The sequence below is a fragment of the Scardinius erythrophthalmus genome (genome assembly GCF_964197995.2).
Source record: "Scardinius erythrophthalmus genome assembly, chromosome: 16".
In the NCBI taxonomy this organism is placed as follows: Eukaryota; Metazoa; Chordata; class Actinopteri; order Cypriniformes; family Leuciscidae; genus Scardinius; species Scardinius erythrophthalmus.
Window position 1 is genome coordinate 39,550,228 of NC_138236.1, and position 142,709 is coordinate 39,692,936.

Sequence of the window (142,709 nt, forward strand, 5' to 3'; positions counted from 1 at the left end):
TCACGTGGTTTAAAGTAAATAATATCCTTTGGAAGGTGATGATATTTTCAATCCTGTATCTCTCTTCTCACCTCACACGGCCAAAGGCCAAAGACACAATGATGTAGAAGTGGGTGTTGATTTGATTCTGCAGAGGCGGTCTCTCATCGCACTATTACATCATAATGTGACAAAATCCGCAACGAGTCCTTTTCTGAACTTGAAATCAATAAAACGCCGCAGCTAGAGTGGTCTTTAACGAGCCGAAAAGGGCACACGTCACTCCTCTCCTCACAAAATTGCACTGGTTGCCAGTTGCCGCTCGCATCAAATTCAAGTCACTGACGTTTGCCTACAGAACAACCACTGGTTCTGCTCCCTTTTACTTTAACTCTTTACTTCAGACTTACGTGCCATCCAGGAACTTGCGCTCTGCAAGTGAACGGCGTCTTGTAGTGCCATCTCAAAGAGGCACAAAATCTCTTTCTCGGACCTTTACCATGACTGTTCCCTGCTGGTGGAATGATCTGCCTAACTCAACCAGAGCGGCTGAGTCCATAGCCACTTTCAAGAAACGGCTGAAGACGCTTCTTTTTCGACAGCACTTGATCCAGTAATACTAACACTTTCTCTACTACTCTATTCTATTCTGTTCTATAACTATAACAAAAAAAAAAAAAAAAAAAAAAAAGTTCTGCGTTAGATTAAACTGAGAAGGGTCATAGCACTTGCATTTTGTTGTCCTACTGTTAGTTTAACTGCTTCTATTGTTCTCATTTGTAAGTCGCTTTGGATAAAAGCGTCTGCTAAATGAATAAATGTAAATGTAAATGTAAAAGCTGTTTTAAATTCTGAAGGTTACAGGATATTTTTATAGTCATTTTTATAGGAAAATTTGATTTTTCCACTAGAAACAAGCTTGTTGTGCTATTTTGATTTAATACTGTGAAGCTGCTTTGATAAAATCTGTATTGTGAAAAGCGCTATACAAATATACTTGACTTGACTTGACTTACTTCAAATGTAATTATTTATAGCTTGAATAAAGAAGATTTTGTTTTTGTTTCTATTAATTAAGCTATTTTATAATTGATACAGTAGCCTGTTTTTCTTCTTTCTCAGAGTATTTTCTTTTCTCCATCAACCCAGAGAAAGGCACTAAAGTGGAGAAGACAAACATACCGTCTTCTCGTCCAAGAGTCCTTACACTGATTTAGGAACAGATTATGAGTGGCGTGTCGTCTGAAACTCTTCCATCTTGAAGGTTTGTTTCAGCTCCTATGGTCAGTTCTTCAAGATTAAGAGGCAAGATCAAAAAGTAACGGACGAGTGTTTGTTTTATTGCTCTTATATTTTCTGATTTTCTACAGTTTAAAACTGTAAAGTTGTTTACATTTTTTTATGTATTTTTTACTGAATCTGGCAACCACAGCTGCCAGATTTTTCCTGTAGAAACAACAGGATTTTTTTGTATAAATAAAATAAAAATGTCTACATTTCTTCCAGTAAATTTTACTGTGTATACTCACCAAAAGCCGTCACTAAACCAGATGGATCTGGGAACTCAGAATCCGGTGCTGATGGACCTGAACTGGAGCGCATCTCATCATAAATTAACCGAAACTCAGTGTATACCTCACATACATGAGAAATACATCTGAAGACAGCTGAAATATCTTAGTAGTTCATATGGGGGACTATGTGTAAAAAATGATTTATGACCCTTGATTTATGGCTTTATGACATTTGTTTATGACAGGAACTCCTTATATGGGGGTCTTGTGACCAACAGGTGGTATGTGAAATTTGACCCATCTGTGGTTCTGGTGGGGAGGGATTTATGGTTGTGTGTGTGTTTTATGACTGCAATAATGCTTGGTGTGACAGTGAATGTTTTTTCAGGGGGTGTTTTTATTATTAAATAAATAATAATAAAGTCCACAGAATAGCAAAATTATGAACATGAAGAAATCTGCCATGGATTTGTTTTTCAGATGATGGTGCAGCTTCCATAATGTCTGTGGGGGGAATACAAAATGGTTGAATGAAATTAAGAAATAGCATAGACAATTAAAAAGTAGCAGATATGTGAAATAAGATGTTAATTTTATTAAGTATATCTATTTCTAAAGTCATTTTAATCTTTAAACATGAGTAGAACGTAGTTGAGATGAAATGAGATTGTCTTTGTGGTCTCCAGCGGCTGTGGACCATGGCTCTTTGAATCTTTCTGTGGTCGCGAAAATGAGGTTTAAAAATTAGCAATGATGACCAAAAAAAATATCAGATAAATGATATAAGAAATACAAATATTAAGTATTTAAAAGTTAGGCTTAAGCCTTTAAACGAGCTCCGAGTGAACTCAATGTCTCAAACAGACAAACGCGTGCTGTACGCAACCATTAGTGGGATTTTAGGATCAGAATAAAATATGACATTGTGAATTGTTTTCATATTACAGTCACATCCATAATAAAACAATTTAGATTGTATGAAACAAGATGCGATTTATTTAAGTATAAATATTTGTTTATATGTTTAAATCAGCGTAAGGTGGAGTGTGACCTACTTACAGAAGGGGGTAAATTCCATCTTATGGTGACAGCTGTATCCACGTCGCGACCCAAACTCCGAAGCTTGAGATGTGATCTCACGGTGATCCGAAGTGAACTCATGGAAAACATATGCGGAGCCCGCAACCCCGAAGTCCATGTCCCAAACTGGAGTGACGCGCGCCGTTATCAAATTAATAGTTTTCTGTGTCGAGATGTGATCGTGGGTGACCCAGGGGTGAGAATGAAAATTGCACCAACACAGTTCGAGGTGTGAGGATCCACAGACACCATGTCGAGTCTGACCCACGTAAGGTTTGCTTTGATCATGTAATTAAAAGATAAGTCCCGCGGACACATCCCCGTTTACAATCAAATATCAATGTTGTTTCATATCTGATGCCTTACTGTCTGAGGTAGGCCTATTGTGTATTTGGCTCGCAATGGGGAATAACACTTAGTTTTATTATTGACCGAACAAATGTGTTAGCCATTTGATGTATATTGCTCTGGGTCGGCGTCATGCAGTTTGGTTTCACATCAGCTGATGTGACACCTCAGAACGCGAACTGTGAAACACCAGCGGCCCAGACTGACTGGCGTCTGGGGCTGTGTGAATAAAATAGCCTTATACGCAATATACTTTTCACTATTTGGATAAAATTAAAACTAAATAAACCTAAATTACATCATTCATGTAACTAGTATAAATTATTAAGCTACCATAAACATTATTTCGTTACATTTTGATTGTTGCAACACGAGTTATATTTATTTATAAAAATGATAAAACTATGGCATTGTTGATAACGAATCTATACAGATAATCCATAATAAACCTATGATCTTTTATATTGTCCTTTTAAAGTTTAAACTGAAATAAAAAATATGAAATAATTTTGTGTGAAACAAATGCGTTTTATACGCCTTGAAAGCGTTATGATACTGCAATGAAATGTTTCTAAATAATAATAAAAAGATTTTAAAACAGAGGAAAATAAAACCATATATAATTTAAACATTTATTTATTATTAATTCATTCGCCATTATTTTGTTTGATTAAGACCCCGCTGTTAAATAGACTAGAATGTCCATATGTATTTAAACTATGATCTTTTATAATTATCCTTTTTAAAAGTTTAAACTAAATAAAATATGAAATAGCGAAGTTTGTATGTGTGACGCAAATATGTTTTTAAACGCATCGAATGTGATATGCTTCTGTAAAAAAAATGTTTGAATTTTTTTTTAAATAGCCTAATATTAATAAGATTTTAGGGGTTGAATTAAATAACACAAAACAATTTAACATACATTTTATTTTTTATAGAATTTATTCACAATGTTGCGTTAGTTCGCCTTTATGGTTTAGCTGTTAAACACAAAGGACCGCCCCTGACCACCTGCGGTGCAGTAAAGCTTTAAAACGTGAGCGGCTGGTCTGTTATTCACTATTAACTTGTGCAGAGACTGCAGAACGTTTTCATAGTCCCTGAAATCATGGAAACATCTAATGGTATGTAAAATTTTATTTAGTTTGCACAGTGATTTTGTAGTAATTATTTATTGAAAAAGTGATACGTTGTTAGCTATTGTTGCATTAAGGCCGTGTGTCCACCAAAGCGTTTTTACTCGCGGCTGGCGTGTTTTTTCAATTGTTTTCAATGGGAGCGCCGCGTTTTTAAAACGCCATGAGCGTAACGAGGCGCTGAGCGTCTTTTTCACGCTGAAGCGCTGAGCGTTCGGCGTTTTTTACTGGTCGCCGAGAGTTGAAGAATGATCAACTTTTGGTAAAACGCAGCGCTCATCACTGTCACTTTTTACCCAACCGTCCAATCACAGTGGAGGAGGGGCGGGACTAATACCACACCGACCAACCGCGTCCGCCACATGATTCTGCTTGTACAACGTCAACAGATGACAACAACAAGCATAATAACGGAACAAAATCAAGAGCCAGATAAAATACATTACATTATATTGACATTTTAATATAGAATCAACACAGAAACAAAATATGTGTGAAATGAGATACTAGTAAGACTTTCGCGGATATTCCGTATCATAACAAGCAAAGTGTCTCGGTCTCAACCGTCTCAATTGAAAAAACGCTGCGCTGCCAAAACGCTCTCAAGCGCCCACAGCTGAGCGTTTTTAGCAGAGCGCCTAGCGTTTTCAGCTGGCTAATAACGCTTTGGTGGACACACGGCCTAAGTGTTAATTATGTTTACGAGTTGGGCCTATAAGGTATAGAGGCTTCGACAGCGACTGAGGCATCCAGCAGTTTTATTTTAACTATATTTATTTGGAACACATTTTAATGATTTTACGTTGTCATCATGGTTTTGGCAACACTGTTAAAAACGTTGCAGTTGCCTTGCGGTATTCTTTAACATTAATATTTTGTTTATGGTGTAACGCTGGGATTCCATTCATTGTATGTTTGATTGGTACGTTATGCAATTGTGTTTGCTGATTGTAGTAAGTTAAATTGTTAGTGTGATGTTGTCGTGTATTATCTAGATTTTGGCGAATCACCCTAAAAGTAACACCGTCCGCGTTATTATGGTGAGCGATGTTGGTTTCGCTTTTCATACGGTCTGTCTGAGCCTGATGTTTGCAAATAAGTTAAATGCTATTGATGAATACAATCGTATTTCTGGGTCCTTTGTCAGAGTTTCTCATGTTCCAACCCGGTCTATATCACTCTAAGCATTCTGTGGCGGTTATAATTTGCTATGTAATATTAACGTATTTGTTGTAGGCTATACGCATATGGCTTTTGATGCGGCGTACTATTTGTGTGTGCGCGTGTGTGTGTGCGCGTTTCACGATATGTAGCCCAATTTTAACTTATTTGTACATGGCTTTTGATGCTGACATAATATTTTTGTGCGTGCGTGTGTGCGTGCGTGTGTGCGTGCGTGCGTACGTGTGTGTGTGTGTGTGTGTGTATGTGTGTGCTACTTTGTTCTTTAAAGATTGCAGAGTTTCGAACCCTGCATTTCTCGGGCAAATGTTTTGATATTATATTTCAAAGTAATACTAGTTCTCTAGCTGATTGCATATGCATGTATTGACCTACAGGGCTGTTATTGAGTCACTATTGATTTATTTATTTTTGACCGTCAATCAATTCAATTGAACTGTAGCTTTGAAAAGATTTGCATCACAATTTTTGGTTATGAGAAAGGATTGAGGCCTGAGTGTCCCTGTTTATTATTTATCTGTCCGATTGTACACCATTCATAGAATATAAAATTTTATCAACAAATGCTTATTTAAATAGGTCTTTTTATGTTATAGAATCGAACATCGAGTTGCTCGCTTTTCAATCGATCGACAATCGTAAGTATATATTTTCTACTCATATACACATATAAATATCTGCATAAATATTACAAATTAATTTAGAAATTTAATTTTAATTTTAATTTATTTTATTTTATTTATTTTTATACAGTGACTGCAGCTCAGCTGTCCGTTATAGATGTCTCGACCGCAGGTAAATGGTCTTATCTTATGGTATCAATATTAAAAATACCATAGGACTGAAATATTGTTTTGATATATACCAAATATTCGACTACTTTTCATCTTTTCGCAGATCTGTTGCAGTGGATTACCCCGAACTGCGTTGTGGATTTGACACAAGAGCCTGAAGAACAGCCCTCCGACGATCGCTGTATGCATATATTTTTTATTCTTATATGGATATAAATATTCACATAAATATACAAAATTAATTTTAGAAATTGAATTTTTATTTATTTTTATACAGCGCCTCCAACTCAGCCGCCCGTTATAGATGTTTTGACCACAGGTAAATAGTTTTATCTTATGTTCCCAATGATAAAAATAACAAAGAGTTGAAATATTGTTTTTGACATTTGTCAAATATTCGTCTACTTTACATCTTTTTACAGATCTGTTGCCGTGGATTACCCCGAACTGTTTTGTGGATTTGACACAGAAAAATCCTGAAGAACCGCCCCCCACTACCGGTCATCCCGCTAGAATCAATAACCCTTATTCCCCAGTCTCAACAAGTTCTGACGATCAACTTATGAGATGTGTAGATCTGATTGATCTTACGACGGGCTCTGAAGATCAGCCAGGCCCAAGTTTTCGTGAACCATCTCGAAAACGGCAAAATCTGTCAGACCTTCTGCTAACAACTTCTCCTAAACCGTCGCAAAATAATGGTAAATCCGACATTTATTATGTTTCATTTAATTTGATTATGTGATCTGTTTTGTTATGCTAATCATACTATCGAATATACTATATGTATTAGTATTTAATTCGAGTTTGTCATCTCACATTCTACACAGGCACGCAAGTAGACAGTACGACTGATTTAGCTGACATCCCGATTGTCATCGACATCTCAACAACCGGTAAGAGCATGCTATCATATTATAGATCGCAAGAATATAATTGTTACGATATTTGTTAAATATTCTGTCGCTTTTTCAGATTTTTTACAGCTGTCTATACTGCCAGAATTTATCGATTTGACACGGGGGGATACTGAAGAGCAGCCGCCAACTACCTGTCATCCAGCTAGAATCAACAGCCCTATTTCCCTGGTCTCAACAAGTTCTGACGATCAGCTTATGAGATGTGCAGAGCTGATTGATCTTACAACGGACTCAGACGACCGACCAGGACCAAGTTTTCGAGAGCAACCACGTATATCATGGGTATGATTCTAATCATACCCATGATATACATTCTGCAATATATATAATATAATATATCAGTATTTAATTTGATTTTTGGCATCTCTCATTCTTTACAGATGAGCAAGTAGACGGTACGGACGATTTGACCGTGTGGACCGAAACACAGCAGGATCCATGGGCGTAGGTTTAGGGGGGGGGGCGCTAGGTACTAGTGCCAATCAATATTTTGAGATGACACCAATATTTAGCAAGCTCCCTTGAACTGCTATTTGGATCTTTGCGCTGCTATTTGGATCGATTCCAACGGCCAAAACAATGACAGTACAAGAAACGCCGTAATTTGATTGGCGGCGGTGTATCTGACAGGCTACACGCGCGGGCCGGGACTACTTTTGTGCTTGCACTGGCAGCGAGCGGGTGGTGTGTGTGTGCGCGCGCGCATGTCGATATATTAGGCACTGTGTGGAACCACTTTGGGTGCCTCCAGGAACCAAATTTCATTTTTTTTAAATATTTAATTTCATGTTGTTACTATGGTTACCTTTGACATCTATTATAATAAACAAATTGAACCAAATACAAAATAAGAATTGTTTATTAAATATTTGATATTCATTTTTATACATACACTTCCATGCACATGGGGAAAAAAGCTAACTATAGCTTAATATCAATGAATACACAAAAAAATAGTATAATACATAAGCAACATGAATAATCAACCATGTATATACAATAGATAAACAAGAAAAGACATCTCAACAAAATGCATGGAAACACATTTGTTCCACGAAATAAATCAATGTAAAAAAATTACATTTGAACTAATTAAAAATGTCCAGCTTTACTTAACTTTAAACATTTGTGTTTCAGTCCGATGGTGAGTCTGACATCACTGTTTCCAAGTCCAAAAGCTCTATCAGATGCCAAAAACAAACAACAGTGCTAATATACACTCATTGTGCTGTAACCTTTATCTCTATACAGAAATCTCAGATGGTTAGATATTCAGCTATTTTGAATCATAAAATGTTGAAGTCTGGGATGCCGTTAGACTGGAGACTGTAATGTATACTATGGCTTTTGAAAAGCTTAAATGTGTGACTTGAATCAAGTGTTCATAAATGGTTGTAGAGTATTCTCATGAAACAAGATAGAGGAAGTAGCAGTAGAGGCTTCGACCCAGAAACAGTATTAAGGTGCAGTAAAATTATCTGTTGTTCTGTGAATGTTCACTGGTGAATTCCAGTCATTTCAATAAGAATCCACACGATCAGCAATTTCGTTTGTGGTCAAAAATGTCACTATGGGACCAAGTTGGTGTGAGGTACTTAACGAGTTAGAAAAGTGAAAAGGTACAGCATCGTTTTCCGTTTGTTTTTCCTCTTCTCTGGTGGATGGTCCAGGCACTTCAATGATTTTCAGGTCTACAGGAGGATTTTTATTCTTGTTCAAACTTGTATTTCAGCTTACCGAGATCCCTACAAAGTACAAAATTTACAGTTAGTAATGTTATTAAAGTGATAGTTGTGAAATTTAAATAATTTCCTCAGACTTGTGACGTTCCAAACCTGTTTGACTTTCTGTCTGTGGAACCCAAAAGCAGATCTCAGGCATAATGCAGCCCAAGTCACCATTCAATTTCACTGCATGAAACACAAGCAGAAAACAAATGTGTAAATCATTCATGAAACCATTCTTATGTACACTTGTCTAGTTCAATTCAATGCAACAATTTATGTAAAAATGTTTAACCTCCAAAAATGTCCCAGAAAATATCCTAAAACTAATCAATGAATTCACAACTCATGTGTTATGGGTTGTGTTGTAAGTCTTCTGAGGCCATATAATAGCTTTTACCTTTTTTTTTTTTTTTTTGTCGAAAAAGACTAAACTTGAAGTTATAATTCAGTGTTAAAAATGTCTTATATTCAAATGCAAATGATAAAGATATCAGAAAAATGCATAGCATTATTTGTGAACCAAACCTGTGATATTATTTTTCTGAGTAACATGAATGAGATTTGAGATCATGAGAAAATATTTTCAGAGAATAACTGATTAAAAACACAAGTACACAGTCAAACAATACAATTTCACACAGAGAAAGTTCATAGTAATAAAGTACTTGTATGTGGTGCAGGTAACTTACTGTAATTCAATGTTGCCACTGAAATGTTCAGATTATTTTAGAAATGTAATGGTTGTTCTGGGGAAACAAAAGAACAAAGCTGATTATTCACAACATAATATTTATTGACCAGTAAATGGCTTTAAAATGGTATTTGAGAGAATGAGGGCACCTGTAGTAAGTAAAGTTAGGCTAAACAAAAACAGACCAAACTATAACCTGTTTTTGTTATTCATAACAAACGCCAAGAATCAGAGAATTTTCTAAATTAGTTAGGCTATATCAGCAATTTGAAGACAGTTGTACAAAATATGTTAAATTGAATGACTAAATCTATCTAAGACAATAAGTCAATCATTTCCATTTGTTCATTAGATCAACGTAGTTAGCATCGGGGCTAAAACCCATAGCCTACCAGATCATACTGTGCAATAAACGAGTGGTAAACGCTGTAAAAACGTAGTAATGTATAATAAATTTAGTTTATATATATGTGTGTTTAAATATATAGTGAGTAAACTCTGTATTTATATTTATTTGGCGAGTTTACAATTTACAAACCTTGTAATGGAGAGCCGAACAAACGGCGGAAGCTTTGATGAGAGGAGCCGTTAGTTTCCTGATGACGATCAGCTGAGCTTTGTTGCGCGCGAGCAGCGCGAGGATCACTGAAGCGACAACAGCAGAGGAATAGCAGCAGTTTCGTGACTGAATAAAACTTCTCTCCTCCTGCTTCTTCTTCTTCATATCAGGGCCGTGCAGAGACCTCTGGAGGGGCAGGTGCTCAAAGTATAAAAGGGGGGCACATGGAACAAGGCTTTAAATGGGGCTGTGTTTTTCCTGGCTTAAAATAAGACGGAGGTGGTAAAACCCTAATAATGTATTTTAATAATAAGATAATTAATTTGTATTTTTTTTGTAGATCATCATATAGCCTAATGTGTTTCCCACAGTATTTTTTTGGGTTGAGCTCGCTACCTCTAGGGGGGTCCGGGGGCATGCCCCCCCGTAAGAAAATTTTGTACATTTTAAAGATAAATTCTGATACATTTATAAGATTAATCTGGTGCACTTTGAGTCACCCGAATCCACTGTTAAAAATAATTAATCCACCCGCAAACCGCCCATATTCTTTGATTTAGATATCTTCATCTGATCATCACATTACAATTATTGAAATTCTCAGTGTTAAGCATGATAATATGGTAACATATCACACTGAAGTAGGCTGATTTAAAATTAACATTTATATAAAATAAAAGTTCTTCTTTTGGCAAAATTACATTTCCTTAATAGCCTAAACAGAGGCTTTTCTCCCTTCAAACTTAAATTGTCAATGTTTCATTACATCACTGTTTGAAAACTCTAATTTTTTGTACATTTTATAAAGGGCATCTTTCCCCTAATTGTATTAAATGTATGCATCTTTCATCTTTCATTTCAAATTCTTAAATTTGATCAATATATTCAATTAAAATAATAAGACACTAGGCTGTTACCAATCAAATTAAATAACTGTATTAAATTAGATTATTTTAAATATTTTTGAATATACAAAAATAAGGAATGTTGAAAAGAATGATACTTTATTAAACTAAACCGCCAGTAGGAGGCGGTAGGCGACCGTTTTAATGAGCGAGTCATTGAGTCATTCATTCAAACGATTCGTTCAAACGGCTGATTTATTCAGAATGAGGCAGTTTGTGAATGGGTAATTGAATCTTTGACTCAACCGATTCGTTCAAAACGCTGAATCATTCAGTAATGCAACAAGTGTTGCAGCCTGTGAGATGGGCTATGGTTCTGCGGTGATCTTTGTTTGGAACTATTTTCCCCGCAGAAACAGAACAAAAACAGTCATTGCGTCTAAAATGTAAGTGACTTAATTTTAACTATTTGTTTATTGACCTGTTATGAAATCAGTCTCGGTTTCAATCTTGATGGCATTCAGGAAAACAGTTACTTCTACAGCCTACACACTGCAATATAAACAACATCTCTGCATGCTCTCTTCACGTCGTCCTTGTAAAATAATAATAATAAGTAAACAAACATCAAAATCACTTCGCTGAGAATGAAACGCCACTTACCAGCAGCCGCAGATTTGAAGATATCTTCTGGTAGTGTGCGTAGCCGCGCGAAATTAAAAAATGTGCGTGCAGCGTAAGGTATCGTCCCGGATGAGTTCGTCAGGTGAAAGGTCATCATGTGGGTCATTTAATTTATGGCTAAATTATTATGAATTAATTTTACTAATAGTTAGGTTGGGCAGGCATCCACAAAAGGGCCTTTAATTACAAAAAAAGGAGAGGAAATTTTGCCTTGATAAAAGGGCACTTTGGGCACCAAGGGGCAAAGGGGCAGGTGCTCGAGCACCCAACGCCCTCCCCCCTCCCCCCTCCCCCCTCTGCACGTGCCTGCTTCATATAATATTATTATTATTTAGTGCTGTTGTTTAAGGTTTAAATTACTTAATAAAATAGGCCTATACTAAATATATGTAAGCTAAAAACACACTCAAGTACATTTTTAATACATTTAATAGTACATCTTTTTCACCTGGGTATGTATACTGAATCAAACTTGCCTATAATAATAATAATAAAAATGCATTAATTTGTATTGTAGGTCTACTAAAAACACACTCAAGTCCATTTTTAATACATTTAATAGTACGTCTTTTTCACCTGGGTATGTATACTGAATCAAACTGAATCAAATAATAATAGGATAATAATAATAATAATAATAATAATAATAATAATAGAATAATAATCTAATTCTGGCCTCCCTGAACCATTGGGTTCCTCCAGATGCTGGCTTTAACATAAGATATATTCCAGGAACCACTTAAATGTTAAAAGATCTTCCAATAACCCTTTTATCGCATTTAAGTTCCTCTATTTTCCCCCAAAGCACTTCGAGGTCTCATGGTAATGAAAAGGTGACTCCAGAACCTCTGAAGTAAATACAAAGTGCTTTAAGGATCCCATAAGTTCCAGCAAGAACCTCAAAGATTGTCAATGCTCTTCCAGTAACCCTACTATAGGAGAAAGAGCTTTGAGGCACCAAAATTACATTTTGAAGTTCCTTGAGTATCCGACAGGGTATTTGAGGCTCCTTTAGTTTTTACAGTGTAAGGTTAAGAGTATTGATTAGGCTGTGCAGCACAGCACTGATAGACTCATAGAAGTCGCGCTATCATGATAGAATGCTACGTTAGCAAGTCACTGAATGTTAATTAGCTGACCTTAACTTAGAATCTTGCAGTCAACATAAACAGTGGATCTGAGACATTTTTCGTTTCTACATTCTATTTATGTAATGTATCTGTGAGTGTAGCCTAAGAATTTAATATTTAAGAATAGAATATATCAATAGAATTTAATATAGAATAGTAGATACAATTTTAGTATTAATGGAATACTGTAATCATGGATAATAATAATAATAATAATAATAATAGATAATAATAATGGATTTGTTGTGTTGAATGCATACTATGATACGTGTGTATTTTATTCATTTGTTCATTATTTAATTACATATAGAAAACTCAGACATCTTGTGAAGATGTCAAAGAGCATGTTGAGGAAGAAGTAGATGGACCTTCAGGGCTTCAGGTGAAGTCTTTATGAACTATGTATGAATTATTAAAGCGTGATTAAAGGAAATCATGCATGTTAAAAGTTTTGAAAACCATGTCCCCTTCATATTTAAATTGCTCTGAAATATAAACATGATGTGTTGAATGCATACTATGATACATGTGTATTTTATTCATTAGTTCATTATTTAATTACATAGGTCAAGTCAAGTCAAGTCAAGTCATCTTCATTTATATAGCGCTTTTAACAATGTAGATTGTTTCAAAGCAGCTTTACAGAGATAAGCGTATAATTTAAGGTAACAGAGATTGTTTCGGCTTTACAGCAGAGTTAAGTTATTTCCATCTAAAGTTAGTTTTAATTGATTTGGTTCCGTTGCAATGATCATTTGTTATTAAATTAGGGGCCGCTAAGACGACACCATTCTCTCTACACAGACTTTAAACGCGAACCTGTGAGAAACACTGATGGCGTTCACATGCGCATTTAGAATGGGTTCTATAGTTATGTGCGTTTGAATATACGCAGGTTTGGAATTCCCTACAAGCCAAGCCTAAACAAAATACTTGTCTTTCCTTATAAATTTTGATAAGGAATTATATTTTATTTGTTGCTTTGGGGTAGGACCGCGAGACGAATTTTCCCAACAACACCTTATCTGTATAGTGGTAGAGGGATCCTCCATAGGGAGAGACTAGTTGGCACTTCAGCACTGCGTTGTCATCGGTCCAGGCGAAGGTCCTTCGTCAGATCTGGATACGGCCTGGATCCGGCAGGCTGCAGGAAAACCTCGGGATAAACACAGACACTAAAATTAGCGTAGATGCCATTCTTCTCATGATGTAACGAGTACATCAGGATTTTTGGGAAGTGTTCCCGGTTCCGGCTGACCTACTATATGCAGCCTAACATTAAATTATAGAAGTCTATAATGTATTATGTGAATGCTAGGTCAAAGAGATGTGTCTTTAATCTGGCTTTGAACTGACAGAGTGTGTCTGCTTCCCGGACAATGGTAGGAAGACTGTTCCAGAGTTTTGGTGCTAAATAGAAAAAGGATCTACCGCCAGCAGTCGATTTTGATATTCTAGGTATTATCAACTGGCCGGAATTTTGAGATCGTAATAGACGTGAAGGACTATAATGCGTTAAGAGCTCGCTCAAGTACTGCGGAGCTAAACCATTCAGTGCTTTGTAAGTAATCAGCAATATTTTAAAATTGATGCGATGTTTAATAGGGAGCCAATGCAGTTTTGACAGAACTGGGCTAATATGGTCATACTTCCTGGTTCTGGTAAGAACTCGAGCTGCTGCGTTTTGAACTAGCTGTAGTTTGTTTATTAAGCGTGCAGGGCAACCACCCAGCAGAGCATTTCAATAATCTAGCCTTGAGGACATGAACGCATGAACCAATTGTTCCGCATAGGAACATAGGAAACTCAGACATCTTGTGAAGATTTCATAGAGCATGTTGAGGAAGAAGTAGCTGGACCTTCAGAGCTTCAGGTGAGGTCTTAAAGTGATAGATCGTCTTAAAGTAAAGGTCTTAAAGTGATTCTGTGATGAGATATACTACTATTGATTAATAGCAAATTATTAAATCTAAATATAGTCTACCTGTTTTATTATGTGAAAGTGAAGTGAATTGGTACTAGTATAAAAGGATATCAGTGTGGATAAAAACCAGGGTATGTTTTGTTTGCTCTTCAGGAGACAGTCAGTGAGAGCAACAGAGATCCTCAAGCAAGTCAGTGTAGCAGTGTCCTGGACATGGGAAATGAGCCATACCAGCCTGATCCAAAATTCATAAAAGTACAGAAACTTCGAAACAAGAAGTTAAGGTTTCAGGCAAAGTGGTTTAGTCAATATCCATGGCTGAATTATAGTCCTACATTGCAGAAAGTTCTTTGTTTTGAGTGTGTCAAAGCATACACCATCAAAAAGACCACTCTAGAGAAAAGAAATGACCCTGCCTTTTGCTCTAATGGGTTTAACAATTGGAAACATGCCGTAGAATGCTTTAATCGCCACAAGAAAAGCAAAGCCCACCATCATGCCCTTACTGTCAATGCACTGGAGCAAATTCCAGTGCACACACAAATATCCAGTTCAATGGCTAGATCACAGGAGGAGGCGAGGTACTGTCTTAAGCAAATCATGGGCTCTTTGAGATATCTAGCAAGGCAGGGAGTTGCCTTTCGAGGACATGAGGTTAATGATGGTAATTTTTACCATCTTGTAAAATTCCTTGCAACCAAGGACCCTATTTTATCCTCTTGGTTCAAACGTTGCCATGATTATATCAGTCCACAGTGCCAAAATGAGTACTTAGCTTTATTTGCCAACACAATTGTGAGGGAAATTGCCTCAACAATCAGGTCATTGTCTGTGCTACAGTTTTCAATCATAATGGATGGTACTCAGGATATACAGGGAAAAGAGCAGGTTTCCATATGTCTCAGATATGTGGATCATGACCTTGTGCCGCAGGAAGTCTTTGTGGGATTGTATGAGGTGCTAGGGACAACTGGTGAGCAGATGGCTAAGCTAGCTATTGATGTGCTCCTGAGATTGAATATTCCAATCTATGGCTTGCGAGGTCAGACTTACGACGGAGCAGCCAATATGTCAGGGAAATTCTCAGGAGCACAGGCAGTGTTGAAGAGAGAACAGCCATTGGCTTTGTATGTGCATTGTGGTGCACATTGTGTAAATCTTATAACACAGAGTGCTTGCAGTGCCTCTACCTTACTACGTGACACATTGCAGTGGGTCCATGAGCTTGGAACTCTGAGCAACCAATCAGGGAAATTCAAAGGGGTATTAGCTAGCCATCTAACATCTGAGGGGCCTACCAAAACAGTTAAACCTCTGTGTCCAACTAGGTGGACAGTGTGTGGTCAAGCTGTTGATACAGTTCTTAGCCAGTTTGAGGCTGTGTTGTGTAGTTTGGAGGAAATGGCCTCTGTTGGTTCTCAAAATGGCACTAGAGCCAATGGTCTCCTAGAACGCTTCCAGAAGGGTAATACTGTTCTTGGACTGCTGGTAGCATCAGAGGTGTTAGGAGAGCTTGAGTGCAAAAACAGTCCCAAACAATTAAAGGCATGCAAGCTGCTGTTGACTATGTTAGTTCAACTCTTCAAGAAAAAAGGAGTGAGGAAAAGTTTGCAGAAGTGTTTGAGAAGGCAGTGTCAATGGTAGACTCCATGGGAATTGAACCTATTTAACTCCCTCATCAAAGAAATCCCCCCCAAAAGATTCACTGGTGGGGCTAGTCAGCATATGCCAAAAACACCAGAGGAATACAGCATATGCCAAAAACACCAGAGGAATACTATAGAATAGAATTTTTCAAGGTGTTGGACAGTTTGGGCATTCAGTTCAAGGAACGGTTTAACCAACCAGACTTACAGAAACTGAAACAGATCGAGAATGTTCTCCTCACTGGGCAGATGGATAATGTGATTGTACAGTATCCAGAAATACACAGGGATATTTTGAAGGTTCAGCTACAAATGTTTCTTTCAAAGCATACAATCACATCAAGTGATAAAGCTGCATGCATTCTGAAAGCAATGCCAAGTGAGGTGAGAGGCTTATTTGATGAGGTTGAGAAGGTTGTTAGGTTGTTGTTGGTCGTCCCTGTTGCCTCAGCTGAAGCTGAACGAAGCTTCAGTGCACTGACGAGACTGAAAACTTGGTTACGATCTACTATGTCTCAGCAGCGCCTTAATAATGTGAGGCCCTTGACAAAGTGGACCTTAATGATGTAGGGCAACAGTTTGTATCTGTAAATGACAGACGTAGGCATCTGTTTGGAAAGTTTAGATAAAAGGAAGGAATCAAGAAAATGCAGTAAAATGTGGAAAGTAGCCATAATGGAGTTATAATTTTGGGTGCCAAATAGTAGAATAAAGAAGATGTTTTTTTGCTTTGTTTTTTTGGTTTATTATTATGCTCCAAAAGTTCTCAAAGTCTACCTCTTGCAACAGTGTTTTTGTAAGTATAAATAGGCTACTAACGTACATTATGTTTGTTTGTTAATAAACCATATGGTTGTTCAGCATTTCACATTTCCAGGTATTAACGTGAGTGTGAGTATTTGTTTGAGGTACTGGAGAGTAAATAGTGTTTATGATAGAAAAAGATTATTATATTTATGTATTTAGATTTGTTTTGCTCCACAAGTTCTGAAAGTATTTCCTTGTGACAGTGTTTTTTGTTAGTGTAAATACTAATGTACATAATAATTTATGTTAATAAAACGTTTGGTTGTTCAGCATTACACAGTCTCAGGTTTTTATTTTTATTTTTTGAGAGTGCATTTTTGAGATTATACAGTTATACTAGCTCTTTAGGGACAGTATACAGGATGGTGTATTGGGGTCAGGATACAATATAATGAGATGAAGTAGATTCACTTCTGTATTGTGATATTCTGTATTGCCAACAGTCTGAAATCGCCATTAAAGCACTGGTATCTTACAACAAAAGAATTCCAGGGGGAGGGGGGATGTCCCCACCAAAGCTGAGGCCAAACCTACGCCCTTGGCAGGATCGATGGGATCAGGCCTCGTGGACAAATGATGCTTATGATGAGGATGTCGTGAGGGCCAGACAAACACCGTATCCTTTTCACGACCTGCTGAATGCTGAAGTAGAAGCAGAAGAAGAAGAAGAAGAAGAAGTGGTTCACCCCACGTCTGTACAGAAGGATCAACCTTGTTGCGATAGGGCTCTGACACACGCACTCATTAACAGACTTATTGCCCAGGGTGAAGAGATTCGTCATAGAACGATAGTGCTACACGCAGAGTACCATGCACAGGCAGAGGTATACTACACATCGCTATGTCGCAGAATAGAGGAGGGTTTCAATGCGATTCATGTTCACATGGATGCTCAGGACATAAAGATTTGTGAATTACAGACTATTATATACAAGCAACATCAGAGATTAGAAAATTCTATCCACAGATTGCAAGCGGCGGGGAATGAGAACAACGAACGAGTTGTAACAAACTGGACTAATAATTTAAATAAACCAGTAGTCACTCAAAAGTTCAGGGTACTCACACTGCATTAATGAATAAGGGGAATAACTGAATAAACCCTTGTAATCAGACAAAGATAGGCATAAGCAGGTTATCCAACAAGGTATATTAATAATTCAATAGTCAAATCAGAAAAATGACACTTATCCGAGAGTCCTTGATCAAATAGTCCATGCTTGAGAAGTATTGTCCTTATGTGTGAATCCGTAGTCCTTGAGCCCCAAAAAATGAATCAAAATGTCCAAGGAAAAAGATAATTATCCTCCAAATGTGATGAAACAGCAAAAACACCCCGAAAAAACAAGTCTTCTCTTGAATCTCGATGGGTAAATAATCCATAAGCAACTTCAAAGGAGAAGGCTAAAAACTTTTCCATTTCATTCAAACAGGATCAACTCACATCGCTCTCTCCCACTTGCTTGGGCATTTCTCTTAAAGAAGGCCTTCCTTCCTCTAGGTGCTCTCCTATCAAAATAAATGTCCATTTTGCTCACCCCAAGATGTTTCTCCCCCACACATAAAAGTCCCACATACAAAAAAGACAGAGAAATTCAACTAGGGCCTGAAACCAATTAAGTCATCCCTATACATATTTTACACAGTGTCTGACATTCAATGTCTTCCTCACATTGGTAAAATAAAATATATTTGTGTATTTCTCTTAGCCCCAATATAGTGTCACAGAGTCAAGTCAAGTCAAGTCAAGTTTATTTATATAGCGCTTTTCACAACATAGGTTGTATCAAAGCAGCTTCACAGTAATAAATTAAAACAATACATCAATGTTTGTTTCTAGTGGAACGTCCACGTGTGGTAATGCTGATCAATAGTATCGTTGATTGATTAATTTAATTAAATATCCCCAAATATCCCCACGATCCCGAACGAGTGCTGTTCATATTAAACAATCAACTTAGGGAACAACGTTTAATTGTCAATCTTATTGGAGTTATGAGCAGTGATTTACGCCAAAGATAGGGTACATATCTGTATGCTATTTTGTATTCATGTCAACTTATTCTATTAGATTTGTATTCTGTATTATGCTACGGGAATGTAGTAGCATTACCTTACTTGTATTGTTATGATTTTAATTGAATTTTTATTGTAATAAGTTGATTTCTCAGGGGTTTTTGATATTTCATAATTTCAGATCAATAGTGGTTTGTTCAAAATAAAAATTAAAATGGACGTCGGCAAAAAAAATCCACAGCCAATGCACAATGCTGTCTTCCAGACCAAAATTGCACTGATACTCTACAGCAAATGTTTGAAATGCAAATGGATGGTACCCCTGGTTTGTGCGAGGGGTTACAACAAATGATAAATATGTATTCGGAATTTGATCCAGCATCTTTCAATGTAGAACCGACGTCACAGTCTTGTAATTTAGATCATCTAGAAATCGCTATTGAGAAATTCCCCAATATTAATCTATGTGATCGGCTACAAGAACTATTAAATGAATGTGATATACAAATTGTACAAGATGATTATGCATTAAACGAGCATGAAACAGCGTCTAGGGACGCATTTCCCCCCGCAGGTTATGTCAAAATTGATCGCCCATCGTCTATCAATGTTACCCCCCAGGTAATTTTGCCACTGAGCCCCCGACGGGTAGCAGCGCCCCTGCCAGTACAGGTAATGTTGGTACTGATATGCCATTGTTTTGTAGTAGCCCTGATAGGTCGATAACTAGTGACGCTTCGAACCCTCCGGTAGCACCGATGTTAAGCCAGACCAACATCGAATCACTGATTTGTGTGGGTGGGGATGTAAACGGGTATCATATTTTACCTCGACCCCGTTTCAATAGCATTGAATTACGTCGGAGTATGAATCTGAGGGATATTAACTCTACAGATCTGGCCGCGTACAACATCTTCTTACACGATGCTCTTAGTGAGATTGTTGCGTTTGCTAGAGAGATTGGTGGTGATTCTAGTGTTATTACTTTAAACATGAATGCCCCCAGTATGAGTGCCCCCGTTAATGTTGTATTAACAGACAGAAATAATTACGATGTTAATACGCTTCTTGAACAAATTGAGAAAATTTTACAGAGCAATGAGCGGATAATGTCTGATGAAGCTGTCGAGATCGAAGCTAATGTGGCTATGAACAATGGCGCCACCAGGGGGTGGCCAGGGGTGGCCGTGGCCACCCTTGGCCGACTCCTGGCCACCCCACTGGCCACCCCGCTGGCCAGTATAAATTTTAGTAGCATCAGTTATGCATTTCATCCCTAATGCACAGCCAGGCAGGCCGCTCTAGACCTTCGATCACACACAGTAGCCAGTACTCCCCCGGGACCCCCGCCCATAGACTGTAAAAAAATAGCCCCCGCCCCTCCGTCAATGCCGTTGTTGCGCGCTCAGACAGCAACAGCTCAGCGCGTGCCCGCTAGTCAACAATTTCAAAAGAAGTTAAGAAGACGAAGAAGACTACCGCGTCAGTTTGGGTGACAAAGTCATCTGAAGTCATTCCATAGCTTAATGTGAGGGACTGAAGTCTATTTACATCATTTAAGTTTATGGAAACTCGTTTTCCCTCCTCTGTGGCGGTCAATCATTCTCCATTCAGTATTCAAACAGCGCGCGCGCCTCTGCCGGTTGGATGCACGGTAAAACTCTCTCCATTATGATATATTCACATTATAATGCATTATCTGTAGATAAAAGGTTGTGGATTTGCATAAAATGACTTTATTTTGTTGGGGTTTGTTGCTGTTTTTAAACGACTTACTACCGTGTGCTTGTTAGATCACACACATCACAAGGACTATGAATCGGCATCAAACGCACAATAACTGGAATTTAAAACTGTGAAACAAATGATCAATAAACTGTTGGATAGATAGACACTAGGATTTGTGTGCTCGACATTTCTTTGCTTTGTGCCGTGAACTTTTAAATGCTCACTTGTTCAGCGCAGCGCTGCACACTGTGACTCCATGTTGCTTTGAGCACATCATTCTGCACCCGCGATGCGCATACACGCTTTGTGCGCTCTGTTTTGAAGCATTTCATATTATCATGGTTTTGCGCACTGAAAGATTATTAAAAGCCTATATTTTATATACCTAGCCTGCTCAATACATTTAAAATAAGCATCATTTAATTGTATATTTCTTTGTAGTGTAGGCTATATAAATATATACACTTCTGAATTCTTGACATTAATATATAAATATAATATATTTGTATCTGCTTTTCCCCAGTAACTGTTTTGTTTGCAATAAATGTACACCTTATGCCAAATATAATTGCAAAATAAAACAGAATTGTTGTGTAACTCAAAATGTTAACTGTACTGTTATTAGTCTAAGCATATTATATCATTAGTAACATTAAATATAACACAATAAACCATCATATAGTATATCAGTAGGAGTTTCCTTAAGTCTTTCTGATAGTTTTCTACAGGCCGGTTTACTACAACAGTAGAAAAAAATTCTGAAATTATGGTTTATAGTTTTGGTGTGCCACCCCAAGATTTTAAGTGGCCCCATCTGGCCACCCCTATGAAAAATTTCTGGAGGCGCCACTGGCTATGAACATGCGCGGAGGCGGTCGTCGTAAACTTACGGATTTGGCGCTCGAACAGGTGATCAAAAAAAAAAAGATGAGCTTATTTTGCTCCGCTAATATTTCAAATAAATTATGCTTATCTATTTGTTTGGCCCGTTTTCTTGAACCCCAATTACCCAAGAACATGCTAGAAAGTCGTGTGGTCGTCATCTGCAACAGAGCAGGCTTTGCAATTGACCGCGAGATAGGACTCTGCGACTTAGAAGCGCTTGAACAACTACTTGGTATTAAAATTGTTGTTTTTTACAGAACTAACAGTGGTGTGCTAGAAACGTACAAAAATCACAATGAGCCACACCCAAAAACGATATGTCTCTATTTGTACAATGCACATTAATACATGATAACCAATCTTACAGCATTCATAGGTTCCGACTATGTATGTCAATTCTGTTATGCAGGTTATAAGGACCACAGGCATCATCAATGTGCTCACGTATGTAATGTTTGCCTTGATGCAGAATGTTACAAAGTTCCTAAAAGAACTGTGCATTGCCCCGATTGTTTACGCTTCTGTAAATCAGGCTACTGCTACGACATGCATAAAAAAATACCCTCCGGACGTGAAAGGCCGCAATGCAATGTAGTCAAATATTGCAAATTATGTAACAGACGACGCCATAGGACGTCATAGGGTATAGCAAAGGAGAGCAACACAAATGTGCCCCATCGCGATGTGTGTATTGTGGCGATGATCTACCTGGGATGGGTTTGCATGAGTGTTTTATACACCCCTACCCACCAAGGAACTTAACGAGAAGTATATTTTCTACGATTTTGAAACTCGTTATGAAAACTTTGTATGCGCAATCACCTTTAAAGGCGAGAAATTTGTTGCCGAAGGCACTGAATGCATCGCTGCGCTAATCGATCGATTCAGACAACCCCGATACGCTGGCTACTGTTTCATAGCCCATTACGCGGCAAAATTTGACTCATTTCTCATTCTAGAGTATTTTTGCAAAGCAGGGCTTAAGGTCGACGTCATAATGCAAGGGTGTAAATTAATTTTCATGTACGATGATGTTTTTGCACAGCGTTATATAGACTCTTATGCGTTTGTTCCAATGGCCCTATCTAAGATGCCAGCCGTGCTAAACTTGACCACGACTGAAAAAGGTTACTTTCCCCATCTTTTCAACAGGGTAGAAAATGCTGCCTATATCGGCCCCTACCCCGACAAAAAGTACTACAACCACGACAACATGTCCGATAAAGACCAACTAAAGTTTGATCAATGGTATAGCACAACGGTGGGTAAGGAGTTTAACTTCAGGAAGGAGTTGTATGAGTATGGGGTGTAGCGTTTACGACTCTGGGTAAATGTGAATTAGCTCAAGAATATGGGGAATTCTGGGAATATTAATATTTATGACTCATGGTCATAATTCATAAGTCGCATGTACATTTATTTTATCAATTACCGAGATTACCTTGTTCTGTAACTGGTCTGTCCAACCTTTAATTCGTCCAGCGAGTAAAGGTAAGATCAGTACAGTTAAGAAGAGGTATTTACAAACTTCAAGGAAGTTTATGTCCTGGCCACGGACATCAAACTTTCTGAGTTTATTAATTAAAACTACTCAAGTAGTCTATATATATCGAGCTTTGTAGCTTATAATTGGATCTTTTAAATTTCATTGACTTATAAGGTGGATTTTGCAAACACGGAGACAGTGAAAAGTATTTATGAATTTTAATAAATGCAAAACTAGAGATTATATGAGCTACGAATATAAACGTACGTAAAAATGCAAACAATAAACAAACAAACATATAACCAAACAATAACATAAGTGATCAGAATGAAACGAAATGAAAGAAAGAAATAGAGAGGAGGGAAAAGCTAGTAATTATTACGTACAGAAACCTAAGTTTACGAGACACCGGGAAACAGCTTTTATCAGACAATGTACTTGCGAGTTTCTGTGCTCTTTCTGGTCAGGTTGAAGCTGATGCAGGAAGCGGGAAGCGGGCAGCGCGGACGGGTCCTGTTTCTGCTGGGTCTTCCAGTGCCGCAAAGTTTAAAAAGGCTAACTGAATATAATATTACCGAGAAAGTCAGGTGCGTCTCCCGGGACGGGAGAGGTTTCAGATCTTGGTTGCAGAGACGGCAGGCTTTTTCATGGTGCGCCATGTGTCCCAGAGGCCAAGGCAAGGCCTGTCCAGCTGGAGCAGCGCTGCACGTGGAGAAGGAGGAGGAGGTCAGGGACCGGAGAAGCGAGGAAGTGGGATCAGCGGGAGCGATGAGAGAAGAGAGTTTTAACAGACAATCTGTTTACGCCTTGTTTTGTGACAGAGCGAATCAAAACTTCTGATCTGTAGCGGGAAGACGTCTTCTTTGTGTGAAGAACAACACGCCCCCTTTTACCATATGTCTTATGAGGGAAAGGATTCATACTTAGAAATATGATATTTCCTGGAACAAATGCATATTATTGTACTTTGCAGTCAAGATTCGTCTCCGTGAGATGGAGAGGGTTACAGAGATATCAATCATGACAGGTAAAGATTGGGGAAACATAACGTTACATTTATATGCATAATTACACACAAATAAAGTTTGATTAAACCCACAATAAAGTTGTCAGTGTTTCCGTTATGGCAAGTGACGACACTTTGAGAAACATAGGAATACATATCTATTTAGTGGCTTGTTGAGTGGGGGAATATCTGTTTCAAAGTCCAGAGTGTGTGTTCTGGAATGTCTTACGAACGTAAAGTTTTATGGTCTGAGGTAGGGTTACCACAAGACACCATTGAGGAACTTCTTTCCGTGAGCATTTAGAATTAAAGATTTTACTCTTAGCAACCCACACCTCTATTATAAAGCAAAGCTAATCACACACATACATATCGGAAGGTATACACTCAAGAGCCATATTTCTACATGAAATTGTACTCAAAGGAGGTTTTGTGTGTGGGTGTGTGTGTGTGTGTGTGTGTGGGTCATGAGGTTGTAAAGTCACAGGGAGTCCATGCTGAAATGGGGGTTTTAGAGGGGATTGTCCAGAACAGGGTTCCTTTGTGACTAAAATGTCCCTCTGGGGAACAACAGATTGCAATTTTGACATGTCCAAGCAGACTTAGCGGCGTCATGGACAGACTGTTGTCTAAGGAGACAATGAAGGATCTGTTTGGAGACAAGGATTTACTAATTTGAACAGAATATGACCGCATGTCAGGCATTGTCGGTACAGGGGTAAATGATGTCGTCTTATTACGTGAAGCATGCATGAAATACCGCGAGGCGTTCATAAAATGTACCGAACTCGACCCTTTTGGGGTATACAATAGTAGTTCATATGGGGGACTATGTGTCAAAAATGATTTATGACCCTTGATTTATGACCCTTTATGACATTTGTTTATGACAGGAAGTCCTTATATGGGGGTTTTATGACCAACAGGTGGTATGTGAAATTTGACCCGTGTGTGGATCCGGTGGGGAGGGGTTTATGGCTGTGTGTTTTATGACTGCAATAATGCTTGGTGTGACAGTGAATGTTTTTTTTCAGGGGATGTTTGGAATACCATTGTCTGTCTTATAGTCTCAGCTTTCTCTGGTTTGTATAAATAGTTGAGCATCTTTTGTAAGACAGATACGTGTTTGTGAAACACATCGATATGGATTAAGATCACCTAAAACTCCAGAGCGTAGAGAGGACAACGATATGACAGAATATCTGACGCTGGCTCCGCGAAAAGTTTCAGGACATGTAAATCTGACAAAATTTCTCCATGCTGATTCATGCATTGTAAAAGGGGAATTTATACTGACTAGTAACCGTATATTCGGCTATATAGTTCATAAACATTTTCGAACTGTTACGCTCTACACATCCGACACTCCAGATCAATTTGTACCGGGAGAAGACCCATGCCTGGTGTTTCCTGATAAAGACTGGACATTATTTTACAACCGGATCTGGAAAGATTTGAATGACGGCGGAAACGAACCATTGTACATAGCCGAGTGGGACGGTGAGGCCCCGAATGTTCGGTACCGGGTGGTCGGGGATCATTCTAAAAAGAAAGAGGATGATTGTGTTTACATATTCAGTTGTACAGATAAGACAAAGCTTTGTTCCAGTTCAGGAACTGTTCTACAAAATGACCATGATCTGTACGTGATGCAATGTTTGTTCAAATGGCGCGACGCCTGTCTGCTGAGTCTCCTTTTTTCAACGATAAACAAAATGTTCAAGTGGTGCGACATGTACGCCGGGTACAATAAAATTAAAGTGCAGCTGTTCTACCCTGAGAGATGTGCACGCAGTGCGACATACACCCATCCGTCCCCGCCCATCTACTACAGCCATTATAAAACCAAGGTAAGTCTGCCCCTCCTCACACTTTGTCTTTATAAGCCATGTCTCAAAACGCTGATTCGAAGTATGTCTATAGCTATGGTGCCTCTGTCAGTTGTCTAGCTGAGCCTGATGACAATGCTACTGATCATATTCCATCAGACGGGGCCGACACGTCCGATATGCAGAAAGGATGGCTGGACAAATTCTGCACTGAGCTTGGAACCTAACTTTCCTGACTAATGCGTGTAGTGTTTGTGCGTCTTCTGATAAACCCGGTTTTGACGCTACAGACGGATGTTTCAGCACCATTGGATTCAAAATCGTAAAAGCCGCAATAGTGCTGCTACTACAACACCTCATTGAAAACAAACTGAAGGAGGAGTGTGAGGGCTGTGCAACGGATCATCCGAGCCAATTACAGCATTCCTGGCTGTACGAACCCCCCACATACTTCTTCGAAACCCACTTTGACGAACTGACCAGCAAACTGTTTAAACCTAACCCTCGATTCATCATAGCATTTGTCCTAAACCGATGCAGCTTTAAATCCCATCCTCAGGTGATTCATGGAGCAGTCGGGTCTATTCTGCATGAATTAAGAGACGAACCATTCATCGGTACCAAACTACAAGAAATCAGGGACAAACTTCTGGATCAATCCTGCAAGGAGATTGTCTACGACGTCGTCGATCTCTGGCAAGGCCTCTCAATTGCGAATGGAGAGTGACAAAGAACCCCCCAGTATGGCTGCAGCCAGTAGCCGAAAGAGTTTCATGGAATTCATGTTTAAAGGACATTACAGAAGACAGTTGGTTTCATTAATGCAAAGAGTCATCGAGTATTCAAGTGAATCGGATGATGATGATGATGATGATGATGATGATGAGGACGTTGATGTTGAAGCCAAACGTGTAAGAAATCTCAAAAAACAAATGATTTTGATAAGAGGTACGCCTGATTCTTGGGTTGAATTAACAAACATATGTGTCTGTGGTATTGAGCCCCCGTGCGTCCTGGTAAAAGATGCTCTGGTTATGATGGATGAATGCAGTGCTGGGTTTGCAACCCGCGATGTGCTCTGTATGTGTACGTATGTGGCAGATGTATGTAAGCTAATGATTCCAAAACTAAAATTCAATGATGAGGACGACACCGGTAGAATCATCGAAATGTTTGTCAATTATATCCTAGATCGTAACATGATGGCTTGCAGAAATTTCCTCTACTGGTTAGACTATCGTTGATGTTATTGCAACCATTTTTCACTATCCTCTAATGCCATTATATCATTTAGAGTTTTGTACTACCATTATTTCTTTTCTTAATTATTTTATTATTTTTACCTGTATCATGTAGTCATTATCTAGAATGCTTTACTTATTGTGATATTAGATGTGTTGTTTTTAAATAAAAGGTTGATCCACTATGCATGTGTGATCTATTTCTTTTACAGAGGTTGAACTGGCACCATGTCGGAGCTTATAAAAAAGCTTATTATACACCATCTAACCCCGGGTCTTTAGGTGGTAAAAAACGTTTAAAAGATGCGGTCTTAAAGGATAATGGAGTTCGACTACGCGATAAAGACGTCTCAGACTGGCTGGCCGGAGAGGATGCCTATACATTACACAGAACCGCCCCTCTAAAATACACACGCAATAGAGTTGTTGTGTATGCGATAGATGCCCAGTTCCAAGCGGATCTTGTTGACATGACATGAAATCAACCTATTTAGTAAGTACGCGTGGGTTCGAGTGCTAAAGAATAAGAGTATTGAGGTATTGAGGTTACTAAAGCGTTTGTGTCTATACTCGAAGAGGGACGTGTTCCACAGAAACTGCAGACGGACCAGGGAAAGGTTTTTCAAGATGTGATGAAAAAGCATCAAATTAATCACTTCGGTACCGCGACCGATTTGAAGGCCAGTGTCGTGGAACGTTTTAACAGAACATTAAAAAGTCGAATGTGGAGACTTTTAACGGCTACAAATTCCCGGCGCTACATTGATGCTTTACAAGATATCGTGCAGAGTTACAATGCCAGTTATCATAGAAGTATTAAAATGAGACCGGTGGACGTCGATAAAGTAAACGAGACTTTGATGTTTCAAAACTTGTACGGAACTATAAAGAAGACAGAGAAATGTCACTTTAATTTCAAAGTTGGAGATGTTGTGAGGATCTCCAAAGTGAGAGGACCGTTCACCAAAGGTTATGAACAGAACTATACAGATGAATTTTTCACCATATCAGCATGTATTCCGCGACAGCCACCAGTCTATAGATTGGCCGATTATGACGGGGAATCCATCGAAGGTGTTTTTTATGAAAAAGAGTTGCAAAAAATGATTGTGGGTAAAAACAGATCTTTTAAGGTGGAAAAAATTTTAGGTCAGAAAAAACAAGGAAAATCTATGCTTGTTTTAGTGAAATGGTTAGGATGGCCTGCTAAATTCAATAGTTATATTGATAAAAAAGCACTGGTGGACTTACAAACGCCTTAAAAACATATGATCACTTACCGGATGATATCATACGTGTGCTGGATAACCATGGATGACCATGGGTTCTATGTTACGTTGCCGTGTAATGCTTCATCGAGGGTTTATCCTGAAAATCGCATATCCAGCTATACAACCAGGTTAGCAAAAACTATAAACTTGAAAGGGGAATGGGAAGTAGGACTCGCCGAAATTGAATATCCTAGAAGCTGGTTCTCATTCAGCGACGAAGACGGATATTTTACCCTATACACATCACCCACGCCCACGAATGATGCAAATAACCGCAATGCCTTCCCGATTAACAAGTTATCAGGGTTTACTGTATCGAGGAAATTGCATATAAAAGGAGGATATTATGAGAACATTCGCAAGGTGATATGGGGAATAAATCAAGTTCTTGCACCGAGCGCCATATTGAATTACGATAATTTAAAAAAAGTGTTTCTGGATTCGAAACCTAACATATCTGTGGCATTCTATGGAAAACTCGCCACTATTTTAGGAATGAAACCGGATGATGCTCTCGGGCGATCGGCCTATCATGAAAAAGCTGATTTTACAACGAACGTTATCTCGTATGCCCCTCATCAAGCCGATATAAACGCGGGGTTCTATACATTCTACATATACACCGACATTATCCAATATCAATCAGTTGGGGATTCCTATGTACCCCTTTTGAGATGTGTACATATATCTGGTGAAAAAAATTATACCATCAGTGTTAGATACAACAAACCCCATTACGCATCGATCAACAAGGGGCACATCACCGATATCACCATAGAGCTAAAGGACGACCAAAACTGTGAAATACCATTTACTTACGGGAAAGTCGTAGCAAAACTTCACTTTAAAGGAGAACTCCGGTCAATTTTAACATTGAGCTCATTTTATTGTACATTTGGAGTGCTGTCAATACAGAGAACAACTACAAAAATCGGTGTTGCCTACACCGAGTTATTATATTTTTAAAATTTGATAAATGTGATAAACCTATGCGCGTGAACTCGGCAATCGACTACTTTGGACTTCAACCGAAAAACAGGATGTAAACAGGTATTTGCGCTGGCTTAAATAACATCGTTTTTATACATATCTTTTACATCTACTGCAGTCAGATCCACTCGTGTTCACTCAGAAGGAATCACTCACATTTTCTGTGCACTTGTAATGACACGTCAAGGATGTTAAGAGGCTAAAAGCAGGTTTGAAGTCAACAGGGTGCAAATTTTAAAAATAGAATAACTCGGTGTAGGCAACACCGATTTTTGTCGTTGTTCTCTGTATTGACAGCACTCCAAATGTACAAAAAAATGAGCTCAATGTTAAAATTGACCGGAGTTCTCCTTTAAGCCATCGAAACATTCTATTCTTTAGAATGAGTTATTATTATAACCCTCGCGAAACGAATGCCGCTGAATGTTAACTATTACCAAAATCAAGCTGGTGGTCTACCAGGATATTCAGGGGGTGGGGTTATGTATGGGGCGGGGCTTGGAGGTCTTTTCAGAGGTCTGTTTAGGATGGCCATACCTTTGCTAAAAAGAGGATTTAGTATCACAAAACCCCACCTAAAATCTGCGGCCAAAAATATAGTATCCAACGTCGTTTCAAATGCATTTTCGAGATCGTATAACGATAATGCTAAAGCTCAAGACGAATCTGGTCTGATGGTCATGGCTTGTAAGAGAATGTCTAAACCGCCGGGTGTAAGGAGGCGTGGTCATCGGATAAAGAAGAAAACAAAGCGTAGCCCTAAGGCACGTTCAGTCGTAAGTATAAAGCGTAAGAAGTCTGCGAGACGAAAAGCAGTGGTTAAGAGATCCATAAAAAACATATTCTAACATGGCGCTACTGCATCGCATGTCGGGAGAATGCATTAAGTCTGAGTTGGACTTATTTACGGTACCACTGACGCAAACGGTTATTGAGAAAAACGGGTATTTGGAAGTCCCCCCTTTATCCGCTATATCGGACTCTGCACCTTTGGAGTTTTTCATAGCGGGGACCGGTGAGGATTATGTGGACCTAAATAATACATTATTATATCTACAACTTAAAATCACAGGTCCTGACGGAACTGATATTGCACCCCCTGCCAGGTTGGGTCTATTAAACTACCCTGGAGCCACTATATTTTCACAAGTTGATGTGAGCCTCGGTGATCGGCTGATATCCCAGAGTTCAAGCACGTATCCTTATTGTTGCATCATAGAGAGTCTGATCAACTACAGTAAAGATGTGTTGGAATCACTTTTCTCAGCCGGTCTGTTTTACAAAGACACAGCCGGACACATGGACGTGAATGATCCTGTGTGGTGGAGCTGCTGGCACCTATTCACAGCGATATTTTCTTTCGAGAAAAATTCATGCTGAATGGCGTTGACATCAAAATACGCCTGACCCGTGGTAAAGAGTTCTGTCTGATGAGGGCTGATGACGTGGCATACAAATAAAAAATTGTGTCAGCATCCCTATATGTCAAGAAAGTGTCTGTATCACCTCCTGTGAGACTGGGGCATGCCCAGGCACTGCTCTCTACAACAGCCAAGTACCCCATAGATAGGGTATGTCTAAAGAATTTCTCCATACCCGCGGGGTCGCGCATTTCAAATCAAGAAAACCTGTTTTAAGGGACTCTACCAAAATCTATCGTCCTAGCTATGGTCGATAATGATGCTTTCACAGGGTACTAAGAAAAAAAACCTTTTGCGTTCAAACATTACGATTTTGAGTTCCTGGCGGTCTACGTCGACGGTCAACAATTCCCCGCAAAACCTCTACAACCCAATTTTGAAGCGGGCTTGGCCGTTCGCGAATTTTACCAGTTGGCCATGACGACCGGAAGACATCTTAAAAACCAGGCACTCTCTATCGACAGGACCGATTTCCTGAACGGGTACGTGCTTTAATCCTTTAACCTAACGCCTGATGAAGACTGCGGACAGCACATATCCCTCATCAAATGCAACACTCATTTTCTTGGAGTACTCCCAAGCGATCAACTACCTAAAAAATCTTTAAGGAACTTACCAGCATTGTGTATAATTAATACGCACCCGGCACACCTGCCAGGGGAGCACTGGCTTGCTATTTATTTGCCTCAAGATGGACCCGCATGTTTTTTCGACAGTTTCGGTAATCCCCCCTACAGCAAACATTTTCCATCCACCATCGAAAACTTCCTAACAACCAATAATGTCGACGTGATGTATTCAGACAGACGTGTTCAGGATTTTTCATCAGATACTTGCGGCCAGCACTGTGTGTTTTTTCTATATCATTTAGTCAAGGGTCGTAACTATCACGACGTGATGAAACTATATAGTTATGATTATATTAAAAATGATAAAATGTTTTCGCTCTTTGTACAGAGATTAAGACCGTATGTTTGTAATGAAAAAATGTTTTCATGTATTCATTGTGTGCAGACGTGTAATATGTCATTGAATCATGATTGAGTAATCACTCTATATTGTATTTTCTAAAAACAATAAAAATTCATAAAAATCCATAATTTTCAATATTTTTTATTTCAGATCAAACAGATGACACACACACACACACACACACACACACACACACACATACATACAGCGTTTAATGCGTTCAAATATTCCATGCATGAAAATAAAACGGATGTTTTTTAAAATTCTAGCCATTGCCTTCTATCGATAGATGGTGATTTAAAAATGACATCTTCTGACGATCTCGATGAAGAACGGGGATATATCGTCGGGGTTTTTTAGACGGTCGAATTTGTGGAGATGTTGGTGTAGCAGGTGTACTCTTTAGTCCATTGATCATACGTCTAACATGATGATTCGGAACCGTAGAAAAAGGGATGTTAAATTCGGCAAATGCCTGTAGAAACTCAGACCAGCCTAGAGGTCTTCGGTCATCCCGAACCTTTTGTGGCGCCGTGACATTTTTTAGCAAATCTACCATGTGCGAGCCTTGTACAGCTTTACCCCTGAACACAAACTCTCCCGACTCTGTCCAAGAGCTTATTCCTTTAGCTTTAGTCATTTTGTCTCATATGTATCTACTGTTTTTCACACTTCTCGCCGGTACATTCTTCAGAACTTCCCCAACAACATCTTCCACAGTTCCACTGTCCTCGACATTGACGGCAACGCCATCGTCTTTACGACCGGGGGGTGGGTTGGGTAATGCCAACGTTAGCACACTGGTCTCTCGATCACCTTGTTTAACGATTGTCAAAAATCTGCTCAGGATGTTTGTGTAAAGCTTGGCTTTTTTCATATTGATTCAAATTAGTCCTGAGTAAAATATTTCTCACAGAATCATCCAGATCGTTCTCTACGACCTGTTGAATATTCTCGCGACCAGATTTCAACTTTTCCAACTGGTGGTGTGGGACTAAGTACATTTTCTCAGCATGCTCCATCCTCACCCCCGTCTAGCTGCTATTAAGCTTGAGATAAAGGGTACTGCAATGCTCAGTTCTGGTTGAAGATCCGCTTCTTGGCCAATATTCCAAATTTTTTACTGGCAACAAATTTAATTTCAGCTTTTCTCTTTTTCAGTTTTCGGTACGGTTGATGACTGACTGGAATCGTTCCATATAGGATGTTAAGAGCCACTTCACACAACGTTAAAATGAATTCGTCGGATGCCGATTGTAAAATAAGCCGTCGTTGTTTAGGAGAGGCTTTATGTAACAGTTTTAACATAGGCAGATGCTTACAAAGTCTTGCGGACATGACTATTTATCACGTTCTTTTTTTTCTGGAGATAAACCACTTGACGATCAGAAAGCAGACCCGTTCTGAGGCGATATTGTTCAGAAGTTTTTGCTTTATAGTCTATCATTAAATATCCAAAAGGTTGACTGGTAGCATCGTGATAACACTCCATAAAGTATTTTGCATTTCCGGGGTACATTTGTCGCCCTAACACAGCCACTTGATTGACATCCCGGGGTTTTTTAAAGAGAATCAAGTAATTGGTGTTTAAGCTGATGGTACGACTGGATTTGCCCTGAACAAATAAATTCTGAACTATATAAATAGCGCTGAGATTATGATGGTGCACATACTGTGTAAAGACCCGTTCAATCTCAGCGTTCCCGCTAGCTTGACGCATCATATCATCCACAATCAGCAGGTTAGTTTTGTTGACGGGTAGTAAATCATCATCATTCAGAGTCAGAGGTATTCCTTCCACAAATTTAATATCATACATTTTATGCAAATCATCGTAAAGTGGTTGCCAACAATCATACAGAAAAACAATGTTTTCAATTTTTTTAGAAATCAAACTCAAGCCATTTTCCAACAAAAGTTTTACAAAATAAGACTTTCCAGAATTGGATGGACCACTTAATACACAACTAAATGGATGTTGAAGCCTGAAATCAAAATCAGAAGCATCTTGGGAACCTCTATGCATCATCGGATCAGTAGCCATAAGGGAGAGTGGTGAAATCGGACAATAGTCTACGTTTATTGTACACCACCTTAAACTTTTTAACATCTGATTTGTTGTGCAATGTGAGAGTCTTTTTATTCCTCACAATGTTTTCAGTGTGAGCCATGATGCATTGCGTGTCATCGTTCTTCGTCACATTCTCCGTCACATAGTCAACCAGACCAATTAGAGTGTCTAAACGTATAGCTTCGGAATTTTTAGCATTCAACGTTATGCCCTTAGCTTTCATGCACGTTTTGCCTCTGGCAGTCCGATAACCGTAAGATTTAGAGGACCGCTAGAGCAAAACTCTGTGATGTGATCTGTGATCCCCATCGTCTATTTCATTCGTTAACTCCCCCAAATGATCACCCAACGGGGTTCCCAGTCACCCTCCCTAGACACAAAAATAACGCTATCGGTATCTGAGTATAGTAATCTGTCGCCGAGTTTGTCCATCAGGTTGTACAACTCCAACCGAGCATGTGCCGTTGTAAACGCCCCTACAAACACATTGATATCTTTAGTCTTACGAACACTCCCTTTGGGGTTGTGATATTGGACAAGTGCAACATCTTCTGAGACGAATGTGAAACACGTCAATGATTCGGTTTTGCCAAAAACTATTTTGGTAAATTCTTCAGGTTTGTTCACCATAATGGTTATTGGGAGGTCTTGCCTCATAGAGAACCGCCCCCAAAGGCTATTAAGCAATAATTTGTTAATGGACCTCTATGCTGGGTTGTACTCAATCTTTTCGGGGTCGAGATGTATCCCCTATTTTTCAAAATACTCGCGAATGTATGCTTTTTTGTCAGCATCTGTGACGACGTTCGACGGATACCCCGACGCTTGCTGTTTTAAATGTAAAAACGTTTTCACATAGTTGCAAAACAACGTATCCGACTGTTGTGGAAAATGCCACACTTCGTCTATCTTGGCCACCACATACCCCTTTCGATTGCTTTTAAAAGTTCGATACTAACCCAACACCCTGAGAGGGACCTCTCTTCGTCCGTATGGGTACAGTTTGTTAACTAGTTTAGGTCGTGCGTAAAGGTACGGAATAATGGGAACATGAGTTTTCCGCCGCATCTGTACGGGAGAACAGGATGTAGTAATTTACGCGGGGGGTGGACAGTCGCTTTGATAATAATAATTTTCAATCGGTTCGAAATCTTTGAAAATGATTTGTGCATGTTCGATAGGATAGCACTTCCGGGCCTGACAGAAGGGGTATAAGCTTGTAAAATCGACGTAACTTACTTTCTCACCAACCCCAGCTTTGTGATAATAATAATAATGTGAGTTTATAAGCGTTAGTACGCCCACCACGTCTGTCTTTTTCATTCGGTTCAATTCGCACTCCCAAAGAACCTCAATTTTCAAGCCATAGGCGTTCTGTAGAATTTCAACCTTATCGGTAAATTGTCCCCTGAGAACACCGTAGGGGACTCCCGACAAGGGGTGTGTCTCATAGGTGTTAAACATGCATTCATGACCATGATGCATGCAGCCATTTAATTCTAAGCCGTGTCGCACACCGCCCTGCTCGTAGTACCCGTCTAAAAAGTAGAGACCGACCGTCACTTCACCGCGGTTAACAGCGTGGCAAACGTCTACGTTTCGAGTCTTTTTCACATACTCGAGCCATTCGATTGAGACGCTTGAGTAGGTCTTACACTGTCAAACATATGCATTGTTATGGGTCAGTGCCAACGTACCGCTGTTCAAATAATGCGTTTTGAAGACCCCCATGCAACAACTAGCTAGCGTCGTGAACCCAAAAGGGTCAAGTTCTGTACATTTTATGAACGCCTCGCGGTATTTCATGCATGCTTCCCGTAATAAGACGACGTCATTTACCCCGTACTCATACAACTCCTTCCTGAAGTTAAACTCCTTACCCGCCGTTGTGTTATACCATCGATCAAACTTTAGTTGGTCTTTATCGGACATGTTGTCACGATTGTAGTACTTTTTGTTGGGGTAGGGGCCGATATAGGCAGCATTTTCTACCCTGTTGAAAAGATGGGGAAAGTAACCTTTTTCAGTCGTGGTCAAGTTTAGCGTGGCTGGCATCTTAGATAGGGCCATTGGAACAAACACATAAGAGTCTATATAACGCTGTGCAAAATCATCATCGTACATGAAGATTAATTTACACCCTTGCATTATGACGTCGACCTTAAGCCCTGCTTTGCAAAAATACTCTAGAATGAGAAATGAGTCAAATTTTGCCGCGTAATGGGCTATGAAACAGTAGCCAGCGTATCGGGGCTGTCTGAATCGATCGATTAGCGCAGCGATGCATTCAGTGCCTTCGGCAACAAATTTCTCACCTTTAAAGGTGATCGCGCATACAAAGTTTGCGACGTGTCGTCCATTTTCATAACGAGTTTCAAAATCGTAGAAAATATACTTCTCGTTAAGTTCCTTGGTGGGTAGGGGGTGTATAAAACACTCATGCATACCCATCCCAGGTAGATCATCGTCGCAATACACACATCGCGATGGGGCACATTTGTGTTGCTCTCCTTTGCTATACCCTATGACGTCGTATCGTCTGTTACATAATTTGCAATATTTGACTACATCGCATTGCGGCCTCTCACGTCCGGAGGGTATTTTTTTTATGCCTGTCGTAGCAGTAGCCTGATTTACAGAAGCGTAAACAATCGGGGCAATGCACAGTTCTTTTAGGAACTTTGTAACATTCTGCATTAAGGCAAACATTACATACGTGAGCACATTGATGATGCCTATGGTCCTTATAACCTGCATAACAGAATTGACATACATAGTCGGATCCTATGAATGCTGTAAGATTGGTTATCATGTATTAATGTGCATTGTACAAATAGAGACATATCGTTTTTGGGTGTGGCTCATTGTGATTTTTGTACGTTTCTAGCACACCACTGTTAGTTCTGTAAAAGACAACAATTTTAATACCAAGTAGTTGTTCAAATGCTTCTAAGTCTCCCAGTCCTATCTCGCGGTCGATTGCAAAGCCTGCTCTGTTGCAGATGACGGCCGCATGACTTTCTAGCATGCTCTCGGGTAATTGGGGTTCAAGAAAACGGGCCAAACAAATAGATAAGCATAATTTATTTGAAATATTAGCGGGGCAAAATAAGCTTTTTTTTTTTTGATTACCTGTTCGAGCGCCAAATCCGTAAGTTTACGACGACCGCCTCCGTACATGTTCATAGCCACATTAGCTTCGATCTCGACAGCTTCATCAGACATTATCCGCTCATTGCTCTGTAAAATTTTCTCAATTTGTTCAAGAAGCGTATTAACATCATAATTATTTCTGTCTGTTAATACGACATTAATGGGGCATTCATACTGGGGGCATTCATGGCTAAATTGATAACACTAGAATCACCACCAATCTCTCTAGCAAACGCAACAATCTCACTAAGAGCATCGTGTAAGAAGATGTTGTACGCGGCCAGATCTGTAGAGTTAATATCCCTCAGATTCATACTCCGACGCAATTCAATGCTATTGAAACGTGGTCGAGATAAAACATGATACCTGTTTACATCCCCACCCACACGAATCAGTGATCAGGGGCGTTGCTACCCGTCGGGGACTCAGTGGCAGAATTACCTGGGGGGGGGTAACATTGATAGACGATGGGCAATCAATTTCGACATTACCTGCGGGGGGAAATGCGTCCCGAGACGCTGTTTCATGATCATTTAATGCATTACCATCTTGTACAATTTGTATATCACATTCATTTAACCTGTTAAGCTGCAACCCCAATTTTGAAAAATCCCCAGAAATGACATACCCAAACTGAAACAGATACAGTTCATGATCCCTTTGCACTAAAAGCACAAGTATGATCTCATTTGAAAGCTGACACCTGGTAGTTTATTGTAAATGTAGAATTAATTATTGTCATAATGAATTTTTTTTTTAAATAGCTTCAAAGTTTTGTAAAGTTATTAGAATTTTTTTTTTTATGAAACATATTCATGAAAATAAAATTGAAGTTGGCACTGGAGCAATCTAGAAATGCACTACAGCTAAAGCCACATGTGTGACCATGTTATATTTAAAATATGAAGATGATAAGTCTAAAACTCTGTATTTAGTTAAATGTTTTTCAAGATCATGTCATGACTTTATTTTGATTAGACTCTAAAAATGCTACTGATGTTTAGCCATCTTCTAAGTCATCCATTCAGTCTTTTGTCTCTATTGTTTTGTGGTGCAAACGATCCCCATTCAGTCTCAGTCTCCCCCTGCACACATTCACACTTCTCCAGCCTGGTTATGGCTCTAAATATGCATTTCTTTTGTCTGCATTATAGCTTCTAACGACTGGCTATTCACATGCTATTCATAGGGTTTCAATCCCTAATTTCTTTTATCAAAGTTCTCACTTCACATTTGAAGTGCACTAAATAGTGGTCAAATGCACTAAAACATATCAGTAAGCATTCTTATTTAGAACAAAATTAATAAAAGAATAACCCCTGGTGGCAGGTGCACCTAGGCTAGCTAGCATGTTAGCTTAGCACACCATCAATACACGACCATTTATGAGATTAAAACCATGTTTGTGCTCCAAACTTACTTCATAATGCAATCGAGTGTTTTAAATAATCTTCTGTGATCTAATTTGGCTTCAGATTAAAAAAAAATCAGACAGAAAACATTATTTATAGTTTTATGCACGATGGTAAAGTCTATATCGATTAGCATTACATTATAAATATAATCTATTATTATGAAAATACCTGGCATGGATTGAAGAACACAGGCAAATCAAATATCATAGCAATCATGTTTATTGTCTTCAAAACATCTTTTATCTGCATATTACAGCGCAATCTCATAGCTTTGTGTTTAGCAGAGACGTCCTGGAATGTCACATGATCATGGCTCTTCTTCATGTTCTATATATGGACTATTATTGTGCATATAGCGCCCTCAGGCTATTGGTATGAATTGAAAACGGCACATCTCAGTAAGAAACGCTCACAATGATTACATCGACGCATTTGGGTATAAATTCAATAAATAGTATTCCTGTCTTTAGAAATATGACGTGAATCTATGAAAATATATCAATATTTCTCCAAGTCTGCACATTTTTGAGCTAAAAGCCCTGAGGGACGTTGTTTTGTGTATCGCTGTCATGACGACAGCACAGGAGTTTTTTATGAATGAAAGCGGCTGACGCGCATAATTCATATTAAAGGTATCGACTCATTTTTTCATTTCATAACTCCTGACACAAATTAAGACATAACTGTCACTATAAGTTTCTCAGAATACAATAGTGGTCAAATACTGAAACTTGAGTCTTATATCTTTTTAATGATGTATAGTTTGTCAAGGTATAACATTAAATCTGATAGTAACTTTGAACTAAATAAAAAAAAAAACCGCTTCAGTGCGCCCACGCACTGGTGAAGCTTAACAGGTTAATAGCTCTTGTAGCCGATCACATAGATTAATTTTGGGGAATTTCTCAATAGCTATTTCTAGTTGCTCTAAATTACAAGACTGTAATGTCGGTTCTACATTAAAAGATGCTGGATCAAATTCCGAATACATATTTATCATTTGTTGTAACTCCTCGCACAAACCAGGGGTACCATCCATTTGCATTTCAAACATTTGCTGTAGAGTATCAGTGCAATTTTGGTCTGGAAGACAGCATTGTGCATTGGGGGTGGATTTTTTTTTGCCGACGTCCATTTTTAATTTTTTTTTTGAACAAACCACTATTGATCTGAAATTATGAAATATAAAAAAAACCCCAGAGAAATCAACTTATGACAATAAAAATTCAATTAAAATCATAACAATTCAAGTAAGGTAATGCTACTACATTCCCGTAGCATAATACAGAATACAAATCTAATAGAATACGTTGACATGAATACAAAATAGCATACACATATGTACCCTATCTTTGGCGTAAATCACTGCTCATAACTCCAAGAAGATTGACAATTAAACGTCGTTCCCTAAGTTGCTCGTTTAATATGAACAGAACTCGTTCGTTGTTCTCATCCCCCACCGCTTGCAATCTGTGGATAGAATTTTCGAATCTCTGATATTGCTCGTATATAATAGTCTGTAATTCACGAATCATTATGTCCTGAGCATCCATGCGAACATGAATCGCATTGAAACCCTCCTCTATTCTGCGACATAGCGATGTGTAGTATACCTCTGCCTGTGCATGGTACTCTGCGTGTAGCACTATTGTTCTATGATGAATCTCTTCACCCTGGGCAATAAGTCTGTTAATGAGTGCGTGTGTCAGAGCCCTATCGCAACAAGGTTGATCATTCTGTACAGACGTGGGGTGAACCACTTCTTCTTCTACTTCTTCTTCTTCTTCTTCTGCTTCTACTTCAGCATTCGGCAGGTCGTGAAAAGGATACAGTGTTTGTCTGGCCCTCACGACATCCTCATCATAAGCATCATTTGTCCACGAGGCCTGCTCCCATCGATCCTGCTGTGTTTCAGTCCACACGGTCAAATCGTCTGTACCATCTACTTGCGCAGCTGTAAAGAATGAGAGATGCCAAAAATCTAATTAAATACTATTGCAGAATGTATATCATGGGTATGATTAGAATAACAATACAGAAGTCATAATCAATTTAATGAAACATAATAATAAATGTAGGATTTACCGCTATTTTGTTCGTGCTTGGGCTCTACGATTTGCATAGAGTATGTTACATTTCGACGTTTTCGTGGTGGCTCTCGAAAACTTGGGCCTGGCAGATCTTCAGAGTCCGTCGTAAGATCAATCAGATCTGCACATCTCATAAGCCGTTCGTCAGAACTTGTTGAGACCGGGGAAATAGGGCTGGTGATTCTAGCTGGATGACAGGTAGTTGGCGGCTGATCTTCAGTACCACCCCGTGTCAAATCGATAAATTCTGGCCGTATAGACAGCTGTAACAAATCTGAAAAAGCGACAGAATATTTAACAAATATTGTAACAATTATATTCTTGCGATCTATAATATGATAGCATGCTCTTACCGGTTGTTGAGATGTCGATGACAATCGGGGTGTCCGCTAAATCAGTCGTACTGTCTACTTGCCTGCCTGTGTAGAATGTGAGATGACAAACTCGAATTAAATACTAATACGTATAGTATATTCGATAGTATGATTAGCATAACAAAACAGATCACATAATCAAATTAAATGAAACATAATAAATGTCGGATTTACCATTATTTTGCGATGGTTTAGGAGAAGTTGTTAGCAGCGGGTCTGACACATTTCGCCGTTTTCGAGATGGTTCACGAAAACTTGGGCCTGGCTGATCTTCAGAGCCCGTCGTAAGATCAATCAGATCTGCACATGTCATAAGTTAATAGTCAGAACTTGTTGAGACTGGGGAATAAGGGTTATTGATTCTAGCTGGATGACAGGTTGTTGGCGACGGCTCTTCAGGATTTTTCTGTGTCAAATCCACAAAACAGTTCGGGGTAATCCACGGCAACAGCTCTGTGAAAAAGATGTAAAGTAGACGAATATTTGACAAATGTCAAAAACAATATTTCAACCCTTTGGTATTTTTAATATTGATACCGCAAGATAAGACTATTTACCTGTGGTCGAGACATCTATAACGGGTGGCTGAGTTGGAGGCACTGTATAAAAATAAATAAAAATTAAATTTCTAAAATTAATTTAGTATATTTATGTGGATATTTATATCCATATAAGAATAAAAAATATATGCATACATCGATCGACGGATGGCTGTTCTTCAGGCTCTTGTGTCAAATCCACAACGCAGTTCGGGGTAATCCACTGCGACAGATCTGCGAAAAGATAAAAAAGTAGTCGAATATTTGGTATATATCAAAACAATATTTCAATCCTATGGTATTTTTAATATTGATACCGCAAGATAAGACTATTTACCTGTGGTCGAGACATCTATAACGGACAGCTGAGCTGCAGTCACTGTATAAAAATAAATAAAATTTAAAATTACATTTCTAAATTAATTTGTAATATTTATGCAGATATTTAAATGTGTATATGAGTAAAAATATATACTTACGATTGTCGATCGATTGAAAAGCGAGCAACTCGATGTTCGATTCTATAACATAAAAAGACCTATTTAAATAAGCATTTGTTGATCAAATTTTATATTCTATGAATGTTTGTACAATAATAAACAGGGTCAGTCAGGCCTCAATCCTTTCTCATAACCATAAATTGTGATGCATATCTTTTCAATTGAAATGATTTACGGTCAAAATAAATAAATCAATAGTAACTCAATAACAGCCCTGTAGGTCAATACATGCATATGCAATCAGCTAGAGAACTAGTATTACTTTGAAATATAATATCAAAACATTTGCCCGAGAAATGTAGGGTTCGAAACTCTGTAATCTTTAAAGAACAACATAGCACACACACACATACACACACACACACACACACACACACACACACACACACGCATACACGTACGCATGCATGCACAAAAATATTATGTCAGCATCAAAAGCCATGTACAAATTAAGTTAATATTGATCTACATATCGTGAAACACACCACACCGCACGCACACACACACACATACACACACCCATACATACACACTCACGCAGGCACACACGCATACACAAACACACACACACATACACATGCACGCACGCACACACGCATGCACAGACGCACACACACACACGCACGCACGCACACACACACACACACACACACACACATAGGACACCCGCATCAAAAGCAATATGCGTATACAACAAATAGGTTAATATTACATAGCAAATTATAGCAGCCACAGAATGCTTAGTGATATAGACCGGGTTGGCACATGAGAAACTCTGACAAAGGACCCAGAAATACGAATGTATTCATCAATAGCATTTAACTTATTTGCAAGCATCAGGCTCAGACAGATCGTATGAAAAGCAAAACCAACATCGCTCACCATAGTAACGCGGTCGGTGTTACTTTTAGGTTGATTCGCCAAAATATAGATAATACACGACATCATCACACTAACAATTTAACTCACTACAATTGCATAACGTACCAATCAAACAATGAATGGAACCCCAGCGTTACACCATAAAAAGAAATATTAAAGTTAAAGAATGCCGCGAGGCAACTGCAACGTTTTTTAACAGAGTCGCCAAAACCATGATAACAATGTAAATTAATTAAAATGTCTTCCAAATAAATATAGTTAAAATAAAACTGCTGGATGCCTCAGTAGCTGTTGAAGCCTCTATACCTTATAACTCGTAAAAATAATTAAAACTTAATGCAGCAGCAGCTAACAACGTATCACTTTTTCAATAAATAATTACTACAAAATCACTGCGTAAACTAAATAAAATTGTACATACCTTTAGATGTTTCCATGATTCCAGGGACTATGAAAACGTTCTGCAGTCTCCGCACTTATTAACGATAGTGAATAACATACCGGCCGCTCACGTTTTAAAGCTTTTACTGCACAGCAGGTGGTCAGGGGCGGACCTTTGTGTTTAACAGCTAAACCATAAAGGCAAACTAACTCAACAGTGTAAATAAAATTCTATAAAAAATAAAATGTACGTTAAATTGCTTTGTGTTTTTTAATTCAACACCCTAAAATCTTATTAATATTATAAAAAAATTTTTTTTATTAAAAACACATTTGCTTCGTACATACAAACTTAGCTATTTCGTATTTTATTTAGTTTAAACTTTTAAAAGGATAATTATAAAAGATCATATTTTAAATACATACGGACATTCTGTAGTCTATTTAACAGCGGTGTCGTAATCAAACAAACCAACGGCGAATGAATTAATAATAAATAAATGTTTAAATTATATATGGTTTTATTTTCCTCTGTTTTAAAATCTTTTTATTATTATTTAGATACATTTCGTAGCAGTATCATAGCGCTTTCAAGACGTATAAAGCGCATTTGTTTCGCACAAACTTATTTCGTATTTTTTATTTCAGTTTAAACTTTAAAAGGACAATATAAAAGATCATAGGTTTATTATGGATTATCAGTATAGATTCATTATCAACAATGCCATAGTTTTATCATTTTTATAAATAAAAATAACTCGTGTTGCAACAATCAAAATGTAACGAAATAATGTTCATGGTAGCTTAATAATTTATACTAGCTACATGAATGATGTAATTTAGTTTATTTAGTTTTAATTTTATCCAAATAGTGAAAAGTATATTGCGTATAAGGCTATTTTATTCACACAGCCACAGACGCCAGTCAGTCTGGGCCGCTGGTGTTTCACAGGTCACGTTCTGAGGTGTTACATCAGCTGATGTGAAACCAAACTGCATGACACCGACCCAGACCAATATACATCAAATGACCAACACATTTGATCGGCCAATAATAAAACTAAGTGTTATCCCCCATTGCGAGCCGCATACACAATACCTCAGACAGTAAGGCATCAAATATGAAACAACATTGATATTTGATTGTAAACGGGGGGGTGTCCGCGGGACTTATCTTTTAATTACTTGATCAAAGCATACCCACGCATGTCAGACTCGACATGGTGTCTGTGAATCCTTGCGCCTCGAACTCTGTGTTGGTGCAATTTTTCATTCGCACCCCCTGGGTCACCCACGATCGCATCTCGACACAGAAAACCATTAACCCTCTGGGGTCTGGGCAGTTTTTGGGGCCCTTGAGATGTTCTGACATGCCCTGACATTTGTGCTTTTTTCAGTTGCTTATAAACATATTAATGGCAAAGGTGTAAATTCACTCTATAAAGCACAAACAGGGCTACAATAATATGTGACCAGTCACGGAAAGTAGGGACACATGTCGGTTCTGGGGCATTTTGAGTTATTCACATATTCTGAAAGTGTAGTCTCCAAGCTTTCCAACGATGTGTAACACAAGGAAATCTGATAATATTTGGAGAAGTTATGGCCATTTAAAGGTAGGCACTCAAAAACGCACAAAGAAAGGCCAGGAAAATGTGCCATCAAGTAAAAAATAAAAAATAAAGTTTGCCGGTAATATATAAATAAATGTCTCTTAGCATCTACCAATAAAACTGTATAGGCAACTCTTGTGTACACTGAATAAAAAATAAGATAAACTCTAGACAATGTTCAAATCAAAAACAGGATGTGCTATGTGATATGTATATATATAGTATGAGTAGGCTATTAGTAGGCTATAGCATTCATTTAGTTTGTTTTTTTAAATAAGATACTAGCTGAAATGTGTTTTTTTAAATCAAGTGATCAAAGTGCTCGAGGCCGCGGCGATCAGTGGCGCAGATGCAGTGTTTTCTCGTGTGGCTTGCGCACACACCCCATTGTCTTCACTCGACGCGCGCTTCAATCCGTTGCGCATACTCTCTATTCGTTCTGTTTAATATCACAAAACATAATGCAAACGTTTGCGTGTCCCTGCTTGATATACAACCACTGCTGAACATAATCGTTTTGATGAGAGAAAAAAACTATACGGAAAATATACGAGGGCGGGTTCGAACTCAGACCCTCTGACACGGCTGGCGAAAGCTCTACCACTGGACCATTAAGATACACTTTAGTTAAATTTGGCGGATCTATATATTGGCACTGACAACATGTATTGGGCTACATCTCATTACACGACAAATTAAACCCCATGTAACCTACTATTTAAATCGATTACTGGACATCGTAATGTTATTGGCGTCCATCTTCATTGAATTTTGAAATCAGATACAGCCGGCCAAAGCGCTGCATAATAAGTAGCCACGCCGGCTTATTCAGTATGGAAATACACACAGACAATGACACGCCCCTACTGCGTGCTAGAATCTCCGAAAAACAAGCCGATTTCAAAATCAAAATGCACGCTTTTAAATATACCAATACTGCTATCTCAAACATGCAGAGGCTTCTTTGTGATCTCAACTAACAGATTCTGCAAAAAAACGAAAATCACCAATTTTGAAAAAAAAAGCTTCTTTCTCATTTTGCTCGAAAGTTGAGCTGCCGACTTGTGTCCCTGGTTTCCATGACGGGTCACATATGTGAGCCACGTGTATGTACATGTTTTCATTTTTGAGAGAATAATGTTTATGCATGGATATTGAAAAGACTAAAAACTAAAATTTCTGAAATAAGGCCACAAAACACATAGTAAATATGTGTCAATAAGACTTTTGACTAATGGATGTCCTCGCCTAGAATTTTTTCTTCAAAATTATATGAAAATATTCTTGCTTTATCGTTCACATAAAACCATACATTGATTTAAATTGATGTAAAACAGGTTTTGCTTGGAAAGCCAATATGCGAGGGGGAGGAGTAGTTTACACCTAAGATTACAATGTCCCACCCACTCTGCATAATGATGAGCCATTCACTCAGGTGTGAAACTGACTGAGCCACAATGCAAGGACAAAAGATATATTTAGAAGAAGACTTATATTGACCATTTAAGATTTTGCTTACATCTATCTTGTAAATATGTTTTGCTATTTTATTAAAAAGGTTACAATTACAACAATAATTACAATTTCAACAATATTTCAAGTGTACTCTTTGTTTGTAAAAAAAAATTATTATAGGCATACATTTTATCTATGTATTCATTTGTTTGAATTAAGTCAACATTGGAACAGCTAACATCTTAGTTGATGACTTATTTTTGACAAAAATAGTAATTTATATATAGAAATTGCTAAACAAAAGCTTATTTGACGTGGCAGTGTATTCTACAGTAAAAACTGTACCCAAATCTAGTCAACAAGATGTTGTCTTTCATATTTCGCCTGACTGTAACGTTGTTTTCATGAAATATTAGGGCATATTGTTAATTTGCAGTTTAATACGTTGCTTATACAAATTTATTTCAACATATTTCAGTTGATTTTTACTCATCTCAGTATAGCAATACAGTTTGCTAAAACATCATCATTCATTCACACACGCGATTTAAATGTAACTTCTGGCAAAGATGAAGTTGAAGATAGGCTTTTGACTCGCGATCTTCGCAGTAGGCTAGTGAACGCACCGGAGAAATGCACATTTATTAGGCTACATAGTTTTTTGTTTTGGATGGTTTTGTTTAGAACCAGCTTTCTGTAAATATATTTCACATTTTTTAGACATGTGAGGCGAGTAGGCTAGTTCAAGAGGAGAGAGTCCAGTTCAAGCACCTTATGTAGTGATTGCTAGCCTATATTTACTTTAAATCCAGGAAATTTGTTAATGAAAAAAATATTAAAATTAAGATACAATTGATACAAAACGAAATTCGTTTTAAAGAAAGGATTTGTACTTTCTGTTTTGAGGTCTCTGTGAAAGTTTGAAAGTCTTGTAGTGCTTTTTTTAGAGCGCTCGCGTCCATAATGGAGAACTGTCACGTAATATTGTTTTTTGCCAACTGTGGTAAACAGCGCGCATCTATGCCGTTAATTCATTCATAAACAGAAACCCGAGAAGGAAAAACTTACTAGTATTCCTCAGCTTGTATTCCCCATATTCCTCATTATTCCTCACAGCGCTGCGTTGTAAACAAGTAATGTTCTGAATAAACTTGTGTTTTGGTTTTCTCGAGCTGATGGGGGCGTTCACAGGATTGCGCGGATTACCTCAGCCATTTGCGTTTGAATAGCGCACGCTCTCCGTGGGCGGAGTCACATTACATTTGAATTAGCTCTAATGAGGTTGACTGGAATCGCTCTCTTTTAATACAGATTTCACAAGATGAGAATATTTGTTTTTTATATAAATTGCTTCATTTAAAAGAAGAGAATTCAAGCTTCATGCCTGTGTGACTGTATGCCTGTTTGACTGAGTATTCACTGAGTTATTGCTCATTTTCGGACGCGTTTCAGAATGGACTACACTGGCAGAGAGAAGGCAGAACTCGCTTCGTGTTTATTTTTCTTTATTTGGCAAAAAGCACAACACTTTGTTTTTATTGTGAGTATACACAAAAATAATACACATTTAACAGAATCGATTGATGTATGAAACTTGTTTTGTAAAATCAAAGTCAAAAGAGTATTTGGGGTCTCAATTCAACTCATAAGGAAAATAGCGTGCAGATCACGCCGGCGTGATTGCCGACCTCTGAGGGTTAATTTGATAACGGTGCGCGTCGCTCCAGTTTGGGACATGGACTTCGGGCTCCGCGTTTGTTTCCATGAATTCACTTCGGATCACCGTGAGATCACATCTCAAGCTTCGGAGTACGGGTCGCGACGTGGATACAGCTGTCACCATAAGATGGAATTTACCCCCTTCTGTAAGTAGGTCGCACACCACCTTACGCTGATTTAAACGTTTAAACAAATATGTATACTTAAATAAATCGCATCTTGTTTCATATAATCTAAATTTGATTTATTATGGATGTGACTGTGTAATATGAAAACAATTCACAATGTCATATTTTATTCTGATCCTAAAATCCCACTAATGGTTGCGTGCAGCACGCGTTTGTCTGTTTGAGACATTGAGTTCACTCGGAGCTTGTTTAAAGGCTTAAGCCTAACCTTTAAATACTTAATATTTGTATTTCTTATATCATTTATCTGATATTTTTATTGGTCATCATTGCTAATTTTTAAACCCCATTTTCACGACACAGATAGATTCAAAGAGCCATGGTCCACAGCCGATGGAGACCACAAAGACATTCTCATTTCATCTCTACTACGTTCTACTCATGTTTAAAGATTAAAATAACTTTTAGAAATAGTTATAAAATGAACATCTTATTTCACATAGCTGTTTAGACTTTTAATTGTCTATGCTATTTCTTAATTTCATTCAACCATTTTTATTCCCCCACAGACATTATGGAAGCTGCACCATCATCTGAAAAAACAAATCCATGACAGATTTCTTCATGTTCATAATTTTGCTATTCTGTGGATTTGATTATTAATTCCACCAATAATAAAAACATCCCCTGAAAAAAAAACATTCACTGTCACACCAAGCATTATTGCAGTCATAAAACACACAGCCATAAACCCCTCCCCACCGGATCCACACACGGGTCAAATTTCACATACCACCTGTTGGTCATAAAACCCCCATATAAGGACTTCCTGTCATAAACAAATGTCATAAAGGGTCATAAATCAAAGGTCATAAATCATTTTTGACACATAGACCCCCATATGAACTACTCACGACGCTAGCTAGTTGTTGCATGGGGGTCTTCAAAACGCATTATTTGAACAGCGGTACGTTGGCACTGACCCATAACAATGCATATGTTCGACAGAGTAAGACCCACTCAAGCGTCTCGATCGAATGGCTCGAGTATGCGAAAAAGACTCGAAACGTAGACGTTTGCCACGCTGTTAACCGCGGTGAAGTGTCGGTCGGGCGCTACTTTTTAGATGGGTACTATGAGCAGGGCGGCGTGCAACACGGCTTAGAATTTAATGGCTACATGCATCATGGACATGAATGCATGTTTAACACCTATGAGACACACCCTTTGTCGGGAGTCCCCTTACAGTGTTCTCAGGAGACAATTTGCCGATAAGGTTGAGATTCTACAGAACGCCTATGGCTTAAAAATTTAGGTTCTTTGGGAGTGCGAATGGACCCGAATGAAAAAGACAGACCCCTCTGTGATAAAATTCATGACCACTTATTCGAAACCCGAGCGGCTGAAACCACGAGAAGCACTGTTTGGTGGGCGTACTAACGCTTATAAACTCTATCACAAAGCTACGGTTGATGAGAAAATAAGTTACGTAGATTTTACCAGCTTATACCCCTTCTGTCAGGCACGGAAGTGCTATCCTATCGAACATCCACAAATCATTTTCAAAGATTTCAAACCGATTGAAAATTATTATGGTCTTATCATAGCGACTGTCTACCCCCCGCTTAAATTACTACACCCTGTTCTCCCTTACAGGTGCAACGGAAAACTCATGTTCCCATTATGCCGTACCTGTGCGCACGACCAAAACCAGTTAACAAACTGTACCCATACGGACGAAGAGAGGGCCCTCTCAGGGTGTTGGGTTAGTATCAAACTTTTAAAAGCAATCGAGAAGGGGTATGTGGTGGCCAAGATAGACAAAGTGTGGCATTTTCCACAACAGTCGGATACGTTGTTTTGCAACTACGTGAAAACGTTTTTATGTTTAAAACAGCAAGCGGCGGGGTATCCATCGAACATCGTCACGGATGCTGACAAAAAAGCATACATTCGCGAGTATTTTGAAAAAGAGGGGATACATCTCGACCCCGAAAAGATGGAGTACAACCCCGCGCAGAGGGCCATTAACAAATTATTGCTTAATAGCCTTTGGAGGAGGTTCTCTATGAGGGAAGAACTCCCAATAACCATTATGGTGAACAAACCTGAAGAATTTACCAAAATTGTTTTTGGCAAAACCGAATCATTGACGTGTTTCACATTCGTCTCAGAAGATGTTGGTCTTGTCCAGTATCGCGACCCCAAAGGGAGTGTTCGTAAGACTAAAGATATCAATGTGTTTGTAGGGGCGTTTACATGGAGTTGTACAAACTGATGGACAAACTCGGCGACAGATTGCTACACTCCGATACCGATAGCGTTACTTTCGTGTCTAGGGAGGGTGACTGGGAACCCCCGTTGGGGGATCATTTGGGGGAGTTAACGAATGAAATAGAAGCACATCACATCACAGAGTTTTGCTCTAGCGGTCCTAAATCTTACGGTTATCGGACTGCTAAAGGCAAAGTGTGCACGAAAGCTAAGGGCATAACATTGAATGCTAAAAATTCCGAAGCTATACGCTTAGACACTCTCATTGGTCTGGTTGACAGCTATGTGACGGAGAACGATGACACGCAATGCATCATGGCTCACACTGAAAATATTTTGAGGAATAAAAAGACTCTCACATTGCACAACAAATCAGTTGTTAAAAAGTTTAAGGTGGTGTACAATAAACACAGACTATTGTCCGGATGCATCCTGTCGTCTGTGGGAGAACACTGGGATATCACTGCACCCACCCCCACCTCTGACGCGTCGACCTCCACCACAAACTGACGTGATGTATCAGGGGCAATGAGGATGGGGGCTGAAACAAAGCGGCCCTTCAGTTTGGCAAACGCAACCTCAGCTGCGTCTGACCACCTGAACATAGTTCTGGGGGAGGTCAAGGCAGTCAGAGGTGAGGCTAGTTGGCTGAAGTTGCGAATAAACCGCCAGTAGAAATTGGCGAACCCCAGAAACCTCTGTAGGGCCTTACGGGAATCTGGATTTGGCCATTCCACCACAGCCTTAACCTTCTCAGGATCCATACGTATTCCCTCAGACGACACAATGTATCCTAGAAAAGGAACAGACTGTGCATGAAAAACGCATTTCTCCACATTGACAAAAAGCCCATTCTCTAGCAACCTCTGAAGCACTCGTCGGACGTGCTGCACATGTTCCTGAAGAGAGGATGAAACTATCAATATGTCATCCAAGTAGACATATATGAACTGGTCGACCATATCTCGCAGCACGTCGTTGACGAGTGCCTGGAAGACCGCTGGGGAGTTGGACAACCCGAAAGGCATGACCAAGTATTCAAAGTGCCCCCTGGGGGTGTTAAAAGCAGTCTTCCACTCATCCCCCTTCCTAATGCGGACCAAATGATAAGCATTACATAAGTCCAATTTAGTGAAGATAGACGCTCCCTGCAACCTCTCGAAAGCTGAAGACATCAACGGTAAAGGGTAAGTATTCTTTACCGTGATACTGTTCAGCCCCCGGTAATCAATACAAGGTCGCAGAGATCCTTCCTTCTTCCCCACAAAAAAGAACCCCGCGCCCGCTGGAGAAGAGGAAGGGCGGATGAACCCTGTTGCTAGAGAATCAGAAATATATTTCTCCATAGCCTCCCTTTCTGGGACAGAAAGCGAATATAACTTGCCCTTAGGCGGAGACTTACCTGGCAGTAAATCTATGGCACAGTCATAGGGACGATGTGGAGGAAGAGAAGCAGCACGAGACTTACTGAACACCTCCTTCAGGTCTAGGTATTCCACGGGCACGTTACACAAATCCACTGCCTCCTCCTGAAACACAGGGACAGAAACAGACGAACAGGCAGACACAAGGCAGGACTCATGACATTTACTGCTCCACTCCAACACTGATTTTTGCTGCCAGTCTATTTTGGGGTTGTGATCGATGAGCCAGGGATGTCCAAGAACAACGGGTGCGAGAGGTGAGTCCAGTATGTAAAATGAAAGGGTCTCGGAGTGATTGCCTGATGTGATGAGTGTAATGGGTCCGGTGATGAGTGCAATGGTGGGTAAATCCTGGCCGTTGAGTGCATGAACAGCAATCTTGCGGGTGAGGGGTTGGATGGGAACTTGAAACTTGAGTGCAAATGAATGGTCCATAAAATTACCTTCGGCCCCTGAATCCACCAGTGCGTGACAGTCGTGGTTGTGTGCTGACCATCTTAATCTTACCGGGAGGAGCGTAGATGTTGATGAGGTCTTCTCAGCGGAGATCCCACCCGACAGTAGCCTCATACTTACTGCCGGGCTTGGCCTTTTACCTGACAGTTGTAAGCGTAGTGTCCCGCCGCGCCGCAGTATAGGCAAAGGCCTTGGGACCTCCGCCTTTCCTTCTCCTCCCAGGAAAGCAGAGCCCGCCCAACCTGCATGGGCTCGTGATCGTCGACGGGGCTGACCGCGTCCCCGCCGCTGGACCGCTGACTCTCAGTTCCTCTCAATCCACGGCTAGGCAATACCCGTCGCTCGACCCTGGTCAGTCGTGCATCCACTCGAAGAGCCAATTCCACTAGTCCGTTCAGAGAAGTTGGTAGGTCCAGGGCGTAGATCTCTCTTTGGACGCGGTCAGCCAGCCCATGCAGGAACATGTCCCACTGCGCCTCCTCGTTCCACTGACACTCAGCCGCCAGGGTCCTGAAGTCAATCGAGTAATCTGACACTGACCTCTCTCCTTGTTTGAGTTCCGCGAGCATCCGAGCCGCCTCTCTCCCGGCGACCGCTCTGTTGAAAATTCTTTTCATCTCGGCGGCGAGTGTCTGGAACGAGGCGCAGCAAGGGTCTTGGTTCTCCCACACCGCCGTCCCCCAAAACGCTGCTTTCCCAGTCAATAAAGTCAATACAAATGCCACCTTGGCACTCTCGTTGTGGAAGGTTCTGGGCTGGAGAGAGAAATGCATTGAGCAACGCGTTAGAAATGCTCTACAAAAGCTTGGCTCACCCGCGTATGATTCCGGAACTGGTAGGCGGGGCTCCGGCTGGGAAACGCTCTCTGGTGGTGTGGGGGGAATGGCTGGTGTGGGCGGCACAGTGGGAGCTCACAGATGTTAAATTTGCTGGGTGAGCTCGGACACCTGCGTCACCAGCGCTTGAACAGCCCGTGCCGTGTCGTTCAGATTCTTCTCCTGACTGTCCATGCGCTGAATGCTGAAGTTAACAAACTCATCCAAGGTTGAAGGGCTACTCGCTGCTTCCATTGAAACGGTCAGATCGTTCTGTCGCGATCAATGAAACGGAAGCAAGGATGCAAGTAAAACTCTTTATTTGCAGTATATGTGAAAGTACAGATCCTCTGGCAGGCTGGTGATGCAGGGACAAGATGGTCAGCAATCCGGTGATGAGGTGACGTGATGATGAAACAGTGAAGAAATCCAGGTGATGAACGAAAACCAGTAGGACATGGAACAGGAAACGAAGACACGAACTGAAACTCCGACTGGGACTGGATACACACACACTGGAGACATCAAACAACGATCTGACAAAGAGAGACAAGTGCGATGAGTATTTATAGGTGATTGAATTGACTGCTGCTGGTGAGGAGAGTGAGATCAGCTGGATCGCTGATAACTCTGAGTTGAGAGGTAACGCCCACTCGCACACACCCACACACACATAACAACAAGTACACGAGACAAGAAGGAAACAGTGAATCCATGAACCGTGACACTTTTATGTAATTTGTAACAGAAAAGGCAAACTATCAGGCTAAAATACTTTCTCATTTACCGTCAACATTCAGCAAATGCGCATCTACATTTAAACAAATCTCTGAATATCTAATAAACATTTAATTTCACAAACCTTTCAGATTTGATTGAATCCAGCTGTGATATCTTGTGAAGTGTGCATTTGTAGCCTGATAAACGTCTGACTGCGAGTGATGGTCGGTCCGTATGAAGTCAGTGAATGCGAACAGAAGATCAGCTTCACAGGAGACGCCATCAAAAAAACTAAAAAAATATGCTATATAAAATATAACTAAAATATGCTGTGCTACACTGCTGGCGTTCTTACTGAGCATTATCAACGTGTTTTCTTTTAGAACTTCCTTTTTCTAGATAGAACTTCCTGTTTCGAATGCGCATGCGTCGCGTCTGAGCGCGTTGTTGTCTTTGGAGCTCCATCGATTGATTTATAATTCTTGATTTCTCTTTAAACTCACTTACAACGAACATTTTCTACTTTTCCTCACCTCATAGTTATAACGCGGATTGTTGAGCAGACGCGTCTCAAGCCTTGTGATCCAACGCTGGATACTCTTATAGGTTACGTCCGTGGATCACGGCTGAACGCGTCTTCTCCGCACTCATTTAAGTTACAAACAAACATTTTTCACCTATCGTGCGTCTACTCTACACCCGTACCACTGAAAAGACGGATTATATCCAAGACTTAAGCCATAAATTAGTATTAATATTGATAGCACCACTGGTAGCGTCGTTGCTAACTTAACTTACTGTCCATCTGTTAAAATGGCGAATATATCAAATGTAAGTAGTCTACCTTTTGGTGCAGGTGAGGACACATTTGAGCTGCACGCGGTGCAGTCTGAGCTGGAAGCTGTTGAGAAACAGATCCACGACCTTTTAGTAAGAAAAGCCGAGCTGATAGACCGGCGTTTGGCTCTCGAAACATCGCGCGCCGAGGCACACAAATCAGAGATTAATGTTACTAACCCGCTGACTCCGACCTCGTCTACTCCGTGCGTTCCTCAACATCGGTCCCGAACGTCGAGGTCGCGATTAGCCATGGTCTCGTTCACTCCGGCTCCAACATGCCATCACGAAGCCTGGATTTTTCCGCAGCGGAAGTCGCGAGTCAGGTCTAGACCAAGAAAACTCTCTCCGACCCTCCCGGTTTTCGAGATATCCACACAAAACCGCTTCTCCCCTCTTCGCGAAACAGAACGCGATGCTGTGATCATCGGCGATTCCATCGTTCGACACGTACACGTTACGTTAAATAAAAGTAAGGTGCATAGTCACTGCTTTCCTGGTGCTCGTGTTTCCGAAGTCGCTGCTCACGTTCCCGAGATTCTGAACGAGCGCGTCGGAACCGTTGTCCTGCACGCGGGAGGGGCCGACATCAGACTGCGCCAGACGGAAGTTTTGAAGAAAGACTTCAGGAATCTGATCGATACGGTACGCAGCACATCGCCTGATATAACGATTATTGTGTCAGGACCGCTTCCCACGTACCGACTAGGTCATGAAAAGTTTAGTAGATTATTTGCGCTTAATGAATGGTTAATGTCATGGTGCAATGAGCAGAAACTTCTCTTTGTAAATAATTGGAATCTGTTTTGGGAGCGTCCTAGGCTTTACCGTGCTGATGGCTTACACCCAAACAGATTCGGATCGGATCTTCTGTCAGATAACATCTCCAAAATGTTAAATACCTTTTGACTAGTAAACAAAAGTCCAAATCATAGTCTCTGCTGCACCAATTTAACTGATATAAATAGTGTAGAACATTGCATAGAAACTGTGTCTATTCCTCGTTTAGTGAGATCAAATCATAAATCTACTGCAGGATCTAGAAAAAATCTAATTGTTATTAAACCAGAAAATATTGCTATTGGTAATCAAAAACAATTTTTAAAGCTAGGTCTTTTAAACATTAGATCACTCACACCTAAGGCAGTTATTGTAAATGAAATAGTCACAGATAATAGCTTCGATGTACTTTGCCTTACTGAAACCTGGCTTAAACCAAATGATTATTTCGGTTTAAATGAGTCTACTCCTCCTGGATACTTCTATAAGCATGAGCCCCGTCTGAATGGTCGTGGCGGCGGTGTTGCAACAATCTATAGAGATTTTCTCAATGTTACTCAGAAAACGGGTTATAAGTTTATTTCATTTGAAGTACTTGTACTAAATGTTACGCTCTTAGATGATAGAAAAACATCCCTATTATCTCTAGCCTTGGCTACCGTATATAGACCGCCTGGGCCTTACGCTGATTTCCTAAAAGAGTTTGCAGATTTTCTCTCAGACCTATTAGTTAACTTCGATAAAGCATTAATTGTTGGAGACTTTAATATCCATGTAGATAATCAAAATGATGCGTTAGGGGCTGCGTTTACTGATTTATTAAACTCCTTTGGGGTCAAGCAAAACATTACCGGACCGACTCATCGATTTAATCATACACTCGATTTAATTATATCACATGGAACCGATCCAACCGATATAGATATCATTCCACAAAGTGACGATGTCACTGACCATTACATGGTAACTTGCATATTACGTACTCCTGTAATATATCATGCTGCGCCGCGTTATCGATTAGGCAGAACAATCCTTCCATCCACCATAGATAATTTTTCAAACAGCTTATCGGATCTGTCTCAGCTGCTCAGTGAACCCAAACAAACAGATGAACTTGAGGAATTAACTAGCACTATGAGCACCATTCTCTCTGGATCATTGGATATTGTTGCGCCCATTAGATTAAAAAAGGTCAGAGAGAAAAGTAAAGCACCATGGTACAACAGTACTACGCGTGTTCTAAAGAGAGAAACCCGTAATTTAGAGCGTAAATGGAAACAAACCAACTTAGAGGTCTTTAGAATCGCATGGAAAGACAGTATGTCACGTTATAAAAAGGCCCTAAAAGCGGCCAGGGCTGAGCATCTACGCAAACTAATAGAAAACAACCATAACAATCCTAAGTTCTTATTTAACACCGTGGCGAGACTAACCAATAAACAGATGACTCCTGAACAAAATATTCCATTACAGTTTAGTAGTAATGATTTCATGAAGTTCTTCACTGAGAAAATAGAAAACATCAGAACCACAATTGTAAACGTTCAATCCTCAATCGCGCCTTATAATTCAGCCTCAATTATCACGCCGCAAGAACAATTACAGTGCTTTTCAACTATAGAACAAAAAGAGTTAAATAAATTTATCATTTCCTCTAAAACAACAACATGTTTATTAGATCCCATACCAACTAAACTATTGAAAGAAGTGTTACCTGTAGTGGAAGAGCCTCTCCTCAATATTATTAACTCGTCTTTATCTTTAGGTCATGTTCCAAGAACATTTAAATTGGCAGTTATAAAACCTCTCATTAAGAAACCACAATTAGATCCGAATAATCTAGTAAATTATAGACCCATTTCAAATCTACCTTTTATGTCTAAAATACTAGAAAAAGTTGTGTCCGCTCAACTGGGCTCTTTCTTACAAGAAAATGACACCTATGAAAAGTTTCAGTCTGGATTCAGGCCGCATCATAGCACTGAAACTGCGCTCGTTAAAATCACAAATGATTTACTTTTAGCTTCTGACCAAGGCTGTATCTCAATATTAGTTTTACTTGATCTTAGTGCTGCGTTCGATACTATAGATCATACAATACTCTTAGATCGACTACAAAATTATACTGGTGTTCAAGGACAAGCATTAAGCTGGTTTAGATCGTATTTATCTGACCGCTACCATTTTGTTTATTTAAATGGAGAAAAATCTATCATAACTCCAGTAAACTATGGAGTGCCGCAGGGATCTGTGTTAGGCCCTCTATTATTCTCAATATATATGCTGCCACTTGGAAATATTATAAGGAAACATGGAATTAGTTTCCATTGTTATGCTGATGACACTCAAATCTATATTTCATCACGGCCAGATGAAAACGCTAAATTATCCAAATTGACAGAGTGTGTTAAAGATATAAAAGATTGGATGACGCATAATTTTCTTTTATTAAATCCAGACAAGACAGAGGTACTACTTATCGGTTCAAAAAACCACCCACAAAACCTCTCACAATACAACTTTAACATAGTAGGATGTCCTGTTACTTCATCCTCTACAGTAAAAGACCTGGGTGTTATATTAGACTGCAACCTGTCTTTTGAAAATCATATTTCATATGTTACAAGAACAGCCTTTTTCCACCTTAGAAACATTGCTAAGCTACGTAATATGCTATCAGTTTCTGACGCAGAAAAGTTAGTTCATGCATTCATGACCTCGAGACTAGATTACTGTAATGCGTTATTAGCCGGTTGTCCTGCATCCTTAATAAACAAGCTACAGTTAGTCCAAAATGCCGCCGCTAGAGTTCTAACTAGATCAAGAAAATATGATCATATAACACCGATTTTATCATCCCTACATTGGTTACCTATAAAGTCCCGTATTAATTACAAGGTATTGCTACTGACTTATAAAGCCCTAAACGGCTTAGCTCCAGTCTATTTAACCGATCTTCTATCGCCCTATAATCCATCGCGCTCTTTAAGATCACTAAATTCGAGGCTTTTGGTCATACCTAGGATATCCAGATCCACCAAAGGAGGGAGAGCATTTTCACATTTAGCACCAAAACTCTGGAATAGTCTTCCGGATACTGTTCGTTGCTCAGACTCACTCTCCCAGTTTAAAACTAGATTAAAGACGCATCTCTTCAGCCAGGCATTCATATAATACTTTTAATCCTACAGTTAAATCCGACCTCTAGTTCATAAACGCCAGAGGAGAACTGGCCCCCGACTGAGCCCGGGTTCTCCCAAGGTTTTTTTTTCTCCATTAGGTCACCTGATGGAGTTTTTCGGTTCCTTGCCACTGTTGCCTTTGGCTTGCTCAGTTGGGGATATTTGGGGATATTTAATTGAATTAATCAATCAACGATACTATTGATCAGCATTACCGAACGTAGACGTTCCACTAGAAACAAACATTGATGTATTGTTCTAATTTATTACTGTGAAGCTGCTTTGATACAACCTGTGTTGTGAAAAGCGCTATATAAATAAACTTGACTTGACTTGACTTGACTATATCCAGTTGCCCACTGTGTCATATTCATATCTTTTTCACTGTGTGCTGTATATAAAATTAGCGTTACCTTGTCTTTATTTGAAAAAATATGTTTACCAGTGCGCACAAAATTACCAGATTACTGTTACAGTGTTTACTTCCTTTATATTCACATATCCATATATTTTTAAACAACTACTTTATTTGTGAAAAATACTGTAATAGTATTGTAAAGTATAAGCATTTTAATTTTAAAAATTTGTTCTTATTTCTAATTTATTTAATATTGATTAAAATAAATATAAAGTATATTTATATATAAAAATATATTGGCCATCGGCCACCCTGCTCTCTAAGATATCGGCATCGGACATCAAAAAACCAATGTCGGTCGACCACTACTACTCAGAGCAAGCAGGCACGGATTTATGGGCACGTGCCAACCCAGATTGACCGGTGGCACACCCAATCATATTAATCCGCACTCGTATAGTTTTTTTTTTTTCTCGTATAGTTTTCTTTTTCTCATCAAAACAGATTATGTTCATCAGTGGTTGTATATCAAGCAGGGACACGTTTGTGTGCATTATGTTTTGTGATTTCACCAGAACGAATCCGCAACAGATTGAAGCGCGCGTCCGAGTGAAGAGCCACACGAAAAAACACAGTATCCCCGCCAGCGATCGCAGCGGCAACGAGCACTTTGATCACTTGATTTAAAAAACACATTTCAGCGCTAGACTGTCTCTTATTTAAAAAACGAACGAAATGAATGTTCTGCCAGTTAACTGAAGATGTTTTATTTATTTGTAGAATTGGTACATTCGTGCCACGAGATGTTTTAAAAAGTGGTGGGGACAAAAAGCAGGCGGGAGGGCTGACTGACATGAGTACAAGGCATAGGCCTATTTAAATTCACTACCGAAGTACCGATCTGCTATAGCTGATATATTTATCAGGCGTGTATATAAGCTTAAAAAACCGAGGCCCCTCCGTATATTCACCAGGCCCACCTATTAATGGCGTTCTGTATCCGCCACTGAGAGCAAGTAGTCAAAATCTGCATGATTAGGGACTCCAGTATATGAGCATGAAACATGGACAACTTTACATGTGACATGAACAAGACTTTATTAACTAGACTAAACATTTAAACTACTCTTACATTGTTTGAAATTCAGCAGATCAACAGCCTTGAGCAAACCATCAGTTTACTCTGGAGGTGTGTGAGCCAATAAGAAGTTGTTCCCTACAACATTAACTCAGGGCGGATGAACTGGAGACGGACGATGGCTCCGGATCGGACTGATTTCTCTCAGGTGACAGATCGAGACTAGGGTTGCGTATCGTTTAAATTTTAAATTTCAGCCCTATTAGCCATAAGTGGCTCCAACACAGCAAACTGGCCACAGCTCTGCCGAGAGCCTGTCATCTTAGACCCCTTTTCCTCCAGCTTCATGCTGGTGCTAGTTCAGAGCCAGAGCTATTGCCAGTTCGGAGTTGGTTCGACTGACGAGTTTTCTAAGAACCGGTTTCCACAGGCCAGAGAACCAGATCTTACGTCACTGTATATATCTCATGATGACAAACACATGTTTGTTCAAACACAAACACATCAGGATTGTTCGAGATGTATCGGCTTCTTGCAGAGCGATCGGCGCATGACATCAAAGCACTGCGAGAGCGATCAAAAGCACAAGGAGTGGTTTGCTCTCCAAACACTCCCGCAGCATCAACAATCAACAACGCCTTCCATCAACAATAGCGGTCGTTGCGTTAATACTGATGCGCATAGCTTTGCGAACCTACATCGGCATCCAAACACGGCGAATCCAACACGTTCGTGCAGCTCGCTGTAACTTGCATAGACGGAGAATACAATCGAGCTGCTATTAGCTCGAATAGCTGCTATTTAAAAAATGGCGGCCAAAGTTCAAAGTTTCTGTTCGTCTTGTTGGTCACGGTAAACCTGGCCTACTTAACCCCCTGGGGTCGGTGGTATCGCCGGCGATACCAGCTCGCTTTTTTTTTTATCAGTGTAAAAGAGACTCAAAAATACTCTGTTGACTTTGATTTTCCATAGGAGTTTCATACATCAATCGATCCTGTTAAGTGTGTATTTTTTGTGTGTATACTCACAATAAAAACAAAGTGTTGTGCTTTTTGCCAAATAAAGAAAAATAAACACGAAGCGAGTTCTGCCTTCTCTCTGTCAGTTAAGTCCATTCTGAAACGCGTACGAAAATGAACCATAACTCAACGAATACTCAGTCAAACAGTCACACAGGCACACAGGCATGAAGCTTGAATTCTCTTCTTTTAAATGAAGTAATTTTTATAAAAAACAAATATTCTCAGTTTATGTCATATGAATAAATAGAGAGAGATTTCAGTCGTTCTCATCTCAGCTCATTATGTTTTAATTTGACTCCGCCCACGGAGAGCGCGCGCTATTCAAACGCAAATGTGAGGCGATCCTGCAATACTGTGAATCGCCCACATCAGCTGGATAACACACACCGCGAGTTCACTTTCAGACTCATGTACTTTACGACGCTGTGAGGAATAATACTATCTTGATAATAATCCAGGAAAATTTACCTCAGAAGTTCTGGAAGTTTCATTTCGAGGAGATCCCGCTGAGGAATAGGTCAGTTCTATGCTTTGTTCTAATCGCAAGTGTCTGTACACGCCAAAAGACTGTTTAAATATGAATCGCGTTTCTGTGCGTAAATGAATGAATGCACAGATGCGTGCTGTTGTGTAGCTACAACAGCTGGCACAAATACTGTTTCAAAATGAATCGCGTTTCTGTGTGTGAATGAATTAATGCACAGATGTGCGCTGTTGTGTAGCTACAACAGCTGGCACAAATACTGTTTCAAAATGAATCGCGTGTCTGCAGGCCCGGGGTGGGTAATCGGGAGAATCGAGGATTTTTATTTTTATTTATTTTTTTACATTTGTCACGTTAGTTACATTAGGCTACACACGTTCCGCATTCTGACACCACAGCGCGCAGCCTCTGCATGGGTTGTACCATGAGAGGGAGTTCTCCCCTCCCCTCCCATAGAGTTGGTTGGGTCCATAGCCCGTCTTTTCCAAAACGTTTTCTCAGGTAGGCTACGGCGGCACCGCCGGCGCCTACCGATAGCTGGGCCGGCCCTATGGCGAAAAATCAATGACAAAATTAACGGAGCGCACAACTGATGCTTGGCGCGCGCAGTAAATGACATTCGCGAGAGGATAACAGATCTACAAGCGAGGAAACGGGAACTCGCGAGCTCATTCAAACCCTGCGCGCGCATGACATCTCCTCTGCACGCAATACAAGCCCTCGCACGCGCATGATCATTCCCCACGCTCTTGATCTCCTGCTTTTGCTCGCTCGAACACTTTTATTTTTGGCAGTCGATGGGCGGGACTTACTGTTTTAATAACCTCAAATGTCATTAGGTATCACGTTTTTTGATTAAAAAAGCATTATTTTTGAAAATTTTTGAATACAAATAAATATGTAAACATTAACCTGTTAACCGTTGCCAGTGCGCCCGCGCACTGAAGCGTTTTTTTTTTTATTTAGTTCAAATTTACTATCAGATTTAATGTTATACCTTGACAAACTATACATCATTAAAAAGATATAAGACTCAAGTTTCAGTATTTGACCACTATTGTATTCTGAGAAACTTATAGTGACAGTTATTACTTAATTTCTGTCAGGAGTTATGAAATGAAAAAATGAGTCGATACCTTTAATATGAATTATGCGCGTCAGCCAGTTTCATTCATAAAAAAACTCTGTGCTGTCGTCATGACAGCGATTCACAAAACAACGTCCCTCAGGGCTTTTAGCTCAAAAATGTGCAGATTTGGAGAAATATTGATAGATTATCATAGGTTTACATCAGATTTCTATTGACAGGAATAATATTTATTGAATTTATACCCAAATGCGTCGATGTAATCTTTATGAGCGTTTGGCACTCTCATTTACTGTGTTTTCAATTCATACCAATAGCCTGAGGGCGCTATATGCACAATAATAACCCATATATGGAACATGAAGAAGAGCCATAATCATGTGACATTCCAGGACGTCACTGATACACACAAAGCTACAGAGATCGCGCTGTATTACATGCAGATAAAGATGTTTTGAAGACAATAAACATGATTGCAATGATATTTGAGTTACCTGTGTTTTTCAAGCCATGCCAGGTATTTTCATAATAATAGATTATATTTATAATGTAATGCTAATCTATATAGACCATCATTGTGCAGAATATGATCAAATAGTATATTTTCTGTCTGATTTTTTTAATCTGATGTCAAATTAGATCACAAAAGATTATTTAAAACACTTCACTTGCGTTTTAAAGTAAGTTTGGAGCACAAACATGGTTTTAATCTCATATATTGTCATGTATTGATGGTGTGCTAAGCTAACATGCTAGCTAGCTCTAGGTGCTTCTATCTTGAAAAACATTTAACTAAATACAGAGTTTTAGACTTATCATCTTCATATTTTAAATATAATCAGGTCATGGTCAGACATGTGGCTTTAGCTGCAGTGCATTTCTAGATTGCTGTAGTGTCAACTTCAATTTTATTTTCATGAAGATGTTTCATAAAAATAAATTTCTAATAACTTTACAAAACTTTAAAGCTATTTATAACATTTTTTTTTCATTATGACAATTATTAATTCTACATTTACAATAAACTGCCAGGTGTCAGCTTTCAAATGAGATCATACTTGTGCTTTTAGTACAAAGGGTTCATGAACTGTATCTGTTTCAGTTTGGGTATGTCATTTCTGGGGATTTTTCAAAAGTGGGGTTGTAGCTTAACAGGTTAATTCAATATGCCTCTTTGTGGAAGAGTGGGATACATTTCAAATGCTTTATTTCTTTCTTTCTTTCTTTCTTTCTTTCTTTCTTTCTTTCTTTCTTTCTGCTTTTGTTAATTTATCAACCTATCCTTGTGGAATAGTGTAACATTTTTTGTTAACTTCTCAGCTTAAGTGAATTATTATTTAACATTTACATTATTTGTTGAACCATGTTATTAATAAAAACTACACAATGGTAAGAGCTGAACTGTTGCTTCATTTATCCAATTTGGAAAAAGTGCTAATTTGGAATTCCACCATGGAAAAAGAGGGCCGGTCTTGGGCCTGAAACTCCCGGGCTGAAAAGTGGCCCCACTCCGGCCCTGCGTTTCTGTGTGTGAATGAATGAACAGCTTTTACCAAACTCTATTGCTATACTAAGATGAGTAAAAATTGGATAGATTATAACGTTTTTACTGTAAAATACTGCCACATCAAATAAGCTTATAATGTTGCCAATTTCTGCTCATGTGTTAAATATATATATGTTTTGTAAAAAATAATCAACCAAGATGTTAATAGTGTTTGTTCCAATGTAGGCGATATTCAAACTAATGAATACTTAACTTTGAAATACGTATGATAAAATGTATTTTTACAAATAAAGATTACACTGGAAATATTGTTAAAATTTTAATTTTTGTAATTGTATAACCTTTTTAATAAAATAGCTAAAATATATACAAGGATAGATGTAAACAAAAACTTAAAAGGTCAATATAAGCCTTCTATAAGCTTTCTGAAAATACAGCATGAGAATTAACTGCACAATTACTAGAAATGTTTACCTTGGATATTATACAATTTGCAAGCACAATTTGTGAAAAAAAACAACAACTGTGTTTCCAACTGTGAACCAATTATATATATATAATATAATATAATATGTATGTATGTGTATGTATATATAGTCCTTGCATTCTTTCCTGAGGCTCAGTGACACATGAATAAAAGGCTCATTATGGGTGTGAACCACTAAATATTCATGATGGTGTTGGATCGTTTACGCCCCATCCGCATATTGCCTTTCCAAACTAAAAGTGTTTGACAAAATTTAAAACAATGTATCGTTTTATGTGAATGATTAGGCAGGATGATTTTCACATCATGTTGAAGAAAAAACTCTAGGCGATCCATTAGTCAAAAGTCTTATTGACACATATTTAGTATGTGTTTTGTGGCCTTATTTCAGAAACTTTCATTTTTATTTTTTTTCAATATCCATGCATAAACATTATTCTCTCAAAAATGAAAACATGTACATACATGTTGCTCACATATTATGGTAGCCCCGTTTGTGCTAAATAGAGTGTAATTACACCTTTGCCATTAATATGTTTATAAGCAACTGAAAAAAGCACAAATGTCAGGGCATGTCAGAACATCTCAAGGACCCCAAAAACACCTCAGACCCCAGAGGGTTAAGAACCACTTTTCCTGGTTCAGAGCTGGTGCTTTGGGTGTCGAAAGACAATTAACTGATTTGAAACTAGACTCTGGCTCTGAACCAGCACACAAACTGCCTTGGTGGAGAAGGGGTAATAGTGGCGCTCAGGGCCAAATCAGTGGTGCTGCACAGCTCTCTGAACACGGCAGGACCACTTCAGTCTTCGTCCATGAGGCGCAGGAGTTTGGCTTGAGAAACCTGTACGGGAGGCCTGAGCAGCCAAAGCTGAAGTCCTGCAGGGCTTGGATGGGGAGTGACCTTGGCCTTCCCTCCTGTCGCTGCGCGGCCACAGCTTCATCCAAGGGATGCATTTTCTCGTAGCACTTTTGCTCATAGCATCAATAGTGGTGAGCTTGTAGTGCGTAAGCGTGTCGAGTAGAGGCCTGAGCCACGACCTGGTGAGTTTGGGTATTTGCGTCTCATCTCCACTCCTGTAGAAAGCGAGGAAAGGCTGCAAGGAAAAAAAAATGAGGACAGAAGAATCGAATGAGAGCTTTTTTTATACACTGGAATACTTGATCACTCGAGCATCACTTCACAGCATCATCAGCAGCGCTCGAAGGATCGGCCCTTATGTTGTTGAAGATTCAGTTTATTAAGTCTCTTTCTCTCCCTCTCAGTGCTTCCAGCTCCCCAACACACTACCGCATAAAAGAGCGCAGAAGCCACCACAGTGTCATAGAAAGACTTCAGCAATGTCCTGCACACACCAAAGCACCTCCGTCTCCTCAACAAGTGAAGGACACTTTGGCCCTTCTTGTACAGAACCTCTGTATTGTTAGACCAGTTCAGTTTATTGTTGAGGTGAACACCCAGGAATTTGTATGTTGTCACCATCTCAATATCCAAACCCTGGATTTTCACCGGAGTAATCTGGGGCGCCTTCCTACGAAAGTCTATCACCATCTCCTCAGTCTTGCTGGCATTAATGCAAAGGTGGTTTAACGCACACCAGTTGACAAAGTTAACAATGACCTCCCGGTATTCCTGATCATTCCCTTCCGATACACGTCCAATGATGGCAGTATCATCAGAGAACTTCTGCAGGTGACTGCTGTTTGTATTGTATCTGAAGTCTGATGTGTACAGGGTGAAAAGAAAAGGAGCGATCACTGAGCCCTGTGGGACCCCCGTGCTGCAAACCAACACATCACACACACAGTCCTCGAGCCTCACACACCGTGGTCTGTCAGTGAGAGAGTTGATGGCAGTCGACTCCGGCTCCTAATAGCTGAGCCCTGAGCAGAAAAAAATCTGTATTATGAATTTTTAGGGCCAGACAGGTAGTTTGTTGAGGTCAATTTGTAGAGAAAGACTACATGCCTGCGCACATATATATTCAAATGCTCATACCTGTAACAACTGAGACAAGTCAGACACAAGTATTTGTTATAGTTTAACAAATGATATTTAGAACTCACTCTGGGATCTGTGGCCCCATCCCCCCAAACAGGGCAAGAAGGTCTTAGTTACCATGACCACAATCAGATAAGTTGGTTTTATGACTCTTAGCAATGTGAACAGGGGCCTCTGCCACAAGACCTAAAGATATTAGAACAGACTCTCCTGCATTTATTTATCGATGAACTGATTAACATGCATCCCAGAACTTTTTGTGAATGATTTACTGTCTTGTGTTGTGTCTTTTAATACTATTATCTTTTAATACTATTATCTCTTTGATACTATGTATTTTATTATAGAACCAATGGTCAATGTAACCTCAACTATACCATGTTTGGTCTCTATAAATTGCAGGGTTTTTCCTACATTGAAAATTTTTTGGCGGCCGCCAAAACGATTTTTTGTCCCGCCAAAGCCGAGTGAAGCAGGCTACTGACGGAGTGACTGAGAGAACGTCGATCACAGCGCCCCACCCCCGCGCGGGTACTCTCCGTCTTCAGTTCTCGTCTTTGCTCTCTCCATCGCATCAAAATCAACTGATTCTAAAGGTTGGAAGACCGAATCCATGTTTCACGTGGTGCATTCGGAGAATATTTTTGCTGAATTAGCGCTGGGTGTGAATTGCAGTCAAAAAAAAAGTAGCCTTATCTTCTCTTACAACTTGTGACAACAACATGTGAATGCACATGCACCTGACATAACTTTTAAATAAACGCAAAAAAAAAAAAAAAATCTATCCAGTTTGAAGTGGTAGGGGTGTGCGATAGGACGATTTTTGATCGTGGACGATTAAATATCGTAGAATCGTGCATTATATCTGTTCTGGCGCCTCTGTCCCAACATAACTTACTGAACAACGCGACGTATATTCACATAAAATGTTAACGCAGCAGAACGGGACACTGCAGTTCATAATTTGCATGTGCTTTAATGCCTTGTCGGTTAAACATTTAATTCGCGTGCTGATGCGCTGTTCTAACGTGTGCGTTTCTCAGCGCGTACATGTACATGTGAAGCTCACATGCACTAAAAGCCTGTCTACCGGCGCCTGGATACTGGACTAAGTTATCTTTCGAGTCTTATTGTGCTTATACTGTTAAATACACACAAGGTTTACATAAACAAAGTCGGTTATGTCTAAAGTGAAAGCAAACTTGAGAAAATAGAGAGAAAATCTGCTTGTCAAATGCGTGTATATTAGACGCGTCACGCTCAGCTCTTAAAGAGACAGTAACAATAGTATACACCAGGGAACGGCAACTGGCGGCCCGCGGGCCAAAACTGGCCTGTCAGCAATATTTTCTGGCCCGCCGGATTATTTTGGCAGTCCTAAATGCTGTACAAAACTCTTCCACTACTTGAGAAAAGCCGTAGTCGCGCGGCGATTTCACCGCCGCATACTGTGTGAAACGCCCATAGGGAATAATGCGGCGCGGGATTACGTTTTAAAGTATAACTGTGCGTTCACAACGGACGTGAATAGCGCGTCAAATTCGCGCCTGCCGCGTCTAGTTATACGCTTGACCACTTTGTGTCCATTCGCGCGTCAAAAGACGGTAGCGGTCAGAACTCTGGTGTACTTTGGACGGAGCGTGCGGTCTGACTGACAATAGCCAACTCCCGACATCTTTTGACAGCGTATCCGCACTTAATTCTGACCGCCTGTACACCTAGCTCTGAGGAGCTGTTTGGTACTGAAACCATTGTCAGTCAACAACATTCTTTTTTTGCAAGGATGTTTGAAATAGTTCGACAGAAAATAGCCTACTTCATTTCGTCAGTAGGGCAATATGATTTTCGTTTATGTTGCTTAGAAACTTGAGTGATAGGCTTTGTCCTATTTAATTCATGTTATTTATATTTCATATTTTTTTTCTGTGACATTTTTTTTCTCTGCTGACAGTACAATGTTAAAATAGCCTAATATTTATACTGACACGAACACAATTTTTGTATAGCATTTATAATTATTATAGGCTACTCCAATCTCCTTCTTTCCATTAGAGACATTTGAATGTGAGATTATGGAAACGAGATCTAAATTTTGTGGACCCGTCAGGTCGGGAAATAAAGCGGGTGAACACCGAGTGTATTTTAAGCGGTTGCTGAATAGAACCTTGTGGGAGCGGGACGAAAAAAAACAGTCCCACGCAGACCTCCTTAAACCTTAGGTGTGTATGTGTGTGTCCCCGAATAAATAATAATAATAAAAAAGGAATAAAGTTCAAAAGTCGGACTGTACGGAATGAGGCATGATTGCTATTCACACCTTTATTAAAATGGCTGTAATATGTTACCACAATAGTAGCCTACTTGATCTGTTTAAAATGGTTTCCTTGATATATGCATAAGGTGTTAAATTAAAACTTAAAAATCAAAATTTAAATTTGTCTAATCCAGTAATTCATTTTTTCTATTTTTGATCTGAGCACAATCAGAAAATCAGAAAACCCGTCCTTATTTTTTTTTTTTCATTTCAGTTTAGGAAATAAATAATGGAAAAACAAGTCGTTTTTCATCTTTTTATTTTTGGTTTTAATTTGAAAAAAAAAAAAAACGATTGAATGAATGATCCACGGACGGTGACGGACCCATCATATTCCGCAATTATAGGCCTATATAAGAGTATTTAATTTGTATCCAAAGGCCTACTCTGTGTAGCTGGCCCGCCATCTACTGGCTAAAAAAAATATTGGCCCGCGGCCAAAGTTACTTGCCGACCCCTGGTATACACGCTTCCGCCTGTCCTTAAAGGGATAGTTCACCCAAAAATAAAAATTATCTCATCATTTACGCACTCTAATGTTGTTCCAATCCTCTATTAATTTCCTTCTAATATTTTCTAATATTTTTCTAATATTAATATTTTGAAAAATGTGGCTATCCAAACAGTAGCTGGTCCCCATTGACTTCCATAGGAGAATATACTATGGAAGTCACTGGGGTACATCAACTGTTTGGTTACCCACAATCTTCCAAATAACTTTTATTTTCAACAGAAGAAAGAAACTTATTCGAGTTTAAAACAACTTGAGAGAGTAAATTATGATACTTTGAATTTTTAGGAGAACTATCCCTTTAATGTTAATAAGACAACAAAATGCAAAGAGAAAATCACTCACTGCTCTTGACTGATAACTTTAATAGTAGCTTTAATAAGTATCAATGTATAATTTATACAGTGAAGTCTATGTTTTGTTTTATTTTCATATTTGTTCATTAAATTACTTTCTTCAATGCTACTGTTAAATACACACTGTAGCTGAAAACATAAAGCACTGTTTAATTTGTATATTAAGTTGTGTATGTGTAATGTGTATCTTTGATCTTAATATTTAATAACAAAGAAAATAATGACAAATATTTTTATCTTCACCCCTGTCTGCCTTTTTTATTTTAATATTTTGTTACCTTAGGCTTTGTTTTTAAAATATGGACATTAGTTTGGCTGTAATGCTAAGTCACAAAATAGTAAAACCAACATAAAAAGAATCGTGATAAAATCGTGATGTGATATTTTTGCCATATCGCCCACCATCTTTCAAAACAATGAAAGCCAGTCGTGGAAAAATCACAGTTTATTGTCAATATTGGGCTTGCGGATCATATGGGTACTAGGGTACTCTTTGCTGTGTGTGGATGACCATGTCGGTCAGCCACCACCGAAGACCAATTTTGACCCAGGAAAAACCCTGAATTGGTACGTCTTCATTCAATGCAGAAGAAGTCCATCGCAACTACCATCATTTGCCTTGTGTGCTCTCTCCGGCCCAGGGCTGATAGGCCACAATCTGCCCTCCAGCCATGAGAACAGCGTCAAAATAACCATGCAAGTTCATCATATCTTCTCCATCCAGTGGAGAAGAAAACGATGGCAACTTGTACAGTGACATTTGACACTCACGGACCCATCAACGAACATGCTCTTAGTGCTGTACAGCAGTGGTTCTCAACTCCAGTCCTCGGGACCCGCTGCTCTGCACATTTTGTATGTCTCTCTTATCTGACACACTCAAAACAGTTCATGGAGTCTCTCCTAACAAGCTGATGATCTGGTTCAGGTGTGTTAAATAAGGGAGACATACAAAATGTGCAGAGCAGTGGGTCCAGAGGACTGGAGTTGAGAACCACTGCTGTACAGGCTAAGAAATAATAATTTTTCGGTTGCCATGAAAGATACCCTTTTCTTAGAATAAATGAATAATCAAAAGAGTTCGTTATGTGAACAGATTAATAAATCGTAATATTAATTTAGCTACATCAAGTTAATCCAATTAACTGACCCAAATATTAACAATTAATCATAAAAAGTTGAGTTATTATTAATATTTCTCCTTTGAGCTAACTTGTTACATACCTATAGACCATTGGCGGCTGCTGGTCTTTCAAAGAGGGGAAGCTCATTTTCGGCCTACATAATAAAAATTATTATTTATACGTAAATTCTACGTTCCCTTTCAAGAAAATGGTCTGTGAAAAATGAATGTAATAATATAATAAAGGTATAAATAATAATATAATAAAGTATAATAATAATAATAATAATAATATTTTTTTTAATTATTTTACTAATTATTTTTGAATTATTACTAATAATAATTTTAAAAAAATATAATAATTAATAATATAATAAAGGTAAAAATGTATAATTGTGTGAAATGTATTATGAAAATTGGCTAGCAATTTCGACAAGCAAATACCGAGAAATAGGTTGCAGCAGTTTGTCTTTGAAAAATCCGCGATGGGACTGAGCTCGAACAGCTTCTGCATAAGCGACTTTTTATTGTATGAAATCGCTATCAATCAAAAGGAGACGCAGCCTTTCGACAGACCCTCCAATCATCACGCAAAAGCCCGGAGTCCAGGCCAGCCCACTCTTCATTCACCCCCAGAGAAGCTGAGCTTCCGTGGGCGGGACATAATCGCAGCATTTATCCAATGACTGTCTAGTTTCGAAGCACTGAAAAAAACTGTTCAGAGCAGCCCCATTGAAGTCAATGGAAGCTGGGCTTCAACAGGGAAATGCACTGTGACGTAGAGCCCTGCGCGGGACTGGTTTCATCATCCCGCTCCCGCCCGCGCCCGCCGAATTTCTGACCATTACCGCCCGCTCCCGCAACGCATGTGTTTCACTCCCGCCCGCTCCCGCAATATGTATGTCCACTCCCGCCCGCACCCGCAAAACTCTGAGAATTTATTCCCGCACAATAATAGAGATGCATTGATTTTGTGTCTTCTCCCGTCCCGCAGGAAAAAACACATATTTGTATTGCTATTATTAAAGAGATTCATGGGGTTGTTTGTTTCGTTTCCCTGGCCGGCATAGCCTATGGACACATACTACACACAGGATAATGGAGGAAATCGAGTGTGCTGTTTTTGGATGGTTTTGTTTTCGTTTTTGCTGTTTTTTATTCAGGATACTCTGTCTTGCGCGTGCAATGATGACGCAGTGAATAGTGATGCTTCTCTCTGAACAATCAGCAGTCTGCCGTGTTTTCACGTCACATTTTAGTATCGCCTAAGCTCGCTCAGAACCCCGCCGGAGGGGGTACGAAAAAAAGTACCTGGAAGCAGATACAGTTACAACTTTTACACAGTGGAAAACCAAACAAAGGCGAGTCGAGCCGAGCCGAGCCGAGCCGAGCCGAGCTGGTACTGTATAGTGGAAAAGCGCCATTATTGACATCTCCATCATGTTGCAAGGCTACCTCCCGATCCCGCAGTGTTTTTTTTAGCCGCCCATTCCCGCCCGCAGCAAAGTTCAAACCGCCCGCTCCCGCGAGATTTGCGTTGGGTCCCGCGGGACCCGGCGGGACTCAATCCCAATGCAGCCCTCTACTGTGACGCTACGGGAATGTATGAGAAGGAAATTGAGTCAGCCGACCTGCTATATGTAACTGATTCTGAACGAACTCGTCTTTGAGATGAAAATTTTCGAATGCATTTTTAGTCAATAAAATGTTAATACAATAGTACATATTTGACCATTCATTTTTTGACATTATAGGGGAAGCTGAGCTTCCCTTGCAGTCTTAAAACTGTGGTCTTACCTTTGGACAGGCTACACTGGCTTCACCTCCAGTCCATCTCCGTCGTTACTGCTGACTCTACCTGGAGCGCAGCTTGCGGCTCTGCTAACGTCACTTAGCCAAGCTGGGCGCACTCCTGGCATGGCTTTCCTTAAATACTCCGCAACAGAACTAAAGAAACTCTACTCCTTCATCTCCCCGTCGTCCTCGTTATGTGCACAGGGCCACCCGACATAAGTTTGTCCACTCGAGTACAACTCCAGCTGTGTCAGGTGTTCTTTGCCACACTTCCGTGTTGCGACGTCATCAGAGCAATCGTCACGCAGAGCTAACCAACCTGCGTCCTCTGGCCTCTGTTGACTCGACTGCTCCCCCTGTTGCTACTTTCACCAACCAGATTGCAACTTTCATGCTCCTGAACACCCGTTCACTGAATAATAAGGCTGGATTAATACACGACATTATCATTGATAAGAAATTGGAGTTCATGTGCCTGACAGAGACATGGCAAGCTCAGCAGGATTTCCTATCACTCAACCATGCCACACCCCCAGGCTATGTTTACATCCAAAAGCCTCGCTGTCAGGGTCGTGGTGGTGGGTTGGCTGTTATTCACCGCTCTGACATCCTTGTTAAGGAGCTCCCCACAAACTCAGCAACTTTTGAATATATTCATTTTGTGTTGGCTGGGGCTGCACAGCTCCAGGTAGTCCTTGTCTACCGCCCTCCAAAAGCTTCCAACACTTTTCTCTCTGAGTTTTCTGAGTTACTCACAGCTGTCTGCCCCATGTCCCCGTCCACCATCATTATGGGAGATTTTAACATCCATGTGGACTCTAGCAGTTGCCCTTTTGCTGCTGAGTTCCTGTCTCTCCTGGACTGTTTCAATGTGTCACAGCATGTGCAGGGTCCCACACATGTCAAAGGGCATACCTTGGACCTGGTGTGTACCTTTGGCTTAACCCCTGTTCACCTCGAGTGCCTTGACCTCGCTGTGTCGGACCACCATGCCGTCCAGTTCTCTGTACCGATGCCACAACCTAAGCACCGTGCTAAACGAACAATCACATTCAGGAACATCAGGCGCGTGTCCACACCCACGCTGTCAAACATGCTTGCAACACACCTTGCCTCGCATCCTACCTGCCATACTGCAGATGGCCTTGTGGAGCACTACAATACCGCCCTCTCTCTGAGCCTGGATGCAGTAGCCCCTCTGAAGACCCGGTCCATCTCCTTCACCCAGCCAGCTCCTTGGTTCACCCCTGAGCTCCGCCTCATGAAAGCGGCTGGGCAGCGGCTTGAAAGACTGCACAAAAAATCTGGCCTTGTTGTCCATCACGAGATCTTCAAAGACCATGTCAGGGACTACAAAAAAGCTCTCTCTCAGGCAAAAACATCATACTACTCCACTCTCATCAATAATCAACAGAACCATCCCAAGCGTCTCTTCTCAACGATTAACCGTCTTCTCCGCCCCCCAGATGCCCCCCAACCCTCTGATGCTGCTGAACTCTGCTCAGAATTCAGCAGGTTTTTTCAGGAAAAGGTGGACACCATTTATTAGCAGCTTCACCAGACAGGAATTCCGTCCATTCCTGCCCATCAACCGCTGGACTTCAACTCAACTGCCTCAGTCCACCCACCACAGTGCTCTCTCTCCTCCTTTGCCGCCCTGGAACACAACCAAGTCATGGACCTGGTGTCTAAAGTTAAGTCCACCTTCTGCAAGCTGGACCCCATGCCTACTAGGGGTGGGAATCACCAGAGGCACCACGATACGATATTATCCCGATACTTAGGTCACGATACGATATTATTGCGATTTTAAACATATTGCGATATTCTGCAATATATTGCAATTTATTACCTTTTTCCAACTTCAAATTATGTCCGCAAAGGAAAACTGTCAACATCTGTTTGTTCATGTCACATCAATTTTAATAATCTCCGTTAATAATCTGCATTAATAATCTGTTACACAGAATTTATTATATTAAATATTAATCAAAAATGATTCACACCTTCACAAAATCCAAACATTCAGTGTAAGAGTAAAAAAATGACATTACATTATTTATAGTAAGTTTATTTGATTCACATCTTATTTAGAGTTTTGACCTCGACAACCCAACTGCATTTACCCAAACAGTCTAAACTAAAAGATTGTTTTGGTTGAATCGGTTCAAAGGAGTCATAAGTTCGCGAATCGGACGTGTCATTAGCGGACTTGTAGGCCTACAATCGTGTGATTATCCCGGCAGTCAGGACATCGCACAAGATTTGTCAACACAGAAAACATTTCATCATTGGATTTTGTTTTGTTTATTGAAAGTGTTTTTCATGTCAGCTGAATGTGCGGAACGCTTTTCAGAAAAGATAAGGCAACGGAAAAGTTTTTTTTTTTTTTTTGCACAACACCCAGCAGTAGCCTAATTCAGGAAAAAAATACCCGAATGCTGCACGAGACACTTCGGTCTTCCGATCTTTTACCATCGTGTCAATTCTCAATTGATTTTGATTAATATGCGCGAGGGAGCGAGAGAGAGCAAGACAGAAGACGGCGAGGGTGCGCGCGCGATCGCGGCTCTCTCTCTCTGCTCGTTCTTTCAGTAATATGCACCCTGTTGACTTCAATAATAAGTAATCAGTAATATGCACCTATCGCAAGCGCAGCAGTCATGTACATCACTCACCGATCAAATAAGGCTTTGGCGAGACAAAAAATTGCTTGTGAGAGAGACGCGTGAGTGACAGAGAGACGGAGGGAGAGCAGGGAAAGGAAATGCAGCTGAATGAATACGCTGCGTGTTTTAAATTGCGTAAAAAAATGTTTTATAACGAAACACAATATGTGACGGCCGGTGTTGATTCTGTGGCGCACCGCCACATTCATTTTTAGCATTCTACTACCAAAGTTAAATTCTCATGTGTAATTTAAATAATAAAACATCGATACTTGGCGCCCGTGTATCGATACAGTATTGCCACAGAAAATATCGCGATACTATGCTGTATCGATTTTTTCCCCCACCCCTAATGCCTACTACCTTGGTAAAGGCATGTTTGCCTACTCTGTGCCCTGCCATGGCTAGTATCATCAACATCTCGCTGGCACTAGGGGTGGTCCCCACCAGCTTCAAAACTGCTGTGGTGATCCCCACACTGAAAAAGCCTGGCTTGGACCCGGATGATCCCAGCAACCACCGCCCTATATCCAACCTTCCCTTCCTCAGCAAAATTCTGGAAAGAGCTGTGGCGGTTCAGCTACAGCAACACATGTCCCACCATGAGCTCTGTGAACCCTTCCAATCTGGCTTCAGACCCCACCATAGCACCGAGACCGCCCTCATCAAAATCATGAATGACCTCCTCACAGCTGCCGATAATGGCCTCATCAGTCTCCTCATCCTCCTGGACCTCTCTGCGGCTTTTGATACTGTCTCCCACGCCATCCTCCTCAACCGCCTTCATGAATACTTAGGACTCACTGACTCTGCTCTTTCCCGGTTTCAGTCTTACCTCTCCGGTAGGAAACAATACATCACCATCAAAGACTCAAACTCAACCCCTGCTCCAGTCAATCATGGTGTGCCCCAGGGATCGGTACTTGGCCCCCTTCTGTTTACCATTTACATGCTCCCCCTTGGTCAAATCATTCGTCACCATGGACTCAGTTTTCACTGCTATGCTGACGATACACAGCTCTACATAAGCACCAAACCCTCGGCTCAGCTTCCTCCCATATCCCTTGTCGACTGCCTGCATAAAATAAAAACTTGGATGACTGCCAACCTACTCAAACTTAATAATAAGAAGACGGAGCTCTTGGTGGTGGCCCCCCCATCACTGGCTAAGAAGGTTGGTGATCTTTTCCTGGTTGTGGATGGCTATACCATCAGGCCATCCACAGAGGTACGCAACCTTGGTGTCATCCTGGACCCCATACTCTCACTCCAGGCCCATATCAAAACCACCACCAAGTCGGCGTTCTTTCATCTCAAAAACATCTCCAGACTCCGGCCATCACTCTCTGACTCTGTGACTGAAACACTCATCCATGCCTTCATCACATCCCGCTTGGACTACTGCAATGGTGTACTGTATGGTCTACCGAGTAAGACCCTGGATAGACTGCAGTATGTCCAAAACTCAGCTGCCAGGGTCCTGACACGATCGAAGCCATGGCAGCACATCACCCCCACACTCAAGAAGCTTCACTGGCTCCCTGTCAAATCCCGCATTTCATACAAAATCCTGCTCCTAACCTACAAATCACTCCATGGACTTGCACCCCAGTACCTCGCAGATCTCCTCCACCGTTGCTCACAGCCAAGGTCCCTGCGATCCTCTGACAAGGACCAGCTTGCCACTCCTCGCACCAGGCTACGGACCTTTGGTGATAGAGCATTCTGTGTTTCTGCCCCCACCCTCTGGAACAAACTACCTCTCCACATACGTCATGCCCCCACACTGTTGTCCTTCAAAAAGCACCTCAAGGCATACTTGTTCACAGAGGCCTTTGGTCTCTAACCTCCCCCCCCCCCCAACCAGTTCCCACCCTTGTAAAGCGGCCTTGGGTTTCTTGAAAGGCGCTATAAAAGTCAAAGTTATTATTGTTATTATTATTAAAGAAATCGCCACTGCTATAGACTAAACACGTAATACGCATGTGCAAGAAAATTTTTTTTTTCACTGCGGGATTCTATAAGGCTTCAGTAATCAGAGGAAACAGGAGTTTTCTCATTGCTTCTAGTGACGCAGTACGAGTGAACCGTATCGATATAGGGAACAGAGGAGATCACTTTACAACATCAGGATTTATTCATTATTTAATATTTCTAAATAATTTCTGTCCTTTCCTCTTAATGACTTTTGACCATTTCAGTTTTAAAAGTAGTCCAAAGTGCAATAAAGTTATCTTACGAGAGTACTCTCGTGTTGCGTAAGTTTAGCTTACACTACGGGAAAACTCCTTTTCTCAAGAATACTGAAGCAAAAAATTATCCTTAATTTTTAGAATGTAAAACGCATTTGCTGCAGCAGGCAGACATAGGCGAGGCAGCTCGCACGCCCATTGGCTGCTCTGCGGCAACTGCTGCAACCTATCAGTGCGTCAGACATGACGTCAGCGCCAATGAGAGGCTTGCCTCGCACTGTCGTCATGGCCCGCCAAAAGGGGTGTGGCTTCAGCCTATAAAAACCCCTCGCCCAGGTTGCACAAGTGATTTTGTCTGATCTCCGGGAGAGAAGCAACGCCATAGAACAGCATCTCAGCGGGACGAGCTCGAGTCAAGGACACCGGCTGGATATTCGCCGCCTTCGCTCGCCGTACCTGCTGCGCTATCCGGCGCTCATATCCTTTCACTGCTCCGTGTGTGTTCACCACTGCGACACACACGTTCTCTCACCTAAAAGAGCAAAGGCATTTTTCAATGCCCACCATGTCCTGCGGCTCGTGCCAAGCCATTCTCAGCGACGGGGACCGCCACGAGTTGTGCGCTTCCTGCCTGGGAAAAGAACACGTGGACCACGCGCTCGCTGACCGTGGCTGCCGTGAATGCAAATCTTTGCCTCTCTTGACCCTGCGGACTCGACAGGCTTTGTTTGCCATCAAGTCTGCTGTATCTACGCCTCCTGCTGGGCCGCGCCGTAAAAAGCGCCGCTCACAAAGGCCACCAGAAGTCTCTGTGACAGAGCACTCGCCGGCGGTGTCCCCGCGAGCCTCTTTCTCTGAGTACCCCGTCTCATTCCTCGATGGCCAACAGCCCGCTGCCGCGGCGGCCGAAGAGATGGAGCGGGATGTCGCGGAGGACGACAGCTGTTCGATCCTTGCGTCCGGGAGCGAGGACTGGTCGGGATCCATCCCTGACCCCCCCTGTCGACTCAGGAATCCAGCGTGAGGGCTTCTGTCGACGCTGAGCTTCTCCGCCTCCTCACAAAGGCCGTGGAGGACCTCGGCCTTGACTGGTCTATGCCCAAGGAGCCCGCGCCTAACAGGTTGGATGGCTGTTTCCTGCCGGGACGCCGCTCTGCACCTATCTCGAGGCCCGCTCCCTTCCTCCCCGAGCTGCATGATGAGCTCTCCAGGTCATGGGGAGCCCCGTTTTTCGGCCAGGCTGAGATCCTCTGTCTCTTCGACGCTCTCCGCGGTTGACGGCACGAAAGACGGGATTTCTCTCCATTCCTCCTGTCGAGGAAGCTGTAGCCCTCTGCGGGATGGCGGTCCAAGTTGAGTCTGCCTACCAAAGCCTGCCGGACTACTTCGACGCTGATTGGTCGTGCCTACGCCGCCGCCGGTCAGGCTGCATCCACTCTGCATACCATGGCCGTTTTGCAGATTTACCAGGCCAACCTTCTCCGTTCACTGGACGAGGCTGGCCCATCGGCGGAGGGCGTGACGGACCTGAGAAGCGCGACGGACCTAGCTCTCAGAGTTACTAAGACCGCCGCCCAGGCTATCGGCCGCAACATATCTCACCGTCACTGAGCGTCACCTGTGGCTAACGCTGTCCGACATGTGTGAGTCTGACCGCGCAACCTTCCTGGACCTTCCCCCTTTACAACATCGCCAGTCTCGGGATGCACGTCAGCGCTCGCGCTCTACCAGCCGCCGAAGACCGCCTCCCGCCCGGGGACCCAGGCACAAGCTCGCGCCGAGCTTTGAGCCTCCCAAGTCTTCCCCTAGACTTGCACCCCTAGGAAGGTGCAGATGGTTAAGTCCCGCCGCGGCCAGACCGCCATCGAAATCAGCACAACCCACTCTCTCAGTTCCCTCAACAGAGGTGACTCGAAGAGTGTATTCAGCAGCCAACGAGTCAGTTCCTCAACTCGCTCGCCTGCACACAAACGCTGTTTTCACGGCGACCCATATAAATCTCAAAAAGAGCATTATGTCTGGTCATATTCCGGCTCAGGCCTAAATGTAGAACAGGTGCCCACTGCCCAGTGCCCACCCCTGCACAAAAACACTACCCTCTCTGTGTGTCACACTCATCCAGGGTCGAAAAGAATAAAGCTGGCTCAGGCCGCTCGACCGCTAAGTATAGGAGAAGTGCCCACTTCCCAGTGTTCACCCCTACACGCAAGCACTACCCATGCAGTGTCTCACACCACCACAGGGTCGATATCAGTCAAACCGGCTCATGCCGTTCATATTTTAAGTGTAGGAAATGTGCCTGCTGTACAGCGCCCACCCCTGCCTGTGATTATGACTGTATGTGCGCTACCAGGATGAACGAAGTACGTCATCATGGCCGGGTCTCCGGGTTCCCGTATCCGAGCGACCGGAGCCCAGATTTCATTCTACCCCTGGCCATTCACGAGAAAGCATGGGAAGGGATCCCAGGGGCTTCAAAATGGGTGCTAAAGATAGTGAAACAGGGCTACTCGCTACAATTCCCTCGCAGACCACCGCGCTTCACAGCCCGGGTCGAAACTTCGGTAAATCAGGAAGTAGCACACCTACTTCGCACCGAAATAGCGAATTTGCTGTGGAAAGGGGCGGTGGAAACCGTCCCCTTGGCAGAGAGCGAGTCGGGTTTTACAGCCGTTACTTCTTAGTACCAAAGAAGGATGGCGGGCTCCGCCCTATACTAGATCTCAGACGTTTGAACAAAGCACTGATGACGCGCTCGTTCACAATGATCACAACCAGACAAATCCTCACTTGAATTCGACCGGAGGACTGGTTTATATCAGTGGATCTGAAAGACGCCTATTTTCAGATCCAAATAGCAGCCCGTCACAGGCCGTTCTTGAGATTCGCCTTCGAGGGCCAGGCTTATCAGTACACCGTCCTTCCCTTCGGCCTGTCTTTAGCACCTCGTACATTTACAAAATGCATGGACACGGCACTCGCGCCCCTCAGATGAAGGGGCGCGAGAGTCCTGAACTATCTGGACGACTGGCTAATTATAGCACAGTCAAAGGAGGAACTGGTGCTACACAAAGCATTACTGCTGACCTATCTCGAACAGTTGGGTCTCAGAATCAACTGGGACAGAAGTATTCTATCCCCCAGCCAGGAAATATCTTTTCTGGGGATAGAGTTGGACTCCAGCTCTATGGTGGCGCGCCTGACGCGAGAACGCGCGGCAGCGATCCAGCGCCTAGCAGCGACATTCACTGTAGGGAAGAATCTCCTCCTCAGAGTGTTTCAGAGGATGATGGGTCTCATGGCCTCAGCCTCGATGGTGCTGCAGCTGGGTCTGCTGCACATGCACCCTTTTCAGCTGTGGCTGAGACGGCGGGTGCCAGCGCGAGCATGGACATCAGGTCTGCTTCGTCTCACGGTGAATCAGACATGCGTAGCAGCTCTGAAACCGTGGATGAGAGCCGGCTGGTACCAGTCCGATGTATACCTGGGCATTGCTTCACGAATCAAAGTAGTCTCAACAGATGCTTCCAACACGGGTTGGGGCGCCCTATACGAAGGGCCTTCAATGGGCCTGTGGTCAGACTCGGAGAAGCGTCTACACATAAACTGTCTAGAGATGAAAGCGGTCGAAAAGCCACGTTATAATCAGAACGGAGAACACGTCGGTGGTGTCTTACATAAATCGCCAGGGCGGCCTCAGGTCCCGGAGCCTTCTTGCAATAGCAAAACGGCTCCTCATATGGGGCCAGCACAATCTATGCTTGCTGAGAGCGGCACATGTGCCGGGCGTCCTGAACGTGGGCCCAGATATGCTATCCAGGGCAAAACTCTCCCCAGGAGAGTGGTCCCTGCACCCCCTGATGGTGCGAAACATCTGGGACATTTTCGGCAGAGCAGAGGAAGACCTGTTCACGTCGCAAACCAACGCTCACTACCCAATGTTCTTTTCAAAAGAAAGAAATGCGCTGGCCCTAAACTGGCCCGGGCACCCTCTCTATGCGTTTCCTCCGGTCGCCTTGTTACCACAGGTAATCAAGCGAGTCAGGGAGAGCAAATGCTCGATACTGCTGGTAGCTCCGCTATGGGAGAATCAAGTCTGGTTCCCAGAACTGATGGAACTGGGGAACATAGCTCCATGGCCGATTCCGCTGAGGAAGGACCTGTTGTCCCAGGCCCAGGGCGCAATTTGGCACCCATACCCCGAGCTGTGGGCCCTACATGTGTGAGCGATCAACTATCACCATTTCACCTCCCGGAGGGAGTGCTGAACACAATCACAGAGGCTAGAGCTCCGTCTACTAGACGGCTCTATGTGTCCAAATGGTCAGTGTTCGCTGAATGATGCTCAGCTCATGACTTAAACCTGCTAGATGGTGAGGTAACTGTGGTACTTTCTTTCCTACAAGAGCTGTTGGACAGCGGGAGAACCCCATCAACGCTCAAAGTGTATGTGGCGGCCATAGCAGCATTTACGAAACCTGTAAATGGCCAGTCGCTGGGAAAGAATGACCTCATAATCCGTTTTCTCAGGGGTGCTAGGAGGCTGAATCCTCCTCGGCCACCCTCGGTTCCAGTTTGGGACCTTTCTACGGTCCTATAGGCCATGAAAGGTGGACCATTCAAACCACTACACGTGGTGGAGCTAAAGTACCTGTCATTCAAAACCGCTTTTCTGCTGGCACTAGCCTCAGTAAAACGGGTGGGCGACCTGCACGCGCCCTCGGTGAGCGCTACGTGCCTGGAATTTGGGCCTAATGACTCTAAGGTCATCCTCAAACCAAGGCATGGTTACGTCCCAAAAGTGCTTGCGACTCCTTTTAGAGCGCAAGTTATTTCCCTTTCGGCCCTCCCTGCGTCTGACAGTGAGGCTGGGGTTAACTTCCTTTGCCCAGTAAGGGCTTTAAGGATTTATGTGGAGCGCTCTGCTGCCTTTAGGCAAACGGAGCAGCTTTTCGTTTCGTTCGGTGGCCGCGTCAAAGGGTTAACCATCTCGAAACAGACCCTGTCCAGATGGATAGTAGACGCTATTGCGTCAGCTTATGTGTCCAAGGACCTGGATTGCCCCTTGGGGATTAGGGCCCACTCGACTAGAGGTATGGCCTCGTCGTGGGCATGGACAAGTGGGGTCTCACTTCATGACATTTGTATGGCAGCAGGCTAGGCCTCGCTGTCTACATTTGTAAGGTTTTATAACCTGGAAGTACCCGCCTTACAGGCCAGACTGTTCTCAGTCTGATTATGCTATATTAACATTGTCTACCCAACTCAGTTTGATTAGACTGTTGATATGCTGCAACGTCCTGTGGGCTTATGCAGTTTAAGGTGGTCATACTGCCTTAACTGCATATATATATGTGTATGCACCTCATCTCATAACACCGAGTCGTCCCGCCCTGTTCTGCCATTGCGATCACTTCACTTATACATGAGCCCCGGGCTACTGCCCTTGGGACATAAGTGTTGGAAACTCAGCACGCACGGCGCTTTACATAGGGTTCCCATAGCGTAAGCTAAACTTACGCAACACAAGAGTACTCTCGTAAGAGAACGACACTCGGTTACTAACATAACCTCGGTTCTCTCTAGAGAGGGAACGAGTGTTGCGTAGCCTGCCGTGCTTGTGCTGCACTTTGGTTTCGCTTCCAGTCGACTGAAATCACTTGTGCAACCTGGGCGAGGGGTTTTTATAGGCTGAAGCCACACCCCTTTTGGCGGGGCATGACGACAGCGCGAGGCGAGCCTCTCATTGGCGTTGACGTCACGTCAGACGCACTGATAGGTTGCAGCAGTTGCCGCAGAGCAGTCAATAGGCGCGCGAATTAATTAAATTAAACCAACCATTAAACTGTTACAAAGTTTACAATACAGTATTTTTACATGTCTGTGAATTTTTTATATAATTTTTCACGTTACAAGTTTGACAGTATATGGTATGATTCTTCGGCTAGCAGTTGTGGAAAAGGCATAACGAGAAAGACTACATGTCGCCTATGTGACGTCACCCCATAAAGTTGACTTACCCGTGGTTTTCGCCAACTTCAACGATTTTGTCCTCTCCCTGAAAGAAGGCGGTGGGACACAGCCATGTTTAGCGGGATCCGTGAGCTAGTGTCCGTGTGCGAGTGGTGTTGACGTTTCAAACGCGTCGAAAGCAGCGAAGAGTTGTAGTCCACAGAAGTGCTCTCACACAGTCTAACAGTATCAAACTTCTACCCGCTAAATTGTAGCATTCTTTACACGAAAAATTATATAAAAAATTCAGACAACATATGTTCACATTCATGGCACAATTCAAACGGGACCAGACAATAATTATTTTCTCCCATTCACTTGCATTGACGATTTTTCAACCTAGAGGTCCAGTGGGGTTAGCGGAAGGGGCGGGACTTACCAGCTCTATACGGTTATCCGGACCACACCCCAACCCCGTCCCTAAACCTACCCGTAACTGGGGTTACGACAAACGAAGAGCTGTAGTGGTCACGTGTGGTCAGGTGTGGTCCGGATAACCGTATAGTACCCTGAAAAAGTGCTTTGTTTGCGGAAAAACCCTGTGGTGCTCTCGTGAACGTGCGTCTCTCTCTCTCTCTCTCTCTCGTGTCACACATCTGTATACCTAAAGTGAAAGTAAGTTCTCCTGTCGCCATTTTAAGCAGGAAAAATGCGAAATACGATACGTAAAAAACAGAGCAAGTGTTTATCAACGTTTAAGAAGGAATTTACGTGTAGTTTTATGATGTTAAAGCTGGAGGATTTGAGATCCTGTATCTTGTAAAAGTTTGATCAAGGTGAGTGTTCATGTGTGACTTTCTAATATTAAAATATGAATCTCTGGAGGATATTTTACGTGATTGTTTGATATGAAATCTTTCACTTCAGTGTTTCTTTTGTGTTTGGTGATGTTTGTGATTCTCCAGAAGTTTAACATTTTATGTGTAAACATGTAGCCTATAGGCCAATTCACACCTCACAGACAAACGTCAACAAACACGTTTGTTGTTTTTGATTTATTTATCGGATCAGTGTGTGTCGATGTGGGTCAGGGTTTGTTTTCTTTTTCACCCGAACATGTTCAATCAGCGTTTCTCGGTGTCAGTTATTTTTCATAAAATTATAAATCCAACGGTCGACTTGTTTGTGTGTGAAAAGGCCCAATGAGCTTGAGTTAACGCAGTCACATTATCCTTTTCACCCACACTCCAGGTATGTGCTTTATTATGAATGTTGTTTAATTTAATAATTTAATTTAGTGTCTGAATGTTTCTTCATTCACTGTCAGTGGAGGAGATCAAACTCAACAGATTCTCCTGCAGCTTCATCATGGCTGATTCACAAGGATCCAGAGATGGAGATATTTCTCCAGGATGCAGGTACTTTCGACATTACATCACAGAAAAAGTTGTTTCTGCGTGAAAGGCTGTTACAAAAATGTAACATTACCCCTACACACACACACACACACACACACACACACACACACACACACACACACACACATATCAAAGAAAGTTTACAGAAAAAATATGTTTTTTGCCTATTTTTGTCTTGAAACTAACATGAAATATTAAAGGGGTGGTAAAACACCTTTTTTCGAAGGCTTGAATGTGTTTGTGAGGTTCACTGTAACATGTGTTCATGCTTCGTTTTTAAAAATTCGCATTATTTTTCACATATTTAACCATTATTCTACACTGCTCTGTCCCTCCTTGTAAAAACAGTCGGATGGATTCCGGCTTCTATGAAGCCCCGCCCTCAAAAATACGTAATGGGCTCAGATTGGTTAGCTGGCCCAGTGTGTTGTGATTCGCTAACCGCCAAGTTCACATTGTTCAGAAACGCCCCTTACACTTACCGGTAGTTTGTGCTTCAGTAAACAACGGCCTTAATATTGCCATACCAGTTTGAGCCCGAATCAGACCCAGAGAATGTTAGTGGAGAGGATCGAGCAGAACCTGTTCAAGAACGGCTGTTAGGACGTTTCAGAAAGGTATGTTTTTTTTAAGACTGCAGATCTATTGTGATCGTTATATATGACACTGTTACTTTTGTATATTTAGAACGATTGTAGCTAAATATCTGTCGCCAGAACTATTAACCCAATACGAACACTAAACATTGGCTTTACAACAGTAGCAAAATCAAACACAAACCATGTTTAGCATGCCTGCAGATAAACAATACACAAAAGCTATAATCAAAGAATAATTTACAGTGATCACACAGAGGCGGCCTTACCTATGTTTCACCCGTTTCAATTGAAACGGGCCCCGCCCTCCAAGGGGGCCCCCAACAGAACAGGAAAATCCCATTCATTTTCTCCCTAGGATATTTATTTTCAGACATAATGTCTAAAGTGGTCTCCAACACGTCACTCGCGAGAGTAGCTCGTGGCCTGATTGGAGGTAGCTCGCCAAGGGCCGTTCACATATCGCGTCTTTTGCGCGCTCAAGTTCGTTATTTCAAATAATTGAAGCGACGCGCTCATTTTTTTCCAGGAGCAACGAGTCAATATGAAGGATGGGGGTGCACCCAAACTACGGGTGTTTTTTTATTCTCCGTAAATAAATCTTCTAGCAGAGCTACGCAAGCGTTTATCGGTAGTGGAAATCCATTAGCTATTAAAACTTCTCTGTCGTTGTGGAGAGCGCATGGTAGGCTATAGCAACGACAGACGCCACGGGAAAATCGGACCGAATTTTACTATTAATAATAAAAGATAAGCTAATGTGCATTGTAAATGTATTTTGTCTTTTTTGAATCATTCTTTTTATAAAAATGATTTAAAGGCTGAAATATGCGAGGTTTATCTTTTTATAAAAACTTTTTTGTCAAAACTTTATTTGAACTTGTAGCCTCCATGTTAGTAGATAACATGTTGCAAGACACTCCTTTCAAATGTGGACATCATTTTTAATGTTACTATTTTAATGTTTATGTAGCCTAAACAAAAAGTGCATATTGATGGTAAGTTTATTTGTTATTTGCTGGTTTTCGACATAAAACTTGGTGAATTGATTTTATTGTGTAGTATTAGTACTTTTTGAACAGGATTATGTGATAACCATGCTCATTTTGCTCACTATAATCATGAAATTACATTTTCATACCATTTCATCTCTAGTTATGATGCACCAGAGCCATAGAGAGAAAGAGTTGCGACACTCCCATAGACCTCCGTTGTAAATAATGGCGGCGCTTTTAACCGCCTACTTCCGGGATTTGAAGATCGGAATAGTTCTAAACACTGTCATTTTGGCATTGGACACCATTCACTTACATTGCTGCGCGTCGAGTTGTTCTAGAGTTAAGTTGCTGAAATATCGACCTCTTTTGATTTGTCAACTGTCTATGTTGTATCAGAGGCCCTTTGCGATGCTTATACTGGTCTTCATTTGTATATTCAGCGTAATTATTTATATTTTATGTTGGTTGTTTCAACCAATTTTCAAGCACTGCCTGCTAGCTAGTGCGACTTCGTCAGCTGTGACAGTAAGAGTTCGGTAATGAATCACTACCACCTTTATAGCAACTTTTATTTAATTAAATTTTTTGGGATATACTAACTTTTCATTATGTTTTATTGTCTTGAGTGAGGCTTGTGAGAACAATGCTGGACCTCTAGGATTGTTATGGGATCACCAGTCCTGTGGATCACCTGCCCCTGGTTTTTGTTTTTCTTGTTCACACACACCCACACAAGCACACATTTTTGTTGTCTGTCATTGTTTAATAAAAAATATTTAAGCGAACTCTGAACGGACCGCCACGGCAGACCTCTTTGCGTGATCACGAAGGTAGGCTAATGGCTGAATCAAAATTTATAAGCAAAATCACGGGAATCAATAGCCTAATACAGCCCAGTTGTGCTAAAATAAATACCATGAGACGTCCATCATCAGATGAATGATATGGAAAAGTTAAGTTAGAGCCGCTAAAGCCAGTGCTACTACCCATGCGAACATGAACACTGAGCTTTTTTCCTCCAAAAATATAGCCTAAAACTTATCTCCAAATGCAAAACTGACTAACAAAATGCAATAATGCAATAACAGCTGAAAAAAGTACTTGGGTGTGTGTTTTATTTTATATTTACCGTTCAATAATGCAATCGCTGCTGTCTGTCCCATAGAAGAGCATGACAGCCAGCGTATGTTTTAGAACTATTGGGGCTTACATGAACCACGTGACAGCCATAGCGGCGACATCAAAGAGTGTCGCAACTCTTTCTCTCTATGGCTCTGTGATGCACTATAAAATCAACAATAATTATGTGTTTTTACAGTATAATATTTTTTTATGTCAATTAAGGGTGACATATATAGGCCTACAATAACTCGTTTAGGTCTAAAACAGTTAGCATAGTTGTTAATATGAGAGTTATGAGACATTATTTAAGAGATTTAATTATTGCATATAGCTCTCGGCCACTTTCATTTTTAAAAAGTAGCTAAAAAATGTTGGAGACCCCTAAACCATCCAAGTTAGATTGACCACGAGCTACGAGGTTGTGAAACGAAAGTTTCTGCTCCTATAAAAGCCACAAAGTATAAAAATCAACCTTGTTATTTGCGATCTTCTGGAGAAATACTACACTACCCATAATTCTAAGCAAAACACTGACGTATCTGATTGGTCGAACTTGAGTCGCGCCGCGGTTACCATGGCGACGTTTACCGCCCCCGCGAACGGTGATCTGAAGTAAATAAATACCGGTAGTTTATGTGTTTATACTTTGCCTTTTTTCCGGAAGGTTAAAACGTTGTTGTTTTTTTGAGCAGGGAAATAATTTGAATAGGAAATGAAACGTACATATGCCAGTGGTGCCTGTTCATGAAGCTGAAAGTGCGCGTAATAAAATATGATGCAAGCCAACAAGAATCCTTGCTTTTTCTGCTCATGTTTACATTTTATGTGGGCAGGGCCCCATATTAGTTATTGAAACGGGCCCCCAGATGCTTAAGGCCGCCCCTGTGATCACATAAACGACAACAACCACGAACATTCCAAGTTCGCTGCGCTGGTGATAATAAACACAAGTTTGTATGTGTTTGTCGGATAAGTATGAATTAGCATTTAACAAACTGGTTTGTGGAGACGAACAGCGTTCTCCTTCGTTTACTTCCTCGCTACAACGTACAATTAACAATACGAACTATTACAGGAAAACACATCAACGAAAAAATCATACTTACAGGTTGTGGCTCGTAAACAACAGCTTCTGTTTTTAAAGTTGGAACTGCTCGATCTTTCAGGACAAGCCGTTGTGCAAATCCTGCATTGAACTCGTGTAGATTGAGGAAGCTTTCCTCCGGAAAATGTGCAGCACAGAGAGCGACATTTTGATTATAATTATGAGGGACCGAGTTAAAAATAAATTGTAACTGTCCTTAGGAAGACTGAACAAAGTGGACCTGCAATCTGGGTGAAAATAACAGCGTTTCGACGGCATAGCGGCAACGACACTCTACTACCACAACAGCTCTTCTCCAAAACAACATAAAATGGCCTCGCCCCCTTTGTGTTGCCAGAAGAGGGGTTTATGTAAATATTGGGCTTAGTGATGTCAGCAAGCCCACAGGAATGTCGTGTAGTCCTTATCAGCCATTTTCTGTAGTTCTTAGAAATTGATTTCTTTAAATGCAAATATCTCCATTTGCTTTAAACTTTGAACGTTGTATCTTGCAGATGTTGTTTATGCTCAAACAGCAACATTACACACTAACTAAAGTTAGAAAAGTGAAATCGTGTTTTACCACCCCTTTAATTAAAAAGATAATTGTTTCCTCAAAGTACTTTTTGATGCAGGATAAATGTAGTCACAGTAATCTGAAGGATTAAACTGAATATGTTCTCTGTTCCAGTTCAGTCCAGCAGAAGAGCTCAAACCCAGAGTCCAGCTGTGTGTCTATGAAGAGTAACTGCTCTATGGATCCGCCAATAAAGTTTAAGAGTGGAGACAAACGGCCTGATCTCAGGTATATCATTTCTATAAAAGATGTGTATATATTTGAGTTATATGACAAAAGTTATATGACACTTTTGAATTAGAATCATAATTTTTCTCAGTCAGTCAGTCACTGTTAAATATTTTCCTTCATGTTTTATTTTCAGGCTTCATGAGAATAATGCAACATTATGGCCCCTATCTTGCACCCAGCACAATTGACTTTGTACACTGTATCATTCCTATTTTGCACCCACGCACAGCTGACTTTTCCCTCCACAGACGCACGTCTGTAAATTAGGGAATGATCTTGCACTCTCTGGGGTGGTGCAGCGCAAAGAGGAGGCGTGCTCCAGCGCAAACGTTCCCAGGTGCTATTTTGCAGGTTTAGAAAACAATTCTGCCACAGACCAGAAAAAACCTAGTCTAAAGTCAGTGCGCATGTTATTCAGATGCTATTTTAAGGGTGCATGCTTGGCCATAATCAATGTATGTAGCGTGTGCACAACACACATACACTTTGCTTCTCTCATCTACACACAGACGCAACAGTTCTCATTTTTGCAAACCATACATTATTACAAGGAAAAATATTAACACACGAGGGAAATCATTGTTGCTTACACATTTACCCAAATTATTATACGCCTGTTTAAGCGAAGCTAATTTGGGTGTGTTTCTCCATCCCCAATGTCACTTCTCTGTGTTTTACGGCCCTGACGAGAACGTCGGTCTCCTCGGCTGTGAACCACTCCTGGTGTGCAATGAATGTTTATGTTAATATGGTTCCTCTCATAAATGAACACAGTAATGTGAAGGATTAAACTGAATCTGTTCTCTGTTCCAGTTCAGTCCAGCAGAAGAGCTCAAAACCAGAGTCCAGCTGTGTGTCTATGAAGAGTAATAACTCTATGGATCAGCCAATAAAGTTTAAGAGTGGAGACAAACGGCCTGATCTCAGGTATATCACGTCTAGTTATTCTTATAGTATTTGATTTTCATAAAATTGTTATTAATATACAGCAGTTTAATGATCTAGATTGGAACCGAATAATTCTAAGTTCAAATACTATAAGTTTCAGTCTATTAATGATTATCATTGTGCTCTTGCCAATCAGAATCCATTCTAATATAAAGGGCTTGCGCATTTAAAATGACTGACAACATTGTGGAGAAGTTAATCGCCGAGGTACAGAAAAATCCACCACTGTTTGACAAGTCAAGCCCCTTTTCGAGGATACGTAAATAAATGGATATATGGAAAGCAATCGGTCGTACCCTTGGAATAAATGGCGAGAAGTATTAACGATGAGATCATTATGCAGGCTAGCAGCAAATAGTGTGACAAAATTACCTCAGGTATCTAGTTTCGACAACATTGTATTGCTTCCTTTGAAATTTCAGTGAAAAGGCGTTTTGTGTATATATATATATATATATATATATATATATATATATACTGTATATATAAATATAAATATAAATTATATAAAGGTGTTGACTAGTCGTTGTTTTTATTCCACTATTGACTTTGTCAGCTAAATTATCTGTTAGATTAGTCTGCACTAGACTAGCTAGATTCACTAGATGCGCTCGGAGCGTAGCATGCTGAGGACATCTGCTTGTAAAAGACGTGTAAATGCAGCAAACTGATATTGATTCATTCCAAAGTATGAATAAAATTTGTCTTCAAAAGACGACGGACTCCTCTCGTCTTTTAAGGATATAGTGTACCCAAAAGCGCCTGTTTTTCTTTTTCAGTCTTTGTGTAACGTAAAGCAGAAGCTGGTCATCCATTTTCGCTACTTTGAAACTGCAGCGCGAGTGCTTAGAGTGAAAAGACCGTTATCGTTCGTTGGTGTGGATTAGATTATAGTTATCTTTATAGTTATTGTTCTTGGTGTGAACGGGCCTTAATATTAGCAATGACATCAAGTAAGTGTAAGCTGAGATTTTTTCCACCTTTATATAGTGGAGTAGGTGTAACATTTAGTGGATTTTTCTAACCGCTGGTTCAGATTTGTTGAAAGCTTCACAGTGTCTGATCAGAACAGTGCTGTTTTACAGCAAGAGTACCGTTACTGGAGTTTAGTAAGGTGGTTTATCTTTAAAGCTCAGCTAAACATTGGTCTCTTTAGTCGGTTGAGCCTTCGTCCTCCATTGTGCCTTTGAGAAGAGTCATGTGATCGTGGTTTATGTTCACCTGAGTTTAATCATTCTATAATTCTATAGTTGTTTTCAATTTGTTTGTTTTGAATTCATAATTCCTAATATTATCGGTCGCTTTAATACATTTTTTTAATCATGCTAAACATTTTGCAAAACAGTGAGTTAATTTCTCAAAATAATTGTAATCAAAGTTTGAAACAGTGTAAAACACCACTAAAATACAGATGTTAAAGCAAAAATGTGTGGAAGAAATGTAATATGTTCTATATGTTTGCATTTTCTTATATTCGTAGAATCTTAAAAATATGATGATAATCAGATAAATGTAGTGTTGATGCATACCCTTATGAATATACGCATGTGTATGTCCTTGTATATGACTGGACAAAAGTTAATGTGACTGAATGTATGACCGAGACAGAGAGTCTCCATTCAAGGGTGTAATATGATTAAATAAGATAGACAAATCTAAACAATATGTTAGTTGTGGCTGGGATGTGTCTTGATGTAGCATAGAGAAAACAACCTTGGGGGAGGAACAACTATAAAGAATAAAGGATACCCCCAGTGGCGGCGCCAGGGGGGAGCTAGGTGGTGCTGTAGCTCCCCCTATAATAGCCATAGCACCTGCCCAGCACCCCCAAGAAATGTCTGTAATTTTTTTATATTTTATTGTCATATTTGAATAGTTTTTTTCATGTTGTTAAAAATAGGAATTAAATAATAATTTAAAAATCGCGAGCGGACGCGCGCGGGCGGGCACGGTCGCCGTGAGCGCTGAGCGAGCAGGAAGAGTAACGTTAGTGAGTTGTCGTCGAAAAAGATGGATAAAGCAAAAAAGCTGTCGGGGACTAAAAATAGAAAAAGAAAGAGGAAAAGGAGATGGCATGTCAATTGATGCGACAGCAGCTACTGTAAATAAGTGGATGGTGAAAGGCAACAGGTAGGATTTAAAGTGTGACGTCCAGGCATGTAGGCTACTTGCCATCGGGACTACCGGGAGATTCCCGGTGGGCCGACGTGCTTTTTGGGCCGATACATCTCATACTTTTTTTTTTTTTTGTCTTAACGGACCATAAAGCTCGTACATCGGCGGCCCATTCGTTTTGTTTTGCTTAATTGGTGGCGCATGGGTTAGTGCCGGTGTAATGCATTGGTTAAAAAAAGTCAGCGTTAGTTTTTTTTTCTGACACCCCATGAAACACGTAGCTCAGCGGCCCATTGGTTCTTTTCTTAATTGACACTGGGCTGGCCCAATCACATCTTTAATGTGAAGTATAGAAATGTACTCTTTCAAGTATAGAAATTAGTACAAAATTAATTATGGAAGTTTCCTTTATTTTTCAGTGCATTTGTTTTACAATATATGGCTATTACTATCATGGGATTAATATTATAACTATTATTATGTAGTAGTGTAATGTAGACTGACACTGTAACTAAAAGAGGTTTGAATTTTTCTTTGTTTAATTTGCACACTGAATATGGGTTGGAGCTTTTAATTTTTAACTCTCAAAGTGCACCAGATTGATGATTGCCAAAATTGTTGCTGCATACCCCTCTGACACTAGTTGCGTCCCTGTCTATATCCCTTGCGTTGAATACTTTTACATATATATACAGTATATATATATACTACTTATAGTCACAGAACGAGTACACTGAAAAACCCAACAAGTTAACTCAACTCAAACCGATTGATGACTCAATATATATAAGTTCACAATACTCATATGTATTTATTTTTAAACTTAAACGGTTTGCTGCAATCAGTTTCCTCAATCGGTTTGAGTTGAGTTAACTTGTTGGGTTTTACAGTGTATAGTTAATGTGGGCATATATGCATGTGTATACTTTCATTATGGTGTTGTTCATGATGGCGTTTCATTATGGTGGTCCAATGCGACCAAGTGTCCAAGTGTTGAGCAACCCCATAGCACCTGCAACAGAAAATCTCTGGAGCCGCCACTGGATACCCCCCACTCATTGTCACACTCTGCAGGCACTTTGTAATGACTGCTGACCTTTCTTTGCAAGGGAATAAATAATTGTTAAAAACAATTGATACCTGTTTGTCTCTTATTCAGTGATGTAAAATTGTTTGCCACTGCAATTGTTACAACACTCCCTGGTCTTTCCTAAGACAGAAGATTCCAGTAAAAGTGCACAACATTTATAAGTCTGTATGTTTTTTATTTTACTTAGTTTTGAATCCAGTTCAGTCCAGCAGAAGAGATCAAAACCAGAGTCCAGCTGTGTGTCTATGAAGAGTGACAACTCTATGAATCCGCCAGAAAACTTTAAGAGTAGAGACAAACATCCTGATCTCAGGTATATCACTTCTATATACTGTAGCTATTCTTATAGTATTTGATTCTTATAAAATTGGTATTAATATACAGCAGTTTAATGATCTAGATTGGAACCGAATAGTTCAAATCCTGTAAGTTTCAGTCTATTAATGATTATCATTGTGCTCTTGTGTAAAGCTCTATGTATTGTATTGTTAATACATTCACACACTGTAAAAGCTGTTGGTCTGTTACTCAGTTAATGACACAATTACATCAATATCAGTGTGTCTGATTCTTTACCCTCTTCATTCTGATTTAAGGTTAAATCTTCTATCCAGACCAGTTAAAAACAAAACTGTGTACAAGCCTGTGATTCAAACACAAGACTTTAATGAAAGCATGTATCCTGGTTTTTAGGTAAAATGCAGGACTTTTTTGTTGTTGTTTAATTTTCAGGGCTCGTAAAATCGCTAACCTGATGTCCCGGGGCTATAGTGTTTTCCAGTAAGGCTACCAAAATGCATAACCGGCCTGACCGACGGGCTATCTGAAATGGTGTTCGCTTCAGTCTTGTTATAATCAGATTCAGCGCGTTCTTCATCTTCAATCCGCAGCGGTGCTGACCAGAGCGAACATCAGAAACAGAGGACGTGTGTGTGTGTGTGTCCATCTGAGCCTCATTGGTCTGTCACTGCTCGTTAATGTCAGAATATTTGAGATGACCAATCAGATCAAAGTAGGCGGGATTTATGTTCACAGAAGCTGCTGAGCGCGAATTTTTAGCAGAGGACTGACGCTTCAGTTTACAGTCAAGTGTGAGTTAAGATTTAAGTAGCTAAACTAAACATTTTACATTTGACAGTTTTTTTAGGTCATAAATGTAAAACGAATGACAAAAATAATCAGACAAACGAATATTCTTTTGTCTAATTCCGCCATTTTGAACTGAAAATAGGCCTATATAAGGCCTAGTGACTCATGTAATGTAATAATTAGTTTACTGTCATTGTGAGGGGACAAGAAACATTAAAGCCGTTTTCATCATGTTAGGCACAAGATTAATAATGAATGTGTACATGTTGAGAATTAATATAATACAATTTGTAGCCTTCAGTAAATTAAAGAAGTTCAGCTTTAGGAGGGGAAGAGACAGGGCAAGATAAGGAGACTGAGAGAAAAAGAAAGAGTGATGGATAAAAAGTGAGAGCAGGTATTGACACATAATCTACTGCCCGCTGACATGGGTTTTAAAGCTATTTCTTATCCTTTTTTTGGCCTTCAAACGTCTTGAAAAGCACATAATCAGAGAAATAAAAAATTTGAACCCCCTAACAACCTTAAATTTAGCACCTATTTGATTATAAAGCCCTGTCTACGGCCCTGTATTAGGAATAATATCAATTATGAATTTGTACATATTGTGAATGAATTTAATAAACTTAGATAGGCTACCTGGTTTTCCTAGTAGCTTTCAGTAAATGAACTCGTCTGAGAAAATGATTCATAAATCAACCTATCAGTTGACCCTTTGTTTACTTTCTTCACTGACAGACAAAAATGGAAAGCCTATATCAGTCAAAGCTCAGCTTTAGGAGGAGAACAGACAGAGCAAGAGAAAAACAAAGAGAAAAAGAGTGTGATGCTGATGAGGAGAGAAAAATAATCAGCTACGTGACATGGGTTTAAAGCTATTGTTATCCAATTTTTTGGCCTTCAAAACATCTTAAAAGGCATATACAGTCGAGCCCAGAATTAATCATACCCCTGGTAAATATGATCAAAAATGTCTGTAAAAAATAAATCTGCATCGTTTATCCTTTTGATCTTTCATTAAAAAAATTGGCAAAATCCTAACATTTCATTTAAGTAAAAGAATTGAAAGTGGGGGGGAAATCACATTATAAAATAAATGTTTTTCTCCAAAACACTTTGGCCACAATTATTCATACCCTTTTATTAAATACCTTTTTGCAATCTCCTTTTGCCAAGATAACTGCTTTGAGTTTTCTCCTATAATGCCTGGTGAGTTTGGAGAACAACTGACAAGAGATCAGAGACCATTCCTCCATACAGAATATCTCCAGATCCTTCAGATTCCCAGATCCATGTTGGTGCTTCTTCTCTTCAGTTCACTCCACTCATTTTCTATATGGTTCAGGTCAGGGGACTGGGACGGTCATGGCAGATGCTTCATTTTGTGCTCCCTAACACATTTTTTGTGTTGATTTTGATGTTTGTTTTGGACCGTTGTCCTGATGGAAGATCCAACCACGGCCCATTATAAGATTTCTAGCAGAAGGCATCAGGTTTTGATTTTTTATCTGTTGATATTTGATATAATCCACAATGCCATGTATCTGAATAAGAAGTCCAGGACCTCCAGCAGAAAAATAGGCCCACAACATATAAGATCCAATGGTATATTAAATTGTACACATGGGGTACTTTTTATCCGTGTGTGCACCAAACCCATCTAGTGTGTTTGCTGTAAAAAGCTCTTTTTTTTGTTTCATCTGACCAGAGAACCCTGTGCCGTTTGAAGTTCCAGTCGTGTCTTACCACTGAATATGCTGGAGTTTGGATGAGCGAGAAGCATTTTTCTTGAAAACCTCCCAAACAACATGTGGGGATGTAGGGGTTGTTTGATTTTTTTTTTTTTAATAGGCTTTCTGACCCACAAGACTCAACTAATCTCTGCAATTCTCCATCTGTGATCCTTGAAGAGTCTTTGGCCACTCAAACTTTCATCCTCACCGTCCATTAAGACAATATAGACACACGTCCTCTTCCTGGCAGATTCGTAACATCTTTAGTTGATTATAACTGAATTATTGCCCTGATGGTCAAAATGGGGATTTTCAATTATTTAGCTATTTTCTTACATCCACTTTCTATTTTGTGATGCTCAACAATCTTTTGATGCACATCATAACTATTTTCTTTGGTTTTACTCATTGTGATGGATGATTCAGGGAATTTGGCCTTTGTGGTTCCTCATATTTAAACTCCTGTGAAACAAGAAGTCACAACTGGACAATTTCATGTTCCTAGTCACCCTGGTGTGCTAAAAAAGGTAAATATTAATGGGAATATACTTCAGAGATATTTTATTCATAAAAAATTCTAGGGGTATGAATAATTGTGGCCAACGTGTTTTGGAGAAAAACATTTATTTTATAATGTGATCCCCCCCCATTTTCAATTCTTTTACTTAAATCTAATCTAAACCTAACGAAACTTACCAATTCACAAAATTAACGGAATGCATAGCGGATATAAAAAATTGGATGACTCGTAGTTTCTAATTATTGGACAAAAAACTTCCTCACGTAATATCCTAGAATACTGTCTAACACTTGATGGCTGCTCTGTTAAGTCTTCATCGTCGGTTAGGAACCTGGGTGTGCTCTTTGATACCAATCTTTCATTTGAAAGTCACGTGTCCAGTATCTGTAAAAACGCATTTTTCCATCTTAAAAATATATCTAAACTACGTCATATGCTCTCATTGACAAATGCGGAACAATTAGTTCATGCGTTCATGACCTCAAGGCTAGATTATTGTAATGCTCTACTGGGTGGTTGCCCTGCACACTTAATAAACAAACTACAGCTAGTTCAAAACGCAGCAGCTCGAGTTCTTACCAGAACCAGGAAGTATGACCATATTAGCCCGGTTCTGTCAACACTGCACTGGCTCCCTATTAAACATCGCATCAATTTTAAAATATTGCTGATCACGTACAAAGCACTAAATGGTTTAGCTCCGCAGTACTTGAGCGAGCTCTTAACGCATTATAGTCCTTCACGTCTATTGCGATCTCAAAATACCGGCCAGTTGATAATACCTAGAATATCAAAATCGACTGCTGGCGGTAGATCCTTCTCCTATTTAGCACCAAAACATTGGAACAGCCTTCCTACCATTGTCCGGGAAGCAGACACACTCTGTCAGTTCAAAGCTAGACTAAAAACACATCTCTTTGACCTAGCTTTCACATAATACATTATAGACTTCTATAATTCAATGTTAGGCTGCATAGATTAGGTCAGCCGGAACCGGGAACACTTCCCATAAATACTGATGTACTCGTTACATCATAAGAAGAATGGCATCTACACTAATTTTAGTTTATCCCGAGGTTTTCCCGCAGCCTGCTGGATCCAGGCCGTATCCAGATCTGACGAAGGACCTTCGCCTGGACCCGATGACAATGCAGTGCTGAAGTGCCAACTAGTCTCCCCCTATGGAGGATCCCTTTACCACTCTACAGATAAAGCGTTGTCGGGAAACTCAATTCGCGTATCTACCCCGAATTGATAAAATAAAATAAAATTCTGTATCAAAAATTATAAGGAAACACCAGTACTTTGTTTAGGCTTGGTTTGTAGGGAATTACAAACCTGCGTACATATATTCAAACGCACATAACTATAGAACCAATTCTTAATGCGCATGTGAACGCCATCAGCGTTTCTCACAGGTTCGCGTTTAAAGTCTATGTGGAGAGAATTGTGTCGTCTTAGCGGCCCCTAATTTAATAACAAATGATTGTTGCGACGGAAGCGAATCAATCATAACTAACCTTAGCTGGAAAATAACTTTACCAAAGAACCGCTATAAAGCCAAAACAATCTCTGTTACCATAAATTATACGTTTATCTCTGTAAAGCTGCTTTGAAACAATCTACATTGTAAAAAGTGCTATATAAATGAAGATGACTTTACTTGACTAAATGAAAGGTTAGGATTTTGCCAATTTTTTGAATGAAAGATCAAAGGATAAACGATGCAGATTTATTTTTTACAGCCATTTTTGATCATATTTACCAGGGGTATGATTAATTCTGGGCACGACTGTATGTAGATCAGAGAAATCAAAATGTTCTATTATTAAATCAAAACTAACCTACCTCACATTCGGGACCTCAGTGATGATAAAACCCTGCCATCTGCATGTTAATGAAACTAGTTAATAGTGAGCATTAGACCCTAAACTAAAGTGTTACCCTCATTGGGGGCTGAGCCACAGACACAGACTGATTCATGTTCCATACTGGTCGCACAAATTTCAGTTCAGTTAGAACCAGATGTATATTTGTATTGATGAATCTAATTTGACTATTTTATATCCAATTGTTGATATTTGTTTTGAAAAAGTTTTTGATTCATGTTTTGACTCCAACCAATTTTCTACATTAAAAATTGTCTTTTTATTTGGGCTAGTAAAATTCTTTACGGGCTACCAAAATCTGAAGAGTGCCTGCCCGAAGGGCTACCAGCGATTTAGAAATTTTGCGAGCCCTGATTTTAGGTGCTAAAATTCACATCACAAATCACTCAAACACATGATTAATGATTAACACGTTTCAGAAACCAAATGATGTTCTGTGTGCCATAAATAGTTTTGTAATTTATGGCTATTTTCTTCTCTGACTTGTGTAATAATGTGGTATTTTAATCTTACAGCAATGACTCTAATCCTGCTGAAGTCCGAAACACACTGAGATCAAATCTGAGACAGAAGTTTGAGTGTTTGTATGAGGGAATATCAAAGCAGAGAAACCCAACACTTCTGAATGAGATCTACACAGAGCTCTACATCACAGAGAGTGGAAGTGGAGAGATCAATAATGAGCATGAGGTGAGACAGATTGAGACACAGTCCAGGAGAGCAGAAACAGAGGACACACCGATCAAATGCAGTGACATCTTTAGACCTTTACCTGGACAAGACAAACCCATCAGAACTGTGCTGACAAAGGGAGTCGCTGGCATTGGGAAAACAGTCTCTGTGCAGAAGTTCATCTTAGACTGGGCTGAAGGGAAAGAGAATCAGGACGTCCAGCTCATATTTCCACTTGCTTTCAGAGAGCTCAACTTGATGAAGGACAAAACACTCAGTCTTTCAGATCTTCTTCATCTCTTTTTCCCTAAAACAAAAGAAATGGAAATATCCAGTGATGAGTATAAAGTGTTGTTCATCTTTGATGGTCTGGATGAGTGTCGTCTGTCTCTGGATTTTCAGAGCGATGTGAGGTTGTGTGATGTGACTGAATCAGCCTCAGTGGACGAGCTGCTGATGAACCTCATTGTGGGGAATCTGCTTCCCTCTGCTCTCATCTGGATCACCTCCAGACCAGCAGCAGTGGCTCTTGTCCCCTCTGAGTGTGTCCATCGAGTGACAGAGGTACGAGGCTTCAGTGACACACAGAAGCAGGAATACTTCAGGAAGAGAATCAGTGATCAGAGTCTGGCCGACAGGATCATCTCACACCTGAAGTCCTCAAGGAGCCTCTTTATTATGTGCCACATCCCAGTGTTCTGCTGGGTCTCAGCCACTGTTCTAGAGGAGATGTTGAGTGAAGCAGAGAGAGGAGAGATTCCCAAGACTCTCACTCAGATGTACACACACTTCCTGCTCATTCAGACCAACATCAAACATGAGAAGGACTATGAGAAGAAAGTGAAAGATGAAGACATGATTGTCAAACTGGGGAAACTGGCTTATCGGCAGCTTAAGAAAGGCAACCTGATCTTCTATGAGGAAGACCTGAGCGAGTGTGGCATTGATGAGACAGAAGCATCAGTTTACTCAGGATTGTGCACTCAGATCTTCAGAGAGGAGTTGGGCTTGTGTCAGGGGAAAGTCTTCTGCTTTGTTCATCTGAGCGTTCAGGAACATCTAGCAGCTCTATATGTGCATCTCTCCTTTATCAACAATAACATCAATGTGTTTGACCAGATTACCAAACCAACTAATGGAGACAAAGTTTCCCTATCTGATCTCCACCAGAGAGCTGTGGATGAGGCTTTACACAGTAAAAATGGGCATCTGGACCTTTTCCTTCGTTTCCTTCTGGGTCTGTCAGTGAAGTCTAATCAGAGTCTCTTACAAGGACTAAAGACACAGACAGCAAACAGCTCTCACAGCAATAAGAGAACAGTTGACTATATTAAAGAAAAGATCAGTGAGAATCCCTCTCCAGATAAATACATCAATCTGTTTCACTGTCTGAGTGAACTGGGTGATCTTTCTCTAGTGAACGAAGCTGAACCTCATACGTCTGGAGGATTACGTGATGTGAAACTCTCCTCGTCTCAGTGGTCAGCTTTAGTGTTTGTGTTGTTGTCCTCAGAGGAGACACTGCAGGAGTTTAACCTGAACAGATTAATTGGAGACAGAAATGATTGGTAAGTAACACTGAGTGAAATCATTACAGTCTAAAACATTATGAACAAAGAGAAACTCTGACAAAGATCAGAGGTGTTTAAATCACGGGACCCATAGAGACTGATTTCTGGGATGTTGTACATAATTTGCGGGTGTTTCTCAAACCGTGGCTGTGTCCTAGTAAGGCTGCATGTCTCGACTGCCACGTCATCAAGCGCCTCTGAAGGCCGTCTCAGTTTGAAGGATGTTTTGAAGACAGACTTCATTTTGTGTCTTTAATTCAGCTCATTTTGAAAGATGCATCAAGTATATACTTCGTGTTCTTCAATCTCCCACAATCCTTTGCACACATTCTAATTCATGTAAAAGAACTGATGGAAAATGAGTCGGCACTGAGTTTATCTGAGTTCATTATGAAGTGTAAGACACAGATAATGTATTTGGAGATGAAGGCATACATGTTATCTTTTGTTTCTGTGTAAATTAATCACTGAACACTAAACTGACAATAATGTAAGACACAGACGTCATTTACTGTATTGCATTAATAAAAAGCCAGTTAATATAAGCCTTTCAAAGTAAACTCATTAGAGTGTTGTGTGCACACCGTCTGCACCATCACTAAAATTGGGCTGCAAGCGGATCCTCCTGATGATTAAGATCACGTCACGCGGACGCCAAAGTAACCTTGATAAAACAGCCTTGATGCCGTTCCTGGTGGCGTTTAGCTCTTCACAGTGGTGTAGCGGGTGGGCACACAGGGCATATTACATTACTGTTGTTATTATTATTAGGCTACTTTTATCATTAATATTACAGTTTATTTGCCCCGCAATAATTTCATAGCGCATCACCGCATAACTGACGCGCTGTGAGGATAAAAGATTAGATTAGCTTACTTACAAAGACAACTTGTTGAACACAAAACACTTCTTGATTCATGAAAATACGCATTTTTTCACTATGGGCCACAACAGAAGTATTAAGAAAATAAATTAGATTAATGTCTCATCATCATTTTTCTTTATCATCAGTTGCTGGCAAAATGATGGACAATGATTCACATTTTGTGTGCATCATTTCCTGTGACAATAAAACTAAGTAAATTATTAAATTAACAAGTAACAAGCAAACAAACTCGTGTGCTTAATTTCTACAAATAATTTGCTGATGCAGGTACAAAAATATTTTTTTTCTTACTCCCAACTCAGGAGTTAAATGTCTCCATGGTGATAACCATAGCAACGGACAGGACAAACAAATCTGATATGTCCAAATAGTGTTGTAGTGTAAATGCAGACTAATAGACCTGCCACAGCAACATTAACAAGAAGAAGAAAAAACAAATCTGTGATGGCTGAATACAAGGCTTCTACAGTTATAGATACTAAAACAACTTTTTCACATGTTCTTTATAAAGCAGTGTTTAACTAAAAGTTAATAATAGTTTTAATTAATAGTTGTTAATAGTTAATTAAAAGTTAATTAATAGTTGAGGGTATTTAGGAATGTATACTATATTATGTACTTATGATATGAATTATTATTATTATTGTTATTATTATTGTTAGCATGAATAATTCACTTTTTTTATTTTCAATTAGTGTCACACAGAGCACTGCAGATGAAGTTCTTCAGAAGCTGATGCCTGTGGTTACAGCAACTAGATTCACTCTGTAAGTAACACTGAGAACAAGCATCACTGCTAAAACATTATAACAGTTCTTACTTAAACATTATAAATTAATGGTTTAATAAAAAAATATGAGTCACACTTCAGCTCTTAAACCTTCCACCTATCTGACCTGATTTGTAATCTACTTAACCATTTTTTATGATGCTTGTGTGAGAAAGTTATATTCAAATATATGCAGGGTAAGTGTACCCATACCCATTAAGCCCATGTACCCTTTAAGCCCACTTTCAACTCTAAAGTCAAATTAAAAAAAGAGAAAATAATATGTTATGCTGCTTATTATTTTAACCAATCCAGCCACTTCCCTGGCATTTTTTATTGCATACCAATCACATTTGGCAATGTTGAGTTAGCCCCACCCATGTGCATGCTATCTCAGGGGACCTCACACAAAGTCACCCCAAAACTTTGGTGTTTCTGGACCCTTTAGAAAACAACACATTTCTGCAATTTTCAGCCATTTCTTTGGTAAGATAAATTTATTTTTTGTGTATGAACAAATAGTACTTTACCATTTTGTATTATTTTCCTTTAAATGGAAAGATGAGTTTTATTAGCTTGCGTTCAAAGCTAATCTCTAGGTCAAACCATTAGCCTTACAGAAAGATACAAACCCGATTCCAAAAAAGTTGGGACACTGAACAAATTAAAAGAGTAAAAAAGGAATGGAATAATTTACAAATCTCATAAACTTAAATTTATTCACAATAGAATATAGATAACATAGCAAATGTTGAAAGTGAGACATTTTGAAATGTCATGCCAAATATTGGCTCATTTTGGATTTCAAGAGAGCTACAAATTCCAAAAAAGTTGGGACAGGTAGCAATAAGAGGCCGGAAAAGTTAAATGTACATAAAAGGAACAGCTGGAGGACCAATTTACAACTTATTAGGTCAATTGGCAACATGATTGGGTATAAAAAGAGCCTCTCAGAGTGGCAGTGTCTCTCAGAAGTCAAGATGGGCAGAGGATCACCAATTCCCCCAATGCTGCGGTGAAAAATAGTGGAGCAATATCAGAAAGGAGTTTCTCAGAGAAAAATTGCAAAGAGTTTGAAGTTATCATCATCTACAGTGCATAATATCATCCAAAGATTCAGAGAATCTGGAACAATCTCTGTGCGTAAGGGTCAAGGCCGGAAAACCATACTGGATGCCCGTGATCTTCGGGCCCTTAGACGGCACTGCATCACATACAGGAATGCTACTGTAATGTAAATCACAACCTGGGCTCAGGAATACTTCCAGAAACATTGTCAGTGAACACAATCCACCGTGCCATTCGCCGTTGCCGGCTAAAACTCTATAGGTCAAAAAAGAAGCCATATCTAAACAGGATCCAGAAGCGCAGGCGCTTTCTCTGGGCCAAGGCTCATTTAAAATGGACTGTGGCAAAGTGGAAAACTGTTCTGTGGTCAGACGAATCAAAATTTGAAGTTCTTTTTGGAAAACTGGGACGCCATGTCATCCGGACTAAAGAGGACAAGGACCACCCAAGTTGTTATCAGCGCTCAGTTCAGAAGCCTGCATCTCTGATGGTATGTATGGGGTTGCATGAGTGCGTGTGGCATGGGCAGCTTGCACATCTGGAAAGGCACCATCAATGCCGAAAGGTATATCCAAGTTCTAGAACAACATATGCTCCCATCCAGACGTCGTCCCTTTCAGGGAAGACCTTGCATTTTCCAACATGACAATGCCAGACCACATACTGCATCAATTACAATATCATGGCTGCGTAGAAGAAGGATCCGGGTACTGAAATGGCCAGCCTGCAGTCCAGGGGCCTCATTTATAAAGCTTGCGTACGCACAAAACGGGACTGAAAACATGCGTACGCCAGTTCCTGCGCAAAAGGTGGGGTTTATAAAGAAAAACTTGACGGGAAAATTTGCGCACCTGCACGCAAACTCTGACCCATGCGTACGAACGTTTTGGAGATGGAGCACTTTGGCGACACCGATAGTGAGCTGGAGTTAAATGTATTTTTGGTCACTTTTATACAGAAAATCTAAAGAAAATTAAACATATACAGAAAGATTATACAAATACAATTTCAATCACCAAGCCTGTCACTTGAAGCAAATATCCATTCCTTCTTAAATGTCCGCGGCAGCGAGCGTGTTGAGCCGTTTAGTGAAACTGACGCAAATAACAGTTTAAATAAATAAAATACTTCTGATATAAACATTTATATTAAATATGCCATTCAAATTAATGGAGTTAAACACTTAAACATGAAATCATTACTGAAGTTACAACATTTTTTTTAAATTCAATCATTAGAAATATTTGTTGTGGATGCGATTGTTTTTGAACACTTTTCCTGTGGCGTGCTTTAATGTTTTAACCACAGAGATAATTGCTTATCATGATAATACCAGATTGTCTAAGAAAATAGTTTCGTGCAAATAATGCCCAAGGCCTATCTGTTTCCATTGAAAATATAAATCAATTAAAAATACAATTCGGCAAGTGGAAAAGATTGAGAAAAACTTTCTCTGAAATGTATTTTACACTATTTGATTTATGTAGGCTATTCAAAAACAAGGCAAGGATAGACAACTACTTGATTTGTATTAATGTAATGTTTCTTGTACCGTTTATATCATTTGCATATGATTATTCATCCACGTGATAACGTTTAAGTTATCACGTGGATGAATAATCATATGCAAATGATATGTAGATGAGGATCTGCATAGTAAAACTAGGCGTTTTAAGCTCCATATATGGTTATTTCGGGTGGAGACGCATGTACGCACAATCTTCCGCTGACTGGGATTTATAAAGTGAATTCTGCGCAGGTTCTGGCGTACGCACGGTTTTATAAGTCTGAATATTTTTTTTGCGTACGCCATTTTTGGCTTTCGGGCGCATATACACTTTTAGTAAGGTTCCTACACACAGTTTTATAAATGAGGCCCCAGGTCTTTCACCCATAGAAACATTTGGTGCATCATAAAGAGGAAGATGCGACAAAGAAGACCTAAGACAGTTGAGCAACTAGAAGCCTGTATTAGCACGTGAACTGCAAACAATAAATGTTTTGTTATTCATTTTACATTCATTTACAAATAAATACATAATAAATTGTTTTGTAGAGGAGATTATTTTTATAAATTAATTTTTTTTAAGATGGGCTTAAATGGTACAGCGCCACAAAACGCATGCAAACTATAGCCATTACAAGCTAACCTTGAATGAAAAAAACTTAATATTTCTCAATGTGGGCACAATGAAAATTACTATGATACTAGTCCACAGTATATTTAAGCTCCATGCATGTATTTATAAACATATTTTACATTTTTATAGGAAAACATTGTCTTTTTTCACCATTACTCACTGTGGAGCCATTTAAGCCCACCTTATGTGTTTCAGTGAGGAATCTTACATTTTCTGAAAGTGTTTAATGATAACGTGTGCTTTTACCTTATTAACCTTTTAACCTTACCTTATTTACACACAAATTACACACATTCATTCAAATGAGATAGAGCCCAAGAGATATTGTCACTTCCTGTGGAACTTTGATCGGGCATAACTCCAGAATCAAGCCAACCTAAGGCTGCATACTCCCGGTGTGGGGGGCCCACTAGGAGACCCCCCAAAACCCCAGAGTCTGGAGCCCCAACTCAGCTTCCTTCCCGAGATACACCCGGTTTAACTTCCACCTTTGACCAGCCATAACTTGAGAGCCAAACCGGCTTAAGGTTCCAGACTCCCGGTGAGGCGGGCCCACTATGAGGCCCCCCTAAGCCCAGAGTATGGAGCCCCAACTCGGCTTGGCTCCCGAGATACACCCGGTCAAACTTCCAGCTTGACTCCAGCTACAACTCCAGTCAAGCCGACTTAAAGCTCCAGACCACCGGCCACCAACACCTTCCCATACCACCCAGGGCTGTAATCAAACATTAGAAAAAGTTTTTTTATTTTTTATTCTTCCCTGTCACTGAATAAATATATTGATGTTTTACTTCTTTAAAATCAATAAAAAAATATATATTTTGTGAATCAAAGATGATGTGGGCTTATTTGGAACACATGCGGGCTTAAATGGTGCCAAAGTACCAATTAAGCCCATGCCAGACTTCTGACTTTATTCCTAAATTATCTTAATTTTATATTTTAAAATGTACATCAACTAATTAATACAATTTCAAATGAGAGATTAATCTTGCATTTTAACAAATATTTTTTCTTATAAACTAATATCTGTCAATATCTATGGAAAAAACCTAGACTTAGATTTTGGTGGGCTTAATGGGTACACTTACCCATTTGTAATGTATGCATATAAACATTTATATTTAATGTATGTAATGTCTTCAATGTATTCCATTTGATCAGTTGTATATAATCATTCTCCCTTACATAGAGACATCATCTCTTAGAAAAACAGTTAAATTTACTGATATATTGAATTCATTGTTTAAAAAAAGAGATATTGCACAAATTATAAACACAATCAAGAAAAGAAAAAGATTTCTGTTTTGATCTGAGAGTGAAGAGTGTGTCATTGTTCTCTAAAGGTTGTATAAGTGTGGTGTCACAGATGAAGGTTGTGCTGCTCTGGCTTCAGCTCTGAGATCAAACCCCTCACACCTGAGAAAACTGGATCTGTCTGAGAATAAACTAGGAGACTCAGGAGTGAAGCTGCTCTCTGCTGGACTGGCAAATCCTCACTGTAAACTGGAGGGACTGTGGTAAGATCAAACATGACTCTCACATGAAACTGTCACTGCGAATTCATAAAGTATAATCAAAATGGAATTAAATGCAGGAAAATAACTATTATTTCTTTAAGGCAAAGCAAAGCTATTAAAACAACATGATAAAATTCATCAAATAATTTTTCCGTCTGTTCATATGATGTAAGAGAATTCATATTTTTAAAGCGTTTGCTCTATTTCTCCTGCCGCTGTGAGTTTGATCTGTAAATGACTGAACACATGAGCTGCTCCTCATTGAGGTGATTCTGCAGTGCTGATAGTCACACTGAAAAACACACTTTGCAGAGATGGAAGAAGTACTCACTTCCCATACTCAAGTAGAAGTACAGATACTTGTGTTAAAATATACTCTGGTAAAAGTAGAAGTACTGATTTAACTTCTTTACTCAAGTAAAAGTAACTAAGTAAATTCCCACAATGTGCCTGTACTTTAAGTATAAAAGTAAAAGTAGCCTTGCAAATGACAACCATTTAGGGACCGTTCGGTATTTATGGAATGGACCACCGGAGGAAAATAGGGGAGGGTCATGTCTTTTTATTCTTTGTTGAGGGGAGGGTCATCCAAGTTTGTTTAGTCTAGGGGGAGGGTCACCCATTTGGTGCATATTTTTCCATGTATCTCCATGTAGCTCTCTTAGTCTCGCCCCCCCATTGCTAGCAGATGGGTCTGACCCAACAAAAGTCAGATGCGAAAGATAAAGTCCAGTTTGGTGCTGTTTGACAGAGGCCATGCGCTTCGGGCATACATGCTCAGAAAAAGTACATCATGTCAGAACAGACCGCCAGTGAAATGTTTACCCGGCAAAGCTTTAAAGCACAAGCAAATAATGAACTTTTTTGATTGTGAATAAGTGCAGAGTCCTGTTAGTGTAACTCTACCACTGCGTTAACATGTGATGTGAATGTACGTGGAGTTTTACAGTATTGGGACTGAGGCGCCAGAACTGCAGCTGAATGAACGTGCGCTGTAGCGCGATACTACCATATTTCTTCAAAAGCAGATCGTGGACTTCATGCGTTGTCTCAGATCGGATTGCTATCTGATTTATCAAAACGATTCCATTTACACCTGGTGACATAAATGTGTTTTTAAATGTGTCACCGAAAGCAACAGATATGAGCTGCATTTTATTGATCATCAGCTAAAATTTCTGATGAGGTTCTGTCGGGTCGTCTTGTGGAAAGAACAGATATTCGTGTTAAAAATGTAAGGATTAAAAGTAAAAAGTCGGCACAAAAATAAATAGTAAAGTAAAAATATCAGAAAAATCTACTTGAGTCCAGTAATGAAGTATTTATACTTCCCATCTCTGACCCTTTGACATCGTGATATACATTAAACACCCTTTAATGTATATCACACTCAATCTCAGCACAGTCAGGATTAACACAGTCCATTCATTTTAATTTTAGGGGGAAACTGGAAACTGTAGAGATGTTTCTCTGGAGAAACATCGATGACACGTCAGTGTCTGTATTATTAATGAGACTGCGTGTTCTTATCCTATGAGAAGACATTTCTCTTATTCATGACAGCACATGGTGTTTTTCTATGACAGAAGCTTCAAACTGTAAAATCAGGCAGTAGTTTAGAGAGGCATTCATGGGTCGCAAGTGTGTGTTTCCATGGTGCAAGAGTTGAGTGTGTTGCAGGCTTCCCAAACATTTATACTGTTAAAGGGAAAATACAGATTGTGTTAAATGATTTGGTAGGAATTTCACTGTCCGCTGTAAAATCCTCCAGTTTCCCCCTGATATGTAGTGAGAGCCGGCATGGGCCGCTGACAGATGACAGTTGCTCGTCCCTCTCTCTCTCTCCTCTGTCTTGCTCTGCCACACACACTCCCTCTCTTCTTCTCACAGCCGCACACACACATTTAAAGTGTAAATTGCAGGTTAACCACCACAACCAATTAATGTGTAAATTAAAGTGCTCAATATGTATACATTTAAACATTTCCGTCTTAAAATGTGTTAAAATAACATTTATTGGGGTTTCTCAAAAGGTAGCATGTTTTTTACTGTAGTTTTGAGATAATGACATTTATGCGTGGTTTGTGAAAATACAAAAAACAATTGTCACTGAAATAAGGCCATGAAACCCATACTGATTATTTCTTCACAAGACTTTTGAAAATTGTATGACGTAGCCTAGAATATTTGCTCTAAAACTATGTGAAAATCATCCTGACTGCTCATTCAGATAAGACAATATATTGATTTAAAATTTGTAAGACGTGTTTTGTGTAAGAAAGCTTTATGCGGGAGGTGTAAACATCATTAATATGTATTGTTTTCACACCTGAGAAAGACAAAGACTCTCCCTAATGCCCCTATTAGGAGCTATCAGGCCCTATCATTCTGAGCAACCTTGCACAAAGAATGAGGAGATTTAAAAAAGAATGGCTTTTTGATTGATTAGACTTATTTACAACACAACATAATTTCAAAGATACACAACAAATGACAAAAAAGCACATTATTGAAAACAATGATCCAAAGACAGAGACCTTTGTGCCATGCCTAAAAACATTGTACATACCTTTCATTTCCAAGGTGTTTGATTTTCACTTTACCATGTTCATGTACAGAGACTCATGTGAATGTTGAAGTCAGCAGGACTCAGTGGCATCTGGTCCCTGTATAAAAAAAAAAAAAAACTGTGAACATGCTGATATCAAGAGAAACTATAGGGCTGTACAGTTAAAAATGTTTGTTTTTTTCTGGTTAAAATTGCTTTTTAAAATTCACAGAATATACACACAAATGTTTCCAACAATATATAATAATAACAATAACCTATAGCAGCCTATAAATCTTTCAAAAGGAACACTTCAGTAAAAACTACTAGAAAAAAAATATATTGATTATCATGTGACTTCAAATGTTTCCATTCGTTATGATGATATAATAAAAAAAAAGTTACATTCAAACACAGAGCGCGCTCCAAAATATGTTACATTCAAACGCACAGCGCGCTCCAAAATATGAAACATTATGGTTACCATATAATACATATCTACGTTTGAGCAGATATCCAGAAAGAGTATTTAACAGTTACACGGCTCTAAATATTATAATATTCACCATATATCTAGCAACAGTTCAACTGCAATGTGAAGTTTAGGAAACAATAATATTCAACTAATATAATTAAGAATTTCTTACCTTACATCTTTCTTGTCTTCAAATCGTGTTCTTCTTCTGAGGTAAATCCAATGTAAGCTCACGGCGTGTCTTCCAAACTCGACGAAAAGGAGAGACTTATGAAGTTTGGTGCTTTGTTTTTGAGGTAAAGAGCGCGTTCGCGTGACACGTGGACGATTTGCATGTGAATCTCTAAACAGAGAATATTTGTTTTCAGTTTGAATCCGATAATTTAAAAGTACACACTTAAATGTTTATAAAGGTATATGGCTCATAAATGTGTGACAAGTATTCGCTGAGTTTTGATTCAGTTTATAGACGTGCTCAAGAAAAAAAAAGTTCACCGCGACAGAGAGGCAGAACGCACACCCTGTTTATTTTCTTTATTTTACAAAAGCACAATGTTTTGATTTGATTGTAAGTTGACACATATAAAAGTAGACATCTCACAGATTCCTTTTTCTGTGTGACCACAAATGACGGAGTAATTTAAGTTTATTGTGCTACAATGTGAAGAAAACCCAGACCTCAGAGGGTTAAATTATAACCTCCCTCTCTCGCTCTGAATAATATTTGAATATTTCTCGGCAATCGATTATTTTTGGCTTCAAACATTATTTGGGCTGATTGATACTTCACAAGATTGCGATATGATTTTGTCAAAGGTTTAATAGACAGACGAATTTGAAGAAGATCGTGTGTGTGTTTGAATGGAGATCACAGTATTTTAAAGATGAATCGTGCAGCTCTACTGTCTTATCTCTCTCTCAGCATATGATCAGCGCGAGGGCTTTCAGTGCTTTCAGTCTCACGTCTCTTCCACACGTCCACTTGAAATGGATATTACGACCCTCATAGATAACGACACATTTCATCCTCTGTTGGACCAAAAGTGGCTAACTTCTGTCAACCCCGTCTATAAGCAAGGACAAAACTAAAGCAATTTAATTTGAATCAATATTGATTCTGGAATAATAAAAAATCTATTTTAAAATCATGACCCAAAATATTGCGATAGTTTGGTGAGTCGATTTTTTTTCTCCCAGTCCTAAAACACACAAGTTCCTTAAAATGTTTACAAATAAATTAATTACACACACATAGGCCTGTCACGATAACAAATTTTGCTGGACGATAAATTGTCCAAGAAATTATCGCGATAAACGATAATATTGTCGTTCTGAGACCATTTTCATTTAATATAATTATAATGGCATAATAATGCAGGTACACCTTTTCAACGATCTATAAACTTTTATTTCTAAAGAATATTAAACATTGAAAATGGAAAACATTTTAAATATTAAAAAAATGAACAAAACAACCAAAAACAATAAAAGCAATGGACTCTTAGTGTCTGTTAACAAAATAAATGTCTGTTAATAAATAAAATGGATGTAAACAAAATTGCACTTCAAAAAATATTAAAGTCCCCGTGAACCGGAAGTTGCAAACGACTTTTCTCCAGTGTTATGACGTATTTCCCAGTGAAAAGGAATATTGAACAGAGGGCAGGGTTTTACTCTTGCGCTCCTCCTCTCCATCTCTGCTCATAGCAGACTAACGGTTTGAGGGGAGTGGTTAAGCATTGCCCAAACCAATTCCTCAAACCTACGTCATCAGAGAAGGTCCTCCAATGCAGAGGGGAGGGGCATTTTCAGATTTTGATTAAAGATTACCATGGTAAAAAATTTTTTTTTTAAATATTTTCTTGCACGGATTAATTGTTCACCACAAGACTAGTAATATGCGCTAACAAAGTAAATAGGGTCAATTTTGATTTCATGGGGACTTTAAACATTAGGCTTTAGACATTAGGCATAAATAGTGATACATTCCATAACAGGCAAAACTGACAGTTAGGACCTTTGTAAACAAAACAAAAAAAAAGCCTCAACAAGCCATATCGCACAATTTTGCACTGTTACTCCTGTTACTTTGTCCTCCTGTTACTTTGTCAAGTGATTGTGTACTGTCGGGAAGACGGAGATGCGCTTTATTACGTGTATATGCTACGCACTGAAAATACTTGGTTAGGATTAGGGGTGAGGAGTGCGTGCGTATTACACGGCATAAAGAGTGTATCATATGCACACAAAAACTATTTTTGGCGTATAAATGGCACGAGAAATAACATTCGTGGTATAGATACGCATTTTCATGTGATCGGGCTCGCTGTCGCAACTCACAACTAGCGTCTTCTCTCTCTCCAGGCAGTCGCCGCAAACAGTCCCGCCGGCGCTTTCCCACACAAAGACCATGTGACTGACAAGCGCCGCCTCCCCACACAAAGACCATGCAACTGACAAGAGAGTTCACTCCTCCTATACGCTAAAGAACCGAGAGTGGTCATCCAGTCTCTTTGGTAGAGACTGAGAGAGAGAGACGAGGAAAACAAACAAGCATGCAAATGGAATTATCGCGGCCGAAAAAATTATCGAGCTCATTTTTTTTTATCGTGCGATTAATTGACTTATCGACTATCGCGACAGGCCTACACACACACACACACACACACACACACACACACACACACACACACACACACGTTGGGTTTCCATGTTTTATGTGAATTTTCCATAGAAATAATGATTTTTATATTGTAAACTGTATATTGAATCCCCTTATCCTAACTGATGTAATTTAACAACTTTTTTTTCTAATGAATATTTGTATATATTTCATATTGACAGCATTACGTTATTTATTTTTAAGTGTCATGTTTATCTCTGGATATAGGCTTAATGTGTGTCATTGTTCTCTATAGGTTGAGTAGGTGTGGTGTGACAGATAAAGGTTGTGCTGCTCTGGCTTCAGCTCTGAGATCAAACCCCTCACACCTGAGAAAACTGGATCTGTCTGGGAATAAACTAGGAGACTCAGGAGTGAAGCTGCTCTCTGCTGTACTGGCGAATCCTCACTGTAAACTGGAGAAACTGTGGTAAGATCATCTCTACCATAAAGACTCGGAGTGAATAAGGATTAATATGTACAGTAGATATTGTATAGAGTATATCTTTGGTGTAAGCCCCATCCAGTGGTTCAGCGACAGATTCCAGCTTGAGCCGTCAGATCCTGCCGGCGGTAGAAGGCAACGGTGAGGAGTCTCCCTGAAGAGGAACATTTACATCTTACTATATTATTATCTCCCAAAAGAAAGTAAAACTAACAGTTAAATAAACCGGACGAACTACAAACCAGACAACAGTTGCAGGATACAGTGAAGAGGGTTTTTACATTACAAATGTTTGCTGTAAATCAACTTGCCTTGTAATGCTTGTGCAAACAGACCCTTGTAAAAGTGTGAGCATTGCCTCAAAATGTGTGTGTGCAGCTGAAAAGAGGGAAGTGGTGTGTGTTTCACCTGAACCAGGGCTGTCACCATATCAGCTTTATCACTACATGATTATCATGGCCAAAATAACACACGATAACAATATATCACCATATCTATGGAAATATATAAAAAAAAAATAATGCTATCAGTCAAATTCATCTTTACTTTGTTTATTTTGTGTTATTTTTGAAGAATCACTTCATCACATACAAAAGGAACAATTACACTTAATGCGACCGGTTTGAAATAATGGCAACACTTTATCACAAGTATACAGTAACACAGCGCTTATAAATCATTTAAAACTATTAGTTTATAGTTAATGAATAGTACATAATAGTATATAAGCTGTAGTTAATATATTAAGAGACTATACAAATAGTGAAATCTTTGTTCACTGTAATTAACCAAGTATTATTGTTTAATTAGCTCTTCTGTAAAGAGTTAGATAATGCTTTGTTAACAGCGTATTAACCATAAATAGTTCTCACTTTAGATTAGGTCACGGAAAATCAGAAAATGTCATTAAGTTACATTTTGTGTACACACACGCACACACACACACACACACACACACACACACACACACACTCACTCACTCTCTCTCTCTCTCTCTCTCTCTCTCTCTCTCTCTCTCTCTCTCTCTCTCTCACACACATACACACACACACACACACACGCGCGCACACCAGAGTTTCCGCTAGAAAAAAATGGTGCCGGTCAAAGTGACCGGCAGAGGTTTCGTTTTCCGGACATTTTTATGATATGCCGGTCAAATATCGCCTCTTAATTAGTCAAGTTGAGGAAAACTGGAGGCAGGCTATGTAACTGAAAAAATGACATGATCAGGCCATATAGAATGCAACATGTTTATTAGCCTAATTTTCAAATAGGCGGAAAAAAACATGAACGTCCGATTGGTGTCAATCAACGGCAATTGTTTTTACTATGGTTTCACATTCATAGTTAAACAAACCAATCCCCCTTCCTCACATAAAATATCTGAATAGTAGCCTATTGTTTTTACTCAAGCGAACTTAATTATACACTCTCAGTATGTCTCATTTTAGCTGGTAACATTTAAATTGGACACCGTGAAATGACTCCTTGTCAAATGAACTGAAACAAACAAATTAAATTGAGCACCGCAACGTGGTCATTGCTCTGACTGTTCAATGAGAGCAGACATTCTCAAATTATTCGACCCTCTTGTGAATCCATTGCGTCGTCCTGCCTTTTCGCAGTGCGAACAGATAATTTTTTCGTTACCATCAACTGCCTCACATCTTAGCCATTGTGAGCAATTGTCACTCCATTCCGACCGATACGCCCTACACTTCGGCTTTTTCTCCGGTGGTGGTGGAGCTGTCTGGACATCTGAGGCTTCAGGCGTTCCTGATGCACCATCGTCCGTCACGTCTGGCCTCTGAAAAAAGCTTTTAAGGCTAGTCTGCCTGGGCCTGGCGTTTGAAACGTCTCACTCATTCATTCGTTGTTTAGGTCTATATTACAGCCGTTTTAGGCGTGCGCTTTATTTGAAATGCAGCATGCGATGTTGTTTAATAACTTTTAAACGGTAGAGCCTGTTCCTTTATAACATAGCCAAAGGTCGGTGTATTTTTGCTTTATATATTTTAGGCTTATTCTCAAATTCAGATTGTGTTAGGTGGGCGGGATTATTAGGCAATTTTAATCGGACAATTTGACCGGAGAGATTTAATTTTGTCGGACATTTCATTTTTTTTTTTGGCCAATGTCCGGCAATTACCGGACAACGGAAACCCTGGCGCACACACACACTCACTCACTCACACACACACTCACTCACTCACTCACATCTTTCTGAGTTTTATTTCAGAAGCATCACACAGTTCTACATTCTCTTGAATAAATAATTCAATTACAAATACATTTTTTAACAGTCACTCGTCGCCACCTAGTGGTGAAACAATGTAATCGATAAATGTGTTAGTTTAAGCAGCAAGTTTGATGTGGGGGGATGGCAGAGGCAGGCAGGCTAAATACACATTAATTGCGCAGATATTAACATAAATAAATAGCCTATATAATATTCAATTAAAATAAACATAAATAAGACTTATTCATGTTTATTTATTTATTTTTATCGATTGCAATGTATTAATTAATCACGATTAATCGCCGTTAAAAAAATCCATACTTTTTAACATATTATAATGTAATAATTTCACAATTAATCTCCAAATTAATGTAGAAAAACATAAAGACAGTAGGCTATATTTTAAATATTTGTCTAACAGGTAGGAAAAATATACAGAAATAGAAGTTATCAAACAGTTTGTACTGCATACAATTTTTGTACTGCATCAAAATTGTACATAGATTAATCCTTATTAAAGTAAAAAAAAAATCTATAGTCAAGATCAGTGAGTGTTTTTCTGTTACCTTTGTTCTTTGATTAACTTTACTGACAGAAAGCTTTATTGGCTACTGTCTCTTTAAAACCAGCCGCTGACAGAGACACAGATTTCACACTCGTCTCATTCTCTCACAACTCTTTGCTTTCATTTACGACTTTATTTAACTAATTTAAGACTGCTCAGACTGCTCTTATGAGAATACTCGAGTGTTAATCAGGCTTGTGCACAATTCAGAATTGAATTGAGAATGACTCCTTAATTCCAATTCAATTCTTGAATTTGAATTGAATTTGAATTGATGTCAAAAACAGGACCTAGAATTACAATTTGAATTAAAGGAAGCAGAATTGCAATTCAATAAAAATTCAAAGAAATTCATATACATATTTGTATATTTAGATATGATTGCATTATAATATGTGGGGTGGCAGTGGCTCAGTGGTTCATGTAGGTTGTCTACAAACCGAAAGGTTGGTGGTTCAATCCCCGGTTCCACTTGACCAAGTGTCAAGGTTTTCCATGAGCAAGACACCTAACCCCAGACGAGCTGGCTGACGCCGTTGGTGGATGAATGTGAGGCTATGGCGCTTTGGCGGCCATAGGTCTGTGAAAGCGCTATATAAATGCAGTCCATTTACCATTTAGTCACAGAACAAATAATTAAGTTTGATGTATTGTAATTGTAATTTTTTGGAACATGACTCCATTTCCCAGAATGCTTTACTTTAACCAAGTATTTAAAATGGTTGCTAAACAATTTGAGGTGGACATCTGTTTGAAAGCACAATTTGATGGGCAACACTGGACTTTTTAAGTTTCAGAAGTCCCTTACAACTTCACTCTGCACCTGTTGAGAGAATCTTTAGTGTTGCAGGAAAGATATTCAGACCAGAACGGTGCAGACTCAATGAAAAGGAGTTGAGGAGCTATTGAGAATTAGATGCAACAGTGTTGCTCAGTAATTTTTTGCATTGGAATAAATGATAACTTCATTTACAACAACTTTGTGTTTGTGTGATTACTTTGAAATGAAAATTACATTGGAACAAAACTAATTAAACAACACTGAGGGGGTAATTTATTTCAAGAATTTGATCAATATATATTTTAGAACAAAATGTATGCAGGGTTGAGGAGTAAATAGTTACGTGAAATGAAATTTCTGTTATTAAATTACAAAATTAAAGTAATTGTATTTAGTTGTATTACTGAGGTAAAATGTTTAATTCAACTAGTTACTAATCAACTTAAAACGAAATTGCTTTGCTTTGATAAAGTTATCCAAATAAAGTAATCCAAACCACATTTATAATGGGTAACTAATAACAGTAAGCAATAACATTTACAAAGTAACCTTCCTAACACTGAATGCATGCGAGACTCAACACATTCTTTCTGTTGTGTGACTGTGTGGAATTTCTTTGAATTGCCATGAATTTAATTCCACTTCCTGTCATTCCAATTCAAATTCAATTCAATGTCCTGTGGGGCGGATTAAATTCAATTCAAATTCCAATTCATGAATTGAATGGAGGCCAATTCTGAAATTCTGAATTTTGCACAAGCCTGGTGTTAATGCCATCTCTCTCATGTTCGTCCATCCTCGGATGCTGCTGTTCTTCGTTCTTCTTCGCACGTTTTTTCCCCCCCAAACTACTTCAGTGGAAATCCCGCCCTGCACCATGTTCCTTAAAATGTTTACAAATACATTAAGCACACACATACACACAAACACACGCGCACACACACACACACAAACGTTCCTTAAAATGTTTACAGATACATTAAGCACACACACACACACACACACACACACACACACACACACACACACACACACACACACACACACACACACAGACACACATTCTTTAAAATGTTTACAAATACACTAAGCATTAAAGCACATTCACACACACGTTTGGTTTCCATGTTTTATGGGGACTTTCCATAGAAATAATAATCTCTATAAGAACAATAAACTCTATAATCAATCCCCTAATCTTAACTGATGTATTTTCACAATGTGAACTAATGAGTATTTGTATATATTTCATATTGACAGCATTATATTCATTATGGTCATGTTTATCTCTGGATATAGGCTTAATGTGTGTCATTGTTCTCTACAGGTTGTATAAGTGTGGTGTGACAGATGAAGGTTGTGCTGCTCTGGCTTCAGCTCTGAGATCAAACCCCTCACACCTGAGAGAACTGGGTTTGTCTAAGAATAAACTAGGAGACTCAGGAGTGAAGCTGCTGGAGGATCTGAGGGATGATCCACATTATAAACTGAAGACACTATTGTAAGAATAGTTTTTAACGACTTTCATCATCATATTTTCATTTGAAGTTCAAATGGCTGATTTACTTACTAGAAATATAAGTAAATTGTACCAGGTTCAGTAACTCTGTGTGTGTGTGTGAATATTTTGTCTGAGATCATCAGATAATGAGTCTTAGAGCCACTTTAGAGCAGCCTTAACTCGGCTGTGTAAAGATGCCTATGTGTCTGCTCAAAGTTCTGTGTAAAGACACAATGCCGCATAAAAGCAGACTTAAAATATGACGGGTCTGACCCTCCTCAGCCCCTAGTGTCACAGATGACTCTGATATTGTTTTGGTTCAGTGTAAATGAACGCGATCTTGTGCCGCTCTAAACTACGTCGTTGTCGTGACAACCAAACGCGCGGCGCGAGAATCAAGAAGTGGAAGACTAAACATTTCGGCCTAGCTCCATATTGTTTTAGCCAAATTAAAAAATGTCAGCCAACAAGGGACAATAAAGTAAAAGTGTCCTGTACTCACATCGTGAAGCAAACCACCAAAATAACAGAGTCGTCAACTGTGTAATCAACTGGCTTTCGCCGTTTGTAATCTTCCTTTGAAGAGACTGGCAGATCAACGCGCCGCTACATTTCTCTCAGATACGCTAAATGCTTATTCGCCGTCACTGTGTGATATTATATTCCAGAAATCATCTTCTTGAGGACGATATTTCACCCACACACGACCTGCCTGAAACGCTAGCGATAGCAGAATTGTTCTTTCTGGCTCTTTGAAAAAAATAAAAATCCTGCGGTGATCGACCTGGTGTAATAATTTATAATATATTTGTAGCATTTAAGCATTAAGAAACAGAAAATAGCTATCAGTACCACAGAATTATGACACACATCAGAGCGTGAGATCGCTATATCACACAGAGGAAATCTAAAATTCTGTATTTTTATTTATCTTGAGTTTTATTTCTTTGTTTACTATTTAATTACTTTTAAATTTGTTTTATAACACTTTGTTACAACTGTAGTTTTAAAATAGTAATGTTCAAAGTATTATTTCCCGCGATTTTAATTCCTGTGTAAATGCATTTATGTTCTCGGCGTCAGAGAATAAACATTCTGTGTAAATGCACATTTTGTGATTTTATGCCGCTTCAGATTTGGTTTCTGTGTAAAGACGCCTTATGTGTGTGATAATCTGGATTTGGGTTGTTATTAACTGATATTAAATGTGTAGTGAGTGTAATGATAATTTCTGCTGGTTTTGTACTTTGAGCATCAGATAGAAGCAATATGATCAATATAGATTATCTAGTTAGTTTTCTTATGAAAAGATGTGACAGATGTAATATCTCATACTGCATATGTGACTGTGTGTGTGTTTTATTTTAGTTTATAAATGACAGTCTGATCTTCTGCTGATCATCTGATGGTGAATAAGGATCCACTACAGAGACTCAGTCAACAGAATCAACAGAGACTGAAGATACAGTGACTTCACTGTTATAAATTAAGACTTCATTTAGATTTCAGCGATCCTCTGACAGACCTGATGAGGCGGCAGTGAAACTCCTTTTATTTCACAGCAAATTACAGTTTCTCATTCATAGATTAATCATTTTATGTGTATAAATGCACAGTAACTCAAAAAGCTCTGAGTTTTGTCACAGAGTAAATAAAGAGCCTGAATATCTCTGTGTTTGTGTTGTACCAGCAGAGGGAGACAAACACTGATGAAATATTAATTTTTCATAATTATGAGAAGAAGAAAAACAGTTCAAGCTCACTTTTAGAAAACAGTGGAAGCTTGAGTTTATACATCATGTTTTTATTAATAGTTGCATTACATTTGTATTAATGTATTAAAGGGGTCATATGATGTGTTTTCATGTTTTCTTTTTCTTTAGTGTGTTGTGTTGCTGTTTTGCATGTATAAGATCTGCAAACTTACAAAGCTCAAAGTCTCCTACAAAAGATTTTGGTGCTCGAGCCCCTTTTTCAAAATTAATCAGAAGTGCCCCTCTCAAACAAATATCAATGATAATATTGTGGTCAATCAAACAATATGCATTTGATTATAATTAACATGACAATGTGAACAAAACTAACAACAATTTATTATTTTTTCCGAAGTGTTGACAACTTAGTGTTAACTAATAATTGTTATAAACTTTTACTACCAACAAAATATTAGTGCGTTCCTGGAACTGGGCGTCGTTACACTACATCCTTATGATCGCTTTCTGCCAGGACTTTTACAGGCTTTTCTCAACTCAGTGAAGTGACCTCGACGTCCAGGTTAGCGGTAGCATGAGCCGTCAGGCAAGTGCAGTTTAAGTAAACTGGTGTACTTACAAACTTTCCAATGCCTTGTTTTATGACTACAGAACCTATTAGTACTACTGTAGAAGTTTGATGCCATTCTGGGCATTATTAGTGCGGTAATTTACGAGATAAATCCTTGGATCCATTAGCGCCTGCACTAAGCTATTCAGCTGATTTCTCTAAATAAGATCTAACTTTAATAATGTTCGACCGAGGGAGAAAAAGGCTTCTGGGGGTGTTTGGCTCGAGGTCATGGTGCAAAGGACCCTAGGTTGATTTTACTCTGAACCATCCCTTTAAGACTCTGGTTTTCTTCGGGGTCCTTTTAACCCGCAAAAGACTTTTGCTGAATTTAAAAAAAAAAAAATTCTTTGTCCAGATGGCATGAAACTTTGTATCACTCTCAACCCTTTATAGATTTTTTTTTTTATTATATCTGTTTTTATGTTAGCGTGAAAAAAGTAGTTACACTCGTTGTCTTTGGGGTCTCCAGGGACCCCAGACAATAACATGTAATTTTGTAACAGAATAATCGTTTTTTTTTATTAACAAATGTAAATTTACTCTGTTTATTAATGTTTTTACTCCACATTTGTGCAGTATTTATGCAGTTTTGGAGGATTTATGATATATTTTAAATTTATATAAATATATATATATATATATTTATTTTAAATAGGTTTTTATACAAAAACAGCTTTTTATGTAAAATTCACTTTATAAAAGACCCAGATTTCTAAATTTCATTCAGTGGCTAAAATTATAATTTTTTACTTTTAAATTAAACATTTAAAAAAAATGTTACACTAAAGTTAAACCATGTACAATTATCCATGTTATCCCTATAAATGAAATTTAGAAATATGGGTCTTTTATAAAGAGAATTTTACATAAAAAGCTGTTTTTAAAAAACATTACTAAAAAAACATTTTTAATTTATTTATATAACTTTAAAATATAGCATAAATACTGCACAAATGTAGAGTAAAAACATTAATAAACAGAGTAAAATTACATTTGTAAAAAAAAAAAAAACTATTATTCTGTTTCAAAATTACATGTTATTTTCTGGGGTCTCTGGAGACCCAAAGACAACGAGTGTCGGCCCAAATGAAGATAATCAGAGGGTTAAGGGATACAATTATTGAGTACAGGGGGACTTTAAGTAAATATTTCGGGTCAAAGGGGTTGCGTCCATCTATGGTTGCGTCAACGGGACTCTTATTTTGAAGTGCTGTCAGCCGCGGTTTCCGGTTGTGTGAAAGCATGCTCGTCATTGAGCGCAGCTGTTTATGGTGTTCTTCAGGTTTATTCGCACGACCAGCACACTTTTAAATACTTCATCTTTTACCCGAAACAAGCCCTTTAATAGTGTCATCATGTGTAAAGAGCTGAAGACGAGAGTGCTGCGGATTCCCCCTCACAGCGCAGAGGATCTGACGTCACAGCAGCGTGGTGAGTTATAATAACATCTCCATTATGATATCAGCCGATAAACACACACTTCTGCTCGTGTTTCATAACGCAGACTTTGCCTAACCCTACCTTACCCTAACCCTAACTTACCCCAACCCTAACCTACCTCACCCTAACCGGTAAGTTAAGAGAGTTTGAACGATAATTTTCATACTGTAACTTCTGGATCTGTGTGTAAATTGCACTGATATATATAGAATGACATTATATAGATCAGTGGTAAATTGTCCTCCAAAATGTCCAGCGGTGTCTTTAATGTTTGTACTTCAGTGTCATTTCTATTATTTCATGAGTTTATGAGCCTGCAGAAACATGTGGTGTAAATTACATTTAAATACTTTTTTTGTTCTTGTTCTTTTGTTAAACTACATTAGTCATGATGTCATAGCTGGCAATTTCTGTATTAAATGACATAATTAAAATGTACCTTTTGTTTTTTCATAATTTGCTTGTTTAAAGGTGATCACTTATTAACAGTATTATTGTGCATATTTAACTATTTTAATATCAAGCATGCTCTTTACGTGAAGTATGAAACGCTTGTACATACACTTTTATACTTTACTTTGGGTGAACTGGTTGGTGATGCCGAAACTGAGGGTCGGTTTATATTTAATATATTTGTGCACTCACGCGTAACAATTAAAAAAAGTCTTTGTTCAGATTATCATATTTCTAAAAATGTAATATTCATAACAATCTATAGCAGGGGTATTCAAACTGAGGCTGTGGACAGAGAAAAAGCAGTGTAGAAAAATACATTTGAAATAAATAAAAATAAGATTAATCTAATTTTTATTTTTAAAATGGATAATAAAATAGAATAATAAAATAATAATAATAATAATTATTATTATATTAGATTAAAATAAATTAATTAAAATAAATAAAACTTGTTTTAAACAAATAATTAAAACAAATAAAAACATGATCTAAATGGATAAAATTATTAAAATAAAAAATTGATTTGTATATATTTGATTTAAAACAATAAACGTGAATACATTTGATTAAAATAATTAAAATTTCATCTAAACAAAACAACAATAACTATATAAATACAACTGATGAAAAAGAATGAAAAATGAATAAAATGAATGGTAAAAAAAAAAGATTAAACTTAGGAAATAGATTAAAATTAAAAACTGCATAAATTAAATGAAGTATGATTTAAATAGATAATACATTGATATATTTGATTAAAATGTTTTTTAATTAAAAATAAATGCATGTACAAAATATATATCGTACATCTGCAAATTTGCAGTGAGTAAAGAAACGCTGTAATGTAACGAAGGCTAATAGAAAAACTAAATTTACACAATTATAATATGATTTTATTTTTATTTTTTACAGCATTAATTGGGTCTTTATACATAAAAAAATACCATAGAAGTTCAATAAAAACACGAAAAACGAAAAAAAAATCTATTTCAGGATGGGGGTCGTGTCACTCGCATGCAAATTATCATATTTTTTATTTTTAATAATTTTGTTAATATTTTTTAATCATATTAAGCCCTGGCCTATAGGATTGATGGATCTGAAAAAAAGGTTTTTGTATTTTGTCAAATTAAAATAGACGTAGCAAATGTTTCCAAGACTTTTAATGCGAGTCTCATATATCAATAATAATAAAACAAATGTGAATGTTGGAGCCTGTGGTGTTCTGATCCGTGTTTCTCCGGGTGTGTGTGTGTGTGTCAGAGTGTGTTCTGATCCGTGTTTCTCCGGGTGTGTGTGTGTGTCAGAGTGTGTTCTGATCCGTGTTTCTCCGGGTGTGTGTGTGTGTCAGAGTGTGTTCTGATCCGTGTTTCTCCGAGTGTGTGTGTGTGTGTGTCAGAGTGTGTTCTGATCCGTGTTTCTCCGAGTGTGTGTGTGTGTGTCAGAGTGTGTTCTGATCCGTGTTTCTCCGAGTGTGTGTGTGTGTGTGTGTGTGTGTGTGTGTCAGAGTGTGTTCTGATCCGTGTTTCTCCGAGTGTGTGTGTGTGTGTGTCAGAGTGTGTTCTGATCCGTGTTTCTCCGAGTGTGTGTGTGTGTGTGTGTGTGTCAGAGTGTGTTCTGATCCGTGTTTCTCCGAGTGTGTGTGTGTGTGTGTGTGTCAGAGTGTAGTCTGATCCGTGTTTCTCCGAGTGTGTGTGTGTGTGTGTGTGTGTGTCAGAGTGTGTTCTGATCCGTGTTTCTCCGAGTGTGTGTGTGTGTGTGTCAGAGTGTGTTCTGATCCGTGTTTCTCCGAGTGTGTGTGTGTGTGTGTGTGTGTGTGTGTCAGAGTGTGTTCTGATCCGTGTTTCTCCGAGTGTGTGTGTGTGTGTCAGAGTGTGTTCTGATCCGTGTTTCTCCGAGTGTGTGTGTGTGTGTCAGAGTGTGTTCTGATCCGTGTTTCTCCGAGTGTGTGTGTGTGTGTGTGTGTGTGTGTCAGAGTGTGTTCTGATCCGTGTTTCTCCGAGTGTGTGTGTGTGTGTCAGAGTGTGTTCTGATCCGTGTTTCTCCGAGTGTGTGTGTGTGTCAGAGTGTGTTCTGATCCGTGTTTCTCCGAGTGTGTGTGTGTCAGAGTGTGTTCTGATCCGTGTTTCTCCGGGTGTGTGTGTGTGTGTGTCAGAGTGTGTTCTGATCCGTGTTTCTCCGAGTGTGTGTGTGTGTGTCAGAGTGTGTTCTGATCCGTGTTTCTCCGAGTGTGTGTGTGTGTGTGTGTCAGAGTGTGTTCTGATCCGTGTTTCTCCGAGTGTGTGTGTGTGTGTGTCAGAGTGTGTTCTGATCCGTGTTTCTCCGAGTGTGTGTGTGTGTGTGTGTCAGAGTGTGTTCTGATCCGTGTTTCTCCGAGTGTGTGTGTGTGTGTGTGTCAGAGTGTGTTCTGATCCGTGTTTCTCCGAGTGTGTGTGTGTGTGTCAGAGTGTGTTCTGATCCGTGTTTCTCCGAGTGTGTGTGTGTGTGTGTCAGAGTGTGTTCTGATCCGTGTTTCTCCGAGTGTGTGTGTGTGTGTGTGTCAGAGTGTGTTCTGATCCGTGTTTCTCCGAGTGTGTGTGTGTGTGTGTCAGAGTGTGTTCTGATCCGTGTTTCTCCGAGTGTGTGTGTGTGTGTGTGTCAGAGTGTGTTCTGATCCGTGTTTCTCCGAGTGTGTGTGTGTGTGTGTGTGTCAGAGTGTGTTCTGATCCGTGTTTCTCCGAGTGTGTGTGTGTGTGTGTCAGAGTGTGTTCTGATCCGTGTTTCTCCGAGTGTGTGTGTGTGTGTGTGTGTCAGAGTGTGTTCTGATCCGTGTTTCTCCGAGTGTGTGTGTGTGTGTGTGTGTGTGTCAGAGTGTGTTCTGATCCGTGTTTCTCCGAGTGTGTGTGTGTGTGTCAGAGTGTGTTCTGATCCGTGTTTCTCCGAGTGTGTGTGTGTGTGTCAGAGTGTGTTCTGATCCGTGTTTCTCCGAGTGTGTGTGTGTGTGTGTGTGTGTGTGTCAGAGTGTGTTCTGATCCGTGTTTCTCCGAGTGTGTGTGTGTGTGTCAGAGTGTGTTCTGATCCGTGTTTCTCCGAGTGTGTGTGTGTGTGTGTCAGAGTGTGTTCTGATCCGTGTTTCTCCGAGTGTGTGTGTGTCAGAGTGTGTTCTGATCCGTGTTTTTCCGAGTGTGTGTGTGTGTGTGTGTGTGTGTGTGTGTGTGTGTGTGTGTGTGTGTGTGTGTGTCAGAGTGTGTTCTGATCTGTGTTTCTCCGAGTGTGTGTGTGTGTGTGTGTGTGTGTGTGTGTATGTGTCAGAGTGTGTTCTGATCCGTGTTTCTCCGAGTGTGTGTGTGTGTGTGTCAGAGTGTGTTCTGATCCGTGTTTCTCCGAGTGTGTGTGTGTGTGTGTCAGAGTGTGTTCTGATCCGTGTTTCTCCGTGTGTGTGTGTGTGTGTGTCAGAGTGTGTTCTGATCCGTGTTTCTCCGAGTGTGTGTGTGTGTGTGTGTGTCAGAGTGTGTTCTGATCTGTGTTTCTCCGAGTGTGTGTCAGAGTGTGTTCTGATCCGTGTTTCTCCGAGTGTGTGTGTGTGTGTGTCAGAGTGTGTTCTGATCTGTGTTTCTCCGAGTGTGTGTGTGTGTGTGTGTGTGTGTGTCAGAGTGTGTTCTGATCCGTGTTTCTCCGAGTGTGTGTGTGTGTGTGTGTGTCAGAGTGTGTTCTGATCCGTGTTTCTCCGAGTGTGTGTGTGTGTCAGAGTGTGTTCTGATCCGTGTTTCTCCAAGTGTGTGTGTCAGAGTGTGTTCTGATCTGTGTTTCTCCGAGTGTGTGTGTGTGTCAGAGTGTGTTCTGATCCGTGTTTCTCCGAGTGTGTGTGTGTGTGTGTCAGAGTGTGTTCTGATCCGTGTTTCTCCGAGTGTGTGTGTGTGTGTGTGTGTCAGAGTGTGTTCTGATCCGTGTTTCTCCGAGTGTGTGTGTGTATGTGTCAGAGTGTGTTCTGATCCGTGTTTCTCCGAGTGTGTGTGTGTGTGTGTGTGTGTGTCAGAGTGTGTTCTGATCCGTGTTTCTCCGAGTGTGTGTGTGTGTGTGTCAGAGTGTGTTCTGATCCGTGTTTCTCCGAGTGTGTGTGTGTGTGTGTCAGAGTGTGTTCTGATCCGTGTTTCTCCGAGTGTGTGTGTGTGTGTGTCAGAGTGTGTTCTGATCCGTGTTTCTCCGAGTGTGTGTGTCAGAGTGTGTTCTGATCTGTGTTTCTCCGAGTGTGTGTGTGTGTCAGAGTGTGTTCTGATCCGTGTTTCTCCGAGTGTGTGTGTGTGTGTGTGTGTGTCAGAGTGTGTTCTGATCTGTGTTTCTCCGAGTGTGTGTGTGTGTGTCAGAGTGTGTTCTGATCCGTGTTTCTCCGAGTGTGTGTGTCAGAGTGTGTTCTGATCTGTGTTTCTCCGAGTGTGTGTGTGTGTGTGTGTGTCAGAGTGTGTTCTGATCCGTGTTTCTCCGAGTGTGTGTGTGTGTGTGTGTGTGTGTCAGAGTGTGTTCTGATCCGTGTTTCTCCGAGTGTGTGTGTGTGTGTGTGTGTGTGTGTGTCAGAGTGTGTTCTGATCCGTGTTTCTCCGAGTGTGTGTGTGTGTGTGTGTGTGTGTGTGTGTATGTGTCAGAGTGTGTTCTGATCCGTGTTTCTCCGAGTGTGTGTGTGTGTGTGTGTGTCAGAGTGTGTTCTGATCCGTGTTTCTCCGAGTGTGTGTGTGTGTGTGTCAGAGTGTGTTCTGATCCGTGTTTCTCCGAGTGTGTGTGTGTGTGTCAGAGTGTGTTCTGATCCGTGTTTCTCCGAGTGTGTGTGTGTGTGTCAGAGTGTGTTCTGATCCGTGTTTCTCCGAGTGTGTGTGTCAGAGTGTGTTCTGATCTGTGTTTCTCCGAGTGTGTGTGTGTGTCAGAGTGTGTTCTGATCCGTGTTTCTCCGAGTGTGTGTGTGTGTCAGAGTGTGTTCTGATCCGTGTTTCTCCGAGTGTGTGTGTCAGAGTGTGTTCTGATCTGTGTTTCTCCGAGTGTGTGTGTGTGCGTGTGTCAGAGTGTGTTCTGATCCGTGTTTCTCCGAGTGTGTGTGTGTCAGAGTGTGTTCTGATCCGTGTTTCTCCGAGTGTGTGTGTGTGTGTGTGTGTGTGTGTGTGTGTGTGTGTGTGTCAGAGTGTGTTCTGATCCGTGTTTCTCCGAGTGTGTGTGTGTGTCAGAGTGTGTTCTGATCCGTGTTTCTCCGAGTGTGTGTGTGTGTCAGAGTGTGTTCTGATCTGTGTTTCTCCGAGTGTGTGTGTGTGTGTGTGTGTCAGAGTGTGTTCTGATCCGTGTTTCTCCGAGTGTGTGTGTGTGTGTGTGTGTGTGTGTGTGTGTGTGTGTGTGTGTGTGTCAGAGTGTGTTCTGATCCGTGTTTCTCTGAGTGTGTGTGTGTGTGTGTGTGTGTGTGTGTGTGTGTGTCAGAGTGTGTTCTGATCCGTGTTTCTCCGAGTGTGTGTGTGTGTGTGTCAGAGTGTGTTCTGATCCGTGTTTCTCTGAGTGTGTGTGTGTGTGTGTGTGTGTGTGTGTGTCAGAGTGTGTTCTGATCCGTGTTTCTCCGAGTGTGTGTGTGTGTGTCAGAGTGTGTTCTGATCCGTGTTTCTCCGAGTGTGTGTGTGTGTGTGTGTCAGAGTGTGTTCTGATCTGTGTTTCTCCGAGTGTGTGTGTGTGTGTGTGTGTCAGAGTGTGTTCTGATCCGTGTTTCTCCGAGTGTGTGTGTCAAAGTGTGTTCTGATCTGTGTTTCTCCGAGTGTGTGTGTGTGTGTGTGTCAGAGTGTGTTCTGATCCGTGTTTCTCCGAGTGTGTGTGTGTGTGTCAGAGTGTGTTCTGATCCGTGTTTCTCCGAGTGTGTGTGTGTGTGTGTCAGAGTGTGTTCTGATCCGTGTTTCTCCGAGTGTGTGTGTGTGTGTGTGTGTGTGTGTGTCAGAGTGTGTTCTGATCCGTGTTTCTCCGAGTGTGTGTGTGTGTGTGTCAGAGTGTGTTCTGATCCGTGTTTCTCCCAGTGTGTGTGTGTGTGTGTCAGAGTGTGTTCTGATCCGTGTTTCTCCGAGTGTGTGTGTGTGTGTGTCAGAGTGTGTTCTGATCCGTGTTTCTCCGAGTGTGTGTGTCAGAGTGTGTTCTGATCCGTGTTTCTCCGAGTGTGTGTGTGTGTGTGTCAGAGTGTGTTCTGATCCGTGTTTCTCCGAGTGTGTGTGTGTGTGTGTGTGTGTGTGTCAGAGTGTGTTCTGATCCGTGTTTCTCCGAGTGTGTGTGTCAGAGTGTGTTCTGATCTGTGTTTCTCCGAGTGTGTGTGTGTGTGTGTGTGTGTGTGTGTGTGTCAGAGTGTGTTCTGATCCGTGTTTCTCCGAGTGTGTGTGTGTGTCAGAGTGTGTTCTGATCCGTGTTTCTCCGAGTGTGTGTCAGAGTGTGTTCTGATCCGTGTTTCTCCGAGTGTGTGTGTGTGTGTCAGTGTGTTCTGATCCGTGTTTCTCCGAGTGTGTGTGTCAGAGTGTGTTCTGATCTGTGTTTCTCCGAGTGTGTGTGTGTGTGTGTGTGTGTGTCAGAGTGTGTTCTGATCCGTGTTTCTCCGAGTGTGTGTGTGTGTGTGTGTGTGTGTGTGTCAGAGTGTGTTCTGATCCGTGTTTCTCCGAGTGTGTGTGTGTGTGTGTGTGTGTGTGTGTGTCAGAGTGTGTTCTGATCCGTGTTTCTCTGAGTGTGTGTGTGTGTGTGTGTGTGTGTGTGTGTGTCAGAGTGTGTTCTGATCCGTGTTTCTCCGAGTGTGTGTGTGTGTGTCAGAGTGTGTTCTGATCCGTGTTTCTCCGAGTGTGTGTGTGTGTGTGTGTCAGAGTGTGTTCTGATCCGTGTTTCTCCGAGTGTGTGTGTGTGTGTGTGTGTGTGTGTGTCAGAGTGTGTTCTGATCCGTGTTTCTCCGAGTGTGTGTGTGTGTGTGTGTGTGTGTGTCAGAGTGTGTTCTGATCCGTGTTTCTCCGAGTGTGTGTGTGTGTGTGTGTGTGTGTGTCAGAGTGTGTTCTGATCTGTGTTTCTCCCGGGTGTGTGTGTGTCAGAGTGTGTTCTGATCCGTGTTTCTCCGAGTGTGTGTGTGTGTGTGTGTGTCAGAGTGTGTTCTGATCCGTGTTTCTCCGAGTGTGTGTGTGTGTGTGTGTGTGTCAGAGTGTGTTCTGATCCGTGTTTCTCCGAGTGTGTGTGTGTGTGTGTGTGTGTGTGTGTCAGAGTGTGTTCTGATCTGTGTTTCTCCGAGTGTGTGTGTGTGTGTGTGTGTCAGAGTGTGTTCTGATCCGTGTTTCTCCGAGTGTGTGTGTGTCAGAGTGTGTTCTGATCTGTGTTTCTCCGGGTGTGTGTGTGTGTGTGTCAGAGTGTGTTCTGATCTGTGTTTCTCCCGTGTGTGTGTCAGAGTGTGTTTCTCCCGAGTGTGTGTGTGTGTCAGAGTGTGTTCTGATCCGTGTTTCTCCGAGTGTGTGTGTGTGTGTCAGAGTGTGTTCTGATCCGTGTTTCTCCGAGTGTGTGTGTCAGAGTGTGTTTCTCCCGAGTGTGTGTGTGTGTGTCAGAGTGTGTTCTGATCCGTGTTTCTCCGAGTGTGTGTGTGTGTGTCAGAGTGTGTTCTGATCCGTGTTTTTCCGAGTGTGTGTGTGTGTGTCAGAGTGTGTTCTGATCCGTGTTTCTCCGAGTGTGTGTGTGTGTGTGTGTGTGTGTGTCAGAGTGTGTTCTGATCCGTGTTTCTCCGAGTGTGTGTGTGTGTGTCAGAGTGTGTTCTGATCCGTGTTTCTCCGAGTGTGTGTGTGTGTGTCAGAGTGTGTTCTGATCCGTGTTTCTCCGAGTGTGTGTGTGTGTGTCAGAGTGTGTTCTGATCCGTGTTTCTCCGAGTGTGTGTGTCAGAGTGTGTTCTGATCCGTGTTTCTCCGAGTGTGTGTGTGTGTGTGTCAGAGTGTGTTCTGATCCGTGTTTCTCCGAGTGTGTGTGTGTGTGTGTGTCAGAGTGTGTTCTGATCCGTGTTTCTCCGAGTGTGTGTGTCAGAGTGTGTTCTGATCTGTGTTTCTCCGAGTGTGTGTGTCAGAGTGTGTTCTGATCTGTGTTTCTCCGAGTGTGTGTGTGTGTCAGAGTGTGTTCTGATCCGTGTTTCTCCGAGTGTGTGTGTGTGTCAGAGTGTGTTCTGATCCGTGTTTCTCCGAGTGTGTGTGTCAGAGTGTGTTCTGATCTGTGTTTCTCCGAGTGTGTGTGTGTGTGTGTGTGTGTCAGAGTGTGTTCTGATCCGTGTTTCTCCGAGTGTGTGTGTGTCAGAGTGTGTTCTGATCCGTGTTTCTCCGAGTGTGTGTGTGTGTGTGTCAGAGTGTGTTCTGATCCGTGTTTCTCCGAGTGTGTGTGTGTGTGTCAGAGTGTGTTCTGATCCGTGTTTCTCCGAGTGTGTGTGTGTGTGTCAGTGTGTTCTGATCCGTGTTTCTCCGAGTGTGTGTGTGTGTGTGTGTCAGAGTGTGTTCTGATCTGTGTTTCTCCGAGTGTGTGTGTGTGTGTGTCAGAGTGTGTTCTGATCCGTGTTTCTCCGAGTGTGTGTGTGTGTGTGTGTGTGTGTGTGTTCGAGTGTGTTCTGATCCGTGTTTCTCCGAGTGTGTGTGTGTGTGTGTGTGTGTGTGTGTGTCAGAGTGTGTTCTGATCCGTGTTTCTCTGAGTGTGTGTGTGTGTGTGTGTGTGTGTGTGTGTGTGTGTGTGTGTGTGTGTGTGTGTGTGTGTGTGTCAGAGTGTGTTCTGATCCGTGTTTCTCCGAGTGTGTGTGTGTGTGTCAGAGTGTGTTCTGATCCGTGTTTCTCCGAGTGTGTGTGTGTGTGTGTGTGTGTGTCAGAGTGTGTTCTGATCCGTGTTTCTCCGAGTGTGTGTGTGTGTGTGTGTCAGAGTGTGTTCTGATCCGTGTTTCTCCGAGTGTGTGTGTGTGTGTGTGTCAGAGTGTGTTCTGATCCGTGTTTCTCCGAGTGTGTGTGTGTGTGTGTGTCAGAGTGTGTTCTGATCTGTGTTTCTCCCGGGTGTGTGTGTGTCAGAGTGTGTTCTGATCCGTGTTTCTCCGAGTGTGTGTGTGTGTGTGTGTGTGTGTGTGTGTGTCAGAGTGTGTTCTGATCCGTGTTTCTCCGAGTGTGTGTGTGTGTGTGTGTCAGAGTGTGTTCTGATCCGTGTTTCTCCGAGTGTGTGTGTGTGTGTGTCAGAGTGTGTTCTGATCCGTGTTTCTCCGAGTGTGTGTGTGTGTGTGTGTGTGTGTGTGTCAGAGTGTGTTCTGATCTGTGTTTCTCCGAGTGTGTGTGTGTGTGTGTGTGTGTGTGTGTCAGAGTGTGTTCTGATCTGTGTTTCTCCGGGTGTGTGTGTGTGTGTCAGAGTGTGTTCTGATCTGTGTTTCTCCCGTGTGTGTGTCAGAGTGTGTTTCTCCCGAGTGTGTGTGTGTGTGTCAGAGTGTGTTCTGATCCGTGTTTCTCCGAGTGTGTGTGTGTGTGTGTGTCAGAGTGTGTTCTGATCCGTGTTTCTCCGAGTGTGTGTGTGTGTGTGTGTGTGTGTCAGAGTGTGTTCTGATCCGTGTTTCTCCCGAGTGTGTGTGTGTGTGTGTGTGTGTGTCAGAGTGTGTTCTGATCCGTGTTTCTCCGAGTGTGTGTGTGTGTGTGTGTGTGTCAGAGTGTGTTCTGATCCGTGTTTTTCCGAGTGTGTGTGTGTGTGTGTCAGAGTGTGTTCTGATCCGTGTTTCTCCGAGTGTGTGTGTGTGTGTGTGTGTGTGTGTGTGTCAGAGTGTGTTCTGATCCGTGTTTTTCCGAGTGTGTGTGTGTGTGTCAGAGTGTGTTCTGATCCGTGTTTCTCCGAGTGTGTGTGTCAGAGTGTGTTCTGATCTGTGTTTCTCCGAGTGTGTGTGTGTGTGTGTGTGTGTCAGAGTGTGTTCTGATCCGTGTTTCTCCGAGTGTGTGTGTGTCAGAGTGTGTTCTGATCCGTGTTTCTCCGAGTGTGTGTGTGTGTGTGTCAGAGTGTGTTCTGATCCGTGTTTCTCCGAGTGTGTGTGTGTGTGTCAGAGTGTGTTCTGATCCGTGTTTCTCCGAGTGTGTGTGTGTGTGTGTGTGTGTGTGTGTGTGTGTGTGTCAGAGTGTGTTCTGATCCGTGTTTCTCCGAGTGTGTGTGTGTGTGTCAGAGTGTGTTCTGATCCGTGTTTCTCCGAGTGTGTGTGTGTGTGTGTGTGTGTGTCAGAGTGTGTTCTGATCCGTGTTTCTCCGAGTGTGTGTGTGTGTGTGTGTGTGTGTCAGAGTGTGTTCTGATCCGTGTTTCTCCGAGTGTGTGTGTGTGTGTGTGTCAGAGTGTGTTCTGATCTGTGTTTCTCCCGGGTGTGTGTGTGTCAGAGTGTGTTCTGATCCGTGTTTCTCCGAGTGTGTGTGTGTGTGTGTGTGTGTGTGTGTCAGAGTGTGTTCTGATCCGTGTTTCTCCGAGTGTGTGTGTGTGTGTGTGTCAGAGTGTGTTCTGATCCGTGTTTCTCCGAGTGTGTGTGTGTGTGTGTGTGTCAGAGTGTGTTCTGATCCGTGTTTCTCCGAGTGTGTGTGTGTGTGTGTGTGTGTGTGTGTGTGTGTCAGAGTGTGTTCTGATCTGTGTTTCTCCGAGTGTGTGTGTGTGTGTGTGTGTGTGTGTGTGTGTCAGAGTGTGTTCTGATCTGTGTTTCTCCGGGTGTGTGTGTGTGTGTCAGAGTGTGTTCTGATCTGTGTTTCTCCCGTGTGTGTGTCAGAGTGTGTTTCTCCCGAGTGTGTGTGTGTGTGTCAGAGTGTGTTCTGATCCGTGTTTCTCCGAGTGTGTGTGTGTGTGTGTCAGAGTGTGTTCTGATCCGTGTTTCTCCGAGTGTGTGTGTGTGTGTGTGTGTGTCAGAGTGTGTTCTGATCCGTGTTTCTCCCGAGTGTGTGTGTGTGTGTGTGTGTGTGTGTCAGAGTGTGTTCTGATCCGTGTTTCTCCGAGTGTGTGTGTGTGTGTGTGTGTGTCAGAGTGTGTTCTGATCCGTGTTTTTCCGAGTGTGTGTGTGTGTGTCAGAGTGTGTTCTGATCCGTGTTTCTCCGAGTGTGTGTGTGTGTGTGTGTGTGTGTGTGTCAGAGTGTGTTCTGATCCGTGTTTTTCCGAGTGTGTGTGTGTGTGTGTCAGAGTGTGTTCTGATCCGTGTTTCTCCGAGTGTGTGTGTGTGTGTGTGTGTGTCAGAGTGTGTTCTGATCCGTGTTTCTCCGAGTGTGTGTGTGTGTGTGTGTGTGTGTGTGTGTGTGTCAGAGTGTGTTCTGATCCGTGTTTCTCCGAGTGTGTGTGTGTGTGTGTCAGAGTGTGTTCTGATCCGTGTTTCTCCGAGTGTGTGTGTGTGTGTGTGTGTCAGAGTGTGTTCTGATCCGTGTTTCTCCGAGTGTGTGTGTGTGTGTGTCAGAGTGTGTTCTGATCCGTGTTTCTCCGAGTGTGTGTGTGTGTGTGTCAGAGTGTGTTCTGATCTGTGTTTCTCCGGGTGTGTGTGTCAGAGTGTGTTCTGATCTGTGTTTCTCCGAGTGTGTGTGTGTGTCAGAGTGTGTTCTGATCTGTGTTTCTCCGAGTGTGTGTGTGTGTGTCAGAGTGTGTTCTGATCCGTGTTTCTCCGAGTGTGTGTGTGTGTGTGTGTCAGAGTGTGTTCTGATCCGTGTTTCTCCGAGTGTGTGTGTGTGTGTGTGTGTCAGAGTGTGTTCTGATCTGTGTTTCTCCGAGTGTGTGTGTGTGTGTGTGTGTGTGTCAGAGTGTGTTCTGATCCGTGTTTCTCCGAGTGTGTGTGTGTCAGAGTGTGTTCTGATCTGTGTTTCTCCGGGTGTGTGTGTGTGTGTCAGAGTGTGTTCTGATCTGTGTTTCTCCCGTGTGTGTGTCAGAGTGTGTTTCTCCCGAGTGTGTGTGTGTGTCAGAGTGTGTTCTGATCCGTGTTTCTCCGAGTGTGTGTGTGTGTGTGTCAGAGTGTGTTCTGATCCGTGTTTCTCCGAGTGTGTGTGTCAGAGTGTGTTTCTCCCGAGTGTGTGTGTGTGTGTCAGAGTGTGTTCTGATCCGTGTTTCTCCGAGTGTGTGTGTGTGTGTCAGAGTGTGTTCTGATCCGTGTTTTTCCGAGTGTGTGTGTGTGTGTCAGAGTGTGTTCTGATCCGTGTTTCTCCGAGTGTGTGTGTGTGTGTGTGTGTGTGTGTGTCAGAGTGTGTTCTGATCCGTGTTTCTCCGAGTGTGTGTGTGTGTGTCAGAGTGTGTTCTGATCCGTGTTTCTCCGAGTGTGTGTGTGTGTGTCAGAGTGTGTTCTGATCCGTGTTTCTCCGAGTGTGTGTGTCAGAGTGTGTTCTGATCCGTGTTTCTCCGAGTGTGTGTGTGTGTCAGAGTGTGTTCTGATCCGTGTTTCTCCGAGTGTGTGTGTGTGTGTGTGTGTGTGTCAGAGTGTGTTCTGATCCGTGTTTCTCCGAGTGTGTGTGTCAGAGTGTGTTCTGATCTGTGTTTCTCCGAGTGTGTGTGTCAGAGTGTGTTCTGATCTGTGTTTCTCCGAGTGTGTGTGTGTGTCAGAGTGTGTTCTGATCCGTGTTTCTCCGAGTGTGTGTGTGTGTCAGAGTGTGTTCTGATCCGTGTTTCTCCGAGTGTGTGTGTCAGAGTGTGTTCTGATCTGTGTTTCTCCGAGTGTGTGTGTGTGTGTGTGTGTGTGTCAGAGTGTGTTCTGATCCGTGTTTCTCCGAGTGTGTGTGTGTCAGAGTGTGTTCTGATCCGTGTTTCTCCGAGTGTGTGTGTGTGTGTGTCAGAGTGTGTTCTGATCCGTGTTTCTCCGAGTGTGTGTGTGTGTGTCAGAGTGTGTTCTGATCCGTGTTTCTCCGAGTGTGTGTGTGTGTGTCAGTGTGTTCTGATCCGTGTTTCTCCGAGTGTGTGTGTGTGTGTCAGAGTGTGTTCTGATCTGTGTTTCTCCGAGTGTGTGTGTGTGTGTGTGTGTCAGAGTGTGTTCTGATCCGTGTTTCTCCGAGTGTGTGTGTGTGTGTGTGTGTGTGTGTGTCAGAGTGTGTTCTGATCCGTGTTTCTCCGAGTGTGTGTGTGTGTGTGTGTGTGTGTGTGTGTGTGTGTGTGTCAGAGTGTGTTCTGATCCGTGTTTCTCTGAGTGTGTGTGTGTGTGTGTGTGTGTGTGTGTGTGTGTGTGTGTGTCAGAGTGTGTTCTGATCCGTGTTTCTCCGAGTGTGTGTGTGTGTGTGTCAGAGTGTGTTCTGATCCGTGTTTCTCCGAGTGTGTGTGTGTGTGTGTGTCAGAGTGTGTTCTGATCCGTGTTTCTCCGAGTGTGTGTGTGTGTGTGTGTGTGTGTGTGTGTGTCAGAGTGTGTTCTGATCCGTGTTTCTCCGAGTGTGTGTGTGTGTGTGTGTCAGAGTGTGTTCTGATCCGTGTTTCTCCGAGTGTGTGTGTGTGTGTGTGTCAGAGTGTGTTCTGATCTGTGTTTCTCCCGGGTGTGTGTGTGTCAGAGTGTGTTCTGATCCGTGTTTCTCCGAGTGTGTGTGTGTGTGTGTGTGTGTGTGTGTCAGAGTGTGTTCTGATCCGTGTTTCTCCGAGTGTGTGTGTGTGTGTGTGTCAGAGTGTGTTCTGATCCGTGTTTCTCCGAGTGTGTGTGTGTGTGTGTCAGAGTGTGTTCTGATCCGTGTTTCTCCGAGTGTGTGTGTGTGTGTGTGTGTGTGTGTCAGAGTGTGTTCTGATCTGTGTTTCTCCGAGTGTGTGTGTGTGTGTGTGTCAGAGTGTGTTCTGATCTGTGTTTCTCCGGGTGTGTGTGTGTGTGTGTGTCAGAGTGTGTTCTGATCTGTGTTTCTCCCGTGTGTGTGTCAGAGTGTGTTTCTCCCGAGTGTGTGTGTGTGTGTCAGAGTGTGTTCTGATCCGTGTTTCTCCGAGTGTGTGTGTGTGTGTGTCAGAGTGTGTTCTGATCCGTGTTTCTCCGAGTGTGTGTGTGTGTGTCAGAGTGTGTTCTGATCCGTGTTTCTCCCGAGTGTGTGTGTGTGTGTGTGTCAGAGTGTGTTCTGATCCGTGTTTCTCCGAGTGTGTGTGTGTGTGTGTGTGTGTCAGAGTGTGTTCTGATCCGTGTTTTTCCGAGTGTGTGTGTGTGTGTCAGAGTGTGTTCTGATCCGTGTTTCTCCGAGTGTGTGTGTGTGTGTGTGTGTCAGAGTGTGTTCTGATCCGTGTTTTTCCGAGTGTGTGTGTGTGTGTCAGAGTGTGTTCTGATCCGTGTTTCTCCGAGTGTGTGTGTGTGTGTGTGTGTGTCAGAGTGTGTTCTGATCCGTGTTTCTCCGAGTGTGTGTGTGTGTGTGTGTGTGTGTGTGTGTGTGTGTCAGAGTGTGTTCTGATCCGTGTTTCTCCGAGTGTGTGTGTGTGTGTGTCAGAGTGTGTTCTGATCCGTGTTTCTCCGAGTGTGTGTGTGTGTGTGTGTGTCAGAGTGTGTTCTGATCCGTGTTTCTCCGAGTGTGTGTGTGTGTGTGTCAGAGTGTGTTCTGATCCGTGTTTCTCCGAGTGTGTGTGTGTGTGTGTCAGAGTGTGTTCTGATCCGTGTTTCTCCGAGTGTGTGTGTGTGTGTGTGTGTGTGTGTGTGTGTGTCAGAGTGTGTTCTGATCTGTGTTTCTCCGAGTGTGTGTGTGTGTCAGAGTGTGTTCTGATCCGTGTTTCTCCGAGTGTGTGTGTGTGTGTCAGAGTGTGTTCTGATCTGTGTTTCTCCGGGTGTGTGTGTGTCAGAGTGTGTTCTGATCTGTGTTTCTCCCGTGTGTGATTCAGAGTGTGTTTCTCCCGAGTGTGTGTGTGTGTCAGAGTGTGTTCTGATCCGTGTTTCTCCCGAGTGTGTGTGTGTGTCAGAGTGTGTTCTGATCCGTGTTTCTCCGAGTGTGTGTGTGTGTGTGTGTGTGTGTGTGTGTCAGAGTGTGTTCTGATCTGTGTTTCTCCGGGTGTGTGTGTGTGTGTGTGTGTGTGTGTGTGTGTGTGTGTGTCAGAGTGTGTTCTGATCCGTGTTTCTCCGAGTGTGTGTGTGTGTGTGTGTGTGTGTGTGTGTGTGTGTGTGTGTGTCAGAGTGTGTTCTGATCCGTGTTTCTCCGAGTGTGTGTGTGTCAGAGTGTGTTCTGATCCGTGTTTCTCCGAGTGTGTGTGTGTGTGTGTGTGTGTGTGTGTGTGTGTGTCAGAGTGTGTTCTGATCCGTGTTTCTCCGAGTATGTGTGTGTGTGTCAGAGTGTGTTCTGATCTGTGTTTCTCCGAGTGTGTGTGTCAGAGTGTGTTCTGATCCGTGTTTCTCCGAGTGTGTGTGTGTGTCAGAGTGTGTCAGAGTGTGTTCTGATCCGTGTTTCTCCGAGTGTGTGTGTGTGTGTGTCAGAGTGTGTTCTGATCCGTGTTTCTCCGAGTGTGTGTGTGTGTGTGTCAGAGTGTGTTCTGATCCGTGTTTCTCCGAGTGTGTGTGTGTGTCAGAGTGTGTTCTGATCCGTGTTTCTCCGAGTGTGTGTGTGTGTCAGAGTGTGTTCTGATCCGTGTTTCTCCGAGTGTGTGTGTGTGTCAGAGTGTGTTCTGATCCGTGTTTCTCCGAGTGTGTGTGTGTCAGAGTGTGTTCTGATCCGTGTTTCTCCGAGTGTGTGTGTCAGAGTGTGTTCTGATCTGTGTTTCTCCGAGTGTGTGTGTGTGTGTGTGTGTCAGAGTGTGTTCTGATCCGTGTTTCTCCGAGTGTGTGTGTGTGTGTGTGTCAGAGTGTGTTCTGATCCGTGTTTCTCCGAGTGTGTGTGTGTCAGAGTGTGTTCTGATCCGTGTTTCTCCGAGTGTGTGTGTGTGTGTGTGTGTGTGTGTCAGAGTGTGTTCTGATCCGTGTTTCTCCGAGTGTGTGTGTGTCAGAGTGTGTTCTGATCTGTGTTTCTCCGAGTGTGTGTGTGTGTGTGTGTCAGAGTGTGTTCTGATCCGTGTTTCTCCGAGTGTGTGTGTGTGTGTGTGTGTGTGTCAGAGTGTGTTCTGATCTGTGTTTCTCCGAGTGTGTGTCAGAGTGTGTTCTGATCCGTGTTTCTCCGAGTGTGTGTGTGTGTGTGTGTGTGTGTGTCAGAGTGTGTTCTGATCTGTGTTTCTCCGAGTGTGTGTGTGTGTGTGTGTGTGTGTCAGAGTGTGTTCTGATCCGTGTTTCTCCGAGTGTGTGTGTGTGTGTGTGTGTGTGTGTGTGTGTGTGTCAGAGTGTGTTCTGATCCGTGTTTCTCCGAGTGTGTGTGTGTGTGTGTCAGAGTGTGTTCTGATCCGTGTTTCTCCGAGTGTGTGTGTGTGTGTGTGTGTCAGAGTGTGTTCTGATCCGTGTTTCTCCGAGTGTGTGTGTGTGTGTGTCAGAGTGTGTTCTGATCCGTGTTTTTCCGAGTGTGTGTGTGTGTGTCAGAGTGTGTTCTGATCCGTGTTTCTCCGAGTGTGTGTGTGTGTGTGTGTGTGTGTCAGAGTGTGTTCTGATCCGTGTTTCTCCGAGTGTGTGTGTGTGTGTGTCAGAGTGTGTTCTGATCCGTGTTTCTCCGAGTGTGTGTGTGTGTGTCAGAGTGTGTTCTGATCCGTGTTTCTCCGAGTGTGTGTGTGTGTGTCAGAGTGTGTTCTGATCCGTGTTTCTCCGAGTGTGTGTGTCAGAGTGTGTTCTGATCCGTGTTTCTCCGAGTGTGTGTGTGTGTCAGAGTGTGTTCTGATCCGTGTTTCTCCGAGTGTGTGTGTGTGTGTGTGTCAGAGTGTGTTCTGATCCGTGTTTCTCCGAGTGTGTGTGTCAGAGTGTGTTCTGATCTGTGTTTCTCCGAGTGTGTGTGTCAGAGTGTGTTCTGATCTGTGTTTCTCCGAGTGTGTGTGTGTGTCAGAGTGTGTTCTGATCCGTGTTTCTCCGAGTGTGTGTGTGTGTCAGAGTGTGTTCTGATCCGTGTTTCTCCGAGTGTGTGTGTCAGAGTGTGTTCTGATCTGTGTTTCTCCGAGTGTGTGTGTGTGTGTGTCAGAGTGTGTTCTGATCCGTGTTTCTCCGAGTGTGTGTGTGTCAGAGTGTGTTCTGATCCGTGTTTCTCCGAGTGTGTGTGTGTGTGTGTCAGAGTGTGTTCTGATCCGTGTTTCTCCGAGTGTGTGTGTGTGTGTGTGTCAGAGTGTGTTCTGATCCGTGTTTCTCCGAGTGTGTGTGTGTGTGTGTGTGTGTCAGTGTGTTCTGATCCGTGTTTCTCCGAGTGTGTGTGTGTGTGTCAGAGTGTGTTCTGATCTGTGTTTCTCCGAGTGTGTGTGTGTGTGTCAGAGTGTGTTCTGATCCGTGTTTCTCCGAGTGTGTGTGTGTGTGTGTGTGTGTGTGTGTGTCAGAGTGTGTTCTGATCCGTGTTTCTCCGAGTGTGTGTGTGTGTGTGTGTGTGTGTGTGTGTGTGTCAGAGTGTGTTCTGATCCGTGTTTCTCTGAGTGTGTGTGTGTGTGTGTGTGTGTGTGTGTGTGTGTGTGTGTGTGTGTGTGTGTGTGTGTGTCAGAGTGTGTTCTGATCCGTGTTTCTCCGAGTGTGTGTGTGTGTGTGTGTGTGTCAGAGTGTGTTCTGATCCGTGTTTCTCCGAGTGTGTGTGTGTCAGAGTGTGTTCTGATCCGTGTTTCTCCGAGTGTGTGTGTGTGTGTGTGTGTGTGTCAGAGTGTGTTCTGATCCGTGTTTCTCCGAGTGTGTGTGTGTGTGTGTGTCAGAGTGTGTTCTGATCCGTGTTTCTCCGAGTGTGTGTGTGTGTGTGTGTCAGAGTGTGTTCTGATCTGTGTTTCTCCCGGGTGTGTGTGTGTCAGAGTGTGTTCTGATCCGTGTTTCTCCGAGTGTGTGTGTGTGTGTGTGTGTGTGTCAGAGTGTGTTCTGATCCGTGTTTCTCCGAGTGTGTGTGTGTGTGTGTGTCAGAGTGTGTTCTGATCCGTGTTTCTCCGAGTGTGTGTGTGTGTGTGTGTGTGTCAGAGTGTGTTCTGATCCGTGTTTCTCCGAGTGTGTGTGTGTGTGTGTGTGTGTGTGTGTGTGTGTCAGAGTGTGTTCTGATCTGTGTTTCTCCGAGTGTGTGTGTGTGTGTGTGTCAGAGTGTGTTCTGATCTGTGTTTCTCCGGGTGTGTGTGTGTGTGTCAGAGTGTGTTCTGATCTGTGTTTCTCCCGTGTGTGTGTCAGAGTGTGTTTCTCCCGAGTGTGTGTGTGTGTGTCAGAGTGTGTTCTGATCCGTGTTTCTCCGAGTGTGTGTGTGTGTGTGTGTGTGTCAGAGTGTGTTCTGATCCGTGTTTCTCCCGAGTGTGTGTGTGTGTGTGTGTCAGAGTGTGTTCTGATCCGTGTTTCTCCGAGTGTGTGTGTGTGTGTCAGAGTGTGTTCTGATCCGTGTTTTTCCGAGTGTGTGTGTGTGTGTCAGAGTGTGTTCTGATCCGTGTTTCTCCGAGTGTGTGTGTGTGTGTGTGTGTGTGTCAGAGTGTGTTCTGATCCGTGTTTTTCCGAGTGTGTGTGTGTGTGTCAGAGTGTGTTCTGATCCGTGTTTCTCCGAGTGTGTGTGTGTGTGTGTGTGTGTGTGTCAGAGTGTGTTCTGATCCGTGTTTCTCCGAGTGTGTGTGTGTGTGTGTGTGTGTGTGTGTGTGTCAGAGTGTGTTCTGATCCGTGTTTCTCCGAGTGTGTGTGTGTGTGTGTCAGAGTGTGTTCTGATCCGTGTTTCTCCGAGTGTGTGTGTGTGTGTGTGTGTCAGAGTGTGTTCTGATCCGTGTTTCTCCGAGTGTGTGTGTGTGTGTGTCAGAGTGTGTTCTGATCCGTGTTTCTCCGAGTGTGTGTGTGTGTGTGTCAGAGTGTGTTCTGATCCGTGTTTCTCCGAGTGTGTGTGTGTGTGTGTGTGTCAGAGTGTGTTCTGATCTGTGTTTCTCCGAGTGTGTGTGTGTGTCAGAGTGTGTTCTGATCCGTGTTTCTCCGAGTGTGTGTGTGTGTGTCAGAGTGTGTTCTGATCTGTGTTTCTCCGGGTGTGTGTGTGTCAGAGTGTGTTCTGATCTGTGTTTCTCCCGTGTGTGATTCAGAGTGTGTTTCTCCCGAGTGTGTGTGTGTGTCAGAGTGTGTTCTGATCCGTGTTTCTCCGAGTGTGTGTGTGTGTGTGTGTGTGTCAGAGTGTGTTCTGATCTGTGTTTCTCCGGTGTGTGTGTGTGTGTGTGTGTGTGTGTGTGTGTGTGTGTGTGTGTGTCAGAGTGTGTTCTGATCCGTGTTTCTCCGAGTGTGTGTGTGTGTGTGTGTGTGTGTGTGTGTGTGTGTGTGTGTGTGTGTGTGTGTGTGTGTGTCAGAGTGTGTTCTGATCCGTGTTTCTCCGAGTGTGTGTGTGTCAGAGTGTGTTCTGATCCGTGTTTCTCCGAGTGTGTGTGTGTGTGTGTGTGTGTGTGTGTGTGTCAGAGTGTGTTCTGATCCGTGTTTCTCCGAGTATGTGTGTGTGTGTCAGAGTGTGTTCTGATCTGTGTTTCTCCGAGTGTGTGTGTCAGAGTGTGTTCTGATCCGTGTTTCTCCGAGTGTGTGTGTGTGTCAGAGTGTGTCAGAGTGTGTTCTGATCCGTGTTTCTCCGAGTGTGTGTGTGTGTGTGTCAGAGTGTGTTCTGATCCGTGTTTCTCCGAGTGTGTGTGTGTGTGTGTCAGAGTGTGTTCTGATCCGTGTTTCTCCGAGTGTGTGTGTGTGTCAGAGTGTGTTCTGATCCGTGTTTCTCCGAGTGTGTGTGTGTGTCAGAGTGT

At 40.9% G+C, this 142,709-nt stretch overlaps 2 protein-coding genes across 2 annotated transcripts in view; both read left to right on the top strand.

Moving 5' to 3' along the window:
- The first annotated feature begins 84,034 nt into the window (after positions 1-84,034).
- Positions 84,035-121,148, top strand: LOC308704147 (NLR family CARD domain-containing protein 3-like). The gene is made up of 11 exons (XM_081388259.1): positions 84,035-84,394; positions 84,886-84,976; positions 89,468-89,581; positions 90,398-90,511; positions 93,925-94,050; positions 99,484-101,208; positions 102,793-102,864; positions 107,422-107,595; positions 113,537-113,710; positions 118,638-118,811; positions 120,180-121,148. Exons 2-11 carry the CDS (start codon positions 84,927-84,929, stop codon positions 120,184-120,186), a joined length of 2,730 nt encoding a protein of 909 aa, XP_081244385.1. The 5' UTR covers positions 84,035-84,394; positions 84,886-84,926; the 3' UTR covers positions 120,187-121,148.
- A 1,223-nt stretch (positions 121,149-122,371) lies between these two features.
- Positions 122,372-142,709, top strand: part of yrdc (yrdC N(6)-threonylcarbamoyltransferase domain containing) — a 47,154-nt gene continuing 26,816 nt past the window's right edge. Inside the window, exon 1 of the mRNA XM_081388266.1 lies at positions 122,372-122,567. Coding sequence (XP_081244392.1) covers positions 122,405-122,567 — 163 coding nt within the window. The 5' untranslated portion in view covers positions 122,372-122,404. The remainder of the gene's footprint in view (positions 122,568-142,709) is intronic.

Bases quoted from the DNA above. Each gene is read 5' to 3' on its own strand.
- LOC308704147 (XM_081388259.1), top strand. From the start codon at position 84,927: ATGGCTGATTCACAAGGATCCAGAGATGGAGATATTTCTCCAGGATGC. The intron at 90,512-93,924 runs GTATATCACGTC...TATTTTACTTAG, and splicing joins GACAAACGGCCTGATCTCAG to TTTTGAATCCAGTTCAGTCC. The intron at 101,209-102,792 runs GTAAGTAACACT...ATTTTCAATTAG, and splicing joins ATTGGAGACAGAAATGATTG to TGTCACACAGAGCACTGCAG.